This window comes from Strigops habroptila, chromosome Z (assembly GCF_004027225.2).
Source record: "Strigops habroptila isolate Jane chromosome Z, bStrHab1.2.pri, whole genome shotgun sequence".
NCBI lineage: Eukaryota > Metazoa > Chordata > Aves > Psittaciformes > Psittacidae > Strigops > Strigops habroptila.
Window position 1 is genome coordinate 7,931,668 of NC_044302.2, and position 122,258 is coordinate 8,053,925.

Genomic DNA, 122,258 nt, shown 5'->3' on the forward strand with positions numbered 1-122,258 from the left:
TTCAGCTTACTCGATAAGACAAATAAATTACAGAAGTCCAAGAGGACCTTTTAATATTTACAATAGGTAACAAGTAGACAGTGGAGCCTTGCGTAAAGCAGAGCAATATTAGTATTCCACTGCATTAAGCCAGAGTCACAAAAGAGTTTTCATGGAAAACTCGATCACTGCGACCTACCATAAATTTTCAGAATACAGCACATGAAAACTATGAGAACCCTCTTCTATTAACATTATTCATAGTTTGAAAATAATAGCTTTTAGTAGTTTTCTAATTGTTCAAAATACATCAGTACTAATCCCTGACTGACAGCTATACTAAGATCCTGCAACAGAATGAGTTAAAAGTTCCACCCCACAGTCACATTCCCCTTCATTAACTGCTTTTCTACATCAATTACCCACATAATGTAATCTGGCCAAAAATACACTTCCTACGAAACCTAGGCTCTCCTGGGAAAATCTCTGTACTCCCATTCCCCAATAACACTGGCACAACAAAATTCATGCCTGATGCAAAGTTTTGGACTTACACAAAAAAAATACCTGAGGGGAAAAAAAAAAAAAGGTGAAGTGGAAGTTTGTTTTCTAAGGTGTGTTTAAGCAAACAAAACTTCTATACAGACACCAATGTTTTTATGGTAGGGCTACTCATGGTTTCAGGTAATGCATGCCAAGTTCGGTCTGCAGCATGCAGATCACGGGAATTAAGAAATTCAGGATTTAATTTCTCAGCATTACTTTTCCCATGAATTCTTCAGCAAGCAAGCAGTTCTTCCCTGAGCAGAACAAATATCTGTTGAAGCCAGAGTAACAACATCAAAATGAAATACGTAGCTGCATATACAATACCAAACTGTATTAGGCTGAAGGAAGGTCATTTCTCCCCCTCACCTTCCACAACCCAACGAAAACCAAACCTTCATTGCCACTGTTTCACTGCTGAAGGATAGCAAGAAAACAGTCCCTAAACAACACAACTGTGCTGGCAGAAGATCCTGCTGTAAAACTTCCATCTGCAAAACGATGTTTTTATTGGGTAACTTATTTTTCTCATGAGAGATTATTTTATTCTACCAGGGCAAAGCATACATACATTGACTGTACCCAGGCCAGCTGTGCTTTTCTGCCAATATACTGTGCTGCTTATAATAGTGAAACGTGTTACATAGAGCTTAGAACTTAAAAAAAAAAAAAATATATATATATATATATACACACATCAAGGAACAACTCTTTCATGCTTTTAAAAGCGCAATAAATACAGAAGTATCTCATGAAAACAATCTCTGGGACAGCTAGGACTTGGCCAAGAAAAATAATCCAAGGTTATATACTGCTGCTCTTTATGTCTGCCTCACAATAAGCTTTGAGCCCAAACCTCCATAAATAATATTCACTTCAGTTCTCCACATGTGAAACACTTCCAGCATGAAAACATGCAACCATGAAAAGGCTGTAAGAGTTCGTTCACCACAAGTTATGCTGGTTTAGCAAGAACATAAGATGCACCTCCTTAGCAAAACCCCGGTTATTTCCCTTCTCCCTGCACCATCGAGCTACAACAGAATTACATACAGAAATTCTTCTTAATAACAACAGACAAAAGTTTCAACTTATTAATCCCTGGAAATTCATGCATTTTTGAACACTAATTTTGATTCAGACAACAAACTCTTTTCACTAAATTGGGGAAAATTCTTAGATAGTAGGGAAAAACCATTCAATAAGCACTGTCACAATCTTGCGCCCCCATATCACATCCCTTCTTTCTGCTCTCATAATGACAAACGATGTAAATAAGAGATAATTATTGGAAAGCAAACACGTTAGTTTTTGTTCATCATAATAAAATATACCAAAAAGAAGCTTACACTTGGAAATCTTTGAGAAAAGTTAACAGATTAACGGAATTGAGGGAAGGAAAAAAAAAACCAAAACACCAGACCAAAAGGAGACAGATGTATTTTGTCTTAGAGATTATTTTTTCCAAAACTAACTATCCAACAAAAACAGGCTGATTTTTTTTCAAGGCTGACAAAATTCAGGTGTTATAGCATAAGAAAAATTCCAAGATCATTCAAGATACCATAAAGCGAATCTGAAACAGAGGACTATCTTGAGCACTTCCTTAAGTGCTGTCAGTTGTATAACCTTTAAATACTATTTCATCTCGAATCAGTGGAGAGAAATTGGAAAGTAAGCTTCATGCTTTCAAAGAAAAATGTGCACGTTTTTCAAGGAAAATTTGCCATCTAGCTCAAAAATGGAGCTGAACAATTCCTTACTGACAGATTCAGACAAACATCTGTGGGGTTAGACCACCACACTCCATGCAATACAGTGACAGACAATGAACGTATTTAAGACAGTCAGACTAATACTATTAAAATGAGAGACCTCAATGGTATTTGTAAGGGTCTGTTTTATTCCTCCCATACGATCTGAGTTTGACTTAAATGAGACCATTCACTGGTCTAATTAGGATTCAGCAAATGTTACCTTCTCTGTGAAGGCCAATAAAGCCAGCCTCAGTAAAAACGCTATGTTGCCCACAAGTAATGTCACTAACTTCTGCAACTAGAATGGTTCCCCATATTCACAGAATTCTCTTTTCTGCAGGTACGAAGCAGTCAATTTTTGATTTCTTAAGAAGTCAAGGTGTTCTTTTTCACCATACTTTTCCTATCCCTCTATTGCCAATAGATTTAGGACATAGTGGTGAAAGCTAGCCGGCATCTATTAGAGGCCTTAAACAATTTTCACAAGAAATTTAGATAATCTTTAAAAGTTTAATTTTGCTCCCCTTACGGGCAGTGGCTTAAGCAGCTATTACTCACATAGTTATTACTCAACTGGCACAAGAAATACAACAAAGGTTAACCACACCTGCCTCTAGCAAGGCTCTGAAGGTAGAGTCTGCTTTCTAACTGCGAGAAAGATTCACAACAAAACTCATACAGGACGTGTTCAAAAACTACTTCACATCATACAGAAACCACAGCTCAGAAATCAGGAATTCAGAAATTCTGAAGCTATGCAATGTATCCCAAAATATTGCTCCATACCCCCAGAATAAAACAAACTTTCACTAGGTTCTGCAAGTATGAAGTACACAAGCACATAGTCAAAGCACAGCAATAATCTGGACACATGTATTATACTGCTCATGTGCAGGTTTACTTATTTTTTTATGCTCCTTTGAAAAAGGGAAAAAGGCAAAAAGCTACCAAAAACCCCTTATTTTTTAAAAACAATAAAATGATGACAGAAAAAAAAATTAAAACATCTTGGGATCTTTCTGAATTAATGTAAATACTGTACAGTTACTGAAAAGAGAGATTCCTAGCTTTCCAATAGTTTCAAGTTCTGTCTCCATCCTGATATTAGGTCTTAGATGCTACTGATCCCAGGATTAGCACAGTTAATCCCACACCCCAGACCACTAAAACATTACTGTCTTTTTTCCAGTAAGGGAGACAGAAGAGTTTCTAGTATTTTGGGAACAGCATGATTTAAGAGGGGTAGCAATTCTGCATTGCTCACAGATGCAAAGTATTCAAATAATGTCCCATATGAGAGAGATTTCTGAATTAGGTGCAGATGATCCAGTGAAAGGCACATGATAAATTGCAGAGCTACATAATTTGTACTTACCATGAAAGCACCACCATGTGTGAACAAAATCTAATCATCTACATGTTACCATGATGATTAATACTAAGCAAATTATCAAGTTACCCATTGTCAAAATGTTACCTTATACAGTTTCACAATGTTCAGTTATGTTTCTGTATGTATACAAACTCCCACCACAATTACCTATCACATTGGATACTGGGAATACAGCTCATTAAATATACAATGCATTTCAAAAGCTCAAAACAGAGTTTTAACTCTAAGTCTCTTCCTGTGATTTCATTTACCTGATCCTCAAGTACTGGCTACATCAGTTTATGGGGATGCAAATAAGCCATGGGTGTAGCATAAATCAATTTAAAAAGAAAGAAGGAAAGAATTTAGCTGCTAACTGTATTTTAGTAATTAAGAGGAAAAAAAGTAAGTTGCTTTGCACTTCCTTGCTTTGTAAAAACCCATTTTGATAAAACATGTCACCTTCTGCTAAAATTTACTAATCATTTTTAGTTGTAACTTAATCAGACTCTTAGAGTTTGAAAACCTGATATCTTACAATCTAACATGGACCATTTTTTCTTACTATGTCAAGCTAGCTTTCCACACTTAAAACAATACACTAATAGAGTCATCAGGGGAAAAAAAGGAAAAAAAAAAAAGCTATGAGAGGAATAAAACAGAAAAATTTCTGTTTATAATTTTTAAATTAAAAGGACAGTTATTCAAAACAACTTTTTAGAATCATAAAGCAGACGTTTAATTGTGATCAATTATAAGCATGTTTTCCAACCTTCTGCATCAGTATGACGAAAGTCGTTAATACTGAAGTTCTGTACAAGAAATAAAAAATACCATAATTTCTCATACCAAAAGTATACGCAGACCAAAAGCTCACTGAAGCAATGACTCATCTTTTAAGTACCGATTAGCAGTACACTATATTCCACTTTTCTTCTAGCTAAGACCTCTTCATTTGTACAGCAGTAAAAGTACCAGAAAAAAAAAATAGAGAATTCAACCTAATCAAACATTAACCAACAATTATTTTGAAGAAATAATCTGAAACATTTCCACAATTATAAAATTACATGCTTCACTCTGGTAAAACCTAATCAAGAAAAGCAAAATAGCAAGCCACATCATGGGTGAAGCTTCTCAGTTTTCTTCAGTATCTGAAAAAAATTAAGCTGTTTGTTCAAGGCACCCCTTAGAAAAGCTATTAACAGATTTCTTTTAACCTTCCTGTAGCAAAAAATTAGAATTCTAGTTTGAGCAATGGTTTAGTTGTGATTATCAATATATTTTTGCGATAAAGTCTTGGAAAAGCCCTAAGAAAAAGCCTACTTTATGGAATCTGACTGCACAGAACGTACACATTTTGCCCTTCCATAATGTACTGCAATACTACTTACATTTCGTTACTCATGCATACTCTAGCAGTCACAGTAGGTTAGATGCAACTGCACCAGATACAGAAGACAGAACATATTGTAGTTTCAAGGTCATATAGCTGTATGAGTCTTAAAAACAGATAGCAATATTTATACAAGTCATAGAAAAATCACATTAGCTACACATCTGTCTCCCTAATAATAAAAACAAGTAATAATTTTTTTATAATTATTTGACTTGAGGAGATTGCTTACACATGCAGTTGAAAGTACCAGATTTCTTTATAAAATTAAACCTAGATGAACAGATGACATGCTTTTAAAAATTTCGAATTCTAGCCCTAACAATTAAGAACACAAACAACAAAATTACAGGAGCATTTACTAAAACCAGGAAAAAGCACTGGGTCGCTTTTGTTTAGTATACTCAAAGAGCAACACAGCCCTCTAGTGGAAAAGTTAGAAAGTACGACTTCATTCACACAAGCATGCTAGGAAAGTACTTTAACCTAATTGACGTTGAGACCTTTAAACAGAAAAACAAGACAAAATTGCACACTATCTCCAACTCTTCACAGTGGAATAAGTCTTTCCGACTTTAAGCGAACAAACTGACAACTTACACTACTCATGTTTAAACGTAGATATAACAATGAGTTTTTAAAACTGGAAAGATTGACACAATATGACTAATCTGTTCAGTAAGTCCATCTTGCTTTTTTACTTGCTCTTTTACTGTGACCAAGAGTTACCTCAACTTTTAATGTGATTCTCAGACTAAAATTTTGATTGAGCTTAAAAAAAATAGATGAGAAAAAGATACAAAGAACAGCTGGACTGCGCTGTCAGAAGAAAAAGCTTCAAAAAAAAAAAAATTAAAAAAAAAAAAAAAAGGAAAACGTTTTATGAATCATTGTTAGTCTGCTATGATCTCTTTACATTTTCAGAACAGCCTAATTCATTAGCCTTTTCCAAGTTGCTAATGAAAACTAATGAAGTGTTTATAAATCCATTTTTTTTAGCACTTATTTTCCTGATACACATGTTTTTTGCAACAATTTTAAGGACTGAGTAAAGAAAGTGGAAATTCTTACAGTTCATATTCCTAATCAGTAACGAAAAAAAGCCACCACAAGGCAGACAGTCTCCCTATTCTACACACATGTTAAGAGAAGTTAATAGCAATGAAGTAACAATTGAGAAGCCAGTAGATGTGATACCACCAGAACTCTATCACTGCTGAAGTCCTCCAAAGTATTCCCTCTGAAATTAAATAAGCATCTTTATTTTTCAGAAGTTGAGGAGATTTTTCAACTATAAGAGAAAAAAAAAAGTTCCTGGCAAGGTAGGCTTGATTCCTTGTATTAGATTCACAAATGAAGTGAATTAACGTATCATTCCATCTTCGTTGATCTGTTTTAACTTTGCTATCTTAAAGCAGTGTATATAGATGAATAAACAGAAGAAAAAAAAAAACCCACAGAACTATGTTCATCCATCTTTCAGGGGATTCTCAGCATTTTCCAAATTCTAACTTGAGCATCCAGCAATGCAGTAATTGCAAATGCATTTTCTGCATTTTGATAGACCACAGCCTACCAACTTACACTTTGATCTTAGTCCTATTCATCTTGAAATGAAAAATCTGAAAACAAAAAAAAAAAAAAAAAAAAAAAACAGATAAAAAAAAGATACCATCAAGTTAGTTTCAAATATATCATTGAAACCAATTCCGACAACCATTAAAGGGTTGGGTAATTTTTTTTCTTACATTATTAAGTTCAAATGCTCAACAAGTAATACTTTTTTTCAATCACTTTCTACTTACTGGACAGCAATATTTCCTCGGAAAGATTTACACTTGACTCCTGAAAAAAGGATGTTAAGTTTTATGAAAACACAATTTCTTTACCTCTCAAAATACTCAGTGAGAGAATTATTAGCTCAAAAACACACAGATTGATTAAAAGGCCTATCAACCGCACAAAGTGGAACACTCCTAAAACTGGGAAATAAGCTCCAAAACTGGTAGGACTCCACTTAAGCTAGCTAATTAGTATTTCCACAGTGTCCCAAAGAATTGTGTAGACATATTAAGGCTCACAGGGATCTCCACATTGCAATCCATTATAGGACACTGACATGTTCAAAGCAGTTTGACAAGAGTCACAAAGCATAGTTAAGAAAGCTAAGACTGACACATTTTAAGGACTCAGACAACAGAGTTCCAAGAAAACTTGAAATTCTGCCAATTAATGGGACAAGAACACTATTAGCCAACCCGAAAGAGGGAGTGTTCCCTTCACACAAGACCAAGGAGTTTGAACCTTGGTCTTCTCCATCAAATAGATCAATCAGAAGTCACAACTAGCACAAGCCCAGCTCAGATTATACCCTCTGTCAGAAACCCCTTGAGCTGGGAACAAAAGGGCACATCATGTATCAGAAGCATAAACCCTATAACTGCTTTCTCCTTAATTCATGCTCCATGGCAATTAGTAAGTAGTATCAGACACAAAGTCTAGGACTATAGCAATACTAAATACAACATGGTATACAAGAGTTTTGTGTTCTATAGGCCACACCACCACCTTCATCACATATTTGCTACATCACCTTTATAGTTTTGGATTCCTTATGCCCTAACCTCATATAGCAGCACAAGCCCAAGGTTTTTTTTCACTAAGTCTCCCACTCTTCTTAGCATGCTTCTAACTCTCAACTACTGTCCTCAACTACTAATAGAAATCAAGAACATATATACGTGCATGTATAAATATATCTGTGCATATATGTCACAAGCAAAGATTATCTGGTGCAAGGATAGTGCTTGCTTACTTGTGATCAATCCAGATTATAAATTAAGGGCGAAACGGGGGGGGAAATCTCGACAAAAGCATCACACACCTTGCAATAATCTTCTGCTATATATGAAACACTTCCAGCTCACTTAGCAAGTCTGAACAGCAGCTCTTCTCCCGCTGAAGGCAAATCATTTAAGTCCAGGTAATTCTTAGGTGTTCTGAGACTGCATAGTTGCATACAAAGCGAATTGTCCTGCTGGATGCAATGTAAAGGCATGTTGTACCAAGAAGCTAGAACATGCACCTTACTAGAAAACACAAATTCCTCATGGAGACAGGTAAGTACACCACTTGCTGTCCTAACTGCAACACCAATCTGTAGTAGCATATCATGCAATGACAGCAGAATGCGTGCTGTTAATGCCTAAACAGCAAGCCACAATAAAGCTCTAAGTTCTTCATCTGACTCCTATGGGACAACATTCCCTTAAATAATTAAGAGGGAAAGACCAGGAGAATTCAGAGTGATAAGTCCTGCAACTAACCTCTTTTCCAGAACATCTCCAAGGTTTTCCTATGTCCTCATAAATGCACTTAAGTCAAGATCCTGCACTAAAAAGACACCAAATAATTTGCATAAGGATTCTTTCAATATTGATATAATCCTACCACAAAGAAAAACCCAAAGCACAAAAGGGGACACAAGAATAACAGTTACCTAGGATTTAGGTACATCCCCTCATTTACAAAAAAAGTTCAAATTTAACTCCAAACCACAACAGTGTTCTGATATTTGTGGCTCCTCCACAAATCTAAGCCACAGAAAAAGACCTATCTTGTGCATGTTGCTGACTGAAACTTCAAACAGCCTAGAAAATTAAGTTGGAGAAGAAATCCTGTCTTCTGAGAAGAAAGGCAAAGCCCATAAGCACCAAAGCTTTACTATAAAATGAAACAAAAGCAGATAATTAGAATCTCTCACCCACTATAGAAGTAATACTATGTAACAGATATCTAAACAAGCTAAGTATCTAAAAAGATTTGTGAACACACTGGAAAATACAACTAACAGGGATTTCAAAAGGTCATAAATAAATATTTTTGCCCTGAAGGACCTCTGAATATGACATTCTGACACAAGTTCATCATCAAGTTGACCTGGAAATACTTTCAGAGATAAAAATTCTATGGCCTCCTTGGAAAATTTCTACCTGAGTTTACTTCCTGCCATTAGAAAGTTTTTTCTGAATACTTTATCTAAACTCCAGTGCAGCCATTCAAACCTTACTCCTTGTCCTAGACACCAAGGCCATAAAAAGAAACTTCCCATTCCTTTCACATCCATCCTTTATATATTTAGGTACTGTAAAATGCCTCCATCAATACTTGTCTAGATAAGAACCAATCATTTCAGAACTTGATGTCGTCTTTGTAGCTCTCCTCTAAGCTCCAAATTATTCACACCTTCTTAAAAAGCAGTACACAAACCTGAACAAAGTTTTCTAACTAGAGGTTTCATATGGAAATAATGCAAATCGAGTTTGAACACCAGAAGTACATAGCTATTTAAATGAAGTAGCCTGAAAGATAAAGATTGCTGTATTTACCTTATGTAATGTTAACTTACCTATTCCTGAATTTGCTCCTGTGATTATAACCACTCTGCCACTTAAGTCACGGCCCTGGAGTATTTCCATTGCAGTAGTGTTTCCATCATATTTTTGTCTAGTAGTAGGTTTTACTGGATTATCTTCAACTGTAAAGGCCAGTCTTGGGTCAAGGTAGGTAGTCCGTTTGTTTATGTGGCTGCAAAACAACATAAAAATTCAACTGCTTGGACCCTTCTGTACTCTGCACTGAGATCTTACATGTATTTCAACCACTGTTGTGTACAATCCCAGTGGATTTCTTAAATTCCCAAATTATTTTTTTTTCCAATTATGTTAAAATGATCCCTATTGATTTTTTTATCATCAAACATTCTCCCAGTTGTAACAGTGTCCATTAGTAATTGTATTCACATACCTCACAACGCCATTCTGAACTTCATGTGAACCCCTGACACAGAAAGCAGAATTTTGTCAAGGGAAAAATCTCATCGTATTGGGGAAGATCACGTTCTCTTAGGAGCTCTATAAAAAGGGCCTACACTGCTCCCTTGAAACAATATACCAATGAGAAATGTAGCTTAGCACTTTTTCCTCAAACAACCGAAAACGAAAAGCTTCACATCAGCTTAGCAAATAGCACAATTTGGGTCAGCCTCACCTGTCTAAAAGAGTTTTCATTTTTCCTTAGACACACTAAGCGAGAACTTTCAGCCCTTAATTATAGTACAGAGAGGCTACACTTACTATTTTAGTCTGCGAATATTCTTCATTCTGCCAAGCCAGTTGAAGATAACTACTCCATTTTGACCTTGCCATTGAAAAGATACAGAAAGAAATGTTCCCCGAATTCTCTTTCTTCTTCTGCGACCTTTCCTTTCTAAACATCTTTGCCAGCTCAATCCCTGTCCTCCTTCCTTTCGGTGCTCTTACACTGCAAGTGAGTCAGAGCTGCAGCAATTTTCCTTTCATCTTGTATTTTAAAGCACTACTGAAATGTTAACAATCAGCCATGAAGTTCCAAATATGTTTTTAAAGTTAGTATAGAGTTTATCTATAAAGGTATACAAACAAAATGAGCCCACATAAACAGTTCCTGTGGGCCAGCTCACTTTGTGAGATGTGGATACCCAAGTCACTTCACTCCAGCCCCCACATTACTAATTCTATGCACAGGACAATTCAGAAAAATACAAATGAGTGTTTAGACACTGCTACAACTGTAATTTCTGCATATGGATTATGAAATTGTACTAATTTCTTTGTCTTTCCAGCTGATAGTCACAGTGTGATAACTCAAAAAGGCTATGAAACACAGTTATGCTACTTGTCTACATTCTACATTTTTGCATACTTACTCTACAAAATAGACTTGTCCATTTTCATCAGTCTCCTGCTCCCATCCATATGGCAGACCTAGGAAGCATAAAATATTATCTTTTTTCAGGCATTAAAGTATATTCAGATTTGAAGCCATTTCTTGGACAGGTGTGGCAAAATTTCACATCATTTCTGTAGGTAACCCAACTACCTGCTGCCCTTGAACATTGTCACTTGAAAGAAGGATTGCTTCCCTAATCACACACAATTGCTCTCTAACAAATGTACAACATACAGGCGGTCCAGTACAACTGTAATAACTAGAATATTAAGTATAGAGATAATCTAAAAATTATTAATAAAGATTATTCCATTGTATAGCACAAACCAGCAAAATGCAAGCTTGCTTCCTACTACATATACGTGTCTATACTGCATACAGTTTAGCTATCCCTGATAAAGTAAATTGCAAAAACATCGAACTAAATGTAGGAAAAGTTATGTGTAACACATACCATTAGCATGAAGATCAGAACTCTCAAGTAGGTATGGGATATGTTAAATCAAACCTAAATGATTCTATCATTCTATGAAGTGGGAAGGACAGATAAAAGAACAAAAATGACAAATCTTTACAAAATAAATTCTTATATAAAAGACCTTACAGAAGTACTTAAATAGCATTCCCAGTATTTCTAATCCTGGCTGAAAAGTATTCATTTGTAATTCAATTGGCTCAAAACCTACCGAAAACATTCCAGTTATAGTCACATTACCAATGCCAAAAGAAGTATGGCTTGCCAACAGCACAGTACACCTACGTACACCATATAAATGCTTCTGGGAAGATCTAATTTAAGGCACTGATCCAAGGTCCTTAAGATGTCATATACCTTTGGAAGTGTCTTGCACATTGGCTGTCTTCTAATCTGGCACAAGCTTTCAATTGAGTTAGGGAAAACAAATAAAATTAAACTAATGGGACTTTCTTCTGTGCCAGGGATATTCTTTGATGAATATAATCCAACTATAAATATTACCTGATGGACAGCAGGATATCAGAACCCAGTCACAGAATCCCAGACTCATACAGTCAATGCTTTACAAGCCACAGTAAAACAATCCCTTTATCCTGGAATTAGTACTTTGGCTTTATGGAGCAATACAAGAAAGCCATAAAACTGCACAATGATCACTCTACACACACGTTACCACATAGGTAAAACCCCACTGAAGTAATTTTGCTGTATTTTACAAGCTCCGTTTGCCTAGGTGATTAGTGTCAACTAGAAGATCAAAATGATCTCTAGTTCCTGCACAAACTCCAATTGATGCTTGTAACATAATATCAGTTTGTTACAAAAGCTTAACACAAACCTCCTGCAACGCGTTTCCTCTTCCCCGACTTAGGATGTTCCCATTGTGTTTTTTCTTCCAGGTGGCTGTAGGAAAAGGAAAGTTTGAGACTTTTAAAAATTGCCTAATAATTCTTCTGATGTAATCCAAAGGTTTTGTTTTTATACAGTAAATACAGATTAACTATTCATTTTTTGCTTGTCTTCCACTAAAAATGAAATATGTCAATCTCCTGTTTAAGAAAGGTCAAAACTGCTGTTAGAAGTTATCATGCTTCCACACTGTCACAGTTCTGAAAGTAACTAACAAGAAGGCATAGGGGTCTATAAAAATTCAAATAAATGTTTGACTTCCAATCTAAGTTTTGTTGATTATGATAAGAAAGGAACTCCAAAGTCATTAAAGAATAACACCAACAGACTCAGAAAATGTCTCAAACAGACGGTGATTCTTGGCAGAAAAAAGGAAGAAGCAAAAAAATTATTGATCAGAAACCCGTAGAAATAATATCAGAAATTTTTCAAATTACAAAAGCACCTTTCTACCACTTTTGTCTAATAATATTGATTTGCAAGCTATGAAGTAAATAAGTTTGGATTTCTACATGAACAATTGCAGCTTTAGACAAACAAGTTTATCCAAAGGCCTTAACTAGCGAACTATTTATTTAAAAACGGCAATAATGGCATAATCTCTTCTAATTCTGAGATTTTATTCACTTACATTACTATAAGAGAATTAATATACCCTATTATAAGGTTTTCTGCACTACAGGCTAAGAAAGTGATGTACACATAAACAAGGTCTTAAAATACTCAAAGTGCTGAAATCACATTGGATATTATCTTTCATTAAATATTCTAAAATAATGACCAAAAATCACAGAGAGATTACTTAAGAGAGTGTCCAAATTAATAGCTGCCTAAGTATGAAATACATACTGACAGTATTATTGAATAACTACAGATATAGTACCAACAATTTACACACAACATAAGCAACTTTTCCTTCTTATAATAACCATGTAGCTAGCCCACAAGGACAGTATATTGTATTACAAGAATCAGCTGGTGGGCTGAGGCTAAATAAGTACATGTGTGACCCGCAGTGGCACTTGAACTTCAGGACACTCATACACTAAAGACACAAGATCCTAAGATACTCCTGTCTGATGCGAGATACCAAACTACCATAGCTTGACAAATGCATGCCCAACCAGCTTCAGTACTTGACTGTGTGCATGCTTAACTTAAAGACCTTTAAAAGTCTTAAATCAAAGTAACCCTATTCCAGCTAGATTTAAAGTTCATATTGCTGATAAGGATTTTTAAAAAAGTATCCAGAATATGCAGAGGTATCGCAGATATAGAGCTCATTTTAAAGGTAGCAGCAGCATAACACCTCTGTGTCAAGTATCTTTTACAGACATTGGGCAAGATTGTCAGGCAGTAAAGACATATTAACACCATGTCACTACATTAAATTGAATCAGTTAAGTTTCGCAACAGTTAAAAAACCAGACCTGTAAATAAATTGTTTGTGTAAAAATTATTCTCAGTAGTATTATTATTTTGTAGGTTTGCTACTTTCAACAAGTCATGGTTTTCTGAAAGTGCTTTTGAAGTCGAAGGAAATATACAGAAGTTTGACCTAAGAAAAACAAACACCTAGAGAGTATCTGCAGTGTTTACAAAGTTTGGATAAACCAAAACATTCTGTTCAGTGTTCACTGAACAAAAGCAGAAAAGCAGAACTTGGGAGAAAGATGCCAACCCACCACAGGTGAGAATGCACTACACTCTTCCCTCTTTTTGGGGGATGGAATAAATCCTGAAACTTTAGAGAGACTGAAACAGATTCTGAGAGCAGCATGGCTATAGAAACCAAAAGAGAGGAGAAAATATATACATATTCCACTAAGTTAGTCAGCCCTGTGGCCCATCCCCTTCTGTAACCACTGGGGACGCAGTCATTTTCAGAGTGGCACAAGCAGATGGTGCTAAACACAAATTTTTATCTCTTATCAAAACTGTGGTATACTGAAGAGCTGGGGAGGGGAGCACATATAACTTTTAACTTCCATCATACCTGTTTCTCCTCTATTCCCGCAAGGAGGAAAACTAAGCAAACTACAATACTGTGCAAGGCTCAACTGCCCATACATATAAAGATTCATCATCAGGGACTGTAGTGATAGGACAAGGGATAATGGGTTTAAACTGTAATAGGGGAAGTTCATGTTAGATATAACAGAAGTTCTTTACAGTGAGGGTGGTGAGGCACTGGAACAGCTTGCCCAAGGAAGTTGTGAATGCTCCATCCCCGGCACTGTTCGAGGCCAGGTTGGGCAACATGGTCTAGTGCGAGGCGCCCCTGCCCATGGCAGGGGGTTGGAACTGGATGATCCTAAGGTCCTTTCCAACCCAAACGAGTCTATGATTACTCACGGAACCACTTAGTGCAGTGCAACAGCAGCCGCCGTGTGACAGCTCGCTGCTGCACCTAGGAGGGGCCTGCGCCGCTCCAGCAGTGCTCCCACAGAAGGAGGGGGATGCTGTGTCTCTGCCCGGCGGCGGTCAGCTCGGCACAGACCCGCCTGCCCGCTCCCCTCAGCTCCTCCGGCCGGCACCCGCGGGGCTCGGCCCGGGAGGACGGCGCTGGGAGCGCCCAGCCCACGCTCAGCGCTCCCCGGAGCCAGGAGTGCCCGCCGTACGCGGAACCCGAGTCACACGGAGACCGGTCCCGCCACCCAGCCCGGACCCGGCCCCAGCCCCAGCCCCAGCTCGCCGCAGCGGTTAAGTGCGGGAAATGACGGCTCCCGCCCCTCCGGCCATCACGCTGAGGGGCAGCAGCGGCGGCTGCACGGGTGCTGCCGCAGGGGGAAGGCGCGGGTGATCAGGGGGCTGAGGCCGGCTCGCCCCGCTGCCTTACTTGGCGTAGTAGACCCAGCCGTCGCGGGTGGTGCGCTCCTCCCAGCCCGGCGGCAGCTCCTCCTCGCTGTCCGTGTCCTCCAGCCCCGCGTACTTCAGCGCCGCCATTGGGACGGGCGCTCCGCGCAGACCCGCTCTGCCTGCCGTACCTCCCCTTCCGGCCTACTCAGCCAATGCTGCGGCGCGGTGGCCCCGGGGCACCATGGGAAGTGTAGTCCCCTAAGGGAGTCTGAGGCCACGGGCACAGGCTGGGGCAGCCGCGGGGCTTGCCTGTATCTCTGGGGTTTTAACCACTAACGGGCTGCGTTGACGTCGCCACGGGTGGCACAAGCATCTCAGGTTTTGGAGCATTACGTGTTTCCAGCCCTCTGGAGGAGAGGCCCATTAAACGATAAAAAGTGAACTTTTTCTTTAAGCAATTGGTTGTTACCTCCTCATCTCTGGGAAGAGATTCTCCATCATGGGCATGTTAATCAGAGCTCCTCCGTGTTGCTTTGCTGATTGAGGAAGGCCTGCCTGGAGAGAGGAACCTCACAGCGCTGGGAGGCTGCAGGCTGCCTTGCCTGCCCCTGGCCAAGCCTGTGTCACCTGGAGACATAAACACAGTCAAATACAAAGGCTAAGGTGTCCCAGACCAGTAAACTGGCCATAACCTGTAGTAAGTCCTGTCCTGGCAGCTGGAGCCCGGTCAGCTCACTGTGCAGCTATGACTGATAAAGTACCTCATCTGTTGCCATTATTCATCTGACAAGGCACGCACCTGACCTACCTCAATGCCTTTGGTCCCATACCCGCTTGCTAAACATACTCGTGTTTATTTATACAACCAAACCCAGCTGTCGGCATTTGTGGCAGCATCTTCCCATCGTGGTGCTTTGGCAGGTGTTTTAAGCAAAAGAAGCCAGCCCCGGTGTTGGGCAGAGCCTGTAATCACTGAGGACTGCACCAGGTGGCAGTGCAACCCCACAAATGCAGTACAGCGCTCTGACTCCTTCGGGTAACGTTTTCATGCACCGTTTAAGACACTGACCTATATGGCTCACTCACTCCCTACTAATGGCACGCATATCTGTGTCTGGAAAAAGCAGCCTGTGCTTTTTTCTGCTTTGCTGCTCCTATCCCTTTGCAGGTTCCCCTAAGGAATTACACCTATTAAATTATCTCTAGAAATAAATTACCTTTCTAGAAATAAAACCTCATACATCATCAAGAGCCAATTTTCATGCAAGTATTATTGAGAGTATTTAAAAAAGACTGTGACCATACTCTCTTGGGTAAACATATGGTATATGAAACTTCAGTGACGTGCTCATTTCTGTTCCAGGGAGCTGCTGGAATACTCCATAGATGACCAAGTGGAGAGATGTGCCGGGTCTCAAGTAAATAAATTGATTAAGTCAATTGAAGTACAGAACAGGAGTATTTATCCAGCAGTAATACTGTAGGAGAAGGTAGTTGTTAGTTATCTTCCTGTTGCAGTCTGTTAGCATTCAGCCTCCAGCATTCCGTGACTTGCGTTTAGTGGGAATGTGGAAATCATTTGTCTGACAGTTATCCTGTCCCAACCACCCATATTGCATGAAGGATGCATTATGTCCTAAATGTAAACAGCAGCATTACAGTATTTCAGTGCTAAGGGTGTACACTGCACTTTGGATTAGAAAGGAAAATAGAATCTTAAAATGAGATATATATGTGTGTGTATACTCATTGAGTAGAGCCACTGCCTGGCACCTGGACATATATATGGAATGAAAAGCAACAGCTTTGTTTGACAGAGCAGCGTAGATATCAACAAACTGTCCTGAAATCCATGGTACTAGAGTAATATGAAACCACATGTCCTGTGGGTTTATATTGTTTTCAGTGCAATTTCAGTTTTTACAAAAACATTTAAGAAAACCCACACTTCTCTCTGAAAATTCAGAATCAACAGAGACTCCAACAGTTATGATACTTTTTACAAATATTTGTTCCCCTCTACTTTCAACCACTTCCTTCTTTTCAGGAAGTTTCCACTGGGAGGGGGAAGAAGGGGAGGAAAGTCATTACTTTTGACAATTTGGTGACTTCTGTTATTTACTTAATTGTTTCAAAGAATGTTGAAATTCAACCATGTATTTCAATTTTAAATTGAAGATTCATTCTCTCTCAGAGGTCAGATAAATCCTTACACATCTTTTGAAGCTTTTTACATCAATTATGTATATATCTTACCTACGTAATCCAAATCAAGAAACTTCATATGGACATATGAGATTTAGTTATGATTTCAGTGGGGGTCCTCGCAAGCTTAGGTTTCTGTCCAATTGTACTAAATTGCAGGACTAGTTCTGTTAGATTTCTTAAATGGCAGAAAGCAATGGCCATGATTTCTGCAAGAGCAGGACTGTAACTTTAGGACACAGACCGAGGCCTGTAACAGTTTTATCACAAATTAAGGCACTTTTTTCAGATCCGAAAATTATAGGAGTAACGCAGTCTTCCTCCTTATAAATTCTTCACCATCAGCTCTCTGTTAGGAAAGCAAGATACCGTATATAAACTGACTGAGTGTACACGCTTATCTTTAAAGTATAGAGTATGTGCATTGTTCAGGCTGTTTGGAGGGGGTTAGGGGCTTGTTTGGGTTTTTGGTGGGACTTTTGGTGATAGCAGTTGTGTAAAGTTAATATCCATCTTATTGCACTGCAGAAAAAGGATGGATCTCTGTATTATTTCGGGGATGTCAATCATCATATTTATTCAGGCAGGGTAGTAAATAATCCATTCTGCTTAAAATTTTTTGTCACTTCCTTTCAGAGTCGTATTTTGGCAAACAGTGCCTCAAAGATATAATTTCAATCCATTGCTGCAGCAATCCTGTAAATTAATTCTTCTGATGGTTCTAAGCCTCAGAGACCAAGATTAATTCCACAGCCTGCCAGAAAGTGGATAAATTGAAACAAGAAGATGTTTAGAAATGGTTGTTGATTTCACAATAACACAAATGTCAATTAGAATCCTAATCTCATTTTTTGTTAGCTATACTTTAAACCACCAAAATCAAATGTGTTTGTTTAACTTCTCCATAAGAAACATTGACAAATTTGGTCATATAATTACACTGGCAAGTCTAAGGCAGCAAAAACTTTACATTTCTTTAGCATTAGTCACAGGCTTATATGCTTTGCTGAATCACGGCCATTGTCTGCGAACAATCTCAGTTCTGATTTACCTGACAAGGATTCGGGCACTGACAATTATGTGGACAAGAGAAAACTAATTGTGACATTGTAAAAGCATCCAGATGACACAGCAAAAGGTCGATTTGCCCCTTTGATAGAGCATGTGTCTGTTTGTTAGAAATCATGATTCAGGAATATGACAAAAATCTGAGCAGCCCTCAGCTTGTAATTTTTCAGCAGCTGCCAAAACATGTTTGCATAGGCTACAGCTGATTCTTTTCAGGTGAAGATTCTGCCTCCATGTCTCATGCTTTTCTTACCTCAGCATTAGATGCAAGAAGTGTAGTTTTATAAGTCTATGATTATAATCCACTGACACATGATAAATAAACTTTTGGATACTGCCTAGCGTGAATGTGCCATATTCTTCAAGTGAACAAATTAATATCCTTTTTTTTGGTGGGGTTAAACTCAGCTTTTCATTAAAATGTTTACAAGGTCACTTCTGACTTTCTTTCAACTTATAAAAGCTGTTTAAACTTTTTAAATCCCTGATTTTTTACCCAAGTTTATTTTTAGAAATGTCTAGAATTTTACTCTCCTTCTTTAGATATAAGAAGATAATTTTCAACACAATTTCAAAGTTAATAGGATTCAAATAGGCCTCGTTGATGATCTTCCAGTTTCCTCTGAAAACAACATAAAGAGCATTTGGCAGGTGGAATCTATCTATTAAACCTCTGTAGAAACTGCAGAGTTGGAATCCCACTCATAATAGTTTGTGTCCATTTTTTTTTTTTTATTATATTTCCAGAGAAAACAACATACTAATGAGATGCAAAAAACTCCTGTGGCACACAATTGTGCCTTGAAATGCTTTTGGCATCAGCAACTTCACATAGGCCATATTTGAATATTGTAAAGTCTACATTTAATATTTAATTTAATATTTATTTGTCAAGAACATGCACAGTGTGAAAATTAATGTGCAGGGTGATATTAGATGTCCTTACCTGCAAATTCTGATATGTTATTAATGGAATTATTAAACTTGTTCAGCACAATTGAAAAGTAATGGTAGGAAGTTACATTTAACTTCTTTAGAAAAAAATGCTAAGGGCAAGATTTTGCCTTTTTATCCGTCATTCAGGCAAGAACCTTGTGTCACTATCCAGAAGCAAACCTTAACCACTGCAGAGTAGCAAAAGTCAAAAAGTCCAACTGATAAGGCAGAGTTCAGCCAAACTTTCAGCGGATGTATGTGTTATTTCAAGAACTTATAAGTTTTTGCCTTATACACTGGTAATTTTTCGTGCTATTTGTTTCTTTCTAAGCTTTGAGTATCCTTAGCCTTGAGTTCTCTGGTTCCGCTAGTAGTGGCACTGACAGGGGCAAACACACTGAAAATAAAGCATTTCCTTTCTTGCATGTTGCATGACCAAAAGGTTTATTTTTTTCCATACCTTTATACATACATTAGCATGTAAAAAAACCTCTGAGATAAATTCTGAACTTACCAATGTCAAAATTCATCATTCTGCCACCTTCTTCTGCAACGACATTGATCCCCTCATTGACGGCAGTTATAAACCACCTGTGAGATACTGTATCTCAGTTAGTCTCTTACACTGGATGTGACACATAGTCGGTTCATTCACCCTGGATTCTATAGCCGTCTGGGAGGCACTGAAAGATTGATGGAATATTCTTCATAAGCTGGTTAAAAAAAAAAAAAAAGAGCAAACAATAGTCAAGCCTCCCTAGGTATAAACCCCATATTTGAACATACAGAGAAGTATTTACTCACACCTACTAAGTAATTATTCACCTTCCAGGCTGCAAAATTGGACACTGATAAGCTGGGGAAAAAAAAAAAAAAAAAGAAGTGAAAGTCAGCAGTCTAAACTCCTTTAAACATTTGGCTTTAATTCCTTTGCACAAACAAGAAAGTGATTAGTGGGAGAACAGATTAACGGTAGAGTTCTTATACTTCAGTGCAATGAGCACTTTAATCCACTCTTGGTTTTGCAATGTCTCTCTGAGTTCAGGGATACTACTTGCACACCTAAAGTTAAACACGGTAATGTTTGCAGCATCAGACCTGAAGGGTCTAGGAGAACACCTGATTCATTTTTCCGTTATTAGTCCAGCTCCTACCTGAAGCAATGGTGAGAAAGCTAGGTTATGCCTGTGCAACATTACTGGAAGAAGAAGAGGAATTACTGGTACATTTTAAAATGAAGAGGATGTTTGACCACAGACATGAAAAAGATCAAGTTTTCATTCTGAGAGATTTAAAACCATTCAGATGGTTTGTCTACAATTACTCAGGAGAATTCAAAGAGGTGGAGCAAGACTAAAAGAAAATACAAGAATCATTATAACTGTTTATAAATATTAATCACCAGTACCCTTTTGTAATCAAATTAGCTATCACTTCTGATTAATCTCATTTTTAATGAGCTTCTTCACACTCATAACAGTTGACGTAGTGCACGCAAAATGAATACAGGTCAAACACAGTTGTTTGAATTAAACTCTAGCATTTTTCTTAGAAAAATTGTTCTCCCCTAAAATTATTCCAGCACAATAGCCCATAGAAACTAAGTAACTGCATGCTCTCTCCTTGATCTTGCAGGCTAGTGACCAGAACTCCCTTATTGAAAGCAACTCGTTAGAATAAGCACTGAACACGGATAATATGCAATCACTTTACACCACTATGGAAGAAAAGGTATTGTTTAGACACAGGATCAAGAAGATCAAATAGAAAAGATTTTATCTCCACTAACAAAAGCATTCTAATCTGTATCAAACTGCCTGGAGGAAAATAGAACTGCTACAAAGAAAAATGGTATTTCTGATAAATTTTACTAAAATATTGCAGTGGATTTTTTTTTTTTTTCATGGGCTGGCTGCTGGAGTATGTCAAGACAAAACAGGACTTATATATCAGAGAAGTTAGTGCAATATGGACTGCAGTAAATTTATCTTGCTAAAGCTATTGATAACTGACATAGTGACATTTTACTTGTGAGAGATTTGAATCCAACGTATATTTTAAAGGAGTTTTAGTGTGTGATACATTTGCATAAAGCAGTGTTGTAAGTTCTTCTACGCTCCTCTCTCTCACTTACCTTTGGATGACCGTACACTGTTCATCTGTTTAAATATCTTGCATTTGTTTCCTTCTCTCTCTGAATCTCTACCAGTCATACCAGAGGAGCACATCGCATCTGTTTTGTGGTAACAACTTTATTTCCTTGGTACGTCTGTGGGAATTCTTCCTCAATGAGTTATATACAACTCTGTAACGGCATTTCAAGCTGTCAGACAGAGCTTGATTTTAAAGATGCTTCATCAGCTGGCTCAGGCTATCCTGCTTGGTGTGACTGACACTGTACCTCTTTGAAAAATATTCATGTATGCAGGGAAAGGGGACTAAATCTCTAAATTCAGCTGGATTTCACTCCCATTGCACGTAGAACCATAACATCATAGAATCATAGAATCAAACAGATTGGAAAAGACCTTTAAGATCATCAAGTCAAACTGTTACTCCAGGACTGCCAAGAACATCACTGGGGACCTCATCTACTCTGTTTTTGAACACTTCTAGGGATGGTGACTCAACCACTTTCCTGGGCAGTCGGTTCCAATACCTGATCACCCTTTCTGTGGAGAAATTTTTCTTAATGCAATTTTTCAAAGACAACATGACCTTCTATATCATGCAAATCTTGGTGTAAGGCCACCTATAGCAGCAAAACAATGGCAAAACAGTTCTTAGGGCATGTGTGGGTTATGGTGGTCCAGCCAGTAGGTTTAGACACAATAGGAAAGGGCTCCTCGTAAGGCTTACTGAGTGTGAGAAGGGATAGAGAGAAGCCTGGCAGCACAGACTAGTGACAAACACCTTGGTTTCGTAAAACTTCTGTGTTAATCATTATTCCAGTTTCTTTATTTGAAGTTAAATGGTCTACAGCCTCACAGAGCTGAAAATGTGTCCTATAGAGTCAGCCTTGTCATCTAAATAAAATAAATTAGTGTGAGACCTAATGCATGTCCCTGAGGCATTTCACTAGGTATTTCTCCTCAGTGGTCCATTATCTTCTGTTTATGGTCCTTCAGCCAGTTTTTTTTCTGCCTGAAAATCAATTTGAATTCAGTAAAGGACTAGCAGTACATTCATTTATATTCCTGACATCTACGGATTCTGTAATTCAGTAACAAAAAAGCAGTCACAGTTGCTTAATCTACTAACTTAGTGTTAAGATGATCTAATCAGAACAAAAGCATTTTTATATAAGTGCAAATGAATGGATACATTGGATTTCATTTCAAATGTTACGTAATGGCCTGGCAAACACAGTGCATTTCACTGAATGATATATCCTCATTGGAAGAAGAATTTCAAATGGTTAAAATCTCATGTTGGCACCAAGTAACTGGATTTTCAAAAGGCTTAAGTTATTGAGTGCTGAATGCTGTTGAACCTTGGGTCTGAGTTTGAATGTAACTCTTAGAAATCTGGTCATGAGTTCCCTTGAAAGTCTAGCTTTTACTGTACAAGATGTTTAAATTAAGGTATTCATCTTTCCTTACTGAATGAGAATATATGTTCTGTGGTTTTGAAGAGGGACCAAAGGGAAAGTTACTTCCAAAAATAGTCTGTGCTTGTGCAGCCTTTAAAAATGAAAAATAGATCTCTAAAGAGTAATGGTTAGCAATGTGCCCTCATTACTCATGTTTAAATTGCTTTTCTTGGCATGAAACATTTCTATGCTGGAGTCTCTGTTCTGGAGTTGGAGAGAATCCAGCATTTCAAATCTCTGATCAAACTCACAAAACTCTTCACAATTACAAATTACAATTTCAGGGTAAAATGAAACCCTCAAATATATTAATAAAAATCTTCAAACACACAGTTTTGTATGCCTAAGCCAGACACAAGACTCTAATGGGGATCTTCTGCTACAAATATTCAACAAGTGTTTGGAATACTCAAATGTAGCATATGACAGTGTTAAAAAGCAGACCTCAGTCCTCTCAGCTAAAGATCATATTCCTGAATGTTTTTCACATTATTCATTAGCTTCTAATAACAAGTGTGATGCCTCTGGGAGCAGAGCTTGATAACATGCTATTTAAGTTTTTTCTCACTAAAAGTCAATTGAGTCTTGATCTTACAGAAGAATGGATGCTGGAGACGGATTCTTCATGAGGGACTGTAGCAACAGGGTAAGTGGGAATGGATTCAAACCAAAAAAGGGGAAGTTCTGGTTAGATACAAGGAAGAAGTTCTTTACTGTGAGTGTGGTAAGGCCCTGGTTGCCCAAAGAAGTGATAAATGCTCCATCCCTGTCAGTGTTCAAGCCCAGGCTGGACAGGGCCTTGGGCGACATGGTCGAGGATGAGGCATCCCTGCCCATGGCAGGGGTTGGAACTAGATGATCTTAAGGTTCCTTCCAACCTTAACCATTTTATGAATGTGAGGACCTGTCCCAGTTCCTGACACAAGGTAGGGGAGCAGAGATGCCTATGTAGTATACATACCCCTGTTGAGCAAGAAGGTGGAAAGAAGCACGAGTAAGAGAAGCTCATGTTCTTAACTTACCAAGACGTTCCCAGCAAAATTTACTGTATCAACAAGAAGTATTGAAATAATCTTTTAATACTGCCTAGTTAACATGGCAGCTGAGGAAGGCTTGTGAAACAGCCACAGATTATGGCAGCTGGTCTGCTCTTGCTTTCTCAGAACTGAGTTTAATGACAAAAGGTGCACCTGTAACATCTGAGGCAGGCAGCTGTTGTCTGCAGAGCTTCTCAGCTCCTTGTTTAGTGACTACGTAGCTTCCAAAAAGGAAACTCATGTCTAGCTGTCTCAGGACATGTGACTTAGAGGATTTGAGACTGTAGACATAACCTGTTCGTTCTACCCTGAAAAGTACTTGTTCTCATCAGCTGTTTCGGAAAGGTGAGCTTCTATAATTGCTACCAGACAAAGCTAATCAGAGATGAGTTTTTCATTCTTTTGGATCCTTTCTCCCTATCCCCCTTGCCTGCATTCAATTTCTCTTTCTTCTTCCCTCTGAGAAGAAATAAAAAAATAAAAACCCTCAAAATTTTCTGCTTAGTTTGATCATTTTTCCCCTTCTGGTTTTTTGGTTTAACCACAAAACCAGGCAAGACATTATTCACCCAGCTCCACTAATGAGCTCCTTTCTCAGAGTTTTTGTACTCTTCATAATGAAGAACATCTGCATCTTGTGTAAAACTTGACATTTCCCTGCCTATTCACCAATGGCGTTTTCGTCTTTTCTTCCACTGGCTGAATGGATTAACACTGCAATACTACTAATGCAATGCATGGGAAAGGAAACTGGCAGAGTCTCCAGAACGTTCTGTGCTTGCCACCTTCCCTTAATAGTTCAGTAGAATTACCCAATTCATATGGTAATCATTTCCTTCTAATCAGTGTTTCATATATAACCTTGCTTATTCACTCCTACTTATTCCTACTTGCCAAGAATCCCGAATGAGACTGTTGAAGGTATCTGTCTTTCATGATGTTGAGAACAAATTAACAATGCTGACAGCAAGCTAACAAAAGAGATGTTTTTCATTAATTAACACTTATAAGTAATTTGTTAAAGGTTACAATGCTTAATGTATGCCTTAATAAACAGCTATTACATGGACCAGCCAACCAATAAATTGCTTATAACTGTAAAAGCTCTTCTGATGTGCTTAGAGTACTCCTCAACATTTCTAAAAACAAAGGGCCACCTACTGTCCTGCAAAAACACTGACTGCCTAGTCCTTTAGAAATGGACCACTCTGAGCATCACTGCCATAATATGTCTCATATAAATTTATTATATTTTATTATTCATATTAACATATCTCCTTTTATTTTGCCTTGATGTTTTGGTCATGTGCATAGGATTGTATGTGAGACCATTTTTTTGGAAGGGAGAGAGACCATATTGCAGGTCAAGGTGGCCAGGGTGCTTCTTAGTAATGTCTTTTGATTATCTCTTATAATGTTCCAAAATGGTTACCATGATTCCTAGTAAGCAATATTCTCAGCAAATGTTGTGTTTTAATCAGCAAAAGAACAAACATGATGGTTGCAGGCAATTCATATGATGATTAATTATAGGAATGGGTTGATAATGTCAATAATTCCAGAGCCAAGATAAACTTAGGCATACATAAACATCTTTGAAGATAATGTTTAAAGCTCTGACCTTGGTGCATGGAACAGATCAAGCTGTTTCTCATTTAGTGTACCAACAAAATTATGCCTAGAGACTACAGAATACACTGCCTTAAATCTTTGCTTTAGCCATATTTTTATAGGAAATGGTTTAACATTGTGTAGCATGTATGAAATATATTTGCAATAGGAACAGAAGTAGTTTTCTCTTCTTTCCATTTCTCTAACCAATTAAAATTGCAATATTATAAATATACAATACGTATTTGAACCTAGACAAATATCTTAGTCTTCAGCAGACTACAGTGAAATTAACTGAAGTAGTGCCTTCTCTAACTCAGATGGGTTTCCTAAAACAAATTTGCCTGCAGTATTCGTGTTTGCACTTCACCATATTGTTCCCAGCTTAATTAGATGCTAGCCACAGTTTGTTTCATGCTTTTAATCTCGATATTTTTTCATATTGCTTTAGCTAGCTTAGACTGATTGCTCAGCCAAGTATATAAGATGGTAATTAGTTTAACATGTTAGATTTATAGAGCAGTTCAACAGCAACTCATTATTGGCTACACTAATCACGTAGAGCACACTAACATAATTACGGTAGATCTACTGGAGTAAATATGAAATATAATATTTATCGATTGAATGCCTGGCATAGAGTTACCTCTCCCAGGAGTCAAAACTAAAGTTAACTTGATATGATCTTTTTCATAGGAGGGAAATTGATGATCTCTGTCAGAGGACAGGGCAGTTCTGGCAAGAACAGCCCTTGCCCTGCTCACTCTACCAGCTGCCGTTTTGTTACCTGGCACTCAGATCCTTCAGTCTGGTCAGTCCCTGTGGTACTTCCCGCATGTGCCCTCAGCAGCTCTGCTTGGGATGGAGGTACACGTGTTGTAATTCATCACACGTCCCAGATCTGACTCTTGTGAAAAAAAGATAACCTAGTGGCTGAGCTACTGGATCCAGAAGATTTAATTTTCTTTTCCCTGCTCAATGATGCTTTATTTTAATCCTTAATTTCTTAATGCAGCAGCTTCCCATTTGCAAAATAGGGATAATAATCTTCTTTTGTCCATCTGGACTGCAAACATTTAGGAACAGGCACTTTGTTTTACCATGCTCTGTTTCATTGAAACAGGTTGCCAGGGGAAACTGGCAGTGTTCAAGGCCAGGCTGGACGGGGCTTTATGCAACCTGGTCCAGTGGAAGGTGTCCCTGCCCATGTCAGGGGGGTGGAACTGGATGAGCTTTAAGGTCCCTTCCAACCCAAACTATTCTATGATTCTCTGATTCTATGTGCACAAGAAAACCCTGAACACAGGACACACTAGTATTTTAAGTTAGAATAAGTAACTCTGATTACATATATGAAAAAATTAAATAAGTCATCTTTTGAAAAGGCTAGTTCTGCAGCTGCTGGTCACTTCTGATTAAAGCCAACTCTGGCCTAAGAAAACAGATTGATTTTTTAATACTTATCTCTTTTCTTTCTCAAGAGTTCCACAATTCCTCTTTTTACTCCTTCTCATACTTTTTGCACTTCATTCCTCAAAAAGCAGAGTGCAGGACTAGCAGGAATACATTTTCCTACCAACATGGTAAATATCTTTTCGTCTTGACAGAAAGTGTGATCAAAACCACATTTCAACTGATTTTCTAGATGTTTTGAACAACATCTCAGAGCAGATCAATAGTGCTGATATTACACACTAACCCCAGCTCAACAAAAAATTGCCAAAAGATACCCCCAAAACTTAACTTTAAGAAAATTTCCTAAAAATCTACGTATTTCAAAGAGCAAGAAACTGTTGTTGTCAGCGAGTGCCATGCAGGAGATGCAGCCCTCACTCAGGAATGGAAGTGTAGACTCCAGAGGGGGTTTGGGGCTGAGTGTGCCAGCCCTGCTCCCAGCCGGGGCTGCGGAGGGAACTCTGCCGAGCCTCTATGGTGCAGGCAGCGGGACCCTTCTGCTATTTGAGGTCCCCTTTGGGGCAGTCAGGGGGGAAGGGGCGCCCTCAGCGGGTCACGCGGCGGGGGAGAGCTCCAATCTTCTAGGTCCAGACGCCGGCGGCTTCAGCACCGGGCGCAGCGGACAGCGCCCCGCGCAGCACCGCCTTCCCGAAAGGGCCGCGGGGCTACCGAGGGCCGGAGCGCCAGTGTCCAGCATAGCCACGGCTCCATCGCTGCTGGCCCCGGGCGACAGCAAACGTCATCTGGGAAATAAACCCCCAAGACCAGCCAGTCGCGGGCTGGCCATTGTGGAGCTCTGCGTTTCCCAGGCCCACGGGTCACCCCGTACCCTGGAAGCTGCCGTCGAGTAGTTGGTGAGTGCTGCTAGCGTGCACGGAGAAAGCGCGAAAGCAGCATGGAAACAGCTTATGTTTTCGATAGCGTATCTGTAAGTTACTCGGTCACCAGTGAGGCTGATCTGATTTGTGACAGGTATTCCTTTTTCGTGTGTTGATAGTGGAGAGGAGGATTTGGGAGTCCTTGACGCAGATTGTTTGCCTCTTTCCAAAAGTGGAGGGTCAAGGCTTGTACTAATAAGAAAATTCTCATTCAGTTCAAATGAGGCACCGCAAAACCTCTACAATACTTTTGTTCTGCATAGCACATTTCTCCTCAGGTTGCAAGGCAGGAAACTGCATGAGTGTGCGATGCAGGTAAACAGGCTTTTTGTAAACAGATCGTGACTGTGCACGTAACCCCATCTGTATCCTGTGCTCAGTAGCTATCTCCTCCTTCCAAGGGGCTAATCCAGCTCCTACTAAAGGCTTTGAGCTCACCTAGGTACACATATGCCTGATCTACTAAGCACAGAAAGGTGGGATGAGGAAATTTTATCTGGGATTACATCCTCCAAATCTTTACCTTGGAGCCTGATCTGAGAGGACTTCTCCTTTTCTAAACACCAGTGGAAGGAACATAGCTTTCCCAATAGCATAGACATCTCTTTGCTCTATAGAGCTGGCTTAATCCCAGAAGCAGCATTAAATTGGAAATTAAGACAAAGAAAGCTGAAATTTGAAACCATTTTCCAACATTTAATGGATTTCTAGTTATTTTTAGGCAGTAAATATTTGGTTATTTTCCATTTTTAAAGCTTCTGCTGCTGAAATCCACAGCACATGTTAATCAATCAGAACACCTGTGCCTCAAGCACAGCTGAGAACCTTTCACTGCAACCCAAGCATTCAAGTGGGAATGGGTGCTTGATGTATGTTAACAAGCTTGGGCAGAGCTTAAATATGAACAGAGCCTCTAGTTGAAGCTTTTTAGTCCTACAGAGGAATTCCCCTTGGTTTCCAAATGTAAGGCCCTCTGATGTTGTTTCATGTTGTTCACAGACACAATTTTTGTCTTTCAGATTTAGGCAGTTGCATTATGTGCTTCATGTTACATAGCAACAGGTGACTTTATAACTGGTCTGAGCTTACTGGGACAACAACAATGCCTCAGAAATACTGAGTGCCCTAAAGGCACTAGGTCATTGCTGATGGATGGGAGGATTTTAACAAGGTTGAATTTTGCACTGGTACTAGGGTGAGTATTCAGTAATAGATTGTTCAGATATTATTTTAAATTCTAGACCTGGATACAGAAGCAAACTTCTCCCTGAAGTATTCTCCTGGAAATGCTCCCTGAAAATTGCCCTTCCCAGGAGGTTAATGTGTATGCATGAAGGCTATGGAAAAGAACACCTGGAGAAAAATAAATGAAAAGTGAAAAAGAGAGAAAGTTGAAAATACCAGTAACTAAAAGCACTGTGCATACATTCCTGTGTCTATGGCCAGCTCTGGGCTTGGCTTTGAACTGTAACTTCCACTCCAAAATGTTCTATGTTGAGCTTTATACTCCCCCCTAAGCTCTCTAGTGGAGATCAGGGACACATCAGCAAGCCTTGGCTCTGCTGTACAGTTTGAAAAGCTTGTGAAATGCTCCTGAGCACCTTTTGGCTGATATCAGAGCTTGCCCTTCAGTTACTAAGGAGGGTAACTCTGTAGTACAGAGCTTACAGAGTAAGCTCTCAGCTGGACATTGCTGCCGGCAGTCTTTATTCCACCTCTGACTCCCCTTGCTGTTGGGCAGTGTCAGTAGGCTTACTAGGAGGAAGATTGGTCTGGTTTAATACACACAGGGCTGAGGTGGTCAAAAAGAGAGAGGAAGGAATGCAGCTGAGTTGTTGAAAATGCTGTGAAACGTAGCGCACTGAAGCCAGACCGAACATTACTGGGTGTGTATCATGTGTAATGAACAGGATGAAAGAGTTTCTCTTTTTGACAACCTCTTGCAACTGCCAGCTCTTCTGCTAGAAATAAATTGCTGCCAAAACACATAGTGAGGCAGAAGCAGAGAAAGATGAATGCTAAAAGGGACAGCGTCTCGCTTTAATAAGAGAAGAGTTGCCTGGGGATGGAGCAGAGAATGGCAACCTAATCCTGTGCCACCCTGTGTAGTAACTTGCCTGTGAACATCTTCTTTTATCAGATTGTAAAGGCTGGGGAGGGAACTCACTGTGGGAACTCGCAGCCAGCTTTGCCTTCCTTTAGGGCAGAAAGGTGGAAGAACAAGGTCTCCTTTGGGGTGTGAGACAAAGTAGGAGGGAGTGATAAACACTTGAAAATTAGTATGAAGTCTTTCAAAACATGTAATTTTCTATTTTCTTGCAAAGATACTGTAGGTGTTTGGACGTGTTACATTGGATCTTTTTCCTTCAGCGAGCAACTAGAAGCAGTATTTGTTACAGTAACATGAGTTTGTGTGTCACTTCAACTCTGCATTCTCCTATTATACCACCGGGTGGGAGTGTTGGAGCTTTTTTCGCGGTTAGTATTGCGGTAATGCGCGCAAAAGCTGCTACCGTATGTCCTGTTGAATTCCCAGTCACCCAAGCAATTCCGAGCTGAACCGTGATGACTACCCAGCGTGCAAATGGGAAATCACTAAGTGACTGCCCACTCCACGACACAGCACCCACCTGCAGAGAAGAGTGCTCCAGGGGAGTGCAAAACTCCAGCTTCTACATTCCTTTTACCAGTTGCATGTGCTGGGTTGCAGGGGTCTCTGGTGCACAGTTTTGTGTGACTTTTGCAGAGATGAGGAATCCAGAGTTGGAATTTGAAGGGAAAAGGTCACTGGGAGATGTCAGAGGATTGCAGAAGAGTGGTGTAAAAAGGGGAGCCTGTTCTGCTTGAGTGGAAAAGATGGGCAATACCACATACTTAACAGGAGAGAGGAAAGGTGGGGAATGAAGGTCTGGGGAAAACTGATGCAGCAGGGCAGAGCAGGTCCACCAGGCAGCAAATATCCTCACTCTGAGCTCACTTCACACAGGTACATTCAGTCATTGAGAGGAAAGATAAGGGCAGTTAATTTTACAGGACAAATTTTGTCTCCGTGCTATGTTTCTAGTTTATTTTCTCTCTGTCTTGCCCTCAGTGCAGGCATTTTCAGGACAAGTTTTTTATCCTCCATCTCCTCTCCAACTCTACCCACCTGAGTTTCACTCCATTATTTTTCCTGTTCAGTTTATGTCCAGTTGCTATTTCTTAAGTAAGCATTCTGCTGGGAATCTTCAAATTGATTACCAATTTCATTGAGTTTTGTTTTTGTGCAGTAAATAACTACTAAACAAATAGTTATTTCTGTCTCTGGTATCTGCATCCAAGAGCTGATAAACATCCACCAATAATATCTACAAACATTTTCCATTCCTGACTACAACTTTAGAAGCTTGGCTGAAACAGATTGAATAGGACATAAATTTATAAACTCCTCAAAGGTAAACAAGTTCTGGAATTTGGGGTGAATGCTCAATCTGATGGTAGCTGTAGGGATATGCTGGCATACTGACATGTTAGACAAGAGAGTTAAACAAGGCATAAAAAATCACTGCAGACATTCAATCATCTTAAAATGTAGGTAAAAAGAATATTGATCCCAACCTTAGCAAAGGTTGGTAGATTTTGGAAGAAAATTAGAGGAAAATTGAGGGGACATCCTGCTCTTTTGTTTAGACTCAGGAGCTAAGTGAGAGAATTCAGAATCAGGCCTGTTTCGCAAATACATTAAGTGTAGGAAAATGAAATTTATACATACCACATTACAGTGGTGCATTAAACAATTGCATTTCATACAGCCTTTAGGCAAGCAGCGGTCCAAATTTTGTCCTGTGGCACGTAGGTACACTAATAAAAAGAAGTATAGCATAATGTGCCTGAAGATGGTGCCCCTTTTGAATCCTCAAGTCCTAGGAAAGAGTGGCCTTCACGTGGATGCATAAGCGGTCAAAAATACCACTACAGTTAAATATGAGTAATCATGAATTTATTGTATAATTTAAGAAAATTTTGTGCAACTAAAACAGGTAAATGTAGGAATCAGCCTCCAAGCAGCAATATATTTAAATATTTAAATGAAATTCCTTTACACAAGAGAGAAACTGCTATTTATAACATGAAGGCAAGTCTCTATTGTGAGCTTAAGAACAGCAAAAAATAACTAGCACATTTTACTTCACTTTCAAATATCGGATGTTAAATTGGGAAAATTTGTATGTGGCCAGATGAGCTGCAGTTTGGCCTCACTTTTTTGTGCCAAACGGGCGTGCTGCCTGCCATGTGAAGAGAGGTGAATGAGTGGTATCATGTCTAGAAACGTAGTCCTTCCTCTCTACTTGTGCTTTCAGGCACTGATACTATGTGTATTATAAAGCCTCTTTCTGATCCTGCAGGAGAGAAAGCTTTTTCAGAACTTGCTAAGGCATTACACAGTGGAGGTGGGATCTAGTCCCATGTTGGTTTCTTATATGGGAATGTTCCAAATGACATCTAATATTTAACCATAATTGAGACATTTATAAGCAAATATGTTTAGACTAACTGATGCTTTAGAACAGCCACTTCCCCCATTTTCTAGCAGTGTATCACTTTCAACTCCATGTAGTTTAAAAATTAACATCAGATTTTTCTGTTTAATTTGGCTTTTTTAACCCATAGGTAAAAAACTCTTGATCACAGATCCATCCTTTTAAACTCCATGAGGATAATGATAATTTTTCACAGGAGCTTACATAATCCCAAAGTCCCTCTTTAGCACCGGAACTGAAAGGATCCTTACACCTCATACTGGCACATGCCACTATGCAGCAATCTTTTGTGAACTTTCAATAAATTCACTGGAGTATGGAGTTCAAGCAAATGCTAACCTATCATGGAGACAAAAAGTACAGAAATAGGAAGTGAATGCTAGCAACCTGAACATCAGGCTGAAATAATATGCCAAAATATGATATAATGTAGGTCAAAACATAATATATGTTCTTGTACATAATGACAGCACACACTAAAAATAACATTTTTAGCATCTGAATAGAAAATAAATTAATAGAGAGAACTTCTGCTTCAGGAAAGAGCGAGTACAATGCAGGAGATGGATATTTTTAACTCTCCACTGTCAAAGTGGGAGCGGTTGCTCACAAGCAAAACTGTATGTTAATGACCCAAAACATGGTCATGGTAATTTGTAAATGTAATTATGGGATCAGAAATTCACAAATATATCTTTTGGCAGTACGGCAGACTTCGTCTACCCACTTGCCTTGTGATGACTGGGAAAAAAAGACACAGTTTTCACGCTTCCCACCATTTGGTTCGGCACGATCCCAGTTGAAGTACTGTAGAACCATGCCATTGACATCAACAAATTTACCTTCATTTATCAAGTCATTGATACCCAACCAAAACTCAGACACCCTAGGCATACTTTTCTTGCCATAATCTCGAAGAGTATTTGTTTCATCATTATTCCTTGGGATAGCCAGTGTCCCTCCCTTGGCTATGCAGTCTTCATTGGCTTCATGAAAATGTTTGGTGGTTTCTGACATGAGGTAGCACTTCTTATGAGCCTTTGTCCCACGAAGACAGACTGTGAATAGATATTGTTTTGCATGTTCAGTAAAAGCTTGGGCTATAGCTTTGAATAATGTTTCCTATAAATGATAGTTTTCCTAAAGGTGCGTTGGAAATTAAGCAGACAAGTCCCTCAGCAAGTGAAATGCTTTTGCCACCACAGAGTGATCCAGGAAGTGGTAGTAAGATCGGACTTACCTTCTATTACTTTTGTTCATGTAGGACCTTGTATGCAGCTAGCATGTTACTATGCTGTTGGGAAGTCTGAACAGACTGCTCATAGGTGCTCTGCAAAGCACCTGGGATTACAAGGGGTGGCCAAAAGCTGCTCCACAGAAGAGGTGCTTAAGAGGAAGGACAGACATAGCTGCCACCTTTACACCATAATGTGCTTTGGAGAATCTTTCCCATATTTATGTTGGAAAACCTCAGGCATGATCTTGAGCCCCAGAATTCCTCCAACAATGTAATTCTCTCAAGGATTTTATATTTTGCTGTTTCAGAATGCTAAAATATAACCCAGGCCTGTTGTAGGTGTGTCTTTTGTCTTCTTTTATCAAATAGTCCTGCTTTCACACATTTTTATCTTGTTCATTAGTCTTAAAACTGATGGAATGGATGGGGTATGGATGTTTTTATTGTTGCCAGGTACGAACTGGTCATCATATCTACACTTGTCTTTATAGTAAAGAGACAGATTTAAAGGTCTTTTCATGTTTATATTTAGGTGCCAAAGAAAAGTAAAGTTTTGTGCATTAACTAAGCCTAGTTCCTAGCAAACACAGGCAGGACAGAGAAGTGGTATTTTAAATGTGTCCTGCTCACTAGAAACAATAAATATTGATTTAAAATTCATAATGCAAATCTCTGGGTGATTGATAAACGTATATTTCCACCTGTAGAAGAGTACACATTCACCTCTTTACTTCTTAAAGTCTGGTCTTTCCAGCAAAGTCTATCCCTTCAAACACTAAATGAGGTAAGGTGACTTAAATCTATACACTTCTAAAGAATGTACACTTATTACTAAGCTAGCGTGACAATCTGAACCTAATAATCTAAACATTTGCATTTAAAAATCTGTTTGCTTTTAGTTCTACTGGAACATATCAGGGAAGTCTTTGTAAAGTCCAAATATACTAGAACATTAATTTGGCATATGCTCTATAACTGGAATTGCCTTGCAGAACTGCTGTCAAAGTTGTTCCAGCCCAGGGTCTGTGTGGGCAGGCTTGCAGGAGTGAGTCCTTAAACTTTGCTTTCCTGCTCTCCTAATACACAGTGTGAAAAACTAATTCTACCAGGAAAAATACAAGAGAACCCTCTTTGAAGGAGTGTTCCTTTTGAGCTGAGGAAATTAACAAAAGCCTTGAATATACTCCTGCAACAATTATTTTTAGAATCCTGCATGTGACTACTTCCAGACTATTTCATTTATTGTTTAAACTCATCTTGTACTTATATTAGAAATATGTCATGAAACAATATGAACATCTTCTGTCCTGATGTCTTCTATAATATGTTTCTAATTCCTGTCATCTGTTCTTGTAAAAAAAGTAATTATGTATATGATCAACAGGATATGGAAATCTACTTTGGGTCATATCCTATGTCTGAGTTTTTTAGTACTTCCAGTTGTAGTATTCATTGCACTTCTTAGCTGCACTTTCAGGGTCACCATTTTATACTAAGGCTTATCTTTCAAATTATAACCTTTCCAACTGCTAATGGCCAAAGAAAAGTAATGAACGTATTTGCTAAATGTCGAGTTCTTTAACAAAGTTATGTTCATGGGAAAGACCAGAAAGACTTTATCTACTTCAGCAATGTTGCAGTAATAATGGAGACCGTCCCATTTTGGAGAAGAAAGTATGTGCTGCTAAATGGTGTGTGGCAATATTTCATGGTATGTAGAAAGGAGACGTAGGAAATTTGAGCAAAAGAAGAAATCAGATTGTAATGTGTGTCTTGGAAATGTCCATAAGCTGAAAAAGCACCTCCTTTTTCAAGTATCATAAAGCCATTAATAAATGCAATAGGAGCTAGAGGGGTGATAGATCTCTTTTTGCCAAATTTGGAATCCAATTGAACAGTGTGAGTTCTGAATTTAGGATATAGCTCAAAATAAGTTTTGAGGATAGAAAATCTCCTGGCTCTGGTTTCATTTCTAAGCCACTGCATGCTTACTCTCAAGTTCCTTCTGGAAGCAATACAAGAATTACTTTTAAACAAGAGTTACTTGTCTAGCACAGGCTCTCTCTTTTAAGAAACTTCTGAAGTGTTCTTATAAGACATTTAAAATAAAAATATTTTGTAAAGCTCAAAAAGCTCTATGTAACCCAAGACGTGAACAACCCAGATATTACCATCTTTAAAGAAAATATGTTCTGTTTCATATGAATGATGTCATTTCCTCTGTAGTGTCCTCCTGTACATGCTTAATTGCCACTTTCTGTGTCAACAGCTGTGAAAAAGCACAACTGTCCAGTAGGTGCATGTGTATTTACCCTTCTTATTTTGTTTGGAAATTTCCATCTGGCTATTTAAATGCTTAAAGGACTCTGCACATCGATACAGGATATTTCTGAACTCACAGTGGGTATTACTTTGAAATTTTATGGTAACATTCACATTTGAATGTTGCAAACTGCACACCTTAAAAAGGCTCAGTCCTTTTATCTTCCTTTTGAGGGTATTCTCAGCCTTTTCCATGAATATTTTTGCCTTGATGGTTGGCCTGTGTTCATATCTAAGGGGACTTAACTCATTGACTATCTAAACTCTCAAACCCAGCAACCCTCATTGTGTTATCTTTGTCTGAATATACCTAAAAATCACAGCTTGGGGGTGCGCATAGCAAAGATTATTATAGTTCTTACTCCAGATTAATTCTTGCTCTTAGTGAAGAATTATCACTTGAACACCATTAGTTCAGACTTTACTTGACTGCTTCCTTCACCATTACATGGCACACTACACTCTTGAGGAGTTACATTTCTCAGTCACAAATCTCCATTAAAGAGAAGGATGGAAGTAAAGGACAGAGGAAAGGCAGCGGTAACTTGTGGAAGCCATTGGCCAGTGTAAGCTGCTTTACCTGTCTGAAGTGCTTGCATTTCTTTCAGAGCATTTACTTCTCGCCACAATTTGTCAATCTGGGTCTTTAGGTCATCTTTTTCTTCAATAAAAGAAATATAGAGAAATTAACAGATACATACACAAAGAATATTTTTAAAAATTGTATGTTAAAAGCTGTTTCAGAATATCATGGCTTTCTGCATTGCTGAGATATGTTTTGATGTCTGTTAAAGATTTTTCCTTAATGAAGTGATTCCTGTAGGGTTCCTATGAAAAACGAGGAAGACCTCACCTTCATGTTTCGCCCTCATAGTTTAAATGTAATTTTCAACAGAACTTTATCCTGATAACTGTTTGAAAACCACGGATTGTTGCAGCTAATTGTTATTTAGCATGCCAATATCTAATTTACAACAAAATTTGCCTATTTACTTTTGAACTTGTACACCATGGTGTATATATACAGCACACAAATAATAGCAGGACACAAGCTGTCTTTATTCAAATAAATGTTATTTCTGAAAAGATGAAAGTTTTATACAAATCTTGTTTTAACACAGTGAACAGCTATTATAACCAAACTTCACAATCCGAATGTATGCAGACAAGCTTGCTGAGCTGCAATTTCTCCTTCCAGAAGGAGCCTTTCTCTCTCCATGAGTACAGAGAGGGCTAGGAGACTTAAATCACACAAATGTAGTCTTAATCACCATTTTGTAGCACTTACAAAAGCAGCAGAAAGATGATGGGACAAGAAAAGAAGCTAATTTGCACATAACTCTATTTTCATGTCATCTTTTCCATTCTTTTTTCTTAATCATTATATTCTACCACCATCAAACAACTAGCAGGCATGTTCCCATTGCACAAGATGACAATTTGATTGCAGCAGTAACCAGACCTTCCAGAAGCCACAGTAATGAACATGAGGAATAAATAAGCTTTCACACATAGCAGAACTAAAAAAACCACAGTTCCTACAGATCTGTGTTACATCATCTAATCCTCCAGCTGCACCCCAGAAAGTTCATGTCCATATTCCCTACTGCCTGTGGGGATAACCCCAGTTGTCCTTCATGATTCCTTGGTTCCCCAAGGCAAGACTCCCAGTTCCCCAGTCCATGCTACTCCCTGCAAGTCCCAGTTCACAAAAGCCCTTCCATGTTCCTTTGTTTGAAAAGAGACAAAACCAGAACAAGCTGAGCTCCTGGTGCAAAGGTTTCACAGTGGGACACTAATGCAGATCTCAGCCCCCCAAAAAATATCGGGAAACTTATCCTAAGGATGTCTATTCTTTTGCCAAATAGTTTCCAGTTCAAAACTTATTAGTGGAAGGTTAACAGACAAATGTGCTGGCAAAACAAATATATAAACAGCCTGTCCTTAGGACACCAAGCTTTAAACCATAGTGATTCAAAAGGAGAAGGAAGTGTATATGTAACTGTATAACTGCAGAGCTCTGTAATCGTGTTGTACAATGGCTTTATCAAAGCTGTGTTTTTTTCATTGGCTAGGAGTTTAAATATTTGCCATTGCTGTAACCTCCATCATACCCTCTTTTATTAGAAATAAGTCTGTAAGTTAAATACACAGACAATTCCAAACAATGTTCAGCAGTTTTGTATTTGCTCTGTAAGCTTTGCTCTGGGAATTTATGCTTTATCGTTTTCTGCTAATTCTTTTTCATTTGTTTGATTTGCCATTTCACAGTACTTTTCACGCAGGTAAAGTTATATTTCACAAATATTAGAGACACATTCTGTTAAAATTAGGAAAGGGTACAAAAATCTGAACAAGAACTCTTGGAGACTGAATATTTTATTCTGTTCTTTTCTACCGTATGTACATGAATTTCCATTCTTCTGATGTTAACAATTGTAACTACATAACTAAGAATGATCAGCCAGAGTCCTCTCTCAGCTATACCTGTGAGTCCTAAATAATGTTGACAGAGAGGAATAGGCATAACAGAGCAAGATATTTACAACTGTTATACGGCTCAATTTCCATAACTCATTCTTGAACCCTATTCTTGGCTTTGCTAACTCACATAAAAACATTTTAAAGACTGATATAAGATAGACTCAAATGTCCTTTGTTAATAAGCATTTATATAATGTTAGTTTCTGATTCATGCAATGTTATTTAAGTACATAGTAAAGTTGCATAGTCTGTAAGCTTCTATCCCCCCTCCCAGTTAAAACCCAGTACCTTTCACTCTACGTTTGCTGTGCTTCCTGGCTTTGAATTTGGAAGCCTGGCTGATGGTCTGATCCAGCAGCAGTATGCTTATGAGTAGAAAAATCCTAAGCCCAGTTTGTGCCATGTCTCTTTAAAAGAACTTAACAAGAAGCTTCAAGAGATTCTCTTTAGCAGCTATGAGAGTAAGTCACATAGACACATCTCAGTAGCACTGACTGAGGTCAGTTTTATAAAAGTGTGGTGATAGGGTTGGCTGTACTCCTTGCTTACGAAATGTGTTTAATACTTAAGCTGGCTGTAGCATAAGGCACCCCCTTGTTCTCACATCTCATCTGAAATTCCTATTTCCATTTTGAGTTCAGTTTGGACAGGTCGTTTTTACAGAGGCTGTACCAGCACTGAACAGTGCACTGATTGCCACTAATAAGCACCCTATCTCCTCTTTTAACCTTGAAGCTAAAATGTATGGAAAAACAGCCTGCACCTCGTGCAATGCCAGCCTCAAGGAAGGGTAGCCAAAAAACCTCTACAAATGTAACATGGTCCCAAGCTGGTTAAGTCATGACAAGAGTCATGATCTTGTTTACATCAAAATGAAAAGAGAATATTGCTGCCTGAGTAAATTCAAACACTGCAGCTACACACACACAGAGTATATACACTTTAATATCACATTATGTGAGGAGTGCATTTATTATTTCGTGAAGAGTTAGTAAGTGCCTAATAGATACGACTGCATTTCTGATTAAGAACAGTATGTGCTATAAGCTGCGAAACAAAAGACAGTGATTCTCTTCCAGAGGTTCCCAAATCCTGACTGTATGGTCAGAGGAATAGTAAAGCACAAGATGCTTAAAGCAGGACAGTGTCTCTGTGGACTCTGGAGGGCTCTCTGCATTTGGATCTCTTTTTTTTGCTGTTGGGCTCTGAGTTTTGTGGGGCTGCCTTATAATTGGGATTGATGTAAGTAGTAGAACCTCTCACTGACTTTGGTGGGGAAATGAAATTGTCACAATAATGTGCTTATCTATCATGCTCTTTCTTAAATTGTTGAACTAAAGCAATCACTGGCTGATGGGATGCTGGCAGGCACAGTTCCTGCCCTTCAGGGCTGTTGTTCCAGACATCTCTTTGCCACCTCTGCCTTGGTTACATTCTGCTCATGTTGCCAGATTTTTTCAGAACTGTAACTGCAAGAGACTTATTACTTTATTAAATGAAAGCTGAGATTTAGAGACATGCTGTTATACTGCATGAGTTCATACTATCTTTTTCCAATCCCACGTACAGTCTTAAAAGCACTTCAGTACTTATAATGTAAACCACACCTACAACATCTGTTTTAGATAGCTCTAAATAACTAGCTATATTTTAATAATCTGTAACTAGTAAGCATCTTTGAATCATTAATAAAATTTTCATAAATGCATCCTGATATGATAGAACTTAGTTTCAGTGGTCCAGCTTCAAAATACTGAAGTATGTAACACTGTGTGGTTAACCTTTGGATCAACAGTGCTATGTCCTCAGTGTTATTATGAAGCACTGCACACCAGAGATGGTTCTTACAGGGCTCCACTCATTCAGAACTGCCTAAAAAATCCCCCACACAGCTTCACGTTTCAGTACAGTTAAATGTGGAAAGGGCTATCACTCCAACCAGCACACCAGAAACTGAAATGTGAGCTGTTAGACAGGAAAACAGGGAGCTTTGCAAGGGTCTGGTTCTAGATTTAATCTGTCATTTAGAACTAACCCTAGGTTCAGGGTTGATCCATATTTTATCCCAGTGATGTTGGGGCATCAATATAAGTTAATTAAGGGCAGACAGCTGAATCAATAACTGCCTCCAGTTAGTTTCTCGCTTGGTGCCTTCTCACAAGTTGTGGAATTGCACATGAAGCTGATCCTGAACCACCGCAGTTTGTAGCCTGACATATTAAACTGGTGCTAATTTAGGGTTACCTTGATAAAGGAGCTGTAAACCCTTGGAGCTGTTTTAAGTGGAGCGTAGCTGTCTCACAGGCTTTGAGAGAGGCAGGACCAATAGCTGGAGTCAGCAAGCGTTTTAGCCTGTGTGTTTAATGCCTCAGTACCAGAATGTGTTTGTTCCTGCACCTAGGAACTTGAGTTTTCTAACACAGGCTTTCTCTTCTTTTCTTTCTGTGAAATGAGTCTGACAGAAAGAGATTTGTACTCTACTGAAGCAAGCACGCAACTAGCTAGAAATGAGGGTATAAAGAAGACACACATTTGGTATTTTGAGAGTCCTTGGACCGTGGCCTGAGTGAAAACCTGTGCTTTTTTGAGCATGCCATGTCATGTCCTTTTAAAAACAGACTGAAACTCTGTTTTGAAAGCTTCATCCCTCTGGTTCAGTAGTCTCTCTGACTGTTTTACCAGTCTGCAAGTACCTCAGCTGGACTTAGCTCCTAAAACCTGAATTACAAAGCTGTCTTTGCGCAAGGGTATAGGGGCTCATTTGTCTAGGATTTGTCTGAAGTACCTGAGAAATAGGTTTCACACTTAGGACTAATCTATAGAAAATGAGGAGGCAAGTTTAACTTCTTGTACACAGCATACGGGCAGAAGAGTAAGAGAAAAGTCAAAAGATGTTGCTGAGATGATGTCAACTCCCACTGCTACTGTGAGGAAACAGGAAATAGAACCACATAGGAGGCCTAGAGCCTCACTGAAGTAGTACCTGGTCTGTGTATGGTCTTGAAACCAGCATTACAATGTAATTTAGAGTTGTAGTTTTTCTTTTTCTAGCATAATTATAGTAATATAGTACAACCCAGAGAGTGAACACAGTTATATATGTATAGAAGTAATATTTCCTGGGACAAATTGTTCCTCTTTCCATAACAGAATGTGCTATACAAATATAAATAGCCTCATAGCTTTATAGCTGCATCCACACTAGGATGAGATTGCACTTTTTTTTTTACACCAGTATAGTAGGAATTCTCCATACAGATAAAGTCATAGTCTCTCTTGAAATGCTTGGTTCACTTCAAAGCAGTCTTGAAATACTCCGTTTGATAAGAAACATCTTGCAAAAGCCACAGATGCTGTACTGCAGAAGCACTGCAGCACTGCAGGCTTTGGCTCCTGTCTCCCCACCTCATTCTGTTCACTTTCAGACAACTAAACCATTCAGAGCTTAAGCATCCTTTGGTAAAAGGTTTATTTCAGTTTCTCCACAGAGGCTCTTCAAAGTAAAAAGACTATTCCCCTCAAAGACAGTTATACCTTTATATGCTTTTGCAAACTGGCTCAGAAAAACTTCATACAGCTGTTTTTTCCTCTCCATTCTCAGCCATCACTAGGTTTGTGGAAAGAATGTGCAATTGGGCACAGAGTATGAGAAGTCAGTGTGAGATGAAGACTGGATGCTGGGCTGAGGTCCTGAAATAGGTTTGGCTGCAGAAACCATTTCCTGTTGTATGAAGTAAGATCCTGTGTATAGGGATCTTAGTCCTTTACTTATCTGCTGAGGCAGTAGAGCTACAAATAAAACACTACTCATAAAAAAAAAAAATCTTTAAAGAAAATTCATGCTTCAATGTATTGAAAACTGAAGTGCTCACGTGTTGGTGGTAGACTGGCTTTGTTTTACTGAGATCTACATCCCTGCTTCAGAGCTAGTTGTGTTGTGGCATGTTTGGGAAACTGATGGGCTGTATCTGTTGAAATCATAGCAAACTTTTTGTTTGTTTGTTTGTTTGTTTTTTAGCATTGCAGGTGTGGAAAATTCAGCTCAGCATAGGATTTGGGGGAAAAAAAAGCTCGTATGTGGGTAATTATTTGCTCCTTCTACTCAGAGTATAAAGGCAAATTGAAAACTGATCAGGGCTGTTGCCAGGCTAAGGAATTTCAAGTGGGGCAATCCAAAGAGCCAGTATAGACAACAGAAGTAGGTAACACAAAAAATTAGTAAAAGCTTTATCATCTCCCTTGACAGTGTTTATGACTGTCTTGGTGGTAAACGGGATCCATTGGTTGATTTTCATTGTTTCAATTAAATGTAACAAATTTTTCAAATTCTGCTAGTCATGGATTATGTTGTGCTTGGAAATTTACTATATGCTTGGTTTGTTTGGCCTTGCAAAGTCTTTCTTGAGGGTTTGATCTCCATGCAACCACGTACGAGGCAGGATTATGGCTGACATCCCAAACCCAAAGCTATTTTCAGGAAATCTGTACAAGCACACTGTGCATTTAGAAAAGGGAAGGGCTAACCTTATGGTTTGCGAAGTTTTGTGAAACTTATTAATGATACTTTGGACTTTTGCAATCAGTTCCAGTTTTCTCCTGTTACACTAATTTGCTGTTTTGAAAGGAAATGTTCTGGCTACAAGTGATCTGCTCTCTCTATTAGAATTAAATGAGGTTCCAGGATTATTACAAAGCCAGGATGCTCACTAATGACCTGCACTGAATGTCAAGAAGTGTTCAAATGAGGACATTCATGTCTATTTTAGCCATGTGATGCTGCTATCATCATGCTTCACTTTGGCACTGTGACACTGCTAAGGGGATCAATAAAAAGGCTTCTTGATGTGGTATTTTCTAGTTCCAAAACTAGATGTTCCTACCTACAGGTCTGCTGCTTTTCACTTTCCTATGCTGCAAATAAAAGCTTCAAAAAATTAAGACACTTGAAATGTAAATAATGTGTGTGTACTGAAAAGATGAATCAGGGCAGTATTTTGAACTTCCGGAATGAATGTATTTTGTATGTCTTATTTGGGGTCTTTGTCACAAAGCATCTCACAGCTGAGTCTTTGCAAGCAGAGAGAAGGATAAACAACTTGCAAGAGGCAGCAGAAAGACTTTTCTTCCATCTGTTGCTCATATTTGAGGCAAATATCATTATCTTGTCAATGTGACCAAACTATCTCACTTGCACTCCTTTCATTCTCTTGTAATGCAGTGAATATAGTTGATAGGTTGTAAAGCTGAGAAAATACTAATTATCAAAGTATGAACAGATTCAGAATTGTGAAGAGATTCACCAAATCTACAAGAAGCGATGTTTTCAAATCCATCGCACTCTTTTTGGTTACCTATCCAATGCTGCTCTGCACTGACACAGTTGCCTTCTTACAGTGTTCAGATATCAAAAAGGAGTGGCAGTTGCCAAATCCTTTTTACTTCAGGCCTTTAGATGCAAAAATAAGTAGGTGTGGAGTGTTTTGATAGCTGTCATTGTCTATGTCTTTAGGCAAGAAGGACACCAAAGAAGTAGCTGATTATTTAGAGATGAATGTTTTAATGAATATGTAAAATGTGGAAAGAGAGCAAATAATAATCTCCCTCAAAACAGAGACTTTTTACAGAGCGACTGACTGTCATCTCTAATGATAAGGGAATTCAGGAGAAAATTTAAAGCCAAGAAACTGCGAAGTTTCTTTGCAGTCTGGGTGCAAATAGGGGAGTTGAATGGGGTCTTTTAAAAGGCTACTCCTGTTGACTTGGCAAACTTTCCATGTTGGGAATTACTGACAGCAGCTCAGCTTGTTTAGCCCTCAGGATGTGTGTGAGAATGTGTTTCTCTTTCTCTTTTGTAAACACAAATTACCTGTTGTGTTAATTTTTCTCCTGTAATGTGTGCTGCCTTTTTTCGTTCCTGGAAATGACCTGAAAACATCCTGAGCTTTTAATTTCTCCCTTTAAATATTTTATTTTTAATCATCACAGTTTCCCTAATATGAGGTTTTCCAGCTTCACATCAACATGATCTTAATAGGTTCTGCTCATCTTTGTGTGTGTTAGACAAAACAATTTGGACAAAGCCCTGGTTTAGCTTTCCAGACAGCCTGAATTAGACATCCACAGGTTCATAGCAGGTTACCAACAGAGCAGCTTTGCATACTGCCAGTAGGGCCAGTCAGAGTGAGGATTATGTTTTGGCTTGTGTAGATGTTTGTAGGATTTTCCTATACCAGATGGAAAATCAAACCTTCTCAGGAGTGCGATCATGTCTCTGTTCGGTGTCTGCACTTCACTGAGGACTTGAAGGTTCTGTTCAAGGGCTGAGGCCATCTGCTTTGACAACCCAGGAACTTGAGCTTGCACCTCATGTGGGGCCATATGACTTTTTCAAGTCCCTGGATCCTGTGTCACAGCCCTTATTCAGAGGTGCTCTCAGAGGCAATCCTTGTGCTGCTGCTCCCACCCAGCCAGTGTGACTGCCTATTGACAAGGAGATGCTTCAGCTGGGGTCTGCCAGCCTGGCTTGAGGCAAGAAGCCAAACCACAGCTCTGCAGTTCAAGGCTGTCACAGGATCTATAAACAGCTGACCCTGCTTTATTATGTCTTAGAAGCAGCATGACCCCATGCACAGGCATAATCAGCTCATGCACCAGGCCTCAGGGTTGGAAAACATGTGATGTAGTCCAAATAAAACACTGTTCTTTAAAATGGAAGTTTTTAGCTGCCTGGTCAGGAAGAAAAAATAGTACCTAAATATGTCTGCTTGTCTCTGCAGGCAAAGTCAAGTAGTAAGTAGTGAGGAGTGAGAAGTGGCCCTGCTTTGCTGGAGGCTGGCGAAGGGGCTGTTGGGGGCAGACATATACTGCAACAAGCCCTACACAGTACAGTAGGCATGTCCCTGCCCCATGATGAGATGGAAGTGGAAACCACCCATCACCGACCAGGAGATGCTCACACAGGGATGCCGAGAATGGAAAAGAAAAAAATAACCTGTATGAACGCAATTTTCACTAACAGCCCAACTTGTCAATTGAGCAATAATGTTTGTCTCTGGGCATGCTGCCCTCTTGTGAAGGGTTAGAGGTATAACCTCCCCTCCCATCAGGTCTCCCACCCTTAAGGCTGTGTTTTGGCGGTACACACACAGATGAGTTACATGCTGTTACTGTAGCAGACGTCGCTTCAAACGCTGTCCCTAAAATTTTCCAGATTACAACACAGGAATCTGTGAGGGCTTTTTTGAATTCCTGGTCGCTTTTCCCTGGTGAATTCTATCTTTGGCAGAAGAACCATGAAAGGTAGCAGAGCATCTGCCTTCCCTGATAGCTGCTATCTGTAAGAATTTGAAATCCTAGTACATGTAATGGATGAGTATTATAGCCAGACTAGCATGGCCTCCAGTGCAGACCACCAAAACATATATTTACCTATCTTTTATGATACGCTCTGTAGTTTGTTTGCTGTTAGCACTCAAGCTATCTAGTATAAACCCAGCTTGTCAGTGTCTATAGTGCACTCACTGCACCGTCTACAGTGCAGACAGACCCTGGCTGAGATACTGGCAATATTTAGTGAGTAGGATTAGTCCATTTCAGAAACTGCAGGTAGTTCCAACTCCTGCTTTACAAGCTTGGGAGAACCCCAGAGGTTTTAAATGAAAAGCTGAAGGAATAGGCAGGAAGGTGGCTGCAGTTAAATCTGAGACAGTGGGCTTATCTGCATTTTAGAGACACTTCAGAAGCAGGGATTATGGGTCTGGACATAGCATCCTTCAGAACTGAAGGAATTCACGTTGTTACACTCCAATAGCTAAAAGTAGCTGTCGGTCATGAAAAGGGGGTTATAAATCCCCACTTCTCATCTGCTTTTCTTCCTGAAAAATGAGATTTCTCTGGTACAGTTGGGGGATACTGTAAGTCATGTACCTCTCTCTGTACTGCCTGGGTACATGTGAACCTCATGTCACTCTCCTAGATTGCTGTCCATCTCCCATGTGTTTCCAGCCCAGTGCAGCATCCTCTCCCTGTGCCACGACCCCACAAGCCAGGTGCACCCAGAGAACCTGAGCTGTGGGTTTATAGCGCAGGGTTAAGCAGTTGGGGAATTGCAAGTGGCAGAGCCACATGCGCTGAGAAAATAAACAGTGTTCTGGGAAGCTCTTTAAAGAGGACAGAGAGTCACAACATGGTTTGTAAGCATGACATTTGTAAGCAAGATTTGTAAGGGGAAGATGGAGACATTTGTGTGATCCCCTGTACCCAACTACAAAGGCAGCTGATGCTTACATTCATGCAAAGCCTGAAACCTGGCCCGGCACATGATGCTACATATTGTGCATGTATGTCTGTTGCACAACCTTACACACCAGGGAAGAAGGGAGTTCAAAGGCTGCATTTGGACTTGAAGTTTTTGGAGACTGAAATCTGATTCCTGGCAACTAGGACAGCAGGAATAAACGGGGTATTTATTCAAATATTTTCAAATAATACTTTCAAATGGAAAATATTCTGGCATTTGCCAAGTAATTTAGACACTGTAAACATAAACTTCAAAGAATTTTTCTTTATTTCATTATTCATTCTGTCATGTACATTCTTACTGCAGTTTAGTCTCACTTCCAGCAGATGTCTTAAGTGCCCTAGGAATGATTAGGAGAGCTCTGATTTTGCATTGTTTATCCATCAAAGTAAAAGAGAAAAGACAAGGCTCTTCTCTGTTTGCTTAATAGTCAGGGTAAATTGTCATGTTCTCCCAGCTTATATACTGGGCATGATGTGCTGTGGTATGGAATACCCCTTTGGCTAGTTTGGGTCAGGTGTCCCATCTCTGCTTCCTCCCAGCTTCCTGCGCCCGTCCTCACTGGCAGAGCATGAGACTGAAAAGTCCTTGATCGGAGTAAACATTACTTCACAACAACTAAAACATCAGTGTGTTATCAGCACTGTTCTCAGGCTGAAGTCAAAAACACAGCACTGCACCAGTTACTAGGAAGAGAAAAATAACTGTTACAGCTGAAACCAGGACAGTAGATCCACTCTGTTTTATGGTCTTACATCAGTGTTACTCACTAGAGGATCAGGTTCAGTACGATTATACATTTTCTTATTGCTTCATTACTGTAGGAAGAGCAGCTGCAGACAGACACAAACCAGGTCAAACATTTCTGTACAATTGGGGTTTCAAAAGAAAAGGGAGATTTTTTGTCCTTTGTCAATATTGTGTCCTAAAATAGTGCTATGGGCTCTGCCTGGATTAAATCACCCTCATATAACAAGTTGGCATGTTTTCACAAGTTACATGGGCATCTGACTGATTAGATTTGCTGATTAATCTTCTAAAGATCTTTAAATCTCAGGATCACATGTGTTCGATACCACTTTATTGCAGTCAGAGAAAAAACAGGTTAGGTTTGCCTGGATTTGACATTCACTTCCCGTGTTCATGTTCGGTGCCTCTGGAGCCACAGGACAAATCTTGTTTGCAGGTGTCATACCCATTCCTGCAGGGCCAGATTCCACACTGACATGGCGACCTATAGCTAATGTGGATCTGCCAAGTCTTATTCTTTACCTTGCTCCTTGCCCTGTGCTTCTCCTCCATAGCTGCAGAGCAGAGCTGGCAAGCTCAGGCTCAGGCTGCAGCCATGTGCCATGGTTCCTCCGATCTCACACGTGTTGGGCAATCAAATAATCGAGAGAGCTGCTTTTTTATGGCTCTATCAAGCCCTGTGCTCTCCCTTGCTCAACAGACTTGAATGTTACTGGGAAGCTCTCAGCCCACAGAATTGGGGAAGGGGAAGTTCCTGTGAGTTAAATCCTTGCTAAAGGCAACAGACTTTTGCCTGCAGAAGGCAAAAAGCTTTGTTCTTTCTTTGATAACTAATGTCAAAACAGTCTGGGACCATCTCCCCATGCAGAAGAAAAGTGATACCTGATCACCAAAGCTGGACATGTGCAAGTGAGCCAGTAATACTTGCGCAGCCCTGGATCTGAGGTGGTTCAGCCTGCTGAGGTGGCATGACTGCTTCCAGATATGAGCCGTCAGGTTTGCACAGTGCCTCATGCTGTTACAGAGGCTTAACAGCATGAGCCTCCATTAGTCTGAGGAGCTAGGCACTGCACACTGCTTCCTGAGATAGTTGCTCCCCAGGTTGCAAGCAATGAATGGTCTCTATCAAGGCAGTCCACTTGCCATGGATCTAATATGATCAGGAAACAAAGCAGCTGTTTTAAAGAAAAGCTAGCAAATTCATCTCTCAATGCAGAACCTGTAAGAGAAGTGCTTGTTTTGCAGATCCAAGGTTATACAACCTGGCACTTGATGCAGGAGCTTGGTTGGACTTTGCATGCTGCCACTGGCAGAGTCCCCTGGAGCATCAGAAGCAGCACAGCTGCAAATGCAGAGGAGTAGCTGTATTCTCTGTGCAAGGATTTTCCATTTTGTACTTCATTTACTTGCTCCAGTAGCTCCATAAAACCAGCATAAACCAATACTGCACCCTCAAGAAAGATAATTAGGTTTGGCAATGTATGTAGTCTATCATAACATTGAGAACTGAGTAAGGATAAAAAAAAACAATCCTGTGGCTTTTTCCCCCACCGAATAAGTTACAACATGGAAATAAATATTACTTCCTGAATTTTTAATACTGCAGCTAAGATTAGTTTCATTTAGAGGGCCAATCAGTTTGATGCTATCCCTACCAAAGCCAGTGGTAAACATCCTGTGAGATTCCAGTTTGAGTGGAGTTTTACCATCTTAATGGGAATAAGGAAGGAAGCTTGCAACAATTATCCTTTTATTATCCTGTTTTGCTTGATGATTAGCAAACAGAACACCGTGTAATAACTTCAGACATTTCTGACATGTTGAACAAAATGCAGATCAAAAATCTCATATGAATCATATTATGTGTGCTTTATTAAATTAACCTACAATGCCAGGGAATGTGCTGCAAGAAAGTCAATGCTGAAATGAGACTAACATGTAATATGTGAACGGTGAGAATTGGTTAGAGCAAGCATCACACAGCACAGCCTATGGTATCTAATCTGTTTAGGTGTGCGGTTGCAGACATATCATTCAAGTGAGATCTTTAGGACAATTCCTTCTGTAAATCCCCTATCACATGCCTGTGCTGAGTCCCTGAGTACTGCCTCTCTCTAGTGACACACTGCATACGTGCACTACTGATGTACGGGTCCAACACCACTTGGCAATCAGACTTTATTGTGGCACTTATTTTTACAGCTTAGTATGCAACACCCTTTCCAATCTGATCCTCAGATGGAGCAATCCCACTTCCACCCATGAGATGAGGATGAGCCAGAACGGCTGGATCTGCAGTCTCATCTGAATCTAGGCACTGCTTGCTGGAAAAGGCTGGATTTGGGTATCCAGGTTGCTCCTTTTCCTGTGATGCCTGATGTCCTGGGTTCAGCTGTAGCAGTCATTTTTCTCATTCTTAGTAGCTGGTGCAGTGCTGTGGTTTTGGTTTTTAGCCTGTGAACAACGCTGAGGCAATTACTCAGATATGCATGGAGAGGATAATCAAAAAAATGTAGGAAATGCTTATAATTGCCACACATTCAGTGTTGGTTCAGGCTCTGAGCTACCCTATCTGATGAGAAAGCAAGGAAAATTCAGACTATTGTCTCTCAACTGCATATATTTCTATGAGGCTTTGCTGAACAGGGTCTCAGCTGAGGGTATTCAGCATAAGGTTCTGTGCATCTCCTTTGCTTTGGAGCAGATATGAGTTGAGACACAGTTTTCAGCCATGGAGGCAGAACTTCCAGCTCAGCTGCTAAGTTTAATCAGGATTCCTTCAGTAAGTGGAGAATTAAATGCCAGAGAACTGTTAGTCCTTAAACCAATTGGCAGTATTATGGCAAGTCACTTAATTTCATTTTTCCTGTCTGCAATAGAAATGGTCCAGAAATTCAAAGGGGTGTGTTTATACAACCAATGAGATATTTAGCAAGTCACAGGAGACTTGGTTCAATTTTTTTTTCATTTATTTTTTTTTTTACAGTGGGAAAATAATCCTAATCTAAAATGCAGACACTAGAAGGGAAAAAACAGCAGCAGAGAAAGAGAAAAATAATCTGCCAAAGCAAACTGACTTAGAGAAGAAAAACACTTCACTTGTCATCATCGCTCTTCTGTGTTGGCAACAAAAGAAATGTATTCTCCTAGAAGCCTTGAGAAAGCATCACTTATCTGACACATCTCCCAGGCCACATGATGCCTGTATCACCCAGAAGACACCCAGCTAACTTCAGCCACCAGCCGTTATAAATATTGTTTGGGTATTAGCTTATCACCTGGCCAGCCCAAGGGCTAGCCATTTCAGGGAAAGTACAGCTATCCTTATAAATAATGCATCTAGCATATCTGCTGTCTCACTCTGTTCTTCTAGGGCAGCTAAGGTGCTGCATCATTTACAGCTGCACTATATAGTGAAACACATCTCCTCATGTGGGAAATGTATTTACAAAGATTACCCAGCAGAAAAGCACAAAATGATTTGTAGAGGAACCTGCGGCTTATCACGAAAATGATGTTTGGCAGGGACGCAGCTAATGTCTGGCAGAACGTAGCACATTTCCAGTTCTGGCACTTAGAGAGGCAGAGCTGCTTCCAGCAGGGCTGCAGGTAGCAGGAGGCTGATTGATGACAGCCAGGGCTTGGACCTGGGACCAGCAGAGAGCCCCTGTGCCTGGCGGGCACAGCAGCTTGCAGGAGCTGTGGGTATGGATGGCACAAATACTTCACAGCTGTAGCTCTAAGAGCAAACCTGCCCCCAGAGATGCGTTGGCCTATTCCCCAGCCCCTCAGTAGAACAGTTCTTCCTTCACTATTTTTCCTAGATCTTTTGTGCTAATTTCAGCATGGTCACTAAGCAAGAAAAGCTTTTCCAGACAGATCAAATCCCTCCTAATCTCAGAGGTAAAACAAGCAGGGCCTCACCCCTGCAGCCTACCCTCTGTCACAGACCCCATCTACCCAAACCACAGCCCTCTTCCCCTTTGTATAGCTGTCAGCTGCTGTTCCTAAACTTTGAGCTTTGCCTATAAAAGTATGCAAACACAATTTTTTTAATTCTTTGTGTTATTTATTTTTAAAGAGTGCAAGTTATATTAATGGTTTTCTATGAAACTGCCTTTAGGTATCATACAGCTATGCTTGTGCCCTGGTTTCGGCTGGGATAGAGTTAATTTTCTTCCTAGTAGCTGGTGCACTGCTGTGTTTTGCATTTAGCCTGAGAACAATGCTGATAACACACCGATGTTTTAGTTGTTGCTAAGTAGTACTTATCCTGATCAAGGACTTTTCAGTCTCTTTTGCTCTGCCAGTGAGGAGGGGCACAAGAAGCCAAGAGGGAGCATAGCCAGTACAGCTGAACCAAACTAGCCAAAGGGTTGTATTCTATACCACAGCATGTCGTGTCCTGTATAGAAACTGGGGGAAGCTGGCTGCAGGGGGATGATCACTGCTTGGGAACGGGCATTGGTCAGCGACTGCTGAGCAGTTGTACAGTGCATCACTTGGTTTTTTGAGGGGGCCAGGGTTTATTCCTTCCCCTCCCCTCACTTTTTATAATAGTAATTTTTATATTTTACTTTTACTTCAATTATTGAAGTGTTCTTATCTCAACCCATGGGTTTTTACCTTTTTTCTCAGTCTCCTCCCCATTCCTCTGGGGTTGGGAATGAGTGAGAGGCTGTGTGGTACTCAGTTGCCAGCTGGGCTCAAACTATGACAGGCTGCCACACAGGAGAGCAACAGACTGGGCAGTGTCTAAACCCCAAACCACCCCGCAGCCTCCCCTTGAAGCATAGAGATAAATCAACAGATAACATGCTGCAAATTCTACTCACTCTTGGGCAGAGACATGATTAATTTCTTTTCATACATTTATCCTCCAGCTCCTCATCATCTGCACTGTTCTCCCACCACTTTCCAGTTCCTGCACAGCATACTGGCAGTGCGGTGCCCAACATGGCATTGTTATAAACAGCAAAGACCAAGGCAATGTACAGAAAACCATGACGTTTGCTGTCAGGCTAGCTGACAGACATAGGCCAGGTAAACATGAAAGGAATGGCTTAGTTACGATCAATCGAGCATAATCAATCAGCACAACAGCTCCGTCTGAGGAGATAAAACTACATTTGCATTTACACTCTAACCTGTTCTCTCAAAGGACAACATTAGGATGTTTGCCTAGATGTTCCAAATTACTTGGAAAAAAGGTGCTTTGGTTCAGATAGCAATTATAGTGTGCTGATTGCTTTGGCTCTTTTCTGCAGCAAAACAAAACACTAGCTCATACCAAGGGACTTGGGTGCTGCCAGGGGGATAAACTCCTGCACAGTTCTTTCAGAGCTGGAGGTTTGAAGCATATTGTGTGCTGGCAATCATGGACATACTAGAAGAATCTTTCCTGACAAAAAACAACCAGGATTAATCACTAAACTCATAGAAAATGAGGGGAGAAGCATTAAATGGAGGATGAGGTGAGACACAGGGATAATCTGGATCCTAGGATGATTTTTGCATTTTATCTGGTCAGATGCCACAGGAAGGCAGCCTGCAGCATCCCTCCTTGCAGGGTAGCAGCCTCTGTATGTTAGATTGTATGACAGTAGAGTGTAGGTGGACCAGTGTGAAAGCTGGTAAAAGGCAAAGCTTTACTAGTAATCACAGAGAGTTTGCAAAAGGCTATTGCTGTTTGCTTTCAGCCTTATCCTGACCTTGTGATTAGGAATGCACTGATCATTATTTGCTTATTAAGACTTGAAAACAGTGGGCAGAAATTTACTCTTCTCCTCTCCACAATCAGCCAAGTGTTCATATGAGCTTTTAGATTATAGAGCAGATGCTGTGACTACTGAAGTGAGATTTTCCAGGGACATTACAGACTTTAGAACATGTCCAGCTTAACTGGAATGAACCAAAACAAATATTTCCTCTTTGTTTAGATATTAAACTGAAGTGCATTGAACCATTTCTTTCTTTCATGCAGGGAGACCTCTAAAGCCATGTACTCAAATACGGGCTTCAGATGACCTGTAAGGTTTGGTAGCCATAACCAGTTCTTTGAAAAAAAAGGTGTAAGCCTCCTTGCATCCCTGAGTTAAGACTAGGGAAAGTGGGATTTTATTCAGTCATGTCCTCCTGCTTTCTGCTAGCTAATTTGATGGTGGCTGTTTTGGATCCTATTTTAAGATTATTCCCTTAAAGTATCTTCATTTCTTCAAGGAGCTGCATCTCTGAGGGTAACTTGTGAGTCAATTCATCTCCAAACGCAATCTGAGTGCTCGAATACTGGAAAATAGTTTCTATCTGCAAAAAAATACACCTCCCTGAACACTTCACGAATGGTGCTTATATAATGCAATTGAATTTCTTAGACTGTAACATCCAACATTTTATATCTAAATTGTTAATGTTCTATAAAGTAGCACACTCAGCCATTTTAATAACCTCAATGTACTCTGCAAAAAAAACCCCAAAACTAAAAATGTGTATATTCCTCAATGACCAAAATGGAAAATAAGACCTCAAATTTTCCTCTCATCCAATTCCAAGTCAGTTCCCTAATGTGAACATAATATTAGAATAAAACGCATAACCCAAGGATAATGCTATGCTCAATATTTTATTTTTATTTTTATGTAAACATAATTTGCTTTGTAGGCACAATATAACAGAAGCTCTAAAGCAACAAATACAATTAAACAGTGTTTCAGTTCACTTCAATCAGGCTTAAGTTAAAGAGAAGCTTTCACAGTTCCTTTAAGGCAAATTGAGAAATAATTTCACTTGAAGAAATGATCCAATTGTCTTAAGAGTTGTTGAAAAACACTGCCAGTAGTAAGCACAAACCTTCATTTCCACTACAGTAAGACTTGGTCAGTAACAAGTCTCAGCATCGTCATTTTGGATAGTGTGCCCTCTACCACTTCAGATGCGATACTACTGTTTGTGGTATTAGAAAAGGTACTTAGGGCTTGTGGGCCAAATTCTGCTAGCACAAATCCTGCTTCGAGAACAGATACCTGGAAAATTTCCATTCATTTAAGTAGTAACCTTCACATATGCCATGTTAATACCAGTAAAACACAGAGTAGAGTTTAGGTTGATGATGGTAGTGCTTATCTGTGTTGCACTTGGGTAGATCCAGAAGTATTCCTTTGTACTCACTACAATTACCTGATATTCTGCTGATCAGAAAATGGCCCTAAAATTGGTATGGAACAGCATGAAGAGTATTCTTGCCTTGCTAACAAAACCAGAAAAAACTAGCAAAAATGATTTCACTTGATTGTTGTCCCTATGGTGTCTGTGGCCATGTCCAAGATCACCCATCTTTATTTGTCTCGAAGGGTAATTTAAGTGTAGAGCCAACTATACCACAGTTTACAACAGAAGAATGGATTTGCTATTCTGCTTGCCCTACTAATTTAAGGCCTTGAGAATGCCACTTTACTGCCAGCTCTAAAGTCACCAGCAATATTGCTCACTTTGGCGTCAAATCAAAATTTCTAGTTATGTTAAGGTTTGTTGCAGGACATCATTACACTAATTGCAAAACAAAATTGGCCATGTTTCCTACTGCTGTCAGCTTATGAGTCGTGAAAACTTAATGGCCTTTCTTAAAAGCCCAACTGTCAAGCCCAAAACATGGAAACTCTCACCGAATATATATTTTTTTCTATGGATAAAGTCCTGTTTGGGCCTGATGTGGCACTGGAAGTGTAGGCAAATTCAGCTTGAAAAGAAATTAATTATAGTGAAGTTCTGCATCAACATCTAGAGAAAACTAAAGTTCTGGTTCAGTTAATATTTCAAAAGCTCTTTTGGTATTTTTCTCCACAGTTATTTCTTCTCACTATTTCTGAGTTTAACTCAAGGGAAAATCCTTCTGAATGAACATTCTGCACAATTATCTGGTATTAGAACAGCAACTTCATGAGCACAGTGTAAGGAGATGGACATTAATACTCAGGAAGAAAGATGAAACAAACAGAAAAAACAAGAATCTTCTTAAACCACACATAAACATCACCCAGACCCACAAGTTTTTTCACATTGAGAAAAGCCCCAGGAGTCCTTCTGCTCCACTTTTCTGTATTAGTTTTTAACTTCTATCACTACAGAATACTTGTAGATTTAGGTGAACAACTAACCATGACTGGGGAAATACTTTCTTTTGAAAAAAGAAAAAAAAGAAGAAAAAAAAATGAATTCAAAGATACATGGCATTATATAAGATCTCTGACATTCCTGTTTCTACTGTAGGTGATTGCAGTCATTTTAGAATAGTTGTTTTAACAAAACAATTGAGGACCTGAGTAGCTGCTGCTTTGACAGGTGAAAGACATGGAAAAAAGATTTACTTTTGTCATGTTTAGGTATAGTTTCCACTAGTGGGAGGTAGATAAGACTAGCTGGTCTCCGAATACTTGATCCTGCAAATAATTACAAACATAACTTACATATGGAGCAGAGCTTTTGACGGAACTACTTATCTAGATAAGGTTATCCCTGTGCATAATTTCTGATGGGATTAAGGCCTAAAACTCATTTTTAACAGCTCCTAATTCTGTAGGAGCTCAGCTCCAGCTTCATAGTTGATCAACACATTCAGAGCAGTAAATTTCGTCAACATATTTCTTTCCCCATACTGATGAGTAATCCCTACCAATATGACTTAGAAATGAGATTTAAAATTGGTTTGTATTTTGGACACAGAAGAGTCAACGTGCCCTTGGCAGAAGATGTTGATCTGTCAATAACAATACTAACCACTACAGGCAATTAAAGTTCTGGGTCTAAAAATAGTGGCTCACTGTCCGTTTTCTTTGCCTGTAACATGTGGGGTGATAGCTCAGATCAACAGGAAAGCATGATGAGTTGGCACTCAGAATGAAGTATTTAATTACTAGTGCTGATGACTAACGTGATTATACAATACGAATTAAAGTCTCTCAATTAATGGTTTCTTGCGCAATTTCAGATTCCACAATTCTAAAGGAGATATTTCTGAAAATGAAGATAGGATTGCTTATGAAATGATAAAGCATGGCTGAGGAAAATGAAAACTCATCTTTTTTTGCAACTTTTATCTGTGGTTCATAAAAAGAAAACTATTTTAACACTGAAAATCCTCAAACATAAAATCCTCTCTCCAGTTACTAGAATCTTCCAGACAGCAAGTGGGTAATTTATTTTCATTACTGTTTCCAACTTGCAAAAAAAAAGCCCAAACTTCCCAAATAACTATGCAAAATGTTGGAATTTGCATGAGAAGGAAGCCCATCTAAAATTACACAGTAAGTTAATAAGACTTTTAAACCCAAACAGAAAAATCCATGGGACTCCTACAGGGAAATTGGGCATTACACAGGAATGTCATAATACTGCACTGGATGAGAATGGCACTTGAGTTCAAAACAACAATGATCAACAGCTCATAGCTCAGCTGACTGCAGACAAATACAACACACACTGTACTACAGCATTTGTTCACTGATGCACAGAATAGATTTCCCAGACTTGTTCCCTTCTACTTCCCCAATCTTTCTCCTTCCACCACCTCTGGCTGTTACTGGATGAATGGCATGCGCTCTTTGTTCTCATTATCCCCTTCATGGTCTTCTTCTTCTTCTCCAGCCTCGCTTGTCTCTGTGCTGTCGTTGGCCATCTGCAGGATGAAAGATGAAGGACATCAGAGCACTTTTCATATTGTTTCATTCATTCTTATTTCAGCTTGATTCATTTGAAAAGGTGACTTTAAAAATGAAAGAAGACATGGCTGCAACATGAAAATAAACATTCTGTCTGTGTAAAACTTTTGCTGGCACTACACCACTTCCAGCTAAAATTGTAAGCTGTTCCTTCACTGCTCACAGCTGAATTTATGGAAAAGAAAGCTGCTCTGTGGGACAACTGCACAAGCAGACTTTGCTCTGTGCACTTGTACTGATATGAGGCTCTCAGATAGGAAATATGACTGTGTAGGAAGTTTACAGAATGTGTCCGACCTCTGGTTTCAACGCCTGTATCTGCTCTTCCAGTAACAGTATTCTTTACTGCCAGCTAATGGATGGCATCTAGCCCCACATGAAGGCAGTGTCATGAAAACTCAGAGCAGTTAATCTGTAGATGCTGGCACAATATATCCATGGCAGTGGAAATTTTGGATTGTAGAGGAGTGGGGAGAAACTGCATTTCTGTGGTTTTATTGAAGATGCCTGTACAGATACTAAGCAACTGCAGAAATTCGTAGTTCAGAACAGTATTTCAGGAGCACATTGTGTTTTTTCACATGTGAGTATTTATTACAAGCTGTGTAAAGGTGCAAGACTCTCCTGTACTTCACCTTGTCTTTGGAGGCACAACCAGAGTGTAAACTGGACAGCTGTTTAACAACATAGATTAGTATGACTGAATTCTCTTATACACCAACATTACCTCTCTTAGGACACAAGAAGATTGTTGTATTAGCTTATAACTATTTCAAAACCAACTAAGCAAGGGACCCCTTTTTAAAGAAAAATGCAGTGACATTGTATGTTCCCTGTTTGATTACTAGCCTCTGATGGAGCTAAGTGTCTTAAACATAACCTGATTTTAATGGAGAAAAGCAATGGTTTAAAGTTGTTACCCACATTTTTGAATGTCCTGGGTTCAGCTATAGCAGTCATTTTTCTCCTGCTTAGTAGCTGGTGCAGTGCTGTGTTTTTTAACTTTCAGCCTGGGAACAACGCTGATAACACCGATGTTTTTAGTTGTTGCTAAGTAATGTTTATTCCAACCAAGGACTTTCTCAGTCTCATGCTTTGCCAGGGAGGAGGGGAAGCCGGGAGGAAGCAGAGACAGGACAGGTGACCCAAACTAGCCAAAGGGGTATTCCATACCACAGCACGTCATGCCCAGTATATAAACCAGGGGGAGTTACCCGGAAGGCCCAGATCACTGCTCGGGTCGGGCTGGGTATCGGTCGGCGGGTGGTGAGCAATTGTATCCTCTCCCCTTGTTATTTCACTAATCGTTATTATCATTGGTGGTAGCAGTAGTGGTTCTGTGTTATACCTTAGTTGCGGGACTGCTCTTATCTCAACCCGTGGGAGTTACATTCTTCCCATTCTCCTCCCCATCCCTCCGGGAGCGGGGGGAGGAAGAAGGGGGGGGGGGGGGGGGGAGTGAGCGAGCGGCTGTGTGGTTCTGAGTTACCGGCTGGGCTCAAACCACGACAGTTCTTTTTGGCGCCCAACGTGGGGCACGAAAGGTTGAGATAACGACAGATCTGACCAGAGTGTGTTTAATCATATTTGTGATAAGCATTCATTGTTACTACTCGTCACAATGGTGATTATTTGGCTCTCAGACGTGTTGCGCTTGATCTCAGAGTTTCAGCATGTTGTACCTTACTTACAGCCACTATTTGCTGTTTTAGCGTTTATCGGCTGGGGGGCCTGGGCTAAGGTTCTTGTTTCACTGTACTTCATGGTAATGACTTGTAATACAATAGACTCATTGATCATGAAACTGGTCTGGTTTGTGCTTCCAGCGTGGCCATCACCACTATACATTGGGAGGTATATAATGAAATATTTTAGCAATTGCATATCTTTTTTTTTCTCCTCGGGGGGTAAACTTACGAAGGAAGCATTCTCTTTCACCCCCCGTTCCCCCACCAGCCTATTTGCAACAGCAATTGAGAGTTCTGAAGGTTTTAGATGGCCTTTGAGTACCCTTGAAACCTGCCTGCTGATTGTGCTGGGGATCAGCATGTTGGCAAACATACGGAGTGTGTTTTACCCACGGCCATCCCGTCGTAGGAACATCCTATTTCGTTTAATGTCAAAAATTCAGCAGTATCAGGTTCGAATCTGGTCTAGGGTTAGACGACGATATAGGAGGACCACCAGGAGATTTTCCCTGAGGCTGGACAGTTATGAGTGGCAGGGTGTGTGGGATAGTATGGGCAAGTACCTAGGCCAGTGGGCCCCTCCAGTGCTTTGGAACTTCACCACTGAACAAGTGCAACATCCGGAAAAACTAGTAAAACACTTAAACGAGGTGTGCTGTCGTCCTGGTTATACCAGAGAGGGACAAATTTTGGCAACGTGCTGGGGCTTGGCCTATGCCTACAGAGCCCTGCTCAACACTATCCAGCACCTTCAAAGGGAAAAAAATGTCTCTGGATCTGATGGCAAAGCAACAGACAACGCAGCTATGCCAACTACAAGCACAGCAGCTACTCAGACCCTGACCACAACAGTCAACACAGCTCCAAGTACAGCAGCTACATCAACCCCAGTGACAAGCACAACAGCTACTCAAACCCTGACCACAACAGACAACGCAACTACTCCAACTTCAAATACAGCAGTTACACCAACCCCAGTGACAAGCACAACAGCTACTCAAACCCCGACAGCAACAATGTGGCTACTCCAAGCACCGCAGCCACACCAACCCCAGTGACAAGCACAGTAGCTACTCAAACCCCGACAGCAACAGACAATATAGCTACTCCAAGCACCACAGCTACACCAACCCCAGTGACATGCACAGTAGCTATTCAAACCCCGACAGCAACAGACAATATGGCTACTCCAAGCACTGCAGCTACACCAACCCCAGTGACAAGCACAGTAGCTACTCAAACCCCAACAGCAACAGATAATGCAGCTGTTGGTGTTACTCAACTCCCAAGCACAACAGCTGCACCAACCCCAGCAATAGACATTGCTGAACGAGAAAAATGGCCAGTACTTTATCTCTATACTGACTCATGGATGGTGGCAAATGCCCTGTGGGGGTGGTTGCAGCAATGGAAGCAGAGCAACTGGCAACGCAGAAGTAAACCCATCTGGGCTGCTGCATTGTGGCAAGATATCGCTGCTCGGGTGCAGAACCTGGTGGTGAAGGTACGCCACGTAGATGCTCATGTACCCAAGAGTCGGGCCACTGAGGAACACCAGAATAACCAGCAAGTGGATAAAGCTGCTAAGATTAAAGTGGCTCAGATGGACTTGGATTGGCAACATAAGGGTGAATTATTTTTAGCCCGGTGGGCCCATGACACCTCAGGCCATCAAGGCAGAGATGCAACATATAGATGGGCTCGTGATCGAGGGGTGGACTTAACGATGGACACTATTGCCCAGGTTATTCACGAATGTGAAACATGTGCTGCAATTAAGCAAGCCAAGCGGTTAGAGCCTCTCTGGTATGGAGGACGATGGCTGAAGTACAAATATGGGGAGGCCTGGCAGATTGACTATATCACACTCCCACCAACCCGCCAGGGCAAGCGCTATGTGCTTACCATGGTGGAAGCAACCACCGGCTGGCTGGAAACATACGCTGTGTCCCATGCCACTGCCCGGAACACTATCCTGGGCCTTGAGAAACAAGTCTTGTGGCGACACGGCACCCCAGAGAGAATTGAGTCAGACAATGGGACTCATTTCCGGAACAACATCATAGACACTTGGGCCAAAGAGCATGGCATTGAGTGGGTATACCACATCCCCTACCATGCACCAGCCTCTGGGAAAATCGAACGGTACAATGGGCTGTTAAAAACTACACTGAGAGCAATGGGTGGTGGGACTTTCAAACACTGGGATACACATTTACCAAAAGCCACCTGGTTGGTCAACAGTAGGGGATCTGCCAACAGGGCTGGCCCAGCCCAATCAGAACTTTTACGTACTGTAGAGGGGGATAAAGTTCCTGTGGTGCACATAAAGAATTTGTTGGGGAAGACAGTCTGGGTTATTCCTGCTTCAGGTAAAGGCAAACCCACTCGTGGGGTTGCTTTTGCTCAGGGACCTGGATATACTTGGTGGGTAATGCGGGAAGATGGGGAAGTCCGATGTGTACCTCAAGGGGATTTGATTTTAGGGGAAAACAGCCAATGAACTCAATTGTACGCTGTTGCCTGCTCTATAACACTTTTATAGCCCACCAGCTAGATATCTTCAGGTCACCAGCCATTGACCCTGACTTCCCTCCGATCATCACCTCAACAGAGAATGAATTTTGAGGAAACCAGACGAGCTCAGCAGTGACCAGATGAGTTTGGCGGTATCATCAGCAGGCAACAACCCAACACTATGTACCGTCCCTCCTGCCCTGAAAGACTATTACAAGAGATGGAGCCTGACATCATGGACTGGATGAGTTCAGCAATTTTACAGGGATTGGTCCATGGACTAGGGAACGATATCTTTCTCTGTGTGTGGGTGTGGGTGTATATATATGTGTATATATGGGACAGGGGTGATGGTGTGCTGAGAGATGTGGGATCTGAGCATGACGTGAATGGTATGGAATAAGGGGTGGATACTGTCCTGGGTTCAGCTATAGCAGTCATTTTTCTCCTGCTTAGTAGCTGGTGCAGTGCTGTGTTTTTTAACTTTCAGCCTGGGAACAACGCTGATAACACCGATGTTTTTAGTTGTTGCTAAGTAATGTTTATTCCAACCAAGGACTTTCTCAGTCTCATGCTTTGCCAGGGAGGAGGGGAAGCCGGGAGGAAGCAGAGACAGGACAGGTGACCCAAACTAGCCAAAGGGGTATTCCATACCACAGCACGTCATGCCCAGTATATAAACCGGGGGGAGTTACCCGGAAGGCCCAGATCACTGCTCGGGTCGGGCTGGGTATCGGTCGGCGGGTGGTGAGCAATTGTATCCTCTCCCCTTGTTATTTCACTAATCGTTATTATCATTGGTGGTAGCAGTAGTGGTTCTGTGTTATACCTTAGTTGCGGGACTGCTCTTATCTCAACCCGTGGGAGTTACATTCTTCCCATTCTCCTCCCCATCCCTCCGGGAGCGGGGGGAGGAAGAAGGGGGGGGGGGGGGGGAGTGAGCGAGCGGCTGTGTGGTTCTGAGTTACCGGCTGGGCTCAAACCACGACATTGAATCAACACACTTTCATGAAAGTGTATCAATTTTTTTCTCACCTTTTAACCAATGGCTATTGTGAATATACAGTATCAAGAGAACAGGTGGAATAAATGTGTTAATGTTGTGTTACAGATTCTTGATTACAGTTTTAGGATACAGTTCAGCTACAAAATAATGCCCAAGTTTCCATATGTGAGGTCCTAAAAGCCTTCTTTTTCCTTGCAGTGATTTTGTATGCGATTTGGGGCCAATTTCAGAGTAAGTACAACTAAGAGCTTAACTGTAACTCCAGGTTCTTTTCTGTTCTTTTGAAACAGAAGCTATCTCAAGTTTGAAAGCAAACTTCATACACTGGTATTGATTTGAAATCAGATTTTTACTTTCTTCTTTACTGCTCTTCCCTACATCATCAGTGAATGTTAGGCATGCATCTGACTTCCTTTCACTACTGCTCTCTAATGTTTCAGTGCCATGTCAAGTGCTCCAATGCAGTGGACCAGAGCTCCATCACAACTATCTTCCTTCAGAACATTTCTAGAAGGAAGTATTTAGATATTGTGCTTAATCATAGAATAGAATAGAATATAAATATTACAAGACCTTCTTACCAAAGTTATACTCTGACTTTTGTGGGGGAATCAGAAAGCACTTCTACATTTGTACACTGCCGTAATATTGACTGTGTCTTTTTCTGTTCAATCCACTTACTAATACAGGAATTTTGCCTTATGTGAAATGTCTATTTGTTTTCCATCACAGGGACAGTAATAGATGTGGCAGTTTTAGTCTGATCTAACACTTGTAGACACATTTTGGAGAGGCAGATAGCCATTCAGTATAGAAAAGTAACTTCTGGGACTCTAGGAATTACAGCTGTATTTCGCATAAGTTATTATTATTGGTTGTATTTAGGTGCTATGATTTAGAAGAAAACAGTATAAAACCAAAATCATGAGGGACATGTCTCCAAAAGTCCCTACCATGTTTTAACCCCTGTGACTGTACACCATGTATGTATTGCTTTGCACTCACCAGGGGAGTGGGTGCTTTCTCCACATCCAGAATTAGTTTCCCTATGTTTCCTCGGTCATGGATTCTCTGCATGGCTTCCTTCACCTGAAAGACAGATAAGCCATTGATAATTTTCAGGCACAGAATAAAAGAATCCTGAACTCCTTCCTTCCAAAACCAGCAATATTTAAGGCATGTCATGTGCAAGGTCATTCAAACAGCTGCTTGAAACAAAATTAATAGTTACACATTTTTCAGAGCATTTGTAAGGCCTGATTTCTGCATTGTGTTTGTCAAAATCGGACATGAGTCTTGATGACAGTTTCTGAATAGCATAATACATATATAATGTTAATGGAGTACAAAAGTAATGGTTTGCTGAGGTGAAGAGAGAAATACTGGCTCAGGGAGTTAATCCTTAGAGGTTGTTTGTTAGATTTTCTCTTTGCACAGTATTTATCAACAAACACTATTTTCACTGGAAGTATGAAATGTTTCTCTAATTGACCTTTGACATTTTCCCATTCATTTATTTTTCATTTCTGTAGAGGGAAGACCATATCCAGGCAGTACCTGTGATTAATGCAATGCAATGGTGTATTTCTTTCCTTATTTTTCCCTTTTTTTTTTTTTTTTCATTTTAAGTAAGTAGTGTCCTACAGATACCACTAAAACTAGACATTTACAGCTGGCTGCAATTAGCACATGGGAGAAAGGAACAAAAACTTCTTACTAGTGCACTGGAGAGGAGTTTATTTTGATGTATGACGTTTCAAAACTCATGAGAGCTCAGTGTTGATGAACTGACATAGTGTGCATTGCACTGAATGTTCAGTGTGCAGCATGTAGACCACTATTAAATCACTGAAAACTGGGAGATGTCAAGAGTTCCCTCACTTTCATGGTGGGAAACTTCAGGAACTGAAATGTACACATAAAGGCTGTCTCATATCACTATTTTTTGTTGGCGTAACAGGATATGTTGAGACAAGAAAGTTTTATGTTAATAGGATCTACCATCTGTGACATAGTTTTATTGAATATTTTAAGAATAATGGCATAGAAGTTTGAAACAATATGCTGACTTGGGAACAAGTAGGTCTCACAATATATTTAAAAGCCTGAATTGGGGTCCAGACACCTAAGACAATTACTGAATGTCTAACACAGAAGGAGGTACGAGATTTTTAAAGATACTAAGCAAATACAGATTTCAACTTCCAATTAAATTTAATGGATGCTGTGCACAGAATGCCTTTACCATCTGTTAGCCTTATTTTGAAAGCTGACTGCAGTGAACTCAGTATTACAACCTTAATTTTGCAAAGTGGTTCCCTCAATTAGTAAACACACCAGACTTGATTTAAAACAAAAAAACATTAGAACAGAAGAAAAATTGCACTGGAAAACACAATTACTTTCTAAGTTGGAGCATAACTGTAAATTAACCTTGGAAAACACAGTCTGACACTGGACAGGACGTTGACCTCTAATTTATGAAGTTCCCTTAGAGTATAAACAATACCTAACTATCCTGTAGGACTTGTTCTGCGCAATGGACAATATTCTTTTAAGAATATCCAACAAAGACTCTGAAGAAGCAGCATCTGTATTATTTTTTATTACTCTTATTAGCCAAAATCAAGGTTTTAGGAGTCTAGAGCACAGCATAAACAACCAACCCGTATGTGACAAAACTGGAGAAATCAGCAAACACACTTGCCTGTCCACTGAAAGTTATTACTAGAACATCATGTGGAAAGCAGGGCATGCAACATTTAATTTGTATCATATCATATCTGGCAATGCAAATCTGAGAAAATGTGCTTTCCTTGCATTTTTACATGCACAGTATCAAATTTAAGATTCTGGAGAAAGGTTCAGGAGCTGTTTCCAGGACACTTGTAAGTAGCTTGCAAATGCAAACAGCAGGCAGAGGCAAAGGGAACAATAAAACCTGAACAATAATAGTGGCTATGGAATCCAGATGGAGCTGTTAAAATATATTAAAATTTTGAAAAAAATTTTGAAGAGCTGATATAACATCTGCATATTTTAGTGTTATTTGCAACTTACCTACCCAGTTAGTCAAATGCTGTACGAGTGCAACGCCATTCTGAATTAAGAGGCCATTTCATAAATGAGTAATTTTTATGTTTATGGCTGCTAACAGTCCACTTATTCAACCAAGAATGCAACTACTTGTTTCCCAAGATGCCTGAATATTAAAACCATTTCCTCTTCTACTATAGCGAGCAGAGAGCACAAAAAACCTTCTTTGCTATGCAAGTGTGGTTAAGGCTTAAGTTGTCCTATGCAGACTATATAAAAGCATTTCCTTTTCACGTGAACATTTAAGTGCTGCATATAGTCTGCTTTCACGAAGTGTGGTATGGGGCTTCTGCTAAGCCTGTGCCCCAGCGTTTGCACGTTATCAATGAAGACAGTACATCACTGTGCACTTGGTTAAAATCAGAACCAGGCTTAACTGGTAGTACAGCGAGTATTGGAGGTTCTCTGAAGTGGTTGAAATTTGATTCAAAATAAATATCCCTCCCAGTAGCAAGGATCAAAAGGGTTTCCCTCTTCTTACAGAATAGTACTTTTCCCCTATTATTCTATATTGGTTGCTATTTGCATTTGTCAGCTCAAATCCAGAAAATGGACCCAATGTACTTTTGTTTATATGGACGACTTAACTGAATTTCATCTTCTGCAGTATCATCAGCAGAAAGCTCTTGGATTGGAAATAGTGCAAAGGAGTGTTTACTAATATAAAGAGCTTCCACTGGAATAAAGGACAACAATTTTGTTGACCTTTGCTTGCTTTCAGTATAGCTCAGCCCTTAGAGGGTTTGTGTCTAAACTAACACTGAACTACAGATTTTAGACTTGAGTGGCCCAGAATTGGCACAATATGTATCACAGAGCCCTGCACTGGAGTCAGATTTTTATACATCAGTGGACAATTGGAAAATGCTTCCACTTTCTGTATTATTTATGCAAGGAAAGTTGGCAGACCAGTTATGGAAAAACAAGACCGACCCAGAATGCTGCAGAGACATGCACTGCCTGATGAATCCAACACGGGCACTCCTAGGCAGCAGTAGAAGAAAACAATTGATAGTAAAGGAGAAAGAAAAGGAATCCCAAGTTTGCCCTTTCCCTCAAGCCCACTTGCATTAATTCATATTTTAGTGTGACATACTGTTTTTAAACACACTCTAGAGCACAATCATCTTCCCCTATCTGCTCAGTCTAGTGGAAAATGATAACAAACACAGGAAAAGGACCTTTCTAACTCAGTTTGAAAGTGTGTTTGCTCTAGGGAATATGCTCTTATAACTGAAGATTTTGAACAAGTATATTTCTCCCATCCCTTTCAGCTCTACAAACTGTACAGTCATGGATATATTATGACATATCCTCATTCAAGTGTTTTTCAGCAATGACAGTGAATCTGGAAATCAAGATGACCTATGCAATAATGAGGTCATCTGTAAAACAAAACTGTATGATCTTAGACAGAAAAAAACAATGAACCTCTAGCTCCTTTACAGGTCATGTTTACCATGCCTTGTGAGAAATAGCCAAATACTCATTCTTCATCATAACTCCCCAAGTGCTGCAGATTTTCTGAGCCTTCTATGAGCTCTTTCCTCATACCACACTGTGTTAGCATTATAAGCAAAATCTAGCAGCTTTAGCATTTCTAGGAAAATTTTAACATTATTATCTATTGACACACATTTGCACATTTAGAAAGGTGTTATGCTACCAATGCTACCAACAGAATTCTTCACAGAAGCCTTGATACAAACACAGGATAAAAAACCCCACGAAGCTGGCTTGTTGTGAAAAAACTTATTCAAGCGTATTTTCCTAAGGGGATGCTACAGTTGGGATTTCGGAGCTTCTCTTGGCTCCAAGCCATTTCTGTCCATCTGTATTGTGCATTACACTGAGAAAAGCAACAATAACTGTCAACAGACCTTGGTAGGAGAGTAAGGGCAGAAACACCTTCAAGTTACCAGTCAAAGAATGTTCTAAAAGAGGTTTCACAACAGCTGTGTTCTCTGAAAGTATAAAGTTTGACAGCTGTACTGAATCCTCTCCAACACTGCCATAGTGTCTCTCTTGGGGTACTCCTCAAAAGTATCAGGAAGTTTGTCTATTTTACCCTCTTTTAGAATTTGTAAATTTCAAGTACAAGCTTGTATAAAACGAAAAAAGAGAAAAACAAAAATTATTTTGGTTTCTTATTAGCATTTCTAAAATAGTAAAGAACTAATAATAGCAAAGCACTATTAGTAACATACTAACACGGCAACTAAGAAACCAGCTTTTACGAATTACCTTATAGTATACTAAATTACTTACGTAAGTTTAACAAAGTGCTCTGTCATAACTCCTGACTAATTTGCAATACATTTCTATATGAGAAAACTATGTAAAAGGGCACAAAATTAAGCATGCTATTACCTGTAACCACTCAGACTGGAGAAAAAGATCCTCACACTGAAATTAAAAATTGCAGCTGCAACACATTTTTTTACTCAAACAGTTTCTGCAAATCTAAAATCATGAAAGCCAGGGATATTCCATACACAGCAAGTAGCAATATGCTATCAGATTATGCCATTATATTCAGATTATTTGCAGCTATTTTCCATAGCTTTTGATGGAAGTGTGTAAAAACAGTCCATTTTAAATTGACTAAAAAACTTTTTTTTTTCTCCCCCTGAAATGCATCTTGTACACCTGCCTCAGTACTAGGTTTTTTCCTACGTTCTCCTTGGATTTTTCTTGTTTGTTTTTAGCCCTGTGTTTTCCCCAGGTGACATGAGTAACTGGGACAGATTTCTTGTCTGGCTTTTCATCTGAAGTAATTCATTTCAGGTCCCCACCTATAGCGTCCTGGTAGTCCTGCCACCAATCCTTCAATTTGTTGAAGCCTGCAACTGAAATGAGACAAAGGAGGAGAACTGTGCCTTAAAGAAGATATCTTACGATGTAACCTTGGATGGCCATTACAGAACAAACTGAGCTCCTGAGCAGTAACAAGGGAAGCTCCTGAACAGAGATGTTTTCCTGGACATAAGTCTGACCCTTTAATAATGTATGCCTGAATCAATTATGCTCCAACTTTGTATTGCTATAGTTAAGCCTCCAATTATTTACCCATTTTACTTCAAACTAATTTGTTGGCTGTTCTGCATTTGAAACCAAGAGCCAAGAGTAATCTCTACTGAGGCATTCATAAATGCTTGCTGACATTCAGTTGTCTCTGGAAGTTCATTCTGTTGTTAGAATATAGCAAAAGCAGTCTACTGCTTTATAAATATAGCAAAATTTAAATGCAAAATTATCTGTTGCACCATTCCACAGTGTGAAAGATAAATGCAGCCTGCCTAAGAAATGGATGCTATTTTCAAGCCTTTGGATATTATTTTAAACATAATGATCCATTTCTGTACTTGGCTCTTATAAGGAGCCCACCTCAGGAGGAAAATAAGAGACTGCAAAGTTGGAACACTAAACCACTCACTAAGCCAATATAACACATTGGGGGCTTTAGGCCGATGTTAGTAATATGAATGTTTAGTAGAGAGAAACAATGAAGGCAACATGCCATGGAAAAACATCCTAGTAGAAATGTCAAAACCTAATGCTTTCACCATCGTACATGAAGCTGTTCAGCTCAGTAATACAATGAATTTAACCTTTTGGTTTTAGTAAAAATTTATACATTTATTTCAGAAAAAAAAACCCCGCAATTAAAAGACACTGGTGCACTAGAGGAGTGGCTGTTCTTTTAACTTCATGATGTTGAATGCAGTTTATTGTATTAACTGCCATGTACAGATTAGAGTTTCATTTTTGAAGATGGCTTCTTTATCCCCTCACTCTCAATTAAGGCAGGCTTATTGGACAGTGGCAGAGTACTTTTTGTACTTCTTTTTTTGAGTCCCTCTGGTGATAATGAGGTTTATTCTCATTTCCCCGAGGCATATGAAAAGATTTCTCTTTACAATAAAGGTATTTCATTCCCCTGTCTGGTAAATTAGGCTGTAGTATGAAAGGCTGAGGAATCTTACGACAAGTTACAAATTTAATTCAAGCCAGAAGTGAAATTAGTTCAATTATCTCAGTGTAATATGTCAAACTCACCAATCGTTCTAATGCTGTATCATCATGTGCTGTCAAAAAGGTGATCAGCACCCAAATAAAGCAGATGTTCCTCACCTCCAGATGGTCACAGTGGAACAGAGCATCAATTTAGTTTATGATCTACAACCATAATTTCCCCCCCTCATTAGTTCCACACTTTTAAGTTCAATATTGCTGTTTATTTTCACACATCATCTCAAAGAATCGCCTTTTGTCCCCTGTTCACACGCTGAAAATGTCCAAGCCTGCCAACATGTCAAGACTGTTCCCCTCTAGCCATGAAATGATCTCCTCATTCATCATAACCTGCACTGCAAAGATCACCCCAAAGCCTTACTTTTACAGCTACGTCCCTTCTAGCATGTGCTAGAACTTAAGAGTTAGAAGCCTTGGTTCAGAAATAGGTTGGAAAAGGAAAAAAAAAAAAATCAATCAGATTATCTCATGGGATCTTTCTAACAGCATGGTCTTTGGTTTGTGTTGCGCAAAACAGGTCCAAAATCTACGTCATAGTGCTATTGTGAGGTTCAGTAGAGGTCGGAAAGGAAAGCACACAGCATGACAAATATTCTTTGAGGAGAATTTGAAATATTCTGTGTATATGAACAAATGTCACACTCTGTTCCACTGCTGTGACTTCTGTGACATCACTAGGTTGCATGTGAATGAGAGAAGCAGGTACCGGGAGAGGATAAAAATCTCAATTGATAAAGGAATAATGGTAGTGTTCAATAGGCTTTAATTACTCGAACATATGTTCTATAAAGGAATATTATTCTTCAAGCATGGTTTTCAGGCAGGTCAGCACTTTGAGTACCCCTCCAATCTTGGCAGCGCATGAACTTCCATTAGGAGAACTCAGTATTTTACTCATGAAAGCCGAGAGAGCTTCCTCCTATTACCCTTGCGCTAGTCCTCTATGTGCAGCTACAAAAATGAGAACTTCAGCTTCTGCACTACTTCCATGCAGGCTCTCTCTGCAATAAAGAAGAGCTATCTGCAAAAGCGTTCCTTACCAATAATTAATTCCTCTCTTGCTCACTGTCGTGTGTCTGAGAAGCCTGCAACTGCATCATGTCTGCAAAATCACATGGACAGGATCTCCATGGTGATAGTGTCATGCGGTATGCAAACATCAGCTGGCAAGTCAAGGTTACTTTGGCAACACAAGTGCCACAGGTAATGATCCAAACCTTGTTCAGGTTTATGAAAGAATACTCTTATTTAAAAACTTGACCATTTTTCATTCTGGGCTGGTTCTGTTCTGTTGCTGTTCATACTAGACACTATTTCAATGAGCCCAGAGCTATCTCCACTAGGATTGCAAACACTAATATAAATAATACTTAAGCATCATTTGTATGCAGTAATGAAGAAAAAGATGCATACTGCAGTCTATTCTAGCTGACATACTGCATAAGCAAAGCTTTAATACTATAGCTTTCATTAGCGCTAAAAGGCAACATGATTTTTATTATCACTCACTGCTGTTGTCTATTACAAAGCTACGTAATATGACTTGTGAGCTGTATTTTAATTCCCAGACCATGAGAAGAGTTTTCTTTTTTGTCATTGGTATATACAGTCTTCAAAACTGAACACAGAACTCCATACAAAAGAAAATCACGTAGTCTGTCTTCTGGATTATGTCTGTCTAGCTTTGGTCTGTGGAAGGGAGGAAACTCAAGAAACCAGTTTCTTAACTTGCTGGCAGCTCTGAGGGAAGTGGACTGGTGTACTACTCTGTGCAGATTTTGCCAGGGCTTTAAGGCATGAGAAGTACAGAGTATGTAGCAGGCTTGGCTATGATTAGGAGCATAACAGTGATGGAGTCCCCTTGCTGGGAAGCTAACATGTCATCCTGTTCGTACCCATCCGAAATCAAAACCAATTTAACTCAATTTAACTCAACTCACCTGTTTAATGCTCTGTTACACAACTTTTGCACCTACTGTTTTGGCTGCATATATGTAAATATAAAGTACTTTTAAAATCCCTTTCATTCCTCCAGTGCTATTCACAGCTGCAAACAGCAGCTCTGGCCTCTACTCCCTTCTGCTGCCTGTCAGCGAAGAGAGACCTTTTCTCTGGAATACCTTTTAGCCTCACTGTATGTTGCCATGGCAGCAAGACTAAAACCAGACCCAAGATGAGAAAAATGTCAAAGGAATAAAAACTGACGCCAAAGGCAAATTCTGACTCTGAGCCCCCCCCTTGGCTACTGAAGATAACTATTAAGTTATACATCTTTCAGACAGACAGCTACAGCTGCAGAACTGTGCTGTTTTCACTCTTTCTTTATTCCTATAAGCTCCTGCTGACGTCAATGTGTACTTGTTTTGCCTCTGTAAAATTCAAAGAAAAAAAGAGATTTAAAGCCTTGTAATTACAGAATAACTGAGCCAAATCTTGCCAGCTTTTAATTGCGGAGTCAACATTGGTAAAGCAGAAAAAAGGCAGAACCAACATCAAATTAAATATTTAGAAGTACTAAACAGCAGTGCCTAGATTACCAGTTTGGTGAGAGCTTTCCTACATGGTAAAAGAGAAAAGGCCTTGAAATCTGATCCATCAACACAGAGAATTCCAGCAAGTTAGGTCAGCTCAAGGGTATTCAGCACTTTCACAGTTAAAGACTAATGTTTTGGTTGCAAGAGAGATGCTATAGAAAGAATATCTCTATAAAGACTATGTGTATTATCTCAGAAAAACCTGCACGGAGTGAGAGGGAAAGCTATTTTTGATCTTTACTGGCACAGCACAGCTTTTTTCATTACCATTTGTTATTAACATAAGCTTAAAGAAAAAGGAGATTTTTTTTTTTTTCTGCATTAATATGGGAAATATTTACCTTATTACTTTCAAAGACAAGAGTTGTTTCTGAAGGGCAGATATTTGGTGAAGAAATCCCTGGAACACACTCAAGCAGAAAAGCCGCAACTTGTGAATCAGGATGAAGCTTTAAGGATCGTGCACTGGAATTTCTTCTAGAGCAGCAACAAAGCCAGAACTCTCAGGCCCTAATCTTCTGCAGTAGTCTGACTAGTTGACAGCACAACACAGTCATGCTGGCTCTATACTGAGATTACCCAGCCTAAAGACTACCACAGCGTTGTGTGGAAGAGATACAGAACCACTGAGATAAAGTTAAAAAGTTCCTCAAATCCACTGACCAAAGGGGATATCTCCTATATCATACTTCTGGTTGATGCTATATGCCTATGAGGCACTGACTCCCAGCTGCTATCTGAGGCTTCGGGATTGCTGGTAGGAATTACAGCAGCATGGTCCCAGTTTATACTGGTCCTTGTCTATACTGAGAAGATGTCTTTAAGCACATCAAAGCCATGAGTAGAGGAGCTCAAAAGTGGTCATATTTACAGCACTTTTCTCCATTCTAAGCAATAATGCATCTTGCAGTATGTTGCAGCCCACTGTATGCACAAGGATAACCCAAACACCCCGGAATCTTGGGGTATTCAAAAGTGTAGTGTTTCAGATCTCACTCTAGTGAGTCTGGTTTTGTCCGCAGCAGCAGCCCTTACACAGGGCAAAATTCTGTTGGCTGCAAAGGAGTTTTGGCAGTCACAGGCGAAAGAAACAGGCCCTCTGTATTCGGTTAAGATGCAGCAATCTCCTGCCTAAATTGAATTCATATATAATGTTCAGTTTGGTGTATTTCTGTATTCCATCACAATCTGTTTTAACAATTTATGGCAGGAAATAAAGTTTATTACATTCATCGCTTTGCAATTAAAAAGAAAAAAGACATTTTATGTTGTTACTGACTACCAAGCTCCATGACATCAATTTTTTAAACTCTTGCCTCAGCAATGTTGCCTTGTGATCTCTTTGAAAAAAATGTTTGGAGAAAAACTGCACCAACCCACAAGTATGTCTCATTTGTTCACTTTCACATGAGCATGCTCTAATAGTTAAGTGTCATTAAACTTTCCCCCTCTTCCACCCCCAGAACATGCAGATCTAATTATAAGCATACTGCTTTGCATAGTGTTGTATTGTTGTCTTTCTAATTATAATGCCTAGGCTGTAGAAGGTGAATGTTGTTGATCTCCTCTGCAGCAGCAGTCCTGTCTGGTTACTTCTCTGGGGAAATCTGGCAAACGGAGAGCCCTCTTCACACACAAGTGAAAGATCAGACAGCCCTTCTGGAACTATGCTGTTTCACAGCCATACGAGAACTCAAGTCTGAAATATTTCCAGAACCACGGCTTTTCACACAGACTGTCTAGACAGTTGCAGGACACTACTTAAAGACACAAGAATTTCTGCTTTGACACCATGTTCTGAATTGCCTCTGAGCTAACTAGCTTCCAGGTGCTCCAATTCAATCCATGTCTTAACCCTGCCTCTGGGCAAATGGCACAAACATTGTCACTTGGGGGGTCAGGAGGAGCCCAACAAACCAGCTTGCAAATATTCGGTGATTCTTGAACATGCATTTATCAAGAACTAATGACAATTCTACCACATCTTTGTACATGTATGCAGTTACACCAGAATATAAATGAAATACCAAAGACACTGCTCTTTCCTGCAGGGACTCGGCTTCATCTGAGTGACACTTGGCACTATGGGGCCCTGATTGACTGCCGAGGTTCCAGGCACAACAGACTTTACATTAAAGTGTTAAACCTTTGCAGTGATAGCGCCTGTGGATATTACTTGTGGATTTAACACTGCTTCACTATATGGCTGTATGCAAAACATCTGAAATACTTGCTTTTTTTTCTGTCTTTATGACAACACGCAATACTTACATAGTTAAATTGCAGTATTTCTCACCAACACTTTTAAACCCAGACTTAAAGCACTACAACCTGCATGACAGTAGTTTCCTTCCCCCCCACCTCCATCCCTAATCAGTAAACCAATTATGTAAATTCTTGAAACTCATCAAGGTAAATCCCAAAGGTCTCTAAAGATCCAAATGAGAAAATATTTCTCCTTTGATTTCTTGTATATTTTGTTTTGTTTGTTTCAGAAAGTGGTACCATGAGGATTGCAAATCTAATTATTCACAAGTCATCATTGTATTTTTTGATTACTCCAAAAGCTCTCTAAGTCAGAGTCTACCACTGGATGCCACTCCATAACTTCATTAAAGTTATATTTAAACAAAACCAAAACCCACTGATATATTAAATGGTAATACAGTTATAATGTTAGAGAGGATTCATGCTTATCCTCAGCTTGAGCTACATCAGTTTACAGTAGGATTGAAATCATTCATCTAGGTGAGATGAAAGATATCTGAATTTATCTTGTTCACTAGTTGACGTTTTTACAATATATTTTGCAGTCTATTTGCTTTATTACTTAGTATTTCTCCTGGCACCGTTAAAAAATGTCTCATTCTAAGCCTATATTAAAGATCTTAACGCCACATAAATATTATACCAACGTGATTGCTATAAAAATTGATTTAGTTTACAAGAAGTTTAATGCTCATGTATGAATTCTCATTCAGCTTAGCATTACACTGTATCGACTGAAATCAAATTGCTCTGTAATTGGTAGCAGGGAGCCAAAGCAGAAGTGTTCATGTGGTAGACTGCCACTGACTCAGCTGAGACAATTTCTAATCTAATTCAATTAAAACTTGCATGTGTAGATGCACCAAAAAAAAGCAAACCACATGTATACTAGCTACAATAATTCAGGAAAATAGCCAAGAACTTTAATAACATATTTTGCTAGCTCTAGGCTAACGTAGGCTTAACTGTAGGAACTCTCAGAATTACGCTGGATGTTTCCCTTAAATTGAAGGAAAAAATACAGCATTGTGTTATTCCTGCTAAAGAATTCAAAGCTTTTTCCTCAGGGAGGTTTAAGATCTTGAAGATATTTTACTCAGGACCTAACCATAGCATATAATAGAAATAAACTTAGGTTCTTCTCAAGGGTGATGCTATTTGGTGGTTGTAGGAAACTCACTTTTACACAGCCTTTATTCTACTAAACTGAACACATATTTGGAGCTATCTGATGTGCGAGGCTTTATTTCTTAGAGATATTGTCTATATTTTCAGATGTGTTCACTTCAATACCATATTCAAAGCCTGAGCTTTGATATTCAAACTAGCATAGTCAGTAAAATCAAAACACTGAAAATCAGTTGCTTACTTGAAAATCTTAAAATTATGTTGCTTCCTTTTGGCATTGTTTTCTCTAGATCAGTGATCATAACAAAAAATTGCCCTACAAAATATCTCCATGTTCAATCATTCACAGCAGGCTAGTACATGTAAGAACCTCTTAGTGTTGGCAATTTATCTGCTCTGCTGGCTTGGTGTTAATTTATATTATCTCTAATGAGTAATAATATTATTACTAAACTGCAATACTACCTAAAACTCCATTATCACATTAAATTTGGATTATATTATGCTAAGAGATGTCTTTATGCCCAAGAGTAATTTTGCTTTTAAAACTTATCTGTGTTTAAAATGACTGGAAAGAATACATGAGCCATTTTCATTAGGTGAGAGCATTTACCTTGATTGATGATTGTTATGCACTAAGACAAAGTGTAACTTGGGATACAATCATTGCATTTTGTTCAGGGTAAAATTATGTAAACCAGGAAAATAACCTTGCTTCCAACTAAAGTTCCCCACTATACTTAGAAAAGGGGAATTTAATCTTAGTACACATTAATGTTACAAAATGTTACAAAATCTTAAAGCTTTAAGACTTTAAAAATTACAGGGAATGTGACAGGAAATTCTGCATAATAATAATTAAAAAAAAAATCCAAATCAGAACAGCCTAATAACTAGATGGCATCAGATCAGAGTTGTATATAGTGTGTGCTGCTGCTACTACTGCTGAGTAAGTGCCCATGACCAACTTTCACAGCCTTTGGGGAACCTGCATAAGGCTCCTGGTGAACCCCAAGAGTGGGCTGAAAGCACAATCTGGAAGATGCTTGTTTCCACTGACTGGGATATCTATTCTCTTGCTCTCTAGGGCATAATGAATTGGTCCATATCATGATGAATCTCAAGGTGTGTAAGGACTCAAGCACTGGAACACGTTGGCTCATTAAGTTTAATATGCAACTGTCCTTCCTAATTACAATCAATATCAGCAATGGATCATCTGGTTAATATGTAGAAGATTATCTACATATTACAAGTACAAAATTCTCTTCTTGATAGATAAAACAGTAGTAAGTCCTTTTTTCTTGGATATCGGCAAAGCTGGATGAAATAGAACACAAGAAAAGTGCCTTCTTTACAATAAAAAGAATCTAGTAACCTAATCAAACTATTAGTATGAAAATAAAAAGAAAAATTATGAAAACAACAACCCAGGAGATGAATTTTGTGCTACTGCTCATGAGATTTCAAAAAATTCTATTAGTCTGCCAAAACCAGCCATCAACACAATTAGTTGCTGAGATACAAACTTGGTTTTGCTGCTAGAACTAATAATTCACTTTTTTTTTGGCTACTGTTACATACATACACTGATAAGCATATCCCAGGAGAAGAACTAGACTGTTCACTTTAGAAAGGCACTTCTAAAACAAAAAAGACCCAATTAATTTCATGTATTAACAACTAAACATCTTTCTACCATAGCTAAAAGCTTATGTCAACATTATCTCTTTATAGACCAAGAACCCAAAATCCCCAGAAGCAGAAAAATGGGAGCTAGACTATACAGCAGAAATGCTAAAGGCAAAATATCTACTGATATTTCTCACTTTTCAGTCTCTGAAAAAAACATCTCATTCCCTTCTGCTCTATTAACCTCTCTGTTCACCGTCAGTCATGGAAGATGACCACAGGCACCGATGCTGCCAATGCAGCATCATTTAGACGAAATAGACTTACCACATTTAAATAGTGAGAGATATTTGCCTTATTTCCCACTACCTTTTGATTCTTTTCACTTACATGGCTCCTTAGATGGCTTTCTAGGCATTCACTGATTAATGAAGTCTTAGACTCAGAAATTATACCCAGCCAAAATAACTAGTCAGATTTCTTGCAAATCAGAGGCCAAAAAGTCATCCAAAATCATCAGGGATCTCTTCCCAGTCTGAAAACGAGAAGGTTGCAAAGGCAGGATGAATCAGTTATTTGTATTCTGTATTGTGCCACACATATAAGGATGACATCTCAGCTCTCTCAGCATCACTAAGTAGACTTCATTAATTCTGTCTCAGGATTTTTTTTAAATGTTTAGCACCTGGGAAAATAGGTCTTTTTAAATTGGAACTGAGACTAAAAAGTTTCTGAGAGAATGAAAACAATCCCTAGGAACTGCTAACACAAAACTCAGATTTCCCCCTCATGACACCCTGGGAGAAAAACTGAATTTGTCACATTAGCAGTCCCTGCCAGTTCAACTTGAACAACTGAAAGCTTTCTTTCCAAACCAGCCAACTAATTAACAAAGAAGCGTGAGTGGAATTTTCTGACAGGGAGGAAAATCCTAGGTTCCATTCACAGGCTCTGTGGCTTGAACCACACACACTAACACCACGTGGCACAACAATCAAATAGCATCTAAAGATGTCTTTGAAAAACTTAGTTTCTAACGTTTTCCCTTTAGTACCTACTATGTATCTAGTTGTTTTCATTTATGGCATCCAATAGTTACTTCTCTGAGTGACAGAAAACAGTCACTGTTCCAAATCTTTAGAGTTCCTTGCCAGTTAGTGGTCCTAACAAATCCGTGGAACAGAAGATGTAAGTAATCTTTCTGTTAGAATCCATTTAAAATTATTTCTGCTGGTTGATGTAGTGTATTGGCATATATTTGATCAACCTGCATGCAAGACTGGGAGAAGAAAAGGCAGATGTTTGATGGCATTAGCAGGTAGAAATAGAAAGGAACAGATTGACACGTTTGGATCAAGAGTATAAAAGCAACTATCTTTTGTTCTCTAATATTTCACGAAGAAATTATAAACTGTTTTTGAATAGGGAAATGACTCCATGAAACCCTGTTTTCCTGACTCTTGAGAACAGCTTAAATTCTATGACACAAACTGTAAAAATGAAGTGTAAAGCAAATGTGTTAAGAGTCAAACATTCAAGATAAACATAGAACTAATATACTCCTGGAGTTATGAATATACATTGGTGTTTTTAAAGGTGTCCCTGATGTCTAAAACATATCCCCTCTGCCTTGGCAAAGCTTTCCCTAACTAGGTCTCCTTATTTTCTTGCATGGGTGCAGTATCACCATATTGGTTCAATACATAAGGAATGTGTGCCAATCTATTACTTAAAACCCAGCTAATACATTTCAGTAAGCAGACTACTCCTGTAAAATACTGCTTCTTCACAGTAATTAATCACCAGTTTGCTCCATATAATAGGTTTGTTCTTATTTTTTCTAGTAAGTGACAAACCAGTTTCTCCCATATACAATCTCTTCTCCCTAATTTAATAAACTGGAAGCATGTGACTAGCTTATCTTTAATGGTGCACATTTGAGTGGAATCTACCAATGCTTCCTGTATTATTTTTCTGCCTACTTTCTCCCCGCCCTCATCATCAGGAACCAAGTCTACATGTTATTTTGCTTTGGCCTGCAGTTACAGAAAGCTATTATCTCTGTGGCACGCAAGGGCAAACAGAAACGACAGTCTGTCCTGACCCAGAAACACGTATCATGACTCACCACTGCACTTTCAACTTCCAATGTCTCATGTCTTCTAAAAAAGTATTTTCTGCCTGTGTATCTCCATAACTAATTAATTCTTAGCAGAGTGCTTACTAAGTAGATCAGAAAAGTGCTGTAGCTGCGGGCTGTATTTATGTTAATTGAGAGGTTTAGTCTCACACTAGTCAGCTTCTAACCTTTGTAACAGCAACATTTGAACAGAGAATCAATGTTCATCAGATATATAGCCAAAATACTTTCCCATGTCTGATCCTTGATTTGAAAACATTAAGATACCATTCCCCTGAAATGAAACAGCTTATTGAAATTTGATAGAACACATACCATTCTGAGATTAGAGCCCCCAGTAAATGCACTGAGTCACAAAAGCTCACAGAGATGCTGAGACACAGCCGAGGGGCTTGGCTGTCAGAGGCCACAACTCAAAATTAGAGGTTTTTAGGCCAAACCACCATCTTTTCACTAAGATGCTGTATGCCATTGAGTGAGTGAAGATATCTGCCGTCTCCTTTGTTATTTATCTGTTAAATTGATATTGTAGCATGAATATTCTCAGCATGCACAAAGGAACATTCTGAAGACTCTAGATGGCAAAATTGTTTAAACACGTATTCAATCAGCAGGCTAGACAAAACAAGCTAAATTTCAGAAGCTGTAAAGAAAATAAAAGCAAGCACAGAGCTGAAATAAATTACTTGTTTAATTAAATTCTATTTGTGTAGCTTGAATTTCATGCAGTGTTTATGAATAATATATAGCAATTGAAAATAATTGACTTTTGCTCACATACTAAACAGACTTATAACAAATGAAGTCTGAGTTTCCTAAAAAAGACTACTGGTTTATGCCATCACTTGCTGATACAGGTAGGAAGAGTAGAATGAATTATGAAGTAATATGAAGTCATGTTAAGCAGCATTAAATAGGGAAGAAATGTAAATGAAATTACATAGGCATTTGGTTGGAAATTAATTCATGTGAGAGCAGCGAGGATCACATAATCAGGTATACACAATTTTTAGAGGGGAAAAGATTGCAATAATGAATCTCCTGTACTTTCAAGGTATGTTTTATTCCTCTAAGCATATAGAACTGAAATAATTTGGAGTTTTAATTAATATTTACTCTAGCTAAGCATCTTGGGAAAAATCCATTGCAAAATCTTTATTAAAAGTCACCTAACTCATGGCTCAATTTTCATTGTTAGAACTTGTATTCACTACATCTAATGTTAGTGAGGTAGAATTCAAGTGGAATAGCTTTCCCCTTACTCTCCCCAAATTCTGAAAGATATTTTGGCCTTTAAGTGTGGATAATTTGACCGTGAACACAGAAGCAAGCTGCCCTGAATTATCTGAGGTTTGCTTCTCAGTCTGCTTTCCCCTCATCTCTGTTTTGAAACCTGTTACATCAGTAAGCCACAGTTCCTTGCATTTTTGTACACTTTGATATCTGCATAAATCTTGCATTAAACTTGTGTTAGAGTTGTTTGTTTGTATACAAAGAAACAAGGGTGAGGTACAGATAAAACATTTAAATTTACTTTGACTGTATAATATAAGCACTATAGTTCAAAGGGAACAGAATCTCACACACAGGAAGAGCAAAGAGTTCCAAGACAGTATCACAGTTCAGTATATATGAGGACCTGTGAATCAGGAAAGCAATTTATGAACAACTGCAAATGAAGTACTGTCAGTGAAAGATTCACAGCATCAAACAAGCAGGCTCTGCACTGTAGTGCTTGATGAGCAACCATAGCAAAGGAAACACCAATATGCCTGTGGAAGCTTTCACAGAATAAGTTACATTTCTCTCTTTATACAATATAATGCTGTAAATTGTTTTACGCTAATGAGAAAAAGAATAATTCTTTTCTGTATTTCAGGGTGGGTTATGACTTTGGTTATAAATGAACTTCCACTTTTACCATGTTACACTAGGTAATTCTGCATACCTTGAATAAATACAGATTCTAAATGCAACAGAAGTCCTTGCCTTCAAAAAACAGGTGTAGTTTGTTCAGCTGAAGAATCTGTCTTCATCAAGCAGAAAAGACAAAAACTTGCACATGCCATTATTAAATTATCACCAAAAAAACCAACCCCAAAACACCCAGACAGGCATGAGAAGGCATTTAGTATTCACAACAAGGTACCAGCCTGATCTGATATTATTAGATTGCCCTCTTACTATGTTAAAAGTAACTAATGGGTCAATTTTCTCAGTGTCTTACTATAGTGATACATGAAAGGCCTTTTGCCCTAAAGCTAAAATCAGTGAAAGGCATGAATAGCTTCTGATGAAATTAAACCCTCTCTGCTTTAGGGGGTTCACTTATTATTCTGATATCATGAGTTTGAGATTTCCCATCCCCCCATCCCAAATAATGTTCCTATCATTGATATCAAAAAGCATGCACTGAGATGGTAATATAAGTAAGAGGATGAGTTGGGTGGCTTATAGTACCTGTACCCTTTGAAGCCACAAAGCAGTGCTAAAACCAGACACATTCTGATGGCTTTGCTCTCCCCAAAACATGCCATAAATTCTGTATGGAAAGTGTTCCTTTGTCCAGTTCTCATCACTGAACTGCCACTTGATAAGGCTGTGATCTTACATTTCTACTGTTTTCCTTTCTATATACTAACACTGAAAGTTAAGGCAGAGAACAGGAAGTTTCGGAGAATAGGAACATAGGAGAAAATGTTTTTTTTTAAGGAAATTACTGTATCAGCAGGTATTTTATAATGTTACTATAACGTGATCAGTTGCACTGCACTCCTTTAGGTTTAGGTTCTTGGGTTTTCCTCAGTAATTTACTATAGACAAAGGCTTTGGCTTCAAGACAAGGAAATCTCACTTATATAAAGATTGTACTTACAGCTACATCTGCAGCATCTCTCAAATTATCCAGAAAAAAAAAGAGCAACTGACAGTTAACAAACCCAATTAAGGTGCAGGGCTCTTTCTAGTCAGAAATACACTATGCACTGCTCATGAGGCACAGTTGTAAGAGCACTCTGATACTCATATCAAGATCCACAGGGCTTGATCCATACGTGTATTTCATGCCTTGATTCCAATGATTTCAATCACAGCTGAGTGCCACTGTACATTCCTGGATCTGGGCTACATACAGTTCTTGCATTACTATTTGCTAAGTAACGAGTTACTAAAGACATTAGTACATTACCACTACAAAATAATGACATGGAGTGACATTCAGTGCCTGCTATAAGGCCTGATCTTGTAACGTTATCAGATAATCCTTTCACTTTTTAAGAGTTAAGCAGCAATTCTATTCCACAAGTTTCAGTATCTTCATCATTCTTACTGGCCCAAAGGCAGTACAGGTCTTTGATACCATTATTACTATATAACAGTGCACTCCTTTAAATCATTTGAGAGACAAGAATGCAATGAAACCTTTGATACACAACACAGATCTGTAGTCAGGATGTTTTTCCCTAATCTCACTGATCACTCATACAGACCAATATAGCCCAAATCTGAAAGCTTTGACACACTGAGATGTTAAAGCCATGGCTTTGAAACAGGCAGTCTAGCCTGAGGCAAAGGGGCCTACAGATATTTTGGTTATGTGAACCATTTTTGCACCGTCACTTTACTGACTGTCAATTCACATGCAAGAATTTCTGAGTTTGGTCTACCTGTTACCAATGCTACTTTCAACTTCTGTAAATCACCAAAGAAGGTGCGTATAACTTCCCTGTCAATAACGCATCCTACCTGGAGTGTGCATTTTCTTCTGCAATTATAAAAAGCTGAAGAAAGCAGAATTTTAATTGAAAAGTGCAACATGTACATTTTTATTCAACACACTATATCTTCTGAGAACCTTCAGTTTTCATCTGCTTAATAATCTAGAATCATCTACTATGTAAAGCCAAAGATCTACAGACCCTTAGGAGAATGCTAATGCATAAATGTACACTGCAAATTAATCAGAATGAAGAAGAGCGACTAACTGCAAATTAAGGATTAGTCAAGCAGTTACTAACAAAGAAACAACCAGAAAGCTCAACAAATATTCACTGAATACTAATTCTGTTTTAAGCTCTACCATTTGTAAGGAAATGTAATCTTACCAATCAGCTTTTTACTACAGAACAGTATTTTAACCATGCACCATCTACAAATTATCTCGTCTTTTAAACACTTGAATGCATAAACAAACAGCTGCAAAATAGTGAGACATCTCAACAGCAGCTAATTTATTATATGACTTCACTCATTTCATGATGAGTAATTCCTCAGTTAGATTTCCATTTTGTTAGTCTCTCTTAGCTAATCTTTCTTACATTAATATCATAAAATGGCTCTAATGGCCTACTTGAGAACAGTCTTGACTTTACTAGGATTTATGGAGGTAAATTTGAGATAAAATATAACCCTTCCCAAGCCAACACCAACAGATAACATAGCAATACAAGTAGTTTTGCTCCATGGCAGTAGTCAATAGTCTAGATCTTGATCTCCCTTATGTCACCAATAATCCAACGCACTGAAGAAAATGAAGTCACTTCTAAGTTTCCATCCAGATGATACACTAAGGTATTTAACACTGAACATTTGCCCCACTGAACATTTCCTCCAATATTTTTCCTTAAAATATTTTCATCTTGAATGTCATTTACAGGATTCAAGCTCAACTCTACAGCAGAATTACTAGTCAGAGAACAGATTCTCTCATGAGCCTCTGGAGAGGGTGCTATTCTTCCATAGAAAACTATTCAATCATTCATTTTCAAATGCCATGCAGGGAGTCAACCTTTCCGCCACCCTCTAATTTAAACATATTTACTCCCAGTGCTCTTATGGGACAGGAAATTTCCTCCTCAGGAAACATCAATGGTAAAAACTGGTCATAATTGGTATATTTGTTAATGAAGACTACTGAGAATGGTCAAATGAAAATGGACATTGGGAGAAAATCTAGTTTAATAGGAAGTGAAAAGAAATAAAATGTCAAACTCTGAAGGGGGAAGATGTTAGAGCTATGGAGTTAAAAAAAGAAACCTCCCAAACTAGAACAAAACCACATAGCAACCTTTCTTCAGTCTGGTTCTATTTAGTCCTCAGCTGTGACACATTTTTCTATGTATCATATTAACTTGAGAGTCAGCCATAAGTTATTTTTATACGCATAAAAATATATCCCCAAAATGATATGAATAATATTCCAGTAATACTTTGCAATCAATTAAGGACACCTCTAGCAATATAATGTCCCCGAAAATACTAGCCAGACATTTCCTTTGTAAATTACCAGATAGCTGGTGGAAAGTGAGCAGGCGTGATAAATGAGCTGTAGTTTTCTAGACCGTGCTTTACAACAGATGTATTTACACATTTCACAATCTACCGGTAGGGATGGTGCGTGTGACTGCCAAATGTTACATGAAATGTTATCAAACAGAAGTCTTCCAAAAAATTCCCATCATGTTGACTATTACAATTCTTCCACGTGTAATTTTTCATGTTCTCAATCAAGACTTTTTAAGCTATTGTCACTATTTTAAATATCCTTCTCTTACTCACCAATACATGAGAAGTACATGAACACAGAAATTACAGAATGCCTAAAGACTTGCGACACTTACATTTGCTAAATACTTCAGAAGCTTATTTAGTAATTAAACAAAAAACCCACATCAAAAACCTAGACCTCATCCCATTTCTATTTTACCCTTCTCTTCAAAGGGCTCTCTTTCCCTTTCAGACAATAGCAGAGAATTTTGTCTTGCTTGAGCCAGCAGCTCTTTATCACAACATTTGATTTTCCTTAATCAGTTCCATGGTGAGAATTAGCCACTCCCATGCTGCTGGCTGGTAAAGCCCCCAGTGTTACTGAGGGACAGCGTGGCATAAGGTAGACATTTTAGAGAAACAGGAAGACATTCCTGGGGAACCTGTCATTCCTCTCTGTTTCGCTGGAGAGGAAGAGAGCCCATATACTGCTGGACCATTTGCAACTGCTCTACCACATAAAGCAGCATGTTGGGGTACACGGGGGCAGACGTAGCGATGGCATGAAGAGACATATAGTTCCCACACTGGCACAACCTACAGGCAGTACATGCCTTGCCATATAACCTGGCCCAGGCACATACCAGCCCCAGTGAGCATGCAATGCATCCGGCTCCAAGAACTGACATAGGCAGGGCACGGCTCAAGGTATCTTACCTGTATCCATGGCAATGGTGGTGCTGTAATGCCACTGGAATAATGAACAACATGCTGGGCTCAAAACCCTGCCCACAGAGCATTCAAAATCTTAATAAGATACAATAGCATTTATTTATTAAGTCTGACGGTTACTATTCTCTCATGGATGCATGGTAATATCAGCTGATATGTTCAGACACAGAGTTTTGTCGCAGCACCTTCTGAATAGCAACCATACAAAGATACAACCACAATCGACATTCAGAACTCTTACGGATCATGCATCCTAAGTGATATGCCAGGCTCAGTAGACTTTACAAACACATAAACCACAAATACTAATGTGGCAGTACTACTATAATCATGCTCTTTCTTTACATGTTAATGTCTGTGCACACCTCCAAAAATACTTACGTTCATTTATCAGCATCTTAAGTATAAAGGTCTCAGAAATAGTGCTTATAGTCAAGCAGCTGATAATCGAGCAGGATATGACTGGATCAGTTTCCTTACATGTCTTTAAGGGGAGCTGAGCAACTAGAAGGAGAAAAAGAACCAAAACCCCCACGCTCCACAGATGTGCCTTACATTAAAAGTGATTTCTGACTTGACTGCCTGCAATACATTTTCAGTAACTTTCTGAAAACTTCCAAGCTTCCATTTGCTAGCAAAAATATAACACTGAAACTAAAGCTTATATATTAGATCTTTTCCTCAGAATAGATTTTAAGTTGGTTTTAATTACGTCTGCATTTGACACCTGACCTGTTAGTCTTATGCTTCATGCACTTAGAAGACAATTTTCTGAGATTGTAAAACCACATTTCTTAGAAGTATTTTCAACTTTCCCCAAAGCATTTGAAACTGCAGAAATACTTATTGTAGAAATGTGTGGATAACTCCGGATCATGGAGTTTTGAATAATGGTGGCTTTGGAGACAACTTGTGCACAAACTAAAAAGCAGAATACATGAATAACAAGAAAATATATTTAAAATTTATTTTACATCTAAGAACGCATGTATTTCAGAAATATCAAAATGAGGAAATAAATTTTGCTCCTACCTCTTCCAAAGCCCATAATGAATCAACCACAGGCTTGATCTTCTTACTGTTATACAGATTTAGGAGTTTGTCCATCACACCCTTGATCAGGCCACCTCGATTCTGTTTGAAAAGCAGATTCAACAGGGAAAATCCAGCAATGACTTTGTTCTCCTCATACAGCTTGATAGGATTTACTTTCTCAACCTGCCACCACTGGAAAGCAATAAACAACAGCAGGGTTAGAAAAACAGTTTCCAAGAAATGCACAGGGAAGTTCACAAGAAATCTGCCTGGACAGATGTGATACACGACTCATCTCTCAGATCTGAAGCAGCAGCCAAGAGAAGCCATAAGGATTTTATTTAAGGAAAAGGCACAAAAGCTGACTGACAATGAGGAAATAAAACAGACTTGTGTGGCATGAAATTAGGGTGTTAGAACAGTGAACAGATCTGGCTTTAGGATGTGGATCTTGAAGTAAGGAGTTTGGACCGCCCTTTCTACTTCTGCTATCCTTCTGTGTTAACTCAAGAGAGCCAAGCCAGCTTCCCAAACGTTTGCAAGCATCTCTTAACTATTACTCTTCTCTCAAAAGCAAGAGTACTCTCTCATGCACTGCTTATCAGCTTGACACCCGTTATTATGTTTGTGGTATTTGAGCAAGCGTCATAATATCTAATATCTAATGAAGCATTGTTGAGACTGAGATCTCACTTCCTAGCAAGTTTTATTGGAATGGGTCAATATCTAATTAAAATTTTCATATAACTTTGATGAGTTAATTTTGCAGTATAATTACAATAAGAAACTAGTTATACTTTTATACAGAATTTGATACAGTTTTTATGAATTTAATTTATTCATATTTATTCAGTCAATAAATACCAGTACTACCTGGAAAACATTTCAGTTGAAATTCAATTCATTGGGCCAATCTACCCTACGAATTCTATGCAACTGGAGATGTTTTATTAACAGCCAAAAGGCTGAATAGTAAGGATTATGTTGTCCAGTTCATAAATGCATGATAGTAACAAAGATCATGCCACTACATCCCCTAAAAAAAATGCAGGAGGCAAGGAAAAGCTCTGATCTTTGAGTTATCTTGTTTCCAACTACATAAAGACTTTTGAAGCCAATTTCTCCTGGGAAGGGGTTGTTACTGGAAGCTGTAAATCAGCTCTTGGCAGAAATAACATATGATAGATCTTCAGTCAAGATTTCTCCCTCTGTTTTTCTTGTCTCAAAAAATCGCTTTCACTCCGAGTTAACTTATTTCTCACTAGCAGTTTATTTGATATATTTGTCCCTTCTTCAATCTCTAGGATTTCTGAGCAGATTTTTGTTGTTGCAGTAAGCCAAAGAAAAACATTTAACATTTGAATTTTGGATTTGTTGACATCATCAATAAGGAAACAAATACAATATCTCTCTGATGTCACTTGACACTAACATGGAGAACTGCATTTCTGTATGGAACAAACTTGTGAAAAGCTGGAAATCACTGGACACAAGCCCCCATCTTAAGAGATGCATCTCCTTCAGTACCTCCTTTAATTCACTGCACTGTTCTGACGGTGTTTTCAGATAGGGTACACTTATCCATAACCATGGATATGACATTTTGCTTGAAGTAAATAAATAACGAAGTGTAACTTTAAACATCACTGCATAAGAGATATATGTCTGATAGCTAACAATTTAAATATACATTGTACACAAATCCAGTTCCTGTCTAGGTGTCCCATCAGAAGAAAACATGTCAGACCACACCACAGTCAGAAAATAGTCTTTTTAGCAACATCAGAAGTAATAACTTAGTAGAGATAAATGAGAATGATAAAGATGAAAACACTACAGAAAACACTGAAGGTAGAGGAAAGAGAAGAATCACACCACTGGGACACTTACTGATTTTGCAAAACTGAAGAAGCTTTTGGTCTCCCCAGTAACCATGTTAGATGAACCTGAAAAAGACAAGTACATTCATACACAACTTACTACACGCTGACAAGCAGACCATTTATGTAAAATCATTTCCATGGTTCATATATAAGTTAAAAAAAAAAAATCACATTTCCCCAGTTTTAAACAGGATTAGTAGACATCCTTATGCTTTTGGAATAAATAACAAAGAGGCAAAGGTGACTGAACCCTACAAGTCTGTAGGTATTCTGAGATGACAAAAATAATCTACCATCCAAAACCAGGAACAAGTTAAATGTGACTAAGCCTCTTGACACTAAAACTCTTCTACGTGTCTCTACTTCTCTGCAGCAAAATGCCATTTGTCTCTGGCAGACTATTACTCAGCAGCAATCATCACGCAGGTGTCCATTCTCTATATCTGTAAAGATAACGTTTAAAGATACATTTATCTAACCATTACATGTGTGTAGATAGATACATGCATTGTACACTATAGTGTGTCAGCAAATGTAATGAAAATTCACTGGCAGGGACTTCAACACAAACGTGAGCAGGTTGGCTTGCATAGCCCAAGCAGATAGCCGAGTGGCAATGTGTTTGTTACTGCTGCCCTGCTAGCTAGATGAGAGCCCAAGGAAGCAGGTGTGCTTATCCATGACGCCACTGCACCTTCCATTGCGATATAGATATATTCTTCATTTCAAAAGTTTACCGATCCCTTCAGCTGTCTCCTACAGAAGCTCGGCCTGCTTTATCAACACACAACATGGCAACCTGGTAGAACTGCAGGGAAGACACATTTACTCTGTATGTAGAGCAGTCCATGGACATGAATGGAAATTTGTGAACAGAAGCCTAAGCCTGAATTCCTCAAAGTCATGTCAAGTAAATCTGACAGCATTCCTCCTGAAATCTTCCGCCAATCTTCCCTCCCACAAGAACAATATTAACAGTTTCCTTGGCCACACTACGATTCCTATGATGTGTCGAGTGAGAGATCCAAGCTTTCTCCTACACTTCTCCTGTATCACCCAATGGTATTTAACAATCTGAAACATACATTCAGTTTTACTTTGGGATTTTTTATTTATTTAAGAGTTTCTCTGTATTACCTATTTTTTCTCAATAATTTAGTCCATGCTCAGCTTCACTAAAGTCCTTGATCAGAAATGGACAAATTGAGAAAGCCTAACATGGTGGCCTCAGTTCTGGAAGGAGTGGCATGGGTGATTTTAAGGGATTTTAAGCTTTGCAAAGCTTTAGGTTTGAAGTATGTACCTGGCTTTTTCCACTCACCATATAAAATGTAAGTCCCAAGCGGTTTGAGAAGACTGAGGCCTTTCCCAGTGTTTTCTCCACAAAGACAGTCCAAAACAATATCTACTCCATCTGCCGAGATTCTAGAAAGCAAGAAAGACATCTCACTTGGCAATAAGATCCACAGGACTGGTCAGCCAGCATGATATAGGCTGATTGTTAACATAATACTAACGTTTTCAAGGTACTTCAGAAAGAACTCTAAGGCTGAGGCTTTGACTACATGAAAACTGCCTCCTTGTCAAAAGACAAATCAAAGTCATTCAGTGCTGGAATGAAGTGAGTTTCTTGGGCTAGCCAACCCACGCCTTTGAGGCTTAGAAAAGTGGAAAACCATGTTGTTTCCCCTTTTTGAGGACTTTCAGTAAAATTATATTATCAAAAAATAGGTGATAGATGTAAAGTTCTTGAGTGAATGTAAATGTCAGAGAATGTCTTTTTTTAAGTCAATGAATGTCATAGAATAAAAGGACATTTTTGTTATTCACATCTTCTTTTATTCTTTTTCTGAATTCATAAGGAAACAGATCTTATTCTAGTTCTTCTCTGATAAAATGATGTATTTGTATAATTATTTAAAGAGCCTTCTGCTTCCAACTTTGTATCAACTAGACATCAGCAAAGAGTTAAATCAAGTATAAAGAGAAGTCACCAAGAGCTAGAAACTCAGCTCTAAGGATGCAATCAGGCCATATTATAGAAAGCAGAAAGTATTTATACCATTTCAGTAGTTTGCACATTTATAATTTTCCAGTAAATAGCTTTGTGAATTCTTTCTGCAGTGGTATAACTGAATTAGAAGTCAGGAAAGAGAGAAAGCTTTATGGCTTGCAATCTTTCCATTTCCTCACAAAACAAAAGGTGATGCTCAGGCATCCACTGGTTACAAACATGAACAAGATCGGACAACTTTATTCTTTGGTACTGCTGCCATATGTGGGGTTATAAATTGCTTATATTCAGGCAACTGGATGAGCTTTCACTGTAAATGAATAATGACTTTGCAATTGAACAGCTTTCAGTGGCTTCCACGGTTGAACTGATTCCTCATCCCCTATGAACATGGAAATGTTCGTATCACCTCTGGGTGTTTTTTTGTTTGTTTGTTCATGTTGTTCGGAGTTTTGGGGGGGATTGCTCTGCTGCCCCACCAGGAGTTGTGATTAAGGTTGGTGCTGAAAGTTGATTAATTTTTTCAAGTGTTCGTTCTTGCTGAATCAATGTTTCAAAGTGAGGATTGGTAGAATTCAGTCTTCATCTCACTACAGCAATTTTCCAGGGGCAGCAAAACACTTAGACCTGTATACTTCCCCAAGAGAAAGGCTATCAAAGGGCTGAAGAAATGTGCTGCAGTTTTGAGCTGTAAGAAAGTGGTGGGGTGTCATCTGCTAGATGAGTTCTATCTTTTTTGGTGAAACTTCCCATATAGAAAAGAATTTCCTTTGATATAAAACATCTTTTGTGATGGACCACTTCAAATGTTCTCATAAGCCCTTGGGAGTGGCCCAGACACAGCAGCGAGATGTCCTTTTTCCTCCAACATCAGTCTGGATTGCCAACAGCCCAGACAAAAGTCTGCTATGCACTGAAGGCCCTCTGAGGGTTAGTGACCCTCGTACTTCTGAGACTTCTGAGATCTTCTGAGACTTTGCATGTCACTCTGAGGAATGCTTAAGTTTGGCAGGAAGCCTGTTAACTGTACTATGTTGGCGTGCCCCTTTTTGAGAAATTTCTTACTTTATGCCCAGCTACATAATCTAGTATTTCGACAGATACAAGATGAAGGGAAAACATTACTCTTATCTGTCTGACAAGAAAAATAAAAAAGACATTTTTTACTAAGATTTTCTTATAAATTCTAAAGTTTTGCCACCTGTGTCAACATCAATATCTAAAAACAGCTAGAAAAATTGTAAAACAAAGTATTTGAAAGCACATAAATAGAAACACGTGATGACTTCAATAGAAACACATGATGGCTTCAATAGAAACACATGATGGCTTCAAAAGGCAACAGGATGATTCTAATCTGAATGCAAACAAACAAAATCTAAGGATCTGAAATTAAAACAGGCATCATGTGCTCTGATACTAATCCCTGGCAGAAGATAAAAACCCAGACAGACAGAAACACACCAGAGAACTCCAAACCCTGGATAACTTACAGATCCACTGAAAATATCCTACTCGGTGCATTACAGTTGGTTACTACATGCGCAGATAATTGTAAAGTACCTCCTTCTGTTAAGACCTTTATTCTTTTCCACTTAATTTATTTTGCTTGCAACAGATGTCCAAGAATGAACATGGACTAACAAAACTTATATTGCTTATGAAGAAATAGGGAGACGCTTGCTTTCTTGTCCCTTATAGTGGACAGATAGAATATATGGAATAAACTACAGTTCCTAAACTCACAAATGTAATCTTTTCCCATAAATATGATCAGCCTGGTGTCTTTCATAGTACTATACAATCCTTACTCAGGAAAAAAAGAGATTACCTTTTTACTTCTTGAACATAGTCCGCATTTCTGTCAAACAGGTGAGTTACCGAGTCTTTGATTGCTTCATGTTTGAAAGATGAAGCCGTTCCAAAAACAGTGACATTGGGAACAGTTGAACAGAGCTGAGCAACAGCTTGACCCTGCAAACACATCTTTATGTTAGTTCACTGACATGGAAATTGGTTGACAGGCTTTGCAGCAGCCAATGCACTCATGACACAGCAAAATCCAAGACGTGTGCAAGGATTTCCCAGACCAATTTCTTGAAAGTGCAATGCAGTTCAGCCACAAGAAAAATACATTCTTTAATCAAAAGGTTACACTGAAGACAAAGCAACTGCAGGGATAAAAGTAATTTAATGTATCAAAAATGCAGTGAAGAGTTCTTGATCTTTTAACAAAGGCAGTGTAATTTAAGCAAAATGGCATTAATTTACAAGGAACAACCAAAAATTACTCACAGAGTGCTAGAGAAATGTTTCTCATTTGCTACTTGTATCCTGTGTGTATTCCCCCCTGAGTCCCTCAGGTAAGGTCAGCTCTGAGGGAAATGAATACAGAATGCAAGTAGCAAATGAGTCAAAATGGCCTAGAGCATTATAGGAAAATCATTTTCCTAGTGTATCCCTCCGGCATGTGGGCAAGAATCTTCTAAAGTCAATCAGATGCTATGTCAGTGTTTAGGCAGGACTTGGAGCATTAGAGAATTTGTGCCTTCAAATGTCTGTAGTTCTACTTTCCAGTATCAATCCCTGGCAAAGGATAAAAGCCCAGAGAGGTTTACTTTCTGACTTTAGGCCTCAGAAGGCTTTAACTTCTCTAAGTTTTAACCTCTAATTTTATGAGGCTGAGAGAAGAAGAGAAGCACTGCATAAATGTTGAGCTATCCAGATTTCAAAAAGATCCTAACAGGTCATCTTTTTACAACCCTGGGTTTTGTTTTACTCTTAACACACTAAGAAATGGAAGACAGACATTTGGTAGTCACATCCTGCCTCTTGTCCTAACCACTTTATTCCACTGGAACTAGCACAGTAACACAGACATGCCCAGAAGCCAGATATGGCACTATCATTCTAAAAATGTCTGACATTCAGTAGATTCTTACTTATATTTACAGCCAAAAGATTGTCATTTGTAAACTGTATGCCTGACCAGTAAGATCATCCATGGATAAACACATTTCTGTTCATGCCAACCAGAAATCCTGATTATTAGTATGTAAATACCAGCAGTCAGTGCTTGGGTTTTATTTACAGTAGAATAATTAGATAACCCTGCATACCCTGCAGGCCTTGGCATCCTCACATATAATGCTGAATATAACTGGTAGTGACAATCCTCTGAGCTGAACACGGCAAGAGCAGAAAACGTTATTATTTTTATATGGTGGCATCCAGGAGTGTCAGATTGGTTTCCTACCGGATTAGTCAATGAACAACTACACAGCAAGTATGTGATCCTCTGGACACGGAAAGGAGAGCAGGAGAAGGGATGCATTCTCATTCTTACCTTACAGATGAGGAATGGACTAGTACAGCAAATTGAACAACCTGGCCAACAGCTCAGAGAAACTTATAGCAGGACCCAGGTATGAAAGCTGATTCGTAGCATGGTAATCCAACACAAAACATGTTCAAAATCTGTTTAAAATCCTGCACGATTTTCCTGGGTTGGCATCCCTAATCTCTTAGAAATCACAGGAAACTCTGTTCCTGAGGGGCCTCATCTCCCAAGATGTAATGTCTTCAGGGAGCAGCAAGCATTTCACTCTTCTCATACTTCATTTCTCTATTACTTACCATCTCATTCTGAAGCCCAGGTTTTAGCCCTCACAAATACTGTAACATAAAATCACAAGAAAAAAAAGTAATCTGAATTTTGTATCTCTCCTTTTCTCAGTCATTTTCACAAACAATCCTCTCTTCTCACTTTCTGTGTTTCCCAGAAAGCCATCACCAACAGTGATATAGATAAGTCAGTATTTTATAATGTATGCAGTTGAGTGGAATTCTGACATTATTGATCTATTCTCTAATTAGTTTTCTGCATTTTCAATCTAACTTGGGAAGATGAGAATGGGAACATTGAATATTTAAAAGGTCAAATACTGGAGTAGAAAACATGTTGATTTTTATCCCGCAGAAGATGATTAACATTTAACAAACTGACAGTCAGGTGAATAGGAGAAATGCACAAAAACCCCAGGATGCACATAACCTATTTTCCTCCTGACTCGAACTCATTAGTACACCCCTTGCTCCCACCACAGAGATAAGATTATCTAAAATCCCAGATTAGAATACTTCCCAGCTTTCTGTAGATATTTAAAGCCTAAAACTGACTCATATGACCAGTACTTTTATAATTGGATGAAAAACATCGCTGAAGTATTTTGAGGCTATTCCACAAAAGATTCTTCAACAGCTTTCTGAAGATCTTAATTTGACATTGATTCGTACTTATTTTTGTGCAAAGTATTCTTAGGATTTGTATCTCAGAAATCTAGGAATAAAGGCTGATATTGGACTTTCATGCTTTCTGCACTAAAATAGGGGAACTGAACTCAACCTATGAACCCAAACGTTTCACTAATTTCTGTGGAATTCGACTAAGCTCCAAAAGAGCACTGTGGCTACACAAGTCACTCTTAAGACTCTTTTCTAATCCCCCAAATCATCTAGCTAACTCTGGATTAGTAGCTAGTGTTTAGAGGGCCATACATTCTAATTGCAAGTATGTGAGGCCCCAGTGTTCACAATGCCCACAGTTCACAAATGAAGTATGCACAAAGAGGGTTGCAGCTGGAACGAAGAACATTCTCTTCCCAGTGCAGTGGAGGGGCAGGCAAGGTATCCATGCGGGTTCTTGTCCCCAGCACACTCTCAGCAGGAAGCACCGTTTGGTCACAGGGGCACACAGAATATCAGAAATAGTGTATGAACCCTGGAACCTTCCAAGAGGGTGTTTAATCAGGTAGGTATGCTTTGAAAAATTAAAAGAAAACTCTTCACTCATCCAATTTTCATATAGGATGCAAATTTCTACATATAAGTACTGACTGGATTCTTGCTTCCTGAACCTCAGAAAATTAATAAGAGGCAAAAAATAATTCTCACTTGGACAATTAATTTTACCTTTAGCGGGATTTAGCAGTCTTTGAAAAAAATTATTAATTGCTTCACTGAAAGAACAGACAGGGTTACAAAATATTCCCTTAAAATGGAATTAAATTCCTTTAAAATATGTATATTTTATACAACACTTATAATGCAGAACTCCACATGGTGAGTCCTCAAAGAAATGAACGACTTGGATTAAAGTGTTCTGTGGAAATGAAGCACATCTCCTAATACTGGATTTGGCATAGAAGTCTTGTGTCTCTTTAGCTTCAAAGTCTGTTTGATGGATTCCTTTTCAAGGTGTCCTGGCAATTTATAAAACCAGTACGACGAACCTAATCTACACATGTTATTATTACAGAATTTATTATAAATGGATAACCTTACAGTAGTTTTAGATCCAGTAAAAAGATTGAGATTCTTTTACAGTCTTTTTCTTTAAAACTAAACTTTAAACCTGCAGGACTGGAAACTTCTCCCACTGAGATAATCACATAAAAGAACAAAAAAGTAGATTCTTAAGAAGTAAAAATGAAATAGGCTGTTCTGTGCATTTAAACAATTTCAAAGTATTAAAAAAGTGTCATTGACATTTAAAAGTCAATGTAGAAAGCACGAACAGAAGAAAACTTCCTAATCTAATTAGCTTAATAATACTGAATTAATGCTGGATGAAATAGAAGTAAATTAGTGGATCTCTGAAAGTGTCTGACCTAATGGCACCAGCCAGACCTCAGTCTGATGTGCAAGCTGTGCACTGAATTACAGTAGTTATACATCAGTATACTTTCAGGAAAGTACCTTTTTTGCTGTTAAATAAACTGGGGCCAGCTTTATAGCAAGAGAGAACAAACCATCTAAAAGATACCACCCTGCAAAAATACATCTATTAGAAACTGTAATTATAATTTCTATGATTTATTTTTGCAACCCAAAGGTGCTACAGCATTTTAAAAACAAATTATTCAGACTTAATCTTGCACAAGAAACTGGTCTGGAACTGAACATGATGAGAATCCACATTTCCAGAATGCCTGGATGCGACACAACCATATCTGAAGGTGGTACAAAGTACTTAAACATAGTAAGAAAATTGCAAGAGAAGACATCTACTAATCTCCTGGCATCAAGGAAAATTTTTCTCTGGTGTTAGAAGTCAGATTCACAACACCCCATCTCCTGAAGGTGTCATTTTTCCAATTACAGCAGAGGAAATTGGAAACCAAACACTAAGGTGAACACTGCAGAGCAAACAAACTGAAACGTGATTCTTAAACAAGCCTAAGGCAGCATCTGCTACACTCAGTGCACCACAAGTAAGTTTTGGAGTAGAAGGAGGGGAAGAGTCACCAGGAGATAACAACCTCTTTTACCCTCAGAATCTCTTATTTTCTGCAACAATTAGCAGAGTGGGGGGTTTCTCCTACTCCCTTGCAAAACTGTGCAGCTGAAGTGGATCCCAAACTCAGTGCTGAACCTCCATCTGGCGTAAATCCTCTTCAGTTTAGTGGAGCTACAACATATCCCAGCCACAATCCTCGCCCAGAAGGTATAAACTCTATCTGAAAAGGTAAAACAGCCAAGGAAGAGTTAAGCACTGCCTGTCTCTGACCTGACCCATCTGGTGATTCAGGGAAAGGACACGTGTCCTCTGGGGAGTGCAGAGCTTCAAAGGCAACAAGAAAGGCCTTCAGAGACTGCAGCCTGCTTTGGTCAGGGAAATTAATTTTGTGTATGACCGCCAGGCTTTTGTGTTTGATTAACACATCATGCTCTGATGTAGTGTCTGGAAATAGACTCAGGCATGGCACTGAGACTCTCCTGAGCTGCTGATGGAGCACATCCATTGCTTCAGAGGCATTCAGCGGCACAGGGTGGCTCAGTGTTGAGATATCTTGTCTCGCTTTAAGTGAGATAGCTTGGTTACTTAAAGCAGCCTAGACTTGGTTACACAGAGTTCTGTGTGAGCTGATTTATTCCCTTCCTTGGCTGCTGGAGATGAAATAAGAGGAAAGCACTTCATCAAATGCTATGAACTGCAAATATGAAAATAGCAAGTGCAGTCCTGAGAGGTATTAGGTAAAGACTGCAGCAAAGTGGAAAGTACTAATGCCAGTGTACAGTGTGCTGGCCAGGACCATCAGAAGAGAGGACTAAATTCTAATTATTCACATTCAGGAAGGACTGACTCAAACACCAGAGTGCTATTTAATGTGCTCCTACCTGCCAGGTGCAGATAGACCTAAATTCAGTCTACCCGTACAATGTTTAAAAGCATCAGGGATGCTGTGAGACCTATATAAAAAGGCTCTGGCTTTCATACCAGCTTACTTCTGCTTTACTCCGAACCAACTATGTATCTGCCTGAACCAGTGTCTGTAGGATGACCAAGGGAACAGACATGTGACCGTACAAAAAACGAGTATGAACAAACAAATCTACTTTCAGCCTGAAAAATACAGGCTAATGAGAGATTTGATTCTGAGCTTGATCTAGCCATAAACACATATACAGCCTGACCAGAAACACTTGAAAAAAGTGCCCCAGGAGGAAAGAATAGCTGATTTTAACTAATAGACAACATCATAAAGATATATTAACTGCCCACAAGTGAAGTCTGGACATTGAGAAAGATTTCTCACTGAGCAAGAAAGAGCAGAGCGAATTTGAAGGGATAAACACATATGTATTTTTTAAGAGTAAATTTGATAATTCTCTTGAAAGGGTTCCTATATGCTTCCTGTGATGGCAGGTGACCAGATTTACTAAAGAAGTGCCAGGTTTTTGTCAGATAAAATATCACCACTTCAGTGATTCAGTTTGGAACACGTCCTCAAATATTTGCAATTTATGCAGGGGAAACACAATAAAAAAGAAGGTTCCTGCCAAGCAGTAACCAATCCTGCCAGGATGACCTAAATCTGTTGCCAAGTCAGATTTACCCTTCAAATTCAAACCTGAGAACTGCATCTGTAACTTACTCTGCTTGCGCTTCCTTGGCTGCTGAGCCTGAGAGGGAAGGTCAAATCACAGCTTCAGGAGAGTAATTGATGCTTCTGCGTTAAAGCAGCTTAATTTTAGCATCTGTGAGATCAAAATGCTAAAGAATTGGCTAATACTTCTGCCTTGCATCAGAGGGATTAAGTGATGAAATTGAAGCATTTACACAATCTTGGTAAATGACCAAAGTTTTGTGCTCTAAATATTCAGAATAGGAAGTACATAAAGAGCAAAGAAATAAGCAAATGAGCGTAATGGCTATCTCTCACAAATCAAAATCCCTGATAGAATTCATTTTCCAGGTAGGTACCAGAGATAGAGGCTGGATTTGTTAAATCTAGAAGAGAAGAACCTAAAGATTCTTTTTGCTTTGGGTTTTTTTGTTGTTTTGGGGTTTGGGGGTTTTGATTGTTTGGGTTTTTTTGATACTGTCCTATATTTATACTAATTCAGTAACTAATCCAGGATACGGATTACAAGTTTACATTAAAAACTTTAAGAACAAACTTTATAATCTCATACAAGCTTGTGCTGTGACCTTCACTGAATGCACTGACTTCAAGCAGTTTTCATTTTAAAGAACTAATTGCTTCATACAGCAGATCAGTCCCAGCGGGGTGCACGCTACTGCTCAGTCTTCTCAGTGTATTTTCTTCAGGTGCTACTTTGCTTCACTGGAAAAGAAAGACCTAGGAGCATATTTGTGAAGGGAGTTACTCTACAATTGTCTTACAGTCATTTCAAACATTAATTACAGAGTTGTACAGTGAAGATAGGACGTCATGTCCTACAGTAAGTCATATGTTCTTGCAAAAATTGTATTAATTTCTATGTATGTATAATAGGAAGTTTTTGAAGTTCAGCATTAGCTGACTTCCTCCTATTTTAGGTATCAGTTCAGAAGGACACTTAGACATTTCTGTAGCTTTAAGTATTTACACCCTATTTGTACTACACAATTATGTCTTTTGATAATTATTGAACTGCGCTGCTACTCCATGTAATGGTTTAAGCAGAAGAGTTAAACGTCCTGCCAAGCAGAAGCCTGAAAGGAGTGTATTACAACTACTGTCCTTGTAAGATCTTGGTCAGTAATAGCTCTAGAAATAACAACAGAATGCTTTGCAAGGTATTAATTTCTTGTCAAAATCTGACTGAACCGTGCAATGCAATTGTGAGCCTGTACCATGCTTTTCTAGCAGGCACCTAGCATTTCTCCAGCCTACTTCACAAGTCAGTCTTTCTTTACCGCCCCTGTCTCAAGAGGGAAAGAGAGACAGGAAAACCAAACCAACTCCCAAAGCAGCCCCCGTTCCAAACAATCCAAATCAACAAGGAGGCCCTAGGAAACAAAAGCAAATACAAACTCTCTTTTCAACCCCGCTTCTAAGCACTGCCGCCAGTCCTCCTCTTCAGATGGAAGGCTACAATATACAAACAGTGTCAGCAGAGTCTGTGTGTGTCCACCTCCTGGTTCAGAGAGACAAAGTGCTTCCCTACAACCAGCCATATTTCCTACCATGCAGAGGGAAGACTACAGGATCCCTGACCTTTCAGCTGAGTGGCTGGCAAGGTGGCTTCTCATTTAGTATATGGAGTAGGATCCAAGTCTCTGTAAGAGAGATAGATACATAAGACTTTTTTCAAGATAAGTTATTTTGGTACATTTCCTTCTTCTCTACATCATCTTCTGATGTTCCCTGGCACTTCTGTAAGTAAGCAAACTGACTTATCTAAAGCATCCTGCCAGACATTAAAGGTTACTGTCACATACTAATCATACCCCAGGCACAGATGGGAAGACAATTGCTATAGTTACCTCACTACTAAAAATATTTAAAACTGAAAATAAGGCCATAAAAATAAACTGAGGCGATACATAAGTAAAGGTCCTAGAGAATTTTCCCTGACCTATTGAAAAAGTTCAGGATCCTCCTGAAGAGGAGTATGAGCCAGAACAAAGAACCTCACAAACTTTTGAAGCAACAAGTTCTTTTTCATAAACTGCCTGAAGCAGCTAAAATAATGATCTTGCATAATGAGAAAGGAACAATTACAAACTTCTAGTCCCACAGGGAGCCTATTGTCTCTTTAAAGTGTTCCGGAATTTCTATGAGATTTAGAAACAAACTGGACAGGTTTCCCACTTGCTGAAAGTGTGAATGGGTCTTCAATCTACTAAAAGGAATAGCACAAAAACTACCTCTTCCCATAGAAATTTCAGTACAGGTTTTCTGTTCTATTAACTAAGAACTTTGTGAGAGTGAATTGTTCTACTGTGGCTGTTAAATTTTTCAAAGGATTAACAGACATTATTAGAGAGGTTTAAAGAGCAACACAGACCCCTCTGAAATCTTTATGTCTAGTTAGGAGAAAAGAAAACATTCCATGCATCTCCAGAGTGATATTTTACATGTAAGGCCTGTCAAGCAATGGGCAAAGATTTTCCTTTCCAATTCTAGCTATACATGCTCTTCCCTTAAAAGGAACAGCAGGCTGCGTGAGCCATTCTCCACCATGGCACAACGATCAGCATCCTGCAGGCTAGCCAGCCCTGTCTCCCTCTGACATACATTCCCCCTGGATCATACACAGACCTTTATCTGACATTGGCCAACTTGGCTGTTCTTCCTGTATCTTTCCCTTGGAAACTCTGTTTTATTTAGCTATTTAGAATGTAATGAATCTGGTTTCTCCTTGTTCTCCTGGCAGTCAAGCAGGACCCATCCTTCCTTTAGCTTCTTTCAGAGAATATCCCCAAGCAGCTACAGCAGAGGACCACTCAAAAGCTGCTCATTGAGCATCTGTGATAAAAGAGAGGAAGCCAGCTGCTCCTTACAGACACAGACCAGCACAGAGGTTGGGCACTAGTGAAGACACCTACATGAGAGCTGGTAGAGCATTAACAGTGCTTAGGGAAGAGAAGGAAGAAATAACAGAGGTCAGTTAGGTTAGAAAGAGGAAGAGAGAAAGAAATAAAGACATTTAGCAAAGACATTTTATCTCAATAAGGAGGAATTCATTTTCTGTAGATACATGCATATATATCTAGAAAACAGCCAAAAGCAAGGATTGTGTGGCCTCTTGTTTTAGCAGTCCTAAATTCCACATAAGAAGATTTAATATTAAAGAACGATAGTCAGCCATAATGCTCTAGGTTGTACTGTGCCAAAGCATAATACGATTATAAATTCCATTCATTTACAGAAGTATTCCAAGAGGACCATTTACTGCAAGCAGGATTACTGTTAGCTAAAAGTACTTTGTACAGGGAACTCATGAATTTATTCCTTTGATTACAGCCTTCTTTTACATGAGAACCTGAAAAAAGGTCTAAGGGCATACAAGTAGGGATAAGGTGTTTAGGGCTGCTCACCAGACCTCAATAGACAACAGAATATTAATGTAGCATAAATAAGGCATAACAGGAAAAGAGAAGAGGTACTCCGGTTTGGAAGGCTGAGATCTGCTAATGCGCTCAGGTTGTGAAAGCTGTTTTATGGAAAAGGACTGCATAATTTCAAATGTAAACAAACTCTCCTGACAGTATCTTAATAGTTTGCACAAGCTTAAGTACTTTCCAAAGGAGAGAGATTTTACTAAAAGATAGTTCAAGGAACTGGTAACACAAAATGCTGACTTCTTATTTCATTGCATGGCTAGGTATTCCACCAAACTCATCCTACTACTTCTTTGCTCGTGTAACACAGCACTCCCTTACTAATGATCCAAACTACCACATGTAGCAGCCACCATCGAGTGAGATTCAGCAGCTGTATATTTTCCTCAGGGTTGGCACGATAATGCTTCTCACTGCTTTTCATCCCTCTGCAACAAAGGGGAAGAAGAATTTCACAGAGAAAGCATCACACACACACAGAGCATTTGCAGGAGTACTCCAAGAGGGTCATTTACTGCAAGGAGGATAATGGTTACCTACAAATACCATGTTTAGGGCATTGATCTATTTATTTGTTTCATTATTGCATTCATTATTTATTCATTCCTTTCAGCCTTCTTTTACAAGGTGCGTTAAGTTCAGGAATGAAACGTGTGGGACAGCACCTGATCCTTGATCTCTGACAACCAATCAGGGGGTTTGGGAGGGGTTTTGGGGTAGAGTTTACTGTCAGAACATTTTTATTTCACCCAAAGCTCTGCCAACCATTTGCTTCAGTGTTTTGATGGGAAAACAGATGCAGTTCCACTACAATCCCTCCCATAGGGAAGTCTGATCTCAAATCAAACTGTAGGGCTGGCTCATTTCAGAAACTGAGATGCATCAGACTGCTTCAGTTACTTGGTGACAAGAAAGTAAGAAAAGTTCCAACTTACCACCCCACCTCCTGCAGAGTGGACCAGCACAGACATGCCTTCTCTTAGGTTAGCAACTTCAAAGAGCATCATGTAGGCAGTTACAAAGTTCATGGGAAACGCAGCAGCTTCAGAAAAACTCATGTCATCTGGGATCTTGTAGACAAATTCGACTGGGGTACAGACCACTTCAGCCCATGCATTGTAGTTTACAAAAGCCATGACTCGGTCTCCAATCTACAAACAAGGAAGAAAATGTTGAGGATATGGCTGCAAGTGAGACTGTAGAGAGCAACTTGTAAGACCTGCAATTCTCCTGCTCAGGCTGTGGGTCACTGACTGAAGTTAATGTTGCTCCCCATCTTTGGCAAAACAGCAGTTAAGCTCAGCTCTGCGGTTTTACCATGTTTTAATTGCATTCATTTAAAAAGTTGAATTTAATAAAAACATCCAAGTAAAGTTAAAGCCACCTCTTCTTTTGCTATACTACTTCTCTGAGGGAGCAGTCTTTCATCATCACCAAGAAATTATCTTTTCCTAGCAGAGCTCTTAAATAATACATGGGGCTGTAAACAATGAAAACAGCATTCTTACTAATAATCAGGAAATTTGCTTACAGAAAAAAAGACCCCCAAAATTAGGAAGAAAAGGTTATAAATTATATTTATAAGATGCATGGAATAAACAAAATTACACCAAAGATAATTTTCGCTTTGCTTTCTCAGTCTTCACACTAATTTAGATCTACTTTTGCCCTCTGTGGATTGAGAAGGGGAGGCCTTGTACTCTGGTACCAGAGTACATGAAAGGGTTCAGACACCACTCATTTAGAAGATAACACCATCTGTAGCCACTCTCTACTTTTATTACCTTAATAACTGATTCTACCAGTACATTTCCATGATTGTAATTTCTCCAGCCACATGTCAGAGCAGAATTTGATCCAGCAACGTCAAATAAGCCACCTTAGATGTCAAAAAATATACCTCTGGATTCTGGGGCACTACTAAGCCTACAAAGTGAATTTGACATGATTTAAAGGAGCAATGAAATACTTCTTTTGCAACATTTCTATACTCAGTTTCTTTGGAAAATATATACTAGTGGAAGAGTATTTCACTATGGAGAAATAAAGATTTTATGTTGATATTAGATACAGTTGGTTGCTCCTAGGAACCTCTCAGAACGTCCAGGCACATCAAATTTATACATTTGTATAATGGCCTTCATTGCAGCTCCAGGTTTTTAAACTGGAGATAGTGACTCCTCACAGATGGGCAAGAATAATAACAAGGCAATTGGAGCTGTGAGGCTCCTGCAGAGGCACAATCAGACTTGGAAAGCAGCTCGTGTAAAAGCAGAAATCGGTCTGCTGGCACTACTAGGGAGACCCACAGTGAGCAAACCTTCACAGGCAAAGCTCTCAATAACTGCTTGTCACCAGCAGCTCCTACACACCTTTTACCTTACTTTAGACCTCTTTGCCTTTCTGTAATAAACCAATAAAAATAGCATCCTTAACCACGAAAGGAGCTCTTCAGTGGGGCCACAGTGTAAGTAATAAGGCAGGAATAGCATGACACTTCAGGATTTAATGTTTTAACTAATACTAACAGCAGCTGTCCCTCTAAAATACCTTAAGTTTATCTGCCTGATATTCTGCATCTTACATTCTACAAATACCCACTAATATTTTAGAAATACTATTGGTTGTTCTTGGACTACTTCAGCTATATTCCACAGTAACTGATTAAAGCTCAACACCTTTACCTTCAGGGACACATTTATAGCACAAGCTCATTTTGGTCTCCCAAGTACTTGTCATCATTTTGGGATATTGCAGGTTTGCTAAAAGCTAAGGTACTGCCGACAGTTCTGAAGGGTTTGTCTCTTTCAGAATGAGGATGCCGAAACAGAACTGACATTCCAATTTTCACCGAAATGCCTCCTCCTTTTGTAAAGCATATTCAAACTAATAGTGCCTCACTGGTAACCACTCTGTGGTTCCCTTTTGCTGTTAGAGAAGCATCTAAAATCTAAAGTCTGGTATGATTAATTAGCGAAGATGTTAATATGCCCTATATCCTTGCAAACAAATATAAATGATTACCAAAATGAACTCAGAGAAGTCCCTCTTGGTGATTCCCAAGGGATTTCTTAGTAACAATAAATACCATATTTTACCACAAACACTATACGGAGCCTAGTCACCATCTGAGATTAGGCCTTAGCTCCTGAGAATCATCGCCACAACTAGAGAGATAGGAGTCCTGATCAGTTGAGCTCAGTGGAAATCAGTTTTCCCTTTTAATGGGAGAAGGAATAGGCATCACACCATTATTCCATGAAAAAAGGCTTTATTTCACTGTAAAGTATGTTCTTACTGTCAAAAAGGACTGCCATTCAATGCTGTCATTTGTCATACAATAACACAATCACAGCAAATGAAGACGAGAAATTGCTGATAATATCTCAGGCGTAGTATCTCAGGTAAAACAGGCTAAGGGCCTGCAAGACACATTTTACTAGAGCACGAAATGCCCGCTTTAATGTGGCTTCAACTGAAAGAGACCTACAAAGGGAAAGAAAGTCAGAAGATGTAGGGTGCAACCTTTGTCATTCCTGCCATTGCTCTGGACAGTGGAAATAGCTTATGTCAAGGAGATAACAAGCATCTGGTGTGCTGCTATTCCATGCAACATATCCATAAAGAAACTGACAGAACATTTTTGCATCTTCTTCATGGTACTTCCTCCTGCTTATGGGCTTCTACCTGTGCAGAGTTATTCTGAGCGTTGATCTTCTTCTAGATCACTCAAACACTACCATGGCTATACAGACTACATGCAAAAAAATTAAATACCATGCTTGTTTCCATTTCAGGGAGTACTCCCGAGCACAAATACACTCTCCAGTCAGAACAAAGACCCAACTTTAAAAGAGATCTACTATATTCAGTCAGGTGCAATGTTATTCAAAAAAGCACCGTATGCTATAGCCTCACAATGCCCTTTAAAAATAGCAGAACTTTTAAACTGAGACTGCTGATCTAGAGCAGAGACTGTCTGTGCTTCTTTCACAGAAAATTCTTTGATATGGAGTGTAACTATAAAGCAGAGATACTAGAGTGGAACAACTGAAGCAGTAGAGTTTTTAAAGCAGCAAAGTCACTGTTCAGTTATTGTTTGTCACAAAAAACATTGGAAGATTTTGACTTGTTTCAAGGCAAAGATGAAGCAAGAAGGGGAAGGTAGAGAAATGTCCTAAGAAGAGCTCATCACTGAGACCCTACCAGAAACTAAATTGGCCATTATCTTCACTCAACTGAGAAATCTTACATCTTTTCCAGAAAAGCAAAAATGTTACCTTTAAATAAAAATATTTTAGGCAATTGCCTTACTCAAGATGCAGTAAGAACTGAGAAAATGCAATTACTTGATGTCAGGACTAAGATAAATATGATTGGATTGACATGCAGTTTCTATTTCAATATTTTTCTATCTACATAGGAAATAAAATGCAACATTGGGGGGAATATAGATGTTTAACATCAGTGATGGAATAGGACGTAGGACAGAATGCTGTTTATATGTAATAAGAAATACAAAAGAGTACATAATGCCAACCAGTTATGAAAGCTTTATTATATAAATTAACTCTTTGTCATTTATCACTATTCTGTTAGGTGAAATAGATCCTTTTGCTGAGTGATCGTAAGTTATACACCCAGAATCAGGGTTCCAGTTTTATCTGCATTCCATGAATGCACACGGTTGTGAGAATCCATGCTTATGTTAGATGGGGGTCTTGTTAACTCAAGATCAAAAGCTGGAACTAGAACCAGCAGCACATGGGCTTTGAGGGACAGAGCAATAGTGACAGCAAACATGGCCAAGAAAAGAAAGTTAACAAGTTAACTCAATTTCTTTTACTTTCTCAAAGCATATCAGTCATGCTTTCCAGTTCCATCACAATACACACATGGCATATGTGATTTTTCAGGAACTATTTGAAGGAAATGACAGTGGTAGCTTAAAAAACTGAATCAAGAGGTAATTCTCATGCTTGGGAAGCAGCAAGGAAAAATTGCCCTTTCAGATCTCAACAGGGTGGTGAAGGCTGCTGTTGCTGGCAGACCAGAAGGGATTAGGGACAACATACGCAGTGAACCAGTGATTATTTAGTCTTCTTGCTCTGAAAATAAAGAAAATATTACCTCAAATCCTTTCACGCTATCCCTGAGAGCTTCTACAATTCCAGAACATTCAAACCCAGGAATAAGTGGCGTCTTCGGAGGATTGTCGATATTCCCCTGTCTCACCATCAAATCAATAAAGTTCAAACCACTGTAAAACACAGGAAAAAAATAGAATCAGGACTATTACTATAGATGAAGGCAGAGGAGGAAAACTTGACCTGAGTGATGGGAAAGCCAGAAGACTTAAGGCCATCATTAAAAAGCTGGGCTCCACAGCGTAAGAGGGACGCAGCAGGCATTCACATTCTTCACATGTGGAACAGACTGACTTTACGCTGTGCTGTACAGGCCTTGGAAAGAAAAACACACATACATTAGCCCCTAAGCTTACAAGACTGTTTGGGAGTCACCTGAAGAGATTCACAAAGGGCATTTCAAAAGTCAATACAGTGAAATATTATGATTTCTATAAATGCATTATTAGCTGGCAAGTAAACCCAGTTCAATTTAAGAAAAACCCAAACATTGCCCATTATAGATGTTTTCGGCCAAGAGCAACCTGATGTAACTGTCCTAAACTCTGATGCGACTCCAGGAGTGAATCTCATGTTCATTCCAGGCAGGAGTCCATACTTTGACATGAACTTACTAAGTATCAGGTAGGCTGTTGTTTTAAACCTGTTCCTCCTGGATCTCTTTTGCACAGCTTTGCAAAGGTTATTTAGGTCTTTGGAGCCCTTAGAGCTGCTTCTCAGAAAAAACACAGGTCTTTCCCTGTAGCCTTCATTTTGCAAAAATCTTGAAGCACCTTTGCTTTTTCTTATATATAGTACCCAACTTTATTAAGTAAAATTTTGTTGTTTTCTAGGCAGCCACAAAAAACACAACCAAAAAAGGCTCCGTTACCTACTCTCTATATACGTATATATGTACTAATTACTGGTACAAATGCCATACACAGCTAAAACTCCTCAAACTCCTAACTAGCTAATGCTTCAGCATGAATCCATTGTTCCAAAACACAGCACAGTATTTATTGTTAGCCAAAATTGCTGCATACTAACTCCCCCGACTCTTCGAAGCTATGCACACAGCCAGTCCTACTCAGGCATATGATACCGGCAACTGCTTGGATGCATAAAATTACTGATGTGCACAGAGCTTTAGTCAGATACTAACGAAGCAAACAGATTGAACAGACCCAACAAACAAAAAGACAGAGTAGACAGACAACGTAAGCCCAGAGACAAGACAGCATTCATAACATGTAGGTCACTGGCAGGGGGGGAAGGAAATTCCACCGAATGTAAATATTTGTAATTGTGGTGGAGGGCTTAAGAGCAACCCAAGCTCACAACTCTAAGCTTTGTAAAAGGAAGATTACAGGTTATGTTTGAAAAAGGTGATTTTCACAGTCTATCTTGACAAACTCAGGAGAAAAATTAAAAATAAAACCAGCAAACAAAAAAACTCCAATACGCCCATACACAAAGCTCATAACATTAACCACATGGGACGTTAGGAGGTCTTCGGCACAATTAAGCTGGGAACTTTGGAATGATTTTAGGAAGGCCACTTCTTATCCAGTGGCTATGACCACCTCCTACATCCCCACTGTAATGTTCATAATGAAAGAGAAATTCCAAATAACAAAATGCCTGCTAGGCAGTCATCATTTGGGAAAAAAACGAAACCAAAACACAGCACAAAACCAAAAACCCCACACCACACATGGTGCATCCGCTGTCTGTGTACATTTAACTTCAGTGATGATCATTTGAATACATCTATTCACACTGTGCACATTTTACAAAGTTAACTTTTTTGACATTCCTGCAAGCAAGGGCAGCCAAAGGTATAACTGTGATGTGGAAACCTGTGTAGGAACATGCACCATGATGTTGTAGTAAGCAGACAGATAGATATGGCAAAGACTATAGCCATTTGATAACGACTTTTGATTACAAACACATTACTGCTGCTCTTTCCAGAAATATTCATTCTTGCAAAATAACTTGCCAGACAATTTTTGAAAGGGCACATACTCAGTTTTGCACCTAACGACATAATACTAGCAATTCAGTTCTGTTCTAGTTCCATTTCTTTTTCATCTGTCTTTATCCTCAATAAAAGGCAGCAGTGTTAAATAAAATAGAGAGCTCATCTCTATTAGAATGAACTTACAAGACTAGATACTAGAACAGGTGTGATAAGGAAAGAAAAGACACTGCACAAGGTATGTACCTAATCACATCTTTTTATCATTTTAATTACCAGCTGGAACAGAGAGTGTTGATCAGCATTTCTAATCATTTCTAGTAACTTTCCAGGGAGTTTCTTCCTCATTCGCTTCGTCTTTCATTTTATATATGTTTACATGTTGTCATATACCTATTTCTCTCATACAAGAATTTATTTCTATTTTTCTCCCGTTTCAAATAAGGACAGAAATAAGTTGTTACATTTTACCTGCCAAATTTGAACAAGCATTATCAACACCAATAGACCTGAAAGAACAATTACATTGTTTGGTAAAACCAGCATTTTAATTTTTTTTCCCTTTGAATAATCTGGAGGTTATTCAAAGATGGATGGCTACTTTAGTAATTACCTCCAAGACACCTAACCTTATCCAGTCCCCCATTGTGATTTAACCTGCAGCTGACACAGGAAAAGGGAAGTTTAGATGGACAGAACATCACAAGAAAATACGTCTCATGAAGAGTGATGGTTTTAGAGAATAAGCACAATTTGTTTCTTGTATCAGTACAAAACAGCGTAGCCTGTTCTGGCTGTAGCCAGAGAAAGTGGCTGAATTTAAGTAAGGGCATATGCAGAAGGAGGAGTGTAAATGCAAAGAGACCAGTGACAAAAAGTGCACAATTTCTTGCAGTCCTGTTTTTAATCCTAAATTAAGAGCTAAATGTAAATGAAGATAGGGAAAGATATGAATTACCAAGATCAATACATTGACATAGGGGTTCTGCAAAAACCTCTCTGTGAAAGAGCACAAATATTAGCATGAACTGCACAGACTGAATTACCTGCACATCTCTGGAGGCAGAGTTTATCAAACACAGAAGTATCTTTAAATTTGACTGTCATAGTCTGCAATGCTCCATCGTAACACCAATTTTGAGGATCCTGAATATCATTTTCTATATTTGTGGTTTAGCTTTGCTGCATTTTTATTTTCTTTAAGTGTGGAAAGTCCTGCAGATAGAAAGCTGTATTCTAGGCTTGCTTCACCATCAGACCAGCAACAGTCAGCTTGGTCCTCCTTGCTCTGTCCCATATACTCAAAGATGCCCAATATCTTCCATTGCAAAATACCAAATCAGACAGACCGTTCTTCACACTTTGTTTTGGAAAGATGCTGCTTTTGACCAGTCTCTCCTATTTCACCGTAAGAGTCCACTGAAATTAGTTGCTGAAGTTAATGAAATGCAACAGAGCAAGTAAGAGGACCACTGAGTTTTACATTCTTAGAATCCTCCCTCTTACCCCTGGCCAGCAAATTGCCCACCAATCTTTTTACAAATAAATAAATAGACAGCCAGACAGACACAGAGATAGATGGACAGATAGATAGATAAATGGAAAGGTTTAAAACTACCAGATCTCATGCTTTTTATCCAGAAGCACCCACAGTACATGAACAAGATTGCCTTTAAGAACAAAATTGATACACTATCTGTCCACTACTCTGCTATACTTATGATTTCTTTTATTCACTACCAGTTTTTTAAAGTGCTGTATCTCACAGTCAGCAGGGTCACTTCTGCCTCATTTCTCATGACGCACACATACGGCATCACAAGTAAGAAATTATTAGAACAAAGAAAAATAAAGGAAGGGAATTACAGGACACCATTCCTTATTCACACCCCCTATGTGAATTACTACTTTGGTTTGTTCTAGCTACTTGTTTAATATTTTAAACTATGCATACTAGTGTTCTGCAGATTGCAAATTACCATACAAACAAATACAGCAATTTTCACTACTCTGTCATTATCAATCAAAAATTATTTCAGGAGATGTGCAGAAGCTGTGACTCAGCTTGGACATCGATGGCTGTTCCATTTCTTAGTCACTGAATGAGGCTAACACATGACTCATCTCAGCTGACACATTTTCAGTTGGATCATTGATATTCCAGACCTTCAAAGGAATTATTCATTGCATGTCTTAGCGCTAATAGCAGCACAGCCTCCATCTCCTCCATCTACAGTACCATACTACAAAATGTATACATATGATTCAACTGGTTTCGCCCCCTAGTGAATGCAAAGACCACACAGAACTTTACTCATTCATATGTACTATTTATCATGGATGAACATATTTTACTTATAATTAGGATTATTCTTCCCCACAAGTTGATGGACAAAAATAATCATCTATAATGATGGTCAACTGCACAATTGATTGAACTAAAACATTATTTGTCATCAATATGGCTTACCAGAGCCCATCTCTGGTAAGCATGTTCAGCACGTGCATAAATGTGAACTACATGTGTAGCGCATACTACACTGGGCAGAGACAACAGTTGTTTTTCTCACTCAGCCTCCCAGACCAGACTGCAAGTCCATCATCATCCTGATCAATCTTCTGTATTTACAGACTCAGATCAAGAAGATCGGCAAATTGATTTTGCCTTGTTTGGAAGCACGCTCTGGTGACCTGATCACATTTCAGTCCTATGGCCATTTCCAGCCTGGAGTGCCAAGCAGATAGAACTGCAAACAGATGCAACACAGCCTACAGGCTCTTCTGGCACGAAGGGGAGCTTTCAAAACACACATGGCATCGTGCAACCTGGCAGTAACTACGAAGCAGTTGATGCCAGGTCTGCTGGCATCAAACAGCAAGTGTGCAACTCGCACAGCTCACTAGTGATAATGCAACCTGGGAAAGCACCTGTATTTGTACCAGAGCTAACTATTTCTATTTTACAGCCAAGTGTTCTTTTGCAGGTAACTTGCTACTTGTGATACAAACGTATCTACTCCTTTGATGAAACTGGAATTCATACTGGTACTGGAGATTCATACTGGTACTGGAGAGTGCTGTAAAACCCCCAAGCATTTAAAGAAATATGTCCATGTGCTCAGAACATTTTAATTTTGCATGTTAACTTTAATTCAATAGCTAGGAAAATAAAAAAAACCAAAAAATCACTGAAAACAACACAGCCTATTCTCAAACGGAATCACAGCCCTGCTTGACAGCAAAATGAGCTACCCAGCAGCTACTATGCTACCATTATTCCTTATATTCACTTAGAATGGGATTTCTTGCATTTCCCATTCTGACTTAGTAAAGAAAAAAATAATCAAATGAGAATGCAAAAAACCTCAGCTCTATTAGTCCTCATTCAGAGTGATGGGTATCACCATTTTTTATAGACAACACCTCAGGGTGGGGCGAAATACTTCCACAGGTCATTTGTGACTTGTGTAAGTATTACGATCCCTGTTAAGAACAGGACGGAAAGTGCAGTGTCTGAATAGGGCAAGACATCTGGCTACATTAACCTTCCAGGACATTCCAAGATCCACTAGATACATAGTTCAAAACAAGCTCACTGCCCCATACCAGTATCATTTTTAACTAAAGTTACTTCCAAAATAAACAACTTGGCCTTCACCTTGAGATTTATCTTCCAGAAGCACCATGTTTTCACATAGCAGAAAACGACAACAAAAGATAAATCCCTGACTAGGCAAAAATAATTGGGGTTTTGGTACATATCAAGTTGCGAAAACAATTCTATTTTCATGCGAAAAAAGTGCACTGAGAACCAGCTATCGAGGAAGAACAGTCTGCTCCAATTGTCTGGGGAAAACAAAAATTAGCCTTCTAGGAAAGCTCGTTGCAAGACGCTACCAGATCGCTAACCACTTGTCAACCGGGCACAGGCATCCGACACTGGCGAGTTACCCCCAGCTCCGCTGCTCCGCCACACCAGCGCTGAAGAAAAATTATAAGTGCTGTGAGTGATCCCCAGAAGAAAAATAACAGCCCGTACCAGAAGCGGAAGGGACGGGTGCTGAGCACCACACGCAAGCTGGCACCCACATTTCTCAGAGAGAAAACAACAAACCCCTAAACGCAGTTGAACAGGTTTTCCCCATTTGTCCCCGCTGGTACCGTGAACATCGATTACATTTCTTTACCTCCCCAGCTGCTGCTGACAGCACCCAAACCCAGGCTTCATCCCATGCCCAAGCGGCTCGGAGCCCAGCCCCGGGCATCAGTCGGTACCCGGGCACTCGGTGGCCCGGGGCAGGAGCCGCAGCGGCAGCTCGGAGCGGGGCTCCGCGCCGAGGGGAAGCCACGAGTGAGGGAAGTTAGTGTTAGTGCAGCAGCCGCCCGCCGGGATCACCCCGCACCCGGCCCCTCCGAGCCCCAGCACAGGGAGAGAAGCCCCCGGCCCCGCCCGCCCCCAGCGCGAAGAAGAGGGAAAAGGGTGATACTGGACCAGGCTTTGACGCGGATCTTCAGCTCCCCGTCCTGCGGCTCTGGCATGGCTTTCTTGGACACGCGGAGCTTGTTGAGCCCCCCGAAGGCGGACAGCACCACGGCTCTCATCTCCTTCGTGTCCGCAGCCCGCAGGCTGCCGGCGGCGCTGCCTTCGCTCGCTTCCTTGCCGCCTTCCTTCTCGATCATCTGCTCCGTCTCCTCGGCACGCTGCGCTCCCTCCTTGGCCATGGCCGGTTCTGCCGCTGGCTCCGGCCGCCGCTCCGGTGCGAGGCGCGGTGTGCAATGGCCGCGGGCGCGGAGCGGTACAGCGGTCCCCTCCCGCCGCCGCAATGCACCGACTAGCTGCGCAGCACCATCCGCCGCGGCCGCACCGGCACCGCGCCGCCCCTCGCGGAGGGAGCCGCCGGGGCCACTGCCGTGCCGAAACCCGTACCTGGCGCCAAGGCACAGCCAGACAATTCCCACACACTGTCACCTTAGGCTTGAGCACAGCCCGGAGCCCCCCAGGAGCACTCTAGTACCACATGAAAGGCTGTCGTATTGGACTGGCCTTCGTCCCGCACCCTGGTCCCCTCCATGCCCCACACCTGATGGCATCGTGGCTGAAATCACCACTTTAAGGTGTCATCAGGTCTTGATCATTCCTGGTCCTGAAGTTGTTCTCAGGGCCAACTAAGTGAATACCTTCAGCATCAGGATAATCACACAGGTGGGGAGTTGTGAGCAAGAGACCCAAGTTTGAAAGTTTTCTGTAATGCACACCTAAGGCTTTATACAATAGTTCTCTTCCTGGTGATAGCAGCCAGGCAGCTGAATGTAGATTTTGGGGGATCACTGGTTGTGGTTCCATGGGCATATAAACTTTATCTGTTGAGTTCAGCATTAGATGCCTGCATAAGTTTGTTGATGGGCCCTCAGTCTTGAATAAATCCCCTCCCTGCAAAGCCTAAAATTTTGCACCTATATATGGAGTTTCAAAACTTGTTGCAGCATCCCATGCATCTAGTGAGCATTCCTGCAGACCTCTTTGTGAATTCAGTTCCTCCACTAAACCCCCTGCAGCAGCTTAAGAAGTTCCGGGACCCTTCTGAATCACGGTAGGGATTATCACCACCATCTCTTGGGCTGTGGATTTGTTGCGGTCTGAGTTTATCGATAGTCCTTAATTTCACAATACATTTATTTCATCCACAAGATGCATTTATTTCATGTTGGGCTATGTATTCACTGCATTGTATTTAGAGGAAGCAAAAAACCTTGGAAAGCTATAATGAGTAATGGGGTAGAACATTTTCGTTCACATTAACAGAGAAAGTGGCATAGAGGATTAGGTAGAGCTTTACTATTTCTTTGTACTTAGTGTGTAATACTTTGGGGGATTTTCTGTCTAGTCTGTAAGACATGTGCAGACAAAGTATTTTTTAAAGCCTGTTTCTGAGAATTTTTCATCTAAGCCTGTCATAAATGAAGCAGTAAACAAACACAGGTTAGGAGCAAAGGAGGAGTACTAGCCATAGGGAAGCTCCACTAGCTTCATTATCTCCAGAAGTTCAAACAGATTCTATCAGAAGTGAAGTCTGATGCCTCAAACATCTCTTACATTGCCCTAAAAGTACGTTTTGAATAAAGATTCAAAACCAGCTCATAAGCACCATCGAGAATTTTCTGAGCGACATGTTGAAGTGATGCCATCCACTTCATTCTAAGTAGCAGCTTGTGGAGCAATCTAACCATTTTAAAGGTCAGGAAGCTTTTTTCTTCCCTTGCTCCCCTGGTAATACTACAAATATTTCCTTCCCTGTTCCATGTCCTTGGCTAATTCAGTGCTGCAATGAGGAATACAAAGTTCTGTCACTTTAGATGTGGCCATTTGAATGCAGGACCAGGCGGGCAGCAGCTGAATAAAGAGTAACGTGAGTTTGATTCCAAATGATTCACTCAGCCAGCATCTTATTACAGTTCTAACTCAAATGACTGGTAAAGTGTGGAGGGACTAAGCAAAGTGAAGCCAACAGCGTGTGTCACTGATGTGACATCCAGAGTATTGAAGAAGCTGGGGGGCAGCTCACTCCATCACTCCAGCAGTCTGGACAACCCAAAGAAGTGAATCTGGACCTCTAGGCTGCATTGGTTTTGTATTCGTTTGTCTGCTATTGTCATGCTGGTTTATGCTAATGCCTTGGGAAACTTGTGATTGACCCTACCCATAAAGATTTAAAGCTCTCTCTAATCCTCCTGAACCAAAAATAATTTATCCCAAGTGATTCAACCACGTACTGTTGGCAAGTCAAAATGAAGGATGGCCATTTTGTAGAAACATAATGTCTTGCTTATGGCAGAGCCAGTACTTACATATGTCAGCTGTGGCAGCTGGAGTAACGTGTAGCAGATATTTTTGCATAATCCTGATTCCATTATTTTGATGCAATTCGTAACCACTTCTCTAAGAATATTAGATGATGCAGTACAGAAGCTTACACTAAGATGTAAAAGCAGGATTTATTCTGACAGTTGGCTGTAAATTTAACCATTAGAAATAGGTTGTGGGGTGGCTATTTGTATAACTTAAGACTTCAGTAAAAACATCCTAGTGGTGGCTCTCCACTATGTTCCATGCTGGTGGATTAGACCTGTAAAAGTGAAGGGCTAGGACTCAAGTTGGCAGGTGTAGTCGAGTACCAACAATATTAAAGAACATGCTGTGAAAAATTGAATGAAAGGGAAGAGTTCTTTGGTCACCGTCTTTATCTGCGGGTCAAGTTGGTGACAGCTACTCTTTGCGATAGCAATTTTTAAAAATGCTATGTAAAAAAGAAGGGCAATGGAACAATGTGCTCATGGATAAATGCTGGCATTTACAGACAATATCTCTCCCTGATTCAGATTCTTTATTTTCAGAACATAATCATTTGTTCAGCAAAAGAACCTATCTATGACTACATCAGGGACAAAACAGTCATCTTCACAGATACTGTTTTGAGGGTTCATGCCTGAACTTCATAGAGGGAGCAGCCATTCAAGATAAATCTAATTGTAATGGTACCATTCTTTTGGAGTACGATAGCTGAAGAAATTGAAGTTGTTACTGGAAACATGGACCTTGTGCAAGGTCAATCAAAACCTAAAGTAGATGAGTTAAATGTAAGGTTTGTATCTGTGCGGGGGTGAAAAAAACCAAACCAAACCAGCCTTGGACCTTTATGGAAAAGAATTATCCTGCATTACATACTTATGTACTCTGTATCAGGGGGGTTTCGGAAGAAATAAAATGAGGTTTGTGTTCAAGAAGGAGTTGATGTCATTGTGTCAGTTTTCCTTCTTAGCAGGAACAACATTTGAGACCCTGAACAACGGTGAACCACTCTGCTCAAAGCAAGTAACATGTACATGGCAAAACCAAGCCCTTACAATGGAGAATATTGCATTTTTTTATTTTTATCTCTGGGGCATAAATCACATTTTGCTTTGGAGAATAAAGTATTAAACATATTTTTAAGCTAAATGATGTATGTTTCTAATAGTTACAAATTATATTAGTAACATCACATTGATGTATGTTCTGGCTGCTTCAACACATAAACTGGACAGCTTTTAATACGTTGAGCTCCAAAACGTTGTTTTCTTTACAGTCTACTGTTATGAAATTCCGTTTAGTGCAGGGACAAAAAAATCCCCAGGACTGTCTTAACTTTTCAATCTTATTCAACATCTTCCCCCTACGGCTTTGTGTGCTATAAAACATCCCTATTGCTTGACAGAAGATGCATCTTACGTATTATGTTTCGAGAGCATGTTCAGAATTCCCATTTCAGACTCTGTTATAAGCTATAGTCCACAACATCTCTTAACAATAGGAAAATGGTTTTAGTGACTTTCCCCCATGTATACCTATGTGTTGAATGTATTAACAAAGAAAGACGTTTCCAAAGGAATCTCTAAGAGTATAGGATGTTAGTTTTATTTCTTTGGGCTTTTTAACAACAAAGGAGACCTCTATTTCCCAAGGTTAATTCACATTGAGATAATTGTTTTGTTTTATTTTATTTTATTTTATTTTAGCCAGGGGCTTTCTCTTACTGGGGGAGCTACATATGAATTACAGCAGCAGTGAAGCAATTCTCTGTTCATAGTCACACTGGAAAGAACTGTACATTTCCCTTCAGTAGACAGAAGCAGTTTAAAGCTCCTCAGAATCATCAGGAGTAATGAAAATGTATTGCGTTTCAAACTAAAGAGAAAAAGAAATCAAAGCATTCACACAGGATTTGGCAAAGCCAATAGATGCCAATATGATTTATCCTGTTGACTGCTCAGTTATTGTGTTACTTCATTACTTTACCATTTGTTGTGCGTGGAAATTGTGCTCAGATAATTTAGTGATGGGTACAATAGAAATTAAATAAATGGATCATGTTGTTGGTCAAGAAATAATACAATACAGGAGAATTTAAATGGATTTGAAATCTTTACATCATGGTGATGGTAGTCATCAATAAAAAAGGGCAGACCAAAATAAGCCCCTTTAACAAAGCTTCATTTATGTATTTACTGTTACGGCCTCACTATCCATTTGTTCTGCTAACTGAATATAATGAAAAAAAAAAAAAATCTTTTCAGCATCTTTGCCTGCTCTCTGTACATTCTAACACTTCCCATGTGTCCTCTGAAAGCTCCGAGTATCTTTTACACTGAAAAAAATACTATTACATTATTTTTGATAGTCAAATTGAACCTGTATGTTTTCTTTTTGGCCTCAACTCTGAGAAACGAAATAAAAGAAGGCCAGAAAACTATTACAGAGATAGATAGTAAATCACAATGAGCAAAGTTACAGGAGATGAGCACCTTACTTAAGAGTTCACTTATAGCACTGTGCAAGCGCAAAGTACCCTTAGAGTTTTTTAGGATATTACAATGCCATCCCTGAATTCCAGCAGGTTCAAGACATTATTCTTACCCTGTTCTTTAAAGTAATTTATGTAATTCATGCAACGTGCAGAAATCTCCTGTTGAAAGTACTGTGGTCTGTAACTGAACTGTTATATATCTGGGGATGCACACAATGCTTTAGGTACTTACTCACTCTGTGTGACTCCAGGCACTGAGAAAGAGTAATCCCACTTGGCATTTTGACTCAATTTGGTCTCAGTAATTACAGATCCAGAGTAACTTGTTAGAAGCTTGTGAAAAAATATCTCTGAGCTTTACAGCAGAGCTGGTGTACAGAAAAATAAGAATTCAATGAATCAAATACTGAGAATAAGTTTGAAAAGCATATCCAGTTGTTATACTGGTTATATCCAGCTGCTGCAATACAGCACACAATATCATCAGCAACATTTGTCTGTGAATGTTATATTGCAGACTAATTACATCAAATAATGCATTTGTGGCTTTGATCAAAGTTGCCTTCTACAAATTACAGAACTATTTTACCTTTTTATGGCTCTTGTTTTTTTCTCATTAAGTATTTATATGCATAATATAGGTAGCTCCTGAATCTGCTAAAGAAAATTAAAGTGAACTGTTAGGTTTACTAAGCTGAGCTCTGTTTTGCATATTTCTGAAGCTGCAGTCCAAGAGCATGCAACATCAAGGTTGTGCTCTGTAAGCAGCGATGCTTCTAGCTTGAATTTAAATTTGAAGGCATGATACTAATTTGCAGCTCTTGAAGAGCTCTATCACAGCACAGAATTTCCATAGGGTTTACAATACAAAGCAGTCTCCTTTTCCCCTACAAACTCTTGGTGCAGCTTCAAGTACCACTCTGGTTGTGCCCTCTGTGATGGGCCTTTTGAAGAATGGAACAGGATGCTCTTTAGCATAACTGCATTTCCTATGGGGTGTTTTATCATGGGCTATTAATGGTCTCTTCTTGTCAGTTCCATAGCTAGTTACTGTGTTCTAACTCATTGATTTTAATAAACTGACTGAGGGTGTTGCTGTATTCTCTTCTACTTTCTCTCTGGAGAAAAAATATGCCCATAACAAAAACTACAAATGCCAGTTTATTAGGAGATTGTTTTTCTCTGAGTGCTCCTAAGATGCTAATGGAACTGTTCATTACAAAGCTGCTAGGTTGGATCTCACCTGGGGTGGCAGAAACAGGGATTTTCTCTGAATAAAAACATACGAGTTTGCAGCAAGGTTTAGAACCTGTATTCTTTTTTGCTGGAATTGAGTTAATTTTCTTCACAGCAGCTGTGTTTTGGATTTGTGACCACAACAGTGCTGATAACACTCAGGTGGTTTAGCTGTTGCTGAGCAGTGCTTACACAGCGTCAAGTCCTCCTGTTTCTCATGCTGGCCCAGAAGCCGGTAGGTGGGGTGGGGGTGCCACAAGAAATTTGGACAGGACACAGCTGGGGCAGCTGCCCCCAGCTGATGGAAGGGGTATCCTAGTCCATATGACATCATGCTGAGCAATAAAAGCAGGGGGAAAGGAGAGAGGGGGGACATCTGGGGTTATGGATGAGGCTCCACTTTCCTGGAAACAGCTAAACATCTGCCTGCCTGGGAATCGGTGGATAAATTCCTTATTTTGCTTTGCTTGCATGGAAACCTTTGCTTGACTTGTTAAAATGTCTTTATCTCAAACCTTGAGTTCTCTCAGTTTTGCCCTTCAGATTTCCTCTCCTGTCCCACAACAGGGGAGAGACTGAGCAGCTGTGTGGAGCTTATCTGCCTGTTGGAGTTAACTCACACACAATCAAAAAGACAGCTGTCTTCTTTTTATAGTCATTTTAACAGGTCAGCTGATAAATTAGGAAACAGGCCTGAAAAATCTTAATGCCTTTTCCACCTAGAGAAGTAGTTCCTTAGACTACAGTTAAGTATACTAGTGAAGTACTTTAGGTAAGCTTATAATAGTGATAAGAGCACTGTACACGATATTCATAATAGCAGTAGACTAAGTGTTCTAGTTTTATGACTTATTATGTCTGTAGCTGTATTTCACAGTACTGGAAGATAACTGAAAAACAAGTGTTGTAGTCTGAAATGGGACTATTTTCTGACACCAGTGTTACTACAGAAGAGGATCGACTGTGCCATTCTGTTTCTTAGGGGCTTTGAAGAAGTATTGGCTTAATTTTGCATGTGCTTTTCAATAATACTAATAATCAGCTAAATGTTAGACAAAGGTGATTGCTGGAGACTAAATTAACGTAAATCTTGCATAGCAAACCTTCATAGCAACTGAGATAAATGATTCATCAGTGCTCCAGTCTTCTGAGAAATCAGATTTCGTCCAACAGACTCCATGTTGTTGAAGTGCATTTGGAACCTTTTTGGGGGAAGAAAGATCAGGAGCAGAGAGCTCATACAGCTTTCCCACACTTCTTTCACTGCCACTAGGTCTGTGTGGTAATAGACACCTTAGTAGCAGAGTGTGACATGGTTGTAGACTCAAGGTAGACAACATACCTTGTTGCATAAGCGAAGCACTCATATTGTTGTCCCTCTAGAAACTATGCAGGTGGATTCTAAGTTTGATAACTTGTGAACCATCAGGAATAAGCATTCAGAGAAAGTATTGAAACATGAATTGTAGGACTTGGCCACAGTGGATATTAGACCTTGAAGTCCCAACTAAAGGGTGAAGGGGAGACTGCTTACTACCATGATGCAATCACATGGCATGATTGTGATCGTTCTGTGTTTCAAATATTTCTATCTTCTCGAGACATTGTTAAAGGGCTTCAAAGTCCTGACAATATGATCTTGTATGTGGGAGCTTTAAATCATACCAGCTGTCTTCCTGAATGACCTAACACAATTAGATATCCAAGTAAACAACCATTTGCTTGATCTTTTGTCTGGACTAAGAAAAAAAACAAGAAAACTTGTGCACTCTGGATAAATGTTTTTCTTTCAGGGTAAAATGGAAGGGCCACAACTAATTCCTGAGTGTGCAGTTTGATTCCCCCTCACTTTGAGATGATTTTGTATCTAAAGTCTCTTTGGTCGATATGTCAGATGATTTAAATTAAAATTGGAAGCCATTTTAGGCAAGAGTTTGGAATGCAGCCAAGAGTCACTCTGTGAAATCACAGCACAAGGTGGACTACGAAAGTACTGGCATTTACCTTATTCTTTAAAGAAATAATTCAAAATGCAGTCTACATCCACAGTTCAAAATAAAAGTTGGGAAGGGCTAACACGGAGGATGAAGTCAGGACAAAAGAAATTGAGATTTCTAGGGAAATGGGTAGTTTGCACTATGCAAACGTAAAAGCTCTTTTTTTTTCTTTTTATTTTCTTGTTGCTTAAAAAAATAAGCAGAAACTTTTCTGTTTGATATTTTAACCATGAGCTAAGCAATGTCCTTTCACGGTAAGTAACCAGCCAGCTTCTGTCTTTAAATGTGGAGGTGCTGACTAGTATCTAGAATCTCAGGTAGAGGAGAAGGGAGATTATGTTACTAAATCAGATCCAAATACCAATACTATCTTGGTTAAGCTGTGGCATCAGAATTATTTCTGCTGAATGTCACCCAAATTTCCCCAGCACCTTGGATTTGGATTGTCAGGCATATGCAGTCACCAAAGACTATGAAAAAAAGAATTTTTCCAATAAGAGACCTGACCTCTTGTCACCTTGAAGTCACCTCCTTAGTAGGAAGATTGAAGAGGCCTAAACTACTTTCAAGTCTTTAACTGAAGGGTTTAATTTCTCCAGTTTAGAAAATATAAAGCTATGGTTGAATTAATCAAGTCAAAAGAGGAGCAAGAACCTATCCACAATTATTATCTAGGTTCAGAAAAGATGAACAGTGCTCCAGAAAGTCAACACTGTAGAATTTTCCTCTTACCACAATATATTTTAACAAGGTGGTGGTGGGGTGGGTGTTGAACTTTCTAAGTTTTGAGAGAAGCATGGGTAAGAACATGAAGGAATTAAGAGGGAAGGCAGTGCCCTACAGACACACCTAAGCAAAAGAATCTGGTATCATTTCATGGGAAGCAAGGACATCAAAAGAGAAATCCACATGAAGCT

The 122,258-nt window shown here is 39.4% G+C and overlaps 3 protein-coding genes across 6 annotated transcripts in view; all 3 read right to left on the minus strand.

Moving 5' to 3' along the window:
• Nucleotides 1-15,219, minus strand: part of WWOX (WW domain containing oxidoreductase) — a 521,778-nt gene extending 506,559 nt beyond the window's left edge. For all 4 annotated transcript variants that reach the window (XM_030471280.1, XM_030471282.1, XM_030471281.1 and 1 more), the window contains exons 1-4: nucleotides 15,046-15,219; nucleotides 12,136-12,200; nucleotides 10,797-10,854; nucleotides 9,459-9,637 (exon numbers count right to left, since the gene is read on the minus strand). In XM_030471280.1, coding sequence (XP_030327140.1) covers nucleotides 9,459-9,637; nucleotides 10,797-10,854; nucleotides 12,136-12,200; nucleotides 15,046-15,152 — 409 coding nt within the window. In that variant the 5' untranslated portion in view covers nucleotides 15,153-15,219. The remainder of the gene's footprint in view (nucleotides 1-9,458; nucleotides 9,638-10,796; nucleotides 10,855-12,135; nucleotides 12,201-15,045) is intronic.
• A 17,444-nt stretch (nucleotides 15,220-32,663) lies between these two features.
• CLEC3A (C-type lectin domain family 3 member A) lies at nucleotides 32,664-38,820 on the minus strand. Its single transcript, XM_030470119.1, has 3 exons — nucleotides 38,639-38,820; nucleotides 36,447-36,527; nucleotides 32,664-33,365 (listed from the first exon to the last, which is right to left on the minus strand). Exons 1-3 carry the CDS (start codon nucleotides 38,751-38,753, stop codon nucleotides 32,974-32,976), a joined length of 588 nt encoding a protein of 195 aa, XP_030325979.1. The 5' UTR covers nucleotides 38,754-38,820; the 3' UTR covers nucleotides 32,664-32,973.
• A 15,179-nt stretch (nucleotides 38,821-53,999) lies between these two features.
• Nucleotides 54,000-113,581, minus strand: VAT1L (vesicle amine transport 1 like). The gene is made up of 9 exons (XM_030470017.1): nucleotides 113,260-113,581; nucleotides 106,788-106,917; nucleotides 102,593-102,808; nucleotides 92,133-92,275; nucleotides 89,609-89,712; nucleotides 88,295-88,350; nucleotides 86,402-86,596; nucleotides 63,326-63,409; nucleotides 54,000-57,066 (listed from the first exon to the last, which is right to left on the minus strand). The coding sequence occupies exons 1-9, from the start codon at nucleotides 113,487-113,489 to the stop codon at nucleotides 56,968-56,970; spliced, it is 1,257 nt and encodes a 418-aa protein (XP_030325877.1). The 5' UTR covers nucleotides 113,490-113,581; the 3' UTR covers nucleotides 54,000-56,967.
• Nucleotides 113,582-122,258: the final 8,677 nt, after the last annotated feature.

Bases quoted from the DNA above. Each gene is read 5' to 3' on its own strand.
- CLEC3A (XM_030470119.1), bottom strand. From the start codon at position 38,753: ATGGCACAAACTGGGCTTAGGATTTTTCTACTCATAAGCATACTGCTG. The intron at 36,528-38,638 runs GTACTGGGTTTT...CTTTTATTGAAG, and splicing joins CAGCAAACGTAGAGTGAAAG to AAAAAGATGACCTAAAGACC. The intron at 33,366-36,446 runs GTAAAGCAGCTT...ATCTATTCACAG, and splicing joins AATGCAAGCACTTCAGACAG to TCTGTCTTCGTGGGACAAAG.
- VAT1L (XM_030470017.1), bottom strand. From the start codon at position 113,489: ATGGCCAAGGAGGGAGCGCAGCGTGCCGAGGAGACGGAGCAGATGATC. The intron at 106,918-113,259 runs GTCCAGTATCAC...TGTGTTTTACAG, and splicing joins AAGATCCGCGTCAAAGCCTG to TGGTTTGAACTTTATTGATT. The intron at 89,713-92,132 runs GTAATCTCTTTT...CTTGCTTTCTAG, and splicing joins TATGTTCAAGAAGTAAAAAG to AATCTCGGCAGATGGAGTAG.